A 144179-nucleotide genomic window follows, 5' to 3' on the forward strand; every position below is an offset into this window, starting at 1 on the left:
TTCGAGTCCCTCCTCTTAAAAATATTCGTGGGATTTATTTCCTTTCCTGAAAGCCGAATTGCCCCGGGGAAGGTTTTACCGACCCGTATTCATGACTCAGGTCCGATCGCCTGCCCCTCTGGATGGTATAAGGTTCGGATCCCTGTAATGCGGTTCGGGTTTCCTGTCAGAAAGCGCGTGCGTGCGTGGCAAATGAGAGTATTCCATGCCAACAACTTGTCTTTCAAAAAAAATAATAAAAATAAAAAAAGTAACAATTTTTCACCAATAGTGAAAAAAATTGTGAGTTACAAAGCAAAGGCGAGTTGGACTACAAATAACATGTCCACACACACCAAACCATAAGGCTTACTAGCCCATTAACATCCTGCATAGTTATTACACACATAAACCAGTGACGAAAAATGAATGCAACAAAATGAAAGCATCTCTCCACTACCATTCTAATGTGCGGCTAATGTAGAAACAAGTATGGCTGTGATAGCCATATGTAAATTGTGGGTCCAAGTACAATATAATAAGAGGTCCGATCTCTAACAGGTCTAACTATATTGTAATAAAAAAATTTTTAACGGAAACTAGTTAAACTTGTCCGGTAGTTAAAAAAAATAGTTTTGAATATGAAGTGCTTCGAGTTGACACATTTCAACCTTTTACATTATATAATAAACCGGTTTTGACTCACCTAAATTATATTGTTAAGTAAATATCATTATTTGCAAATCATTTAAACACTTAAAAGTTTTTTTTTTTTTTCCTTTGGCAAAAGTATATAATATATTAATAATCACAAAAGATCAGGCAGAATACAAAATTGAAATACAATTGACCTATTCCGATGATCTGTTGTTCGTGATCCTACGATCCCACATTGAAAGGTGCACGAGTACACCAAATTGAAGACAATCACCAATACCAATTGATACACATTGAAAGCTGCAACCCTACCAAAATCTAGACCTATTGATATACCCCAAGCCTAACCAAGCTCTGAAAGACCTCCCAACCCACCACTGAAAGTGAAAATGACTTTTTAAAGGGCATAAATGCAATCCATTGATAATCCAAATAGAAAAAGTGCACAAATGGACACACGCGACTATGTAACTTGGGCAAAATACCCTTCACAAATGTAGATCTTCTAATGAAATGTCCTAATGTCTTTCAAATAAACACAAATGCATAGAATTATCCCTAATTCTGTTTCTATCTTTTTTATAATAATAACAAAGATACTAGAAGTGCACTTGAATTTACAACAGACCATAGGCTTTATTTATTAAGGATCCAACCAACCACCCTTAAAAGACACTTTGTTACATTTGTCACATCAACCACGACCACGTCCTCCGCCTGAATCAAAGAAAAAAAGCTGGCTGTTAGTAATTGAAACCTTACAAAAAGCATACATAAAGAATGTGATTAAGAAATTTAATACCACCTCTGTTGCCGCCAATGGGATAACCACCTTCCATGCCGCCACGACCACCCATGCCGCCTTTTGCTGGCCTCCTACCACCACCGCCACCACCACCAATGTCATCCCTACCACCTCTTCCCCTTCCACGTCCAACCCCTGGTGGCTTTCTATCTGGTAATATAAAACATAATCAACCAATTACCAACTAATTATATAAAAGACCTCAGTTTAAATTCTTCTTTCCCACAACTATTAAAGTTCATCAAGCACAACTTTCTGGACACATATAGGTGGATATTTAGAGCAATGGTCACAGCACAACTTTTGAAGGATATTAAATGAAGGGAAAGGCATCACACATTTATGTAATTATGTTATAAACTAGATTATCTTCAAAAAATGGTATTTCACCTTTACTTTAGACTTTGCTTTATTTATAAAACGTACGTATCTGTGATAATATATATAAGATTCAATTCAAAGTGACAATCACAATATAATCATAGACGATTTTAATCAATATTTAAGTTACAATCATACCAGTGCGGTTCTTGGTTTCTTCCTGAACCTTGTCAATCACCTGAAGAAAGAAAAGCCACGTAAATCAACAACATTAAAAACATTATACACCGATTCTATATATAGAATCACTGCACCATCTCATAAGATAATGATGCACCTACCATATAGTTTTTGAATAATATTATCACAATTGCATATGATTTCTAATTTTCAGCCCAAAAATGTAACAAAATGCAAGAAAAGAAAAGCACAAAGACGACACCAATAGTGAAATTAGCTGCAACAAGATACACCGATTTCAGATAAATCATAACTCGAATCAATCCATTTAAAACAAGACAAAATGAAAATTGCCACCTCTAGAAATAGGCATGACAACACATGTATACATGTTAACAGGTGACCAAATCAACAAATAATATACAAACATGACTAAATCTGGTCAGCAAGAAACCGATCTCTGTTTTATCATCAGAGAGATACGCTTCAACAAAGGATCATAACTGTAACTTGTACAAGCAACTCGAAACAACCCTATGGAGCACATCCCAATGTCTGATTTGGCTAAGTTGCATCATTCCAGAAACACATATAAAAACAGTAACAGAAACAATAATCCAATGATCCTCACACCCTTATTTTAAAACCACATGCGATTTGATACAAGTAAAAGAAACAATTTGGCGATACAAAACTCGAATATACAGAACTTGATTAGTACCTCATCTGGCACACGAAGATACTTGATAGTATTTCCACGTATATAGCATTCAGGCATCCTCCAGAACCTATCACCATCCTGTCAAATCACAATTTTTTAAAATTGACATTTCTAGTCCTTACGGTTATAAAGTATTGAAAGAGTAGACAAAAGTACTTTGGAGGTACAAATAACTTCACGAAGATGAATATTCATCCAGGTGTCACAGTTCACCAAATGCCCGTTGTAAGTTTCACCATTTTTCAACTCCACCAGCTGCATCAAGATATGTAAAAACTATTTAATAATGTAATTTACACACAAATGAAATCTAACATATTATAATAAAACAGTTCAGTAATATCACGCGCTTTATTGTTAGATGGTGGATTGCAAAATAATCACATAAAATTGAAGATAATCGCGCACAAATCAAAAATACCTCACAGAATTAAAAAAATAAAATAAAATAAAATAAACGAACAAAACAGTAAAATAATAAAAAATAACAGTAACAAAAAAAAAATAGAGAGGTGGGAGGTACTGACCATAGGATGCCCTTGAGACGTTTTAAGCAGAGATAATGGAAGCTGAAATTCATCATTTCGTTTTTACATATAAATATAATAATAAATAGTTAAATCATTAAGCAATACGATTTCGATCAAATAGCAAACAGTAATAGTGAATATAGTTACAGATCAAGTAAAAAAATGAAATAAAACAGCAGCAGGAACTAACCATTTTAACGGAGATGAATCAAAGCTGATATTAAGTCAGGGATAGAGATAGATCTGATTTATGTATAACGGATCATCTCACTTTTAATATACTGCCGCCTTTACTGTTACGAAGCGGGTGATTTTAGGTATCACCCTTACTCTTGTGACCTAAACGGCTAAACCTAAACTTCCACTTTATTTGCTTTTTATGCTTTTATTTTTCCTTTTGGGAGAAAGTTAGGGTTTGAATTTGCATTTTAAAATCCGAGTAGTGAAATTTATTTAAACGAAACAGTTTAATAATATGTTTTTGGGTATTAAGAGAACGTAAATGTAAATGTTAAAGTCATTTAGTTTAATGACCCGTGTAACAATGAATTCCGACTAAAAAATTTGTCGTTGTTTTTACAAATATATTGAGGTACTTAACTTGGTCAGAATAAATGAATTACCTTAATGTACTTAACTTTGTAATAAAAGCCTACATTACAATATTTTATTGATACATTTATTTCGCATACATATGTAACGTAATTAATCCCGTAAAAATCACTCATATTTGAATAATAATAATAATAATATAATAATAAAGTTTGTTTAAAAATTGAGTATTTATACTTTTAATAATAATTATTAATAATAACAAATGGCATGCCTCTTGATAAATTTTTGAAAATAAAAATACAATTATTATATAAAGGTTGTACAATATGTTTTAAAGTTTGTACACGTGTTTATAAGTTGGTTTGTAAAAGATTGTACAATTTGTTTTAAAGCTTATACATATGGTCATGTGAATGTTTTATCATAAGGTTGTACTTGTACATAATGCTTCAAATATTGTACATACGATCCTGAGGTTGTCTTACCATAAGATTGTACATAATATTTCGAATATTGTACATTTATGCATTTAGTCATGATGGTATTTTATCATAAGATTATACATAATGCTCTATATATTATAAAATTAACATGTTAAAATTTAATAAATATAATGACATCATCATTTGGGCTTAAATTTTTTTTATTTATTTTTGAAATTTTTAAGCTTATATAATTCTTATTTATGATATCATTAAGTATATTTACTTTAATTGTAAAAATAATATTATTTATGACATCACCTACATGCCCTCACAATTTTTCTTTTTCTGTTTGATTTTTTTATAGAAGAAAAAAAGGTAATTATTGCATCATCATTTTAGCATTGTAATAGAACTTAAGATTATACATTTCAGATAATTAGTATAATCAGCTACAATAAAATGTTAATTTGATAAATAGTGTTTGGATTTGATCATGATGTTTGAAATCATAATAATCAGATAATCAGTTTAGTAAAATGTTTGAAAAAATCGGATTATTTAAAAACTTAACGTGTAAAATTACCTAAAAGAACATCATTTTAAAGTGATACTGTAAATTTATTATCTAATGATACATGATTCTTTTTAATGGTGATATCGACATCGAATGCTCTCATTTGTCACCCACACACGCGTTAGGATGAAACTCAATTCGCGATGATGTTGGTTGTACCATCGAAGGTTGGGAAAACCCCCCAGAGACCTTTCCAGATCGCATTGATGTTGGCAATATCATCAAATGTTTGAAAACTCCCTGCTTGGAGTGAGAATCGAACATGAGTTGGCAGTACTTGTAATGAGGCGGATGTAGTAGTATGTCATAAATTGGGAAACTTCATAAAAAAAAAAACATGAAGCCTCAATAAACTTACACACTTTAAAAAAACGAGTTCATCTAGAATGAAACCTTAAACTAGAGGTCACAACGAATACGAAGGAACAAGCAACCCGATAGATAATAAATCATATACCTAAATAAAGAGGGCATCTAATCAAGAGAATATCACAATATTATACACCATCTACGCCTAGAAAAACAGCTAACCTGAAAACTAAATGAAACTCCCGGAACGTGTTTAATAAATATCGAGAATTGTTTAATCTTCTCTCCTTGGATCGGTCTTTTCTTTCTTAGCTTTTTTGCTTTTAGTCGTTGCCTTGGACGGATTGTTTGAATTAAAAGGGAATGGCATCCATGTTTACAGCGCCCATATCACTAATCATTTTATCAAAGGCAGCAAATGATGGTTTCAAGACCCCCGAAACCCAATCCTCGGTCACATATTTTTTTCCACTAGACTTATCAAACTTAGATGCAACCAGAGGCAGAGATATATGGTGACCAATGGGGTTAAAACTTATATATATTATTTCATATTTATTGGTCGGAGGTCCACTCGGAAGCAATCTCTTTATCCATCGAATAGAGAGCGATGACTTACTCTACTTTTGAGAGTGTTTCACTCTGGGGACTCTGAGTGGAGAATGACTTGTTTTTATTCTCTGATAGGGGGAGGATTGTCAACATCTCACCTCCCCGATACACCACTCATGTGATATTGGGTTTTGTTGTTGTTGTTGTTGTGGGCTTATAATATTGAAATTATTAGTATAATATTTTAAATGGTTAAGAAATGACGCCAACCAATTTGTCTTGTGATTACTCACTCATTTAATAGAACCGCAACTGAACATTGGAAATTTACACATTCCACATGTAATGACCCAAAAATATCAAGAAAATACACTAGGAGCGCCGCTTCTAGGTTCAAGAGCGCCGCTCCTGGACGGGGAAAAGATTGGGTCTTTTAATTAAATTGTAAAATAAGAAGGGCACTTTGGTCTTTTAGCATATGAACAAATTTAAAGCCACAAGATCAGATCTAGAGTGCCATTTACTCCACTTTCACCTACCTTATCCCTTCCACTTCAATTTTAGAGAGAGAAAGGGGTTTCTAGTGTAAGAAAGCTCAAATCGAGGAGGAAGAAGCTTGATTCGGGTCAAAGCACGAGTATTAAAGTTGTTCACCTCGTTACTAGCTACATTTTAATTGTAATGGTATGTCCTAATCTTGATTTTCTTTACTTAGATTTGTTTGAGGGTTAGGGTTTGGGTTAGTAGTAAACATAAAACACATTTGTTGGTGAATTGGGGGTTTTTGGGTAAGATTGGGTCATGAGAACCCAATAATGACTAACCTAGGGTTTTGAGGTGATGATTTGTGTTTATGGATCTTAAATGGTTAAGTCAACCACTAGCACACTTTGTGTTAAGTGAATGGGTGTTATTTGGGTGGTGGATGACCCAAATGGGTGTGTTGACCTTGAAATGGGTCAAATGAGTCTTGGGAGACCTAAGTTGCCTAATGAGAGTGAAAATGCACTAACTTTGTGTTAATAAGGGTATTACGACCATAATCAATTGATGTTAGGGATTTGGAGTAATCTCGACCTAGTGTTAGGGCTAATGGTGCGAATGGGTTACATTTGCACTATGGGTCAAAATGACACTAGGATGGTGAGTGAGTTGGTTGACCAACTTCTTTTGAGGATTGATTATGTGCATAATGTAATAGGTACGTTACATTGAAGGTTGCGAGCTTATTTTAGCATTCACCAAAGGCGTTAAGGTTAGTGGAATAATTATACGTGTATGTATATAGTGTATTTATTTGTATGATATGGCATGATCCACGGAGCCGGTAGTGCCATAGTATGTGCGGGTGTGCTATGATGCGAACCACAGAGCCGGAAGCATCATGGTAGGTGTGTTGTAGTGTGAGCTACGAAGCTGGTAGCACTATAGTACGAGTTGTTAAGGTATGAACCACGGAGCCGGTAACGCCTTAGCGTGAGTATGACTCAAGTTGTAATGCAAACCACAGAGCCGGTAGCATCATGACAATTGCGTATGGTGCAAACCACGGAGCCGGTAGCATTATGGCGCGTGTATGGTTAACCATATGGTTTGTGTATGCGTTGTTGTGCAGCATATTATATTGTTTCGACTATATGCTATTGGATATGCTAGTTGCGGTATTGGATGTTATTAGCTTATTACTTTGAGATGGTATGTGTGACGACCCGAAAAATTTCGACTTATTTTTAATTCAAATCTTTAAATGATTTAATATTTTTGACACGATAAGCAAAGTCTGTAATGTTGAGTCTCAAAAAATTTGAAATGTTTACAAACATTCATTTAACCTCGACCATTTCCAACGATTCACGAACAACTGTTTGTAAATAGATATGTATATATATATGTATGTGTATATATATATAATAAATTGAGAAACGATAATAAAATATTATGCGATTTGGTTGATATGAAAATAACTTACGTGTTTATATATATAGACAAAGTATATATATATATATACATATATATATATATATACATATATACATATATATATATATATATATATATATATATATATATATATATATGATTTCGAATTTATTTAGTAAACGATAGTAATAGTCGTTTGTCTTTTCGATTGTTATTAAACAAAGTTTAATATAAACATAAAAGGATTTGGAATTAAACGTTAGTTAGTAGATAAATTATGTAAATTTTATGTTAATAAAATAATTATCTTTGTAATTTAAAATAGAAATTTTAAATATTATATTTTAAGTAGTACGTATGTTTTAATTGGGACGGACAAACATTTTTGCGATTCGTTTCATAAAAACTTGGACTTAAAATAAAATTAATTACAAATAACTTTGCAGGCGAGAGATATAATATCACGTGGCTTAAGTTGAAAATGTTTCTAGTCCGTGACAAAAAGAAAAGAACATGTGACATCTCTTATCTATATTACTATATCTATATTGTGAACATGTTATATATATATATATATATATATATATATATATATATATATATATATATATATATATATATATATATATATATATATATATTACTCCACTATAATAATTGAACATGATTAGGCAGAAAGAGACAATGCAAATTAATAAAGGGAATATAATGATCAACTAAACTAACCCCACAATTATAATAAAAACCGTATTTAATTTCAACACATCTAATTACATAAATTTTGACATACAAGTTAGATATCATTCTTGAACAAGTAGGGAATTTTGTTTTAAGAATCACATGAAACATAAAGTAGTAGAACTAAATTTCTTGATCGTTGATTCTAGAGACGGGTCATTTTAGTTGAAATATTTTATAATAATCTAAACTCAATAAAGTAAGTTTAAATACACATTAAATATTAAATAACGTTATTATTATTGTGATGTGATTTAAATATAATTTAGTATAACTAGCTAGATGTCGACACATGACAATTAATAAAGAAAGTTGGATCCAATTCATTGAACAAGGATGTGATCGCATGATTTTACTATTTTTGCTTTTAACATGCATACAAATGAATGTGAAGACCAAGTGGGGTTTAGTTAAAAAATTTTACATTTTTTTACATTGTTGAATCTATCAATGCTACTGTTTTTATCTTTTAAACATCTTAATATAGTTACATACATGCATACATGACATACATTAAACACATAAATCAACCCATTTGATATTTTCTATTATAAGTTGGAAACAGATCATGCATATGTATAAATTATATGGACTTTAGAATTAATCATTCCTACTTTTTCTTTTTCTTTTTTTTAGATGGCACACATGATTGTTTTATTTTTATTTTTGTCAAGTACCATCCCAAAGACAAATCACTGTCCGACACTATTACTACTACTTGTTTTCTGTTACTTTATAAAACCATCTCACCTTCAAGCATCCATATCAAATCCACCAACTATTTTTATGATCACTACAAACCACATTCTTTATGATTCTGAGAGTTCGATGACCATCCCAAAACCATCTCATCATCTTTGTTTTTGCTCATGTTGGCCGAGAACCACCTTCACCGAACCACCTCATCACTTTCATTAAACACGATCACCATCATCAAACATAACCATCACCTTAGCTAACCATTTTCATCAAACAAGTCACCCATTTTCCAAGATCAATAACACCTTCGATTGCTTGCTCGTTTGCTTGATCGTTTATATATTCGTGAACCTCTCATCATGCTCTACACATCTATACCAACAATTGTATGATTCGGGTTTCATTACTCGGTCATTGTAATTCGACTACTCTTTGCTTATGAATTGTCAAGTGCACTCAAGGTGAGTTTATAGATCCCTTTTTAATTGCTTTTGTAATTTATATTTTTGGGCTGAGAATACATGCACTTTATTTTTAAACGCAATGGACACAAGTACATACTAAATTCTACACTGAGTTTGAACCAAAAATCCCTTAGCTTTGGTAACTAGTAGCTACTGGTTATAAGAACTGGTGGGCGCGAATAGTTGTATATGGATCCATAGGGCTTGACATGCCCGTCCGTTCCAGGTATAGAGACCCTAGCCTGAACTATAAAGTGGACGTATGCTATTTGAGTTTAGTACACGTTGGTTTGCGTATATTGTACATGTTGGTTGCATGTATGTTAAAACAGGGGTACTTATTATATATACGTTAAGTTTAGTTACCAAGATGATCAATTCCGTAGAATATTTTGATAAATGTTTTGGATAAAACAACTGAAATCTTGTGGTCCACCTTTATATACAGATCATGCGCAACATTAAAACTATGAACTCACCAACCTTTGTGTTGATACTTTTTAGCATGTTTATTCTCAGGTTCCTAGAAGTCTTCCGCTGTTTGCTTATACGTTATACAAGCTATGTGCATGGAGTCATACATGCTTTATTCGAGAAAACTTTGCATTCACAAAATCATCACCATGTATCTTATTTTGACTATATTGTCAACGAATGTATTATTAAAAACTATTATTTACGGTGATTGTCTATAAGTAGAAATTATCAGATGGCGAAAACCTTGGATATATATATATATTCAATTGATACTGTACCTTTTCAAAAGAATGCAATATTTACAAAACGTATCATATAGAGGTCAACACCTCGTAATGAAATCGATGAATGATGTACTACGTCTAAAGGGATTTGGACGGGTCTTCACAGTATGCTAATTAAATTGCTAGCATGTATGCGGTATGCGTGTAAGGGTTTGCAAGTAGGTATATTATATATGTATGTGTATACTTATTACATTCACTAAGTGTTTTGCTTACCCTCTCGTTGTTTACTCTTTTAGGCTCCGGCGTGGATAAAGGTGAGGGTATACGTTTGGACTAGCGAACTCCCTATTTGATTATGCTAGTGGATTTCTTTTGAAGTTCGACCTATGTTTGGGTAGTTTAACCCCAAACACCATGCCCGGGTTTTTGTTTGGTATTTAAACTTGTCGGGTCAAAACTTGCATTTTGAGTTGTAAACGGGTGCATGTAGCCCGATTGCTAAAACACTTGAATTATGGAGGAAAACATGTAATTCTACTTTAACTATATTTTGAGAAGTCTTGTGGGTTGACGCAAGTCAAATGGTTGTGAAATTGGATCCTCCGTGAGAAATAAAACGACATCATCTTTTCTAGTTATAAGTCGCGCTGCGGGTATGGGAGGCGTGCCGCGGACTAAAGGGAAAAATGGATCCCGAGGGTATTTAAGTTACTGACCACCTATATCAGAGTTAGGCCGCGCCGCGGGTTAGATCTAGTCGTTGGGTTCCTCGTATCCTTATAAGAGGTCTCGGATTCAAACCTCGTATGAATCATATATAAGTGTGACCAGATAAAGTGTCAGAAACAGTCACGGGTTAACCTGGTTAGACCGTGTACCAAAATTATGACATTACCTGCTTCTGGATCTAACGAAGAGGTTGCTTCGGTGTTAGAGTTTCCTAAGGGACTACTTTGTCCCCACATTTCAATTGCTGAGATTAAATCAGCTACACAAGACTTTAACCCAAGTTCGCTCATAGCCGAAGGTGGATTTGGGAAGGTTTATAAAGTCAAAATGAAAAGGGGTTTACGGTTATTAAGCGGTGGGATCGTGATTCTTATCAAGGCTGTTAAGCGGGGTGCTTTGTCGTTGAATTGCCAACACTGTGCTCCGTCCCCACTCCACCTTGTTTAGTTAATTCTTCTCAACTCCAATCTTGGCCTTAATGATAATGAACGGACTAAGGCGTTTTCCTGCATACTATTGGGGTATTACCATCTCGTTTATAAAGGCCGTCGTTTTGAATTTCCTATATGTAGTCTCGTTTTTGTAATTTTGAGACTATTGTAAGATTCATGTTGATATATATAATATATACTTTCTTGTCGTTAAAAAAATAAAATAATCAAGGCGCCAAAGAGTTTTGGGCTGAAGTTGAAATGTTATCTAGGTTGCGTCACTGTAACTTAGTATCTTTAATCGGTTATTGTAACGATAATAAAGAGATGATCCTTCTTTATGAATATATTCCCAATGGAACCCTTGAAGATCATCTGCACAAACTTCAAACTCCATTATCATTTTCGCAACGGCTCAGAATATGTATAGGTGCTGCACGGGCGTTACATTATCTTCACACTGGGACGGGTACAGAGCAAGGAGTGATACATCGTGACGTCAAGAGTTCTAATATTTTGTTAGACAACACTTGGGCAGCCAAACTTTCGGATTTTGGATTGTTTAAAATAAGCCCCATAGATAAACCGTTAACATATGTTGACACCCTTGTTAAAGGCACATTCGGGTACTTTGATCCCGAATATTTCTCGAATGGCAGACTAACTAGGAAGTCTGATGTGTTTTCATTTGGAGTGATTCTGTTGGAAGTATTATGTAGAAAACGAGCGGTGGATAGAAGTCTTGATGATGAAAATTGGGGATTGGCTGTGTGGGCCCAGGATTTTTTGAGAGGAGGGAAATTAAAGAAGATCGTTGATCCAGATTTGTTGGAGCAAATTTCAGTTAAATGTTTGAATGATTATGGAGAAGTAGTGGACGGGTGTTTGCATACTCGTCAAAAGCTACGTATTACAATGGCTGAGGTCGTGTCTCGTCTTGAGTCGATATTGGCATTGCATGAGAGCAGTCTTAACTCAAGTTCAGATACAGGCATTATCAAATTTGGTAGGATAATGCAGAAGTATTTCTTTTCCTCTGAAGGGAATTCTGGTAAATTTAAACTTCTATTTATGTATATACATAATACATATATTTATCTTAAATTGATCCAGAGTAAGTGTTAAAGTTCTGACAAAACTGAATGATTAAGTGTTGAATAGTTCATAATCTAAATGATTCAAAAGTGTAATGACCCGACCTTTTTGACTTATATTTATACTTATCACTTTACGAAACTGTGTATTTGTACTTACTGAGCTATATTATATTCTGGGATCATTATTCATGTTAATTACTTTCGTTAATACCTTACAACATGTTATTAAGTGTTTAATCACTTAACTTGATCCCCGAATGCTTTTACGACCGTTAGTGTCACTTGTCATTTAAAACGAGCTACGTACTTTGTACACGTTAAACTTTTGTCATAATTGGAGTATTATGACTACTTAAAACTAATTGTTATTTTCCAATGACAATTACTTGGCTTATTGGTTGCTTAATTACGCTTAGTATTTTACTGATGCACACTAGCTAGTCTTAATGGACTTTTTACCTTATTGGACTTAGACCCACCCTACTCTAGCTAATGGACTTTTAAGTTAGCCCAATTTTAATGGACTTATGACCCATTAAGACGTAAGACAAAAACCCAATAAGATAAGCCAACATACTAGCATATTTGTGTGCCATTACTACACCATGTTGCATGGGATCCCAACATACAAGCACCACCTTTGTACCACCACCCATGAAAAATAAAATTGGTCCCCCCTTGTCCCCCATGATGTCGTCGGTTTTGGAGACACCCACCACCACCACCCCCACTATAAATTCAAGCCTCATCCTCATTTCACAGTTCATTTCATTTCTCATTTCACACACACTTTCTCTCTAATTTTCTATCTAGTTTTTCTCACACTAAAAACTTGTAAGTTTCTTGATCTTCTTCTTCTTTTTCTTTCTTAAGTCACGACATCATCATCATCATCATCAAAGGATCAAGCTTTTTTGCTTTTTGATATTGTTATATCTTGTAGATTCAAACCTTGATTGAGAATCTTCAAGAACATGAAGGATTCAAGCTTTCTAGCTTTGAATCTTCATTATTTTGTTGGATCTAAGTTTTCTAGCTTAAGATTTCTTTATTTTTGTTAAAAGATCAAAACTTGTGTTTATGATCTTCATGAAACTTGAAGATCTAACTTTTTGCTTTAAAGATCTTCAAGAACATAAAAGATTCAAGCTTTCTAGCTTTGGATCTTCATTACTTTGATGGATCTAAGTTTTGTGGCTTAAAATCTCATTATTTTGTTAAAAGATCAAAACTTGTGTTTATGATCTTCATGAAACTTGAAGATCTAACTTTTTGCTTTAAAGATCTTCAAGAATATAAAAGATTCAAGCTTTCTAGCATTGAAATCTCATAAGTATTGTTAAGGGATCCAAGCTTTCTAGCTTAGGGTTCATTACTTTGTTTGATCTAAATTATGTAACTTAAGGTCTTGTTGTTTGATTTGAATCAAAGTTTGTAGCTTTAATCTTTGAATAGAACTTGTATTTGTGTTAAAACTAAGAACATGATGTAACCTTGGTTCATCATCCTTCTAAAACTCTTAAGTGAGTTGTATTTCTTCTTAGTCTTGACATTGTGTGTTGATGGTTGAAACTTGGTCAAAGTGATGCTAAAACATCAAGGAGTTGTACACTTGAGGCTTATACGCATCAAGGACGAGAACCGTGATGAGCATCAAACACCGAGAAACCCACCAGAGCACTTGTTTCTATTTTTTAGGGTCTGATCAGACACTTGGGGCTTCTAGAAAGTTGAATCACTACGCCTTCGTAACGACGTGCTGAAATTTCTGACCTACTCGCGCTTGAACCATCGCCACGGTCAAACGACATCGAGTTAGGATCTGAAAATTGGAAATCGGTAAGAGGACTCACAAACGGAGCCTCCACTGGCCGTGCGTCATTTCAGTTTGTATAGAGGTCGTAGAAGTTGTCCGAAGTCAGCCCTTTGTTTCGATCTCTATCCTTGATTGAAAACTTACTTTATCTTTTACGTATGATGATAACAATGATAATGATGATGCTTAAGACTTAACTTACATACTTTTAAACCTTTTGGGACGATTTACTGACTTAGTAACCTTTGACTTAGGTTGAGGACCTTTTGGACCGACTTACTACTTGCTTACGTTTTCATATCGATTTTACCGCACATTCACTGTGAGTTATAGCTCCCTTTTTACTTTAACTATTTTTGGGACTGAGAATACATACGCATTTTATGTTTTACATACTAGACACGAGTACTTTAACTTTATATATGTGTGGGTGACATAACGGCACAAATTTTTCCCTTAGCTCGGTAATGTTTAACTATTGGTTTATGAACCGGTAGACGCGAATCTTAGATATGGATCCATAGGGTTTTACATCCCCACTCGGGCTAGTCGCGCTAGCATTTAACGGGTGTTTAATACTTCGTCAGTTTTAACGCACTTGCCAAGTGTACTTTTAGGAGGTGATATATTATTTTACGTTAAGTTAGTTACCTAGTGCCCACGGTTAAGCATATACTTTTCATACTGTCTTGAATACGAAATCTCGTGGTCTACCTTACATTATTGTTTACAATCAAACTATAGCTCACCAACATTCGTGTTGATTTTTAAGCATGTTTTATTCTCAGGTAACTAAGACGCTTATTGCTTCTGCTGTTATAGACTTGCTGTATTTGACTTCCGATGTAATAGACTGTTGTGTTAGACTTCCGCTGCATTGTTTAGAGATGTCTCAAGCATGGAACTTTTCATTTTGCATTCACAACTTATGTTACATTTGAATTATGGTTTTGTAATGACCTTAGTGTCACGTACTATTTTTAAATGCTTTCTATTCGTAGAAGCATGCTACTCTTGTTAAACATTTATCGTTGGGAAAACTTTATCTTTTTATGAATGCAAAACTTTGTTTTTTTAAAAAGCATGTAGCGTTATACCGTGTAATGGACCTGTTGTTGACGATCCGTACATAGATTTTTGGACGGGGCGTCACAAAAAGTTCTGAATATAATTATTTATGAATAACAATAACCTGTTTGATAATCATTTTGAATGAACAATATGAATAATGTAAAATTACCACAGTACCCTTTTTCATGAAGAAGAAAACATTATAGATGTTTTAATAAGTATACTTATATACTGTAAAGAGAATATTACATAAAATTTAGGTGTTTCATGGTTAGTATTTCTACTCTGAATGGTTCAACACTATATGTCATTTAGTGGTCAAAAACAAAAGCGACGAATGTTGTATGGTTCATCATTCAACGCTAAACCATTCAATTAAGAGGTAATCAAACACACCATAATTTAACATTCTGTACTGCATAAAGCCGAGAATAATGTTTATTACACTGTCTTGGTTATCTTTCTCCTGAATAAAGAATTTTTTTCAGTTTATCGATAAGATGAGTGACGTGCATACTTGAGTGACGTGCATACTTGTTTTTTCGGAACTGATGCATGCTACTGCTTACTATTACTGCTATATGTCATTGCCGTATGCTACTGTTTGTTCTCACTACTGCATGCTGCTATCTGCTTTTTGCATGATACTTCTGTATGATACTATTATTATTGCCATGCTATGTACTGCTGTAGATGAACTAGGCTGTTGTAGTTACTATGCCTGATTACGTGCTTGCTATATGTCTTACTGACATGGAAAAAGTTATTTTTCCTTGTTCAGATGTCGGACATACCGCCTTTGATTATTGACTTGGAGAGTGATTCGGACACGTCTGCTACTTCGCCGACTGTTGTTGCTAACTCACCTATTCCGTCACCGCTACCCTCCGACGACTCTGGCGACTCGTCTTCTGGGGATAGTAGTCACTTGCCAGGCCTGATCATCATCTCTGACAGTGACGAGGATCCCGAGGAGATCCCAGCTCCACCCAGCCCTAGTCTCCCGGGGCCACAGTATCATTCTGATGGTACCGTGATCCCTGGGACAAACGAGGGCCGTCCATTTCTTAACGAACGTAGATGTTGGGTCAGACACACCGCCAACGGGCGAGTTGTGCCGATTCTACCTGGAAGATTTCGGATCATGACTACCGTCCAGACACATTCTCCCACACGTGATGTACCTGGTAGGTACTACCTGCACCACCTTCAGACAACCTAGACAGTTCATCACCAGACGAGACCAGCGAGGAGGATCCCGAGGAGGATTCTGAGGAGGACTCCGAAGAGGAGCCTGTACCGCCACCTTCTACCCCGCCGAAGAAGCGTTACCACTATGATGGTACTGTTATTCCAGGGGTAAATGGAGGCAAGCCGTTTGTGAACGCACATGGACTGTTGGTTAGGATTACCGCTCGTAAGTGGGTCGTGCCGATACCTACTGATCCATTTGTATGTAAGGTCGTCCGTACTGTGCCAGCTACTTCTAGTGCTACGTCTGCACCACCTGCACCATCTACACTACCTGCCCCACCGGCACCTCCCACCATCGAGGAGCTGATGAGTGAAGTGCCTGCCCTACGTGCTTGGGTGACTGAGCTCGAGGACCAGGTGTCCCACATGATGGACGTCATTTATCCACCATCACCATAGGATTCTTGTATTAGGTTTCATTATGTATTTTCATTCATGTACTGTGCAGAAACTTATGTAGTTGTATACAACTCTTTCTTATCATGAATGAAACTTAGTGTTGTTTGATTATTGTGCGACGTTTTCCTTATAATTATTGCATGTTGGCTTTATGATATCTGTAACTAGTTGCCATGCTTAGTTATCATGTATTGTGTAGTTGTATAATTGATTACTATCTTACTATAGCAATATTTGTGTTGGGTAACGGATTTTGACTTGAGTAAAAAATTTTGTCTGGAAGATCAATGGCAAACGGAAGAGGCCCAAGAGAAATGCCCACTGCAGCACATATCGAGAAAATGGTGGCTGCTCGAGTAGCCACAACTATGGCGGATGCCAACCCTGCACAAGCTCCAATGGCTAACCGAATTGTTCAGAACAAGTGTACTTACAAAGAGTTCATGAGTTGCAAGCCAAATACCTTCGGTGGAATGGAAGGTCCCGTTGGGTTAACAAGATGGTTTGAGAATCTAGAATCGGTATTCCGGGTTAGCAACTGTTTCGACACGAACAGGACTAAGTACGCCTCCTGCACGTTGTCAGATAGTGCTTTGACATGGTGGAACACGTTCTCCCAGGCTCGGGGAATTAATGAAGCATATGCAACACCCTGGAAGGATTTTAAGAGGGCTATGATCGAGGAGTACTGCCCCATAATCGAAATTCTGAAGATGGAGACGGAGTTTTGGGGATTGAAGGTTTTCGAAACTGACCTTGATGGTTATTATTGGTGATTTTTGGAGTTTGCTCTAATGTGTCCCACAATGGTTAATCCTGAGTACAAATGGTTTGAGCGGTATCTGTGGGGACTTCCCAAGGACATCTAGGGAAATGTCACTTCTTCAAAACCAGGAACTGTCCTGGAAGCTATGCGCATGGCGCACACCTTGATGGATCAGGTTATCCGTCCAAAGCCAGAGAAGTTGCAATCAGAATATGGAGCAAGCAATGGGAAGTGCAAATGGGATGGAAACCAGAGTAAAGGTTTTGATCAGAATCCAGCTAAGAGGCATGAGCACTTTAGGGGAAACAATGAGGGGAGAAGCCCTAACCCTAACTACAAAGGTAGCCTTCCTCAGTACAAGAGATGCTATAAGCATCACATTGGGTACTGAAATGTGGTGTGTGAGACGTGTAAGAGGACTAGACACATCGGCAAGGATTGTATGATCAATACTTCAGCCGTGAAGGCGAACCCCAATGCGCCAAGGAAGTGCTTTGAATGCGGCCAGCATGGTCACTTCAAGAATGAATGTCCTAACAAGAAGAAGGATGGCGGGCCTGCACGTGGAAGAGTCTTCAACTTGAACGCCAGAGATGCCCGCGAGGATCCTGACTTGGTTACAGGTACATTCACTGTTAATAAACTATTAGCTTTTGTCTTGTTTGATACTGGTGCCGATAGGAGCTATATGTGTAGACATTTTTGCTCTAAGTTAGATTGGTCATTAGTTCCTTTGGACGAGAATTATCTTGTTGAGGTAGCTAATGGAAAATTTGAGAAAGCTGATCAAATTTGTCGTGGAAGTATAATTAACTTAGCTGGTGTAGATTTTAAGATTGATATGATACCCATTAAGTTAGGAAGCTTTGACGTGATAGTCGGTATGGACTGGCTGTCAAAGGTGAAAGCAGAAGTTGTCTGTGGAGAGAAGATTATTCGTATACCTCGCAAGAATGGTGAGACGTTAATAGTTTACAGAGAGAAGTAGCCCAAAGCTGAACCTTATTAGTTGCACGAAGGCACAAAAGGTCATGAGAAAAGGGCGTTTTGCTATTTTGGCACATGTGAAGAAATTGGAAGCTGAGGAGAAAAACGTGAAGGATGTGCCGATTGTAGGCGAATTTCTCGAAGTTTTTCCAGAAGAGTTGCCAGGATTACCCCCGGCGCGATCAGTGGAGTTTCAGATCGATCTAGTGCCAGGAGCTGCACCTGTAGCTCGCGCACCTTATCGACTCGCGCCTTTCGAACTGCAAGAGTTGCAGAGTCAACTACAGGAACTGCTAGACCGTGGATTTATTCAACCAAGCTCTTCGCCTTGGGGCGCTCCCATTTTGTTCGTGAAGAAGAAGGACGGATCTTTCCACATGTGTATCTGTGACGCCCCGTACAAAACCATCGTGTACGGTTCATCAACAACAGGATCATTACAAGGTCAAACACTATATGATGTTTGAAAACCAGTTTTGCATTCATAAAAAGATAGCGTTTTACAAAAGATAACGTGCTTCCTATGAATAGAAGCATTAATATAAGTATGTGACCCAAAGGTTGTTACAAAGCCATTGTTTGAAAATAACATAAGTTACGAATGCAAAAAAAAATAAAAGTTTCATGATTGAGACATCTCTAAGTAATGCAGCGGAAATCTAACACAGCAGGTCCATAACAGCAAGTCTATAACACCAAGACAGCAAGTCTAACAGTGAAAGTAACATCGTCTAAGCACCTGAGAAATACACGCTTAAAAGTCAACACGAATGTTGGTGAGCTATAGTTTGTAATCAGTAAAGTAATGCAGACCACGAGATTTCAGTGCTTAAATCAGCAGTTTAAATCAGTATGAAAAGTATATGCTTAACTGTGGGTACCCGATAACTAGACTTAACGTATGTATATCACCCCCTAAAAGTACACCTGGCAAGTGCATTTGTCCTCAAAGTATTAAACACCCGTTGTCTGCTAGCGCAACTAGCCCGAGTGGGGTTGTCAAACCCTATGGATCCATATATAAGATTCGCATTCACGATTCAGAAACTAATGATTAAACGTTATCAAGCTAAGGGGAATCTTTGTGCCGTTTTGTAACCCACACATATATAAAGTTTAAGTACTCGTGTCTAGTATGTAAAACGTAAAAAGCGCATGTATTATCAGTCCCAAAAATAGTTAAAGTAAAAAGGGATGCTATAACTTACAGTGAATAAGCTGTAAAAGTCGATATGAAACGTATGCAGGTAGTAAGTCGATCCGAAAGGTCATCAACCTAAGTCAAAGGTCACTAGGTCAGTATGTTGTCCCCAAAAGTTTAAAAGTGAATAAATTAAGTTTAAGTGTCATCATCAACATCATCATCATTCATCAAAGCTAAGGTAAGTTTAACAAGAATAGAGATCGAAACAAAAGGCTGACTTTGGACAGCTGTTACGACCTCTATACAAATCGAAAAGACACGTAGTCAGTGGGCAAGGCTCTGTATGTGAGTCCTCTAACTGCTGACCAATTTTCAGAACCTAACTCATCTTCGTTTGAGCGTGGCGACGGTTTAAGTAAAAGTAGGTCAAAAATTTTAGCATAACGTTACAAAGGCGTAGTGACTTTCGGAAGGCTATAAATCCTAAACTGTATATCGGATTTAGGCGAGGCCTAAACGAAAAGTCATCTACTCGAAACGAACTATCTAAAAATCACTTTTCCAGGAGTCTGATCAGACCCTAAAAAACAGTAAACAAGTGCTCCGGTGGGATTCTTGGTGCTTGATGCTCATCACGGTTCTCATCCTTGATGCTTGTAGCTTCAAGTGTACAACTCATTGATGTGTTAGCTGTAACATCCCGCCTTTTTCCGTCAACTTTTCCGTTTAACTATTTAAGTTCCGTTAGATGTTTATAACACATCTCGTTAATATGCGTTTGAATTATCTTGTTAGGTAATTCCCGCACCCGATTTAAGTTGAGGGACCAATCTTGCCAAATGTTGAAACTTGTGACTAGGTCAAAGAGTCAAACTCTCATTCTATCCATTCATTCATCTCTTCCAATTTCTTAATACTTCAACTTTTCCTCTCAACTTCAAGAACAAAGATTCATCATCCAAAACCGAGCTAGTGATCTTCTTGCCAAACAAAATACATATTTGAACTCCTCGTGATCTCCTCTTCGATTTCATACCGGTTTCATCAATTTTGGGTAACTTTCTAAATCACTAATCTTTGTGTTCTTGAGATTTTTAAGTTATAAGTTTGTTAATTAGTATCTATGGCTCAAGTCTAGTTTGTTTATGTGTTTTGTATGCTCGTTTTTGATATTTTGGAGTAACTAGTTCATATGGAAAGTTAACATGCTTAATCTTGAGTTTTAAGTGTTCATGTGTTGTTAGATGCTAAGACTTCATGTTTTAATCTTGTTCCTAGTGTTACTAGCTTCATTATGATGTAAAGATTGATCAAAGAAACCTCTTAAACTTGATTATGAAATTTGGTTACTTTTGGTTAGGGTTTCATGAACTAGGAATGGATATTGAAGCATTAAATGACATGAAGTGTTAATTATAAGTGTTAGGTTGTGTTGTATGCTTAATTACCTTCGAAACGGCATATTGTTCATGTCTTTTGGTTACCGAATCATTAAATAGCATTTATGACTTATATGCATTGAATGAGGGTCACTAAATGCGGTTTTTGGTTGTTGTATGCGAAAGTTTGATTGATGATAAGTGCATAGTTGTGTTCCTCGTCAAAATACCTTTCCGGTGATATAAAATACATGTCTTGAATGTTTGCGGGTTGTAATTTGTGTTGGTTTATGTTTGGACTCGTGCACTTAGGAGCTTCAGCAACCAGGGTCTGGAAACAAGCCAAGACGCCGTCCCAATACCCAGGACGACGTCCTGACTTTCAAACCTAGACGCCGTCTAGGGGTCCAAGACGCCGTCTTGCCCTTCAAAGTGGGACGCCGTCTAGGCCTTTTGGGACGCCGTCCCATAAGCCTAAAGTGGGCTGTTTTGGTTGTCATTTAACGAAAAATGTTTGGGACGTTCTAGACCTCCGTTTCACATGAGACTTGTTCCAACATGCTTATATACGATTAAAAACTTCAGAAAATTCGTTCGAGGCCCGACCCGAACGTGTTGACTTTTTCGTTGACTTTGACCCGACCAAGTTTGACTTTTAATCAAACTTGACCAATTACTTATGTAATCTTTCTAACTTGTTTCTATACGTGTACCTTGCATGAAACTTGACTATTTGCTTCACATGCTTCGTAATCGAGTCGTATTGAGCCATAGGACTAATTGAACAACTTTGACCCCTCGTGACTTTCGTTATTGATACAACCTATTTGTTTAGGTCAAGACTAGCATTGTTACTGCACGTTTACTTGTCGAAGTACTTTTTGGTTCGTGCATACAAGGTGAGATCATAGTCCCACTTTTACTCTTTTTGAACTTACATTTGGGATGAGAAAACATAAACATTTCTTCTACTAAGTGAACACAAGTACAGGAAAACAAACATTCTACATACGAGTTTAGAACAAAATCCTCAATTCGATTATCATTAGTTACACTTGCCGGGTGTAAGCGAGAACTTATGTTGTATGGATCCATATGGGTTTGACAAACCCTCATTCAAACGGTTCGCTACCGTTTACGAATGAAATATATTTTCGAGAAACAGTGTATGTTCTAGCACTAAGTGATGGGGTTCAATGGAAGGAAATGTTAAGCATTGATAATTGGGTGCTCGTGAAACAAACTTTTGGAATGTATTACTATTATTTCATTGATGCAAATCTTGTGGTTCACTTGTACTTACTTACTTAAACCTATGATTTCACCAACGTTTTCGTTGACAGATTTCTATGTTTTTCTCAGGTCCTTGAACGATACATGATACATGCTTCCGCTCATTATTTGATACTTGCATTGGATGTCGAGTATATGTGCATTTCATGGAGCGTCTTTTGACTTTACTTTAAACCGTGTCGCCTAGATTTCATTCGTATTATAACGTTGTAACTTAACTATTGGTTGAACAATTCTTGTAAACTTTGGGAACAATCTCTATTATGAAATGAAGGCGACATATTTTGGTCAAACTTTGTCTTAAAGACTTATGACCACGTAACGGGACCTAAGTAGACGGCGCCGTCAAACAGGATTTGGTCGGGTCGCTACAGATGGTATCAGAGCGTTGGTTGTAGGGATTTAGAGTTCATTGGTGTCGACTCCGAGTCATAGGGTACATTGGTGAGTCTAGACTACAACCGGCATATAGACTTGAAGTAGGAATTACTTGACTACTTGTGCATTTATACTCGAACGCTTCTACTCATATCTACTCTTAGTTCATCTTAATCTCACGTTGTTTAATTTGATTGACACGCCACCTTGACTATATGAAATGATGTCGAATGCACATATGAATCAGGGTAATATAATTTCCGGGATTATATTACGGTGACTCATATGAACGTTCCGACATTATGACATAAAGAATTTAAGGCGAGTCGAGGAAAAACTTCTCTTTATCTTTATTCTATATCACGGTTAGTATTATCGAGAATACTAATCAATGATATTCTTGTGTCTTGAAGGAACAATGGCTCCTCGTCGTGTACGCCGCAATGAAACTCCCGAACAAGCTCTCGAACGGATGATAGCAACCGCCGTAGATGCGGCCATGGCCGGTCACTCATCCAACAACAATAATAATAACAACCACAACAACAACAACAACAATAACAACAACAATGGAGCCGGAAACTCAAACGAGGGATGCTCCTATAAAGCTTTCATGGGGTGCAAACCTCACACTTTTGATGGAACCGGGGGACCGGTCGTGCTCACCCGATGGTTTGAGCAAACGGAAGCCGTCTTTAGCATAAGCGGTTGTCGGGACCAAGACAAGGTCAAATACTCCACTCACACTTTCTCCGGAATCGCTCTTACATGGTGGAATACTTATGTACAATCGGTGGGTACCGATGAAGCTCATGCACTCTCTTGGACCGATCTAAAGGAAAAGATGATTGTTGAATATTTTCCGCGCGAAGAAACCCGAAAGCTTGAAGAAGAACTAAGAGCTTTGAAAGCGGTCGGAAACGATCTTAAAGCTTATAATCAACGCTTCGCCGAACTATCCTTGATGTGTCCTAATCTTGTTAACCCCGAATCTCAAAGGATTGAGCTCTACATGCTCGGTCTTCCAAAAAGCATCAAACAAGGGGTGATGTCATCCAAACCCACTACTCATCAAGCCGCTATGAACATGGCTCGCCAACTAATTGAAACGGTTGACGAAATCGTAGTTCCGGCACCTAAGGCCGAGGATAAATCAGGCGGCAACAAAAGAAAGTGGGAACCCTCCCAATCAAGCAACAACAACTTTGCCAAGAAATCTTTCACTTTCGACGGCAAGAAGGGTTATGCCGGGAACCTACCTTTTTGCAACAAATGCAACAAACATCATTTTGGCGAATGTAGTAAGCTAATTTGCCATCGGTGCCAAGGAATTGGTCATAAGGCCAACGATTGTAAAAGTACCACTCCCGTCGCTCGAAAGTGGCCCAATGCACCAAAGACGGGCACTTGTTACGAATGTGGCCAAACGGGTCATTATAGAAATGCATGCCCAAAGAAGAAAGATAACCCCAATACGCGCGGCCGAGCTTTCAACATCAACACCGAGGAAGCCCGGGATGACACTGAACTAGTCACGGGTACGTTTCTTCTCAACAATTCTTATGTCTCTTGCTTATTCGATTCGGGTGCCGATAAATGCTTTGTATCCAAGGCTTTGACTCATTCTTTTAGCACTCCACCTCTTCCATTAGATACCACTTATACCATTGAAGTGGCTAACGGGAAACTATTAAGTGCCGACACATATTACCGGGGGTGTACGTTAAACATTTTGGGTAAGGAATTTGAAATTGACTTGATACCCATGGAACTAGGAAGCTTTGATGTAATAATCGGTATGAATTGGTTAGTCAAAACGAAATCTCACATTCTTTGTGATCTTAACGCAATCCGAATTCCTATCGAGAATGGTGAACCTTTGATTGTTTATGGCGATAAGAGTTGCACCAGACTCAACCTCGTTTCGTGCCTTAAAGTTAGAAAACTGCTCCGTAAGGGTTGTTTTGCGATCCTTGCCCACGTTAAGAAAGTCGAGTCCGATGAGAAGCACATCGATGATGTGCCAATTGTTAGTGACTATTCCGATGTATTTCCCGACGAATTGCCGGGTCTTCCGCCTCATCGACCGGTTGAATTCCAAATCGACCTTATCCCGGGAGCCGCACCCGTAGCACGTGCACCATATAGACTCGCTCCATCTGAAATGCAAGAATTGCAAAGTCAAATCCAAGAACTACTTGATCGTGGTTTTATCCAACCTAGCCATTCACCTTGGGGCGCTCCGATTTTGTTTGTTAAAAAGAAAGACGGATCCTGATATTGCTCAAAATGAACATATTTTTAGTCGCAATATCAATCCTAAGTTGGATGATTTTTAATTGTAATTGTGTAATTTTAAGATGTAATTTGTATAAAATTCCAAAGTGTTACGAAGAGCGAAAATGAAGAATTTATCAAGAAAACGTCAAAACACGCGAAGATGTACAAGATCAGATGCACAATATACAAGCAACTGAAGAATGCAACCCTCATTTCATAATGGATCGCAATCATCTAGCCGATAGTCCAAAATAATTGATCTAACACATACCTGCACAATGATTAAAAAAATAATATAAAACAAGTCACAAAATTTGGTCAAGATATGCTTTTAAGATTAAATATCCAAAAGAATTGTTTAGTGGCAAAATAAAATGGACATGGGGTTATGTCATGATGGACTATGGAGTATTATATGCATAAAGAAAAATCAAGTGGCTGAATTTGAGGATATGAGGGACAAGGGTTGTCTAATAATTCAGAGATGTGGAGTATTAATATCAAGTTACGCAGGAGAAGGAAGAGACACACACAATTTCAAACATACAACATATACACACGGTACACATTTCAGAGAGAGATACGCAGAGAAAATAGGGGAGATACTACACAAATATTTTTACTTTTATTTTCAAAGTACTCGTATTATTTTCAGTACCAACTCAATATTTAGGATAGTTTCAATATTAAGGGTGTATTGTTCGTGATTAAGGGTATTATTGTGCGCGTGAAAGGGTGTTGTTATTGTAATTTTTCTACCGTTTGAAGTTAATGAAAGTGAAGAATTTTTAGTAAGTATATTCCGTTAAAATTATCGTTATCAATTTTTATCGTTATTATTATGTTTGTATATTTTTATTTTTATGTTTTCCTTAGTATAATGAGTAGCTAATTTCCCTAGTGTTTGCTTAGATGTAGAGCCCCTAGTGAAATGGATTGTTATCATTTGCAAAATAAAAATGTAACTTAAGTGTTTTTAATATTGAGCCTAATTAAATGAACCATTATTATGTAATTGGATATTTAACCCCTGTCACTTAATTTATGAGATAAAAATAACGAAAGTTATTTTTATTTATATAAATTAAGCTTCAACATTAAAAGTGATTTAGACGAGTTTTATGAATAATTTACTAACACTAAATTAGAAATAAAGTTCGGTGGTTTGGGTAATATCACTAGTCACATAAAAGTGAAATTGTAAAAAGGGAAACCGTTATGATTTGGGTTTTGGCGAAGGTCAAAACTGGGTTAGGTCTCAATTTAAACACTTAGGGACTAGTAACTAACTAAATAAAATCCGGTGAAAATTAGATTTAATTCAGTTAGTCAAAACTTTATATTTTTTAGAAAGGAAAATATAAGTTTATTACTAAACATTTTTATACGAGCTTAAACTTAAAACAATCCATGGATCTAGGGGTGACACATTTAAGTAAACACTCCTATTTTTATATATTGTAAAATCATTATTATCATTATTATTTACGTATTATTATTATTCACTAAAAAAAATTATCACTCCGTATAATTAAACATATCACTCCGTATCATTAACATATCATGTAAATTAGGGTTTCATACAAACTAGGTTAAAATTTAGGGTTTCATATATTTTAGGTTAAAATTTAGGGTTTCATATAATTTAGGTCAAAATTAGGGTTTTGAATAGAATATTATTATAATTAGGTTATTAATTTATATTAGGTTATAATTAGGTTATAATTAGGTTAGAATGTTTTAATCTTATCATTAGTATTAATATAATTTAAAATTAGTAATTAGCTTATAATTAGTTAATTATTATAATTCCTATTAGTTTATATTAATTTTAATTAAAACATGTCATTTAGTTAATTTAAATAAATTTATATTATAATTGCTCAAAACAAAATTCTAATCATATAGTTTTATTAAAAGTTATTGTTTTAATTAATTATCATTTAGTAATAAAATTGTTGAATCATAATTAGTATAATTTCATTTAGTTCCTTTTTAAGTTAAATCTTGTAATCTTGTAATTTTATTTATGAAGTAAATTAGTTAAGTTATTTTCCATTATTGTTATATTATAAATTCCTAATACAAAATCCCCTTTAAATTAGTTTAACATCAAAGACTATTAAAAACCATTAAACACTCCATCTCCCTGTGGAACAAATCGGATTTACCTATAAAACTAAACTACGCGGATAGGACCAGTTGCCTATATATGTGTGAAATCAACCCGAATTCATTAAAACACCATATATACAAGAAATCAATTCGTGTAACAAAATAACTCAAATCCGTTCAAAATAAAGGTTACGTTTCGCAGCATCAACTTTTTGGCGCCGCTGCCGGGGAGTTGGCAGTTAAATAAATAGATAATTTTTCTGATTCGTAGTAGTAGTTGGATTTGTACGTGGACCGGGTTGTTGGATCACCAATTTTATTGGTCTTTGAAGGATCCTGCCCCTCTGCTGCATCTTTTGGCTATTCGAAACGTGGGCAAAATCAGAAGGAAAATCTGTTTGTTTAAGGGTTTTTATCATTGTTTTTATGTTATTCGATCCTCTCGAGGAAATTCATTTCCAAGAAAGTTCAAAGTTTTTGAATAAATCCTTTAGTTCTTTGTACAATTTCCCAAAGAAACAAGTAGGTAACCTTAGGTAAACCTTTAGTGTTGTGATTTCATAAAAAAAATTAATGTATGAACTTACGTTCCTCCAACGCTGAATTAACACCTTCACATCCTGAACCCGAAAGAAAACTTCACGAACGCTTAAGAGCTCAAGACGTAGAAACTCTTGCTAAGAATTTAGAATCACTTTCCTTAGAATCCGATTCTAAACCAATAATTCAACCAATCATAGAGCCAATTATTAAAGAAGAAGAAGAAATGGCTGACACAAATTTAACGATGGAAGCATTAATGAAGGCCACAAGAAAAGGTCAAGGCCACGCAATCATCCAACCCGAGATGACTGATGGCTTTGAAATAAAAGGTCAATTTTTACACATGGTAACTAATACATGCCAATTCGGTGGAGCTCCAAACGAGGATGCTAACGAGCATCTTCGTAAGTTTGTAAGCATTTGCAAACTATTCAAAATTAAGGATGTCACCGATGATGTCGCATGTTTAAAAATCTTTCCATGGTCATTAAAGGATGAAGCTAGAGATTGGCTAGACTCATTACCTGAAGGCTATATTGAAGACTGGAATGATATGATGGACAAATTTTTGTCAGAATTCTTTCCTGCTTCAAAAGCAGCAAAATTACAAAGTGATATAAATCATTTTAAACAAAAACCTAATGAAACTCTTTATGAAGCTTGGACTAGATTCAACAAAATGCTTCGAATATGTCCTCAACACGGGTTGAGTACATTTCAAAAAGTTTGTATATTTTATAAAGGAGTCAATGTAGCAACTAGAAAAGATATAGATGTTGCAGCCGGAGGATCGGTTATGAAGAAAACACCTGAAGACGCTCATACAATCATTGCTGATTTAGCGTCCCATTCTCATAATTGGCATCAAGAGATAGAATTCTCTAGATCATCAACCGTTGCTAATATCGAAAGCAATGATGAAATTGCTTCTTTAAAAGTTCAAATGGCAAATCAAGCCAGACAAATTGAGAAAGTAACCAAGGAAATGCATGCTATCAGAGTAGGATGTGAACTATGCCAAGGTCCCCATCTTACTAAAGATTGTAATCAAGCAACGATGGAAGAGCAAGCAAATTTCTTAGGTTACTTGCGAAAAGGTGAAATGAATTTTAGCGATTTTCCAGCAATAGAAGCAAATAACCGAAGATATCCTCCTATCAATAGCTATCAAATAGGAGGACCTTCAGGTTCAAATAATAATAACTATCAAGGAGGAAATCCAGGTTACCAAAATAACCGAAATTACCCAAATCAAAATCAAAATCAAATTCAAAGAAATCCACCACCAGGTTATAATAACCTAAACAACCGTAATCAACCTCAACGAATTTATCAAAATAATTTCCAACATAATCAACCACAACCACAACAATTAGCACTTACACAACCACAACCCGAGAAGAAATCCGGTTTAGAAGATCTCTTGAGAGATTTTATGGTTAGGAACGAGCAAACCGCGGAACTTCAAAATCAGCAAATTCGAAATCAACAAGCTACGATTCAGAATTTAGAAAGAGATGTTGGAAGGATTTCACAGTTACTAGCAGAGAGACCACCTGGTACTCTCCCCTCAAATACTCAAGTGAATCCCAACAACAGTCAAACAAGGAATGAGCAAGTAAATTCCATAACTACGAAAAGTGGGTTAACCATTAACCCCGATATTCCAAAACCTCCTGCTCGTGTTTCTTTTCCTAACGAAAAAGAGTCTTCCGTGGAAGAGGATAAAGTGCCAACCACAAGTGCACCTAAAACTCAACCGCCATTAAAAGAATACAAACATCCAATTCCATACCCACAACGTTTAAAGAAAGATAAATTACAAGCACAGTACAACAGGTTTGCCGAAATGATTAAGCAAATTTGTATCAATGTACCACTTGTAGATGTTCTTGCGGGTATGCCAAATTATGGAAGGTTTATCAAGGATCTCATAGCTGATAAAGGTAAATATGAAGAAGTTTCAACAACATTCCTCAATGAGGAATGCTCAGCAATTTTGCAAAAGCAAAAGATGCCACCGAAACTTGGAGATCCTGGTAGTTTCATTATTCCGTGTCTGATGGGAGATTCAGTAATGTACGATGCATTAGCTGACTTAGGGGCAAGTATTAATCTTATGCCACACTCCTTGTACTTAAAATTAAACCTAGGTGATCTAAAACCAACTAGGATGTGTATACGCCTAGCCGATAGAACTTTTAACTATCCTATTGGTATTGCCGAAAACCTACCGGTTAAAGTTAATCATTTAATCTTTCCTGCCGATTTCGTTGTCCTTGAAATGGAAGAAGATAGCAAGGTTCCCTTAATTCTAGGGCGACCTTTTCTAAATACCGCCGACGCGATTGTGCGTGTTAAAGATAAGAAACTTAGTCTAGGTATAGGGGAAGATAGAGTTACCTTAAACATTGATAAAGCTATGAAACAACCTATCTCCTCCGATGACGAAGTTTATAAGGTAGACATTGTGGATTGTTGTGTTGAAAAAGAATTACAAGAATTACTAAATGTAGACACCTCGGATTTCACCTCGACGGGTGAAAGTGAAGAATTTGATGTCGAGGTTGAACTTGAAGAATTGTTGAAGGTAGTCATCGATAAAGATGATATTGAGGAAGAAATTCTCAAGGAAGATGAACCTTTTGAAGAAATTACTGATGGTAATAGGTTCCGAATAAAATCTTCCTTGGAAGAACCACCAACCTTAGAACTTAAAGAATTACCGGAACATTTGGAGTATGCTTATCTCCAAGGTACGTCACAATTACCCGTTATAATTTCATCAAAACTCTCTGATAACGAAAAGGGTAGGTTAATGTCCGTTCTAAAAGCTCACAAAAGGGCAATTGCTTGGAAAACAACCGATATTCCTGGGATTAACCCAGCTTATTGTACTCATAAGATTCTAATGGAAGAAGATTTTAAACCCGTGGTACAAAGGCAACGAAGGTTAAACCCTAACATGAAAGAAGTTGTCAAGAAGGAGGTTATCAAGTTACTTGATGCCGGGTTAATATACCCTATATCCGATAGCCCGTGGGTTAGTCCTGTTCAAGTAGTACCCAAGAAAGGGGGTACAACTGTCGTCCTTAATGATAAAGATGAACTCGTTCCTACGAGGACAGTCACTGGTTGGAGAGTCTGTATAGACTACCGTCGTTTAAATGACGCCACAAGGAAAGATCATTTCCCACTTCCTTATATTGACCAAATGCTAGAACGTTTAGCGGGAAAAGAGTACTATTGTTTCCTTGATGGATTCTCCGGTTATTTTCAAATTCCCATTGATCCGAAAGACCAAGACAAGACAACTTTTACTTGTCCATTTGGTACCTTCGCATACCGACGAATGCCGTTTGGATTATGCAATGCGCCAGGCACCTTTCAAAGGTGTATGATGGCAATCTTTCATGACATGATAGAAGGAAGTATGGAAGTCTTTATGGATGATTTCTCTGTTTTTGGAGACTCCTTCGATTCATGCCTTTCAAACCTCGAGCGAATGTTAATTCGTTGCGAGGAATCAAATCTTGTTTTAAATTGGGAAAAATGCCACTTCATGGTGAAGGAAGGCATTGTTTTAGGACACAAGATTTCTCGAGATGGAATGGAAGTAGACAAAGCTAAGATTGATGTAATCTCAAAGCTTCCTCCTCCAACTAACGTTAAAGGAATTCGTAGTTTCTTAGGTCATGCGGGATTCTATCGACGATTCATAAAGGACTTTTCCAAAATCGCTCGACCCATGACTAAACTTCTTGAGAAAGATAGTACATTCGATTTCAATGACGAATGCTTACAAGCTTTCTCCATTCTAAAAGATAAACTTACGAATGCACCTATCATAGTATCTCCCGATTGGTCCAAACCATTCGAACTAATGTGTGATGCTAGTGATTTCGCACTAGGAGCCGTTTTAGGACAACGCCAAGATAAGAAATTTCAACCAATATATTATGCAAGTAAAACACTAACAGGAGCACAAATTAACTATACAACTACCGAAAAAGAACTCCTTGCAATTGTATTTTCTTTCGATAAATTTAGATCGTATCTTGTGTTATCCAAAACGATTGTTTTTACCGATCATTCAGCCCTAAAGTACTTGTACAAGAAACAAGATGCAAAGCCTAGATTAATACGTTGGATTCTTCTCTTACAAGAATTTGATATAGAAATCAAGGATAAAAAGGGTGCTGAAAATCTCGCTGCTGATCACTTGTCTCGTCTTGAGAATCCCGACCTAGAAAAACTAGACGAGTCAGTTATTCATGACACTTTTCCCGATGAGTTTCTAATGAGAATAGAAACCGAATTTGAAGTTCCATGGTTTGCTGATTTTGCAAACTATCTTGCTGCAGGAGTATTAATTAAAAACCAAACGTACCAGCAAAAGAAGAAATTCTTTGCTGACTTAAAGTTTTACTTCTGGGAAAACCCTAATCTTTTTCGAATAGGAGCGGATCAAGTTATCCGCCGATGCGTATATGGTAAAGAAGCTCAACAAATATTGGAGCACTGTCATCAAGGCCCAGCTGGTGGTCATTTCGGACCTAGCTATACAGCTAAAAAGGTCTTTGACTCAGGCTTTTATTGGCCAACTATTTTCAAAGATGCACACCACATGGTTAAAACATGTGATTCTTGTCAAAGATCTGGAAATATCTCCAAGAGAGACGAAATGCCACAACAAAGCATCCTAGTATGCGAAGTATTTGACATTTGGGGTATTGACTTCATGGGTCCATTCCCCGCTTCAAACAAATGTAAATACATTCTCGTAGCAGTCGATTACGTTTCTAAATGGGCTGAAGCAAAAGCCCTACCCACTAACGATGCTCGAGTTGTTGTCAGCTTTCTTAAAAACCTTTTCTCACGTTTTGGGATTCCAAAGGCATTAATCAGTGATCGTGGAACTCATTTTACAAATCAATTACTCGAGAAAGTGCTTAAAAAGTACGGAGTTAATCATCGTTTCTCAACTTCTTACCACCCTCAAACGAGTGGCCAAGTTGAAAACACGAATCGAGGTCTTAAACGAATTTTAGAAAGAACGGTAAAAAACAATCCAAAAATCTGGCATCGAAAGCTAGATGATGCGCTTTGGGCATTTAGAACCGCATTTAAAACGCCCATTGGTACTACACCTTTCCGATTAGTTTATGGTAAGGCATGTCATCTACCTGTCGAAGTCGAACACAAGGCATATTGGGCTTTAAGAGAATGTAACACCGACCTTGTGCAAGCCGGAGAAAACCGATTCTTACAACTTAATGAATTAGATGAATTAAGACTACAAGCATATGAAAACTCTAAAACATATAAAGAGAAAACTAAAAGATGGCACGATGCACGATTAAAAGAAAAGAAAGAATTTGAACAGGGAGATAAAGTATTAGTCTTCCAATCACGTTTTAAGTTTTCACCCGGGAAACTAAGATCCCGATGGACTGGGCCATATATAATAAAACAGGTTTTTCCATCTGGATATGCAGAATTATACGGTAAAGACGGTGGAACTTTCAAGGTGAACGGTCATCGACTAAAACTATACTTTGAAGGGATCAACACTACAGAAAGAGACGAAGTCACATTCTACCCTAAGGACAAATAAATTCAGGGTAACTCTAAGGTTTTAAACTCCATTCTCGATTTGTATTATTTTTATCTTTAAGAGTGGGGTTAGATTGGTCTTTCCCTAGCAGACCCTAAAGAACTAGTCTTCTCCCTCCATTCTACCTTTTTAATTTCTTTTGGTTTGTATTTATTTTTTTTATTTTCAAGATGCGGAGTCAATATATCTACAACCATTTCATTTTAATGTGCGATAAGATTTTACCAAGGGATGTGGTGTTAGATATTAAGAAAAGATGCGATGCGACGAGAAAAGAAGAGAGACAAGATTATAATGAGAAAAATTATGGAAAAGGCAAATCAAAATGCGCTAAGAGACGTCGGGCACGTCAATTGGGTAAATGTGAAAAATGTGGAAAACCGGCTCACTCCGGAGATTGCCCAAAGAACCAAACGGACTCTAATTTCGAGTACGTAACTTTATGCCGAGAAGGGCCTTTCAAATGTTTAGAAGAAAACCTCTTAAACCCACGAGGTTACGCCTACGAGGCAATGGGAAGCGAAATTTCACGACTCGACTACGAGGCGAGTCAACGTGGGTTCACTATCTAATTCTTTTTCTCGTCGATTGTATGTATGTGCATATTTTATTTTTATTTTTTATTTTGTGTGTATTTTGGTTTATATTTGTTTGCAGTGAGTTTTATAAAAAGATCTACTATTTAAAATTGATTAAACTTGAATTTAACCTGTTTTCATTGAAAACGATAATGTTAAAGTGTTAAAACTGAATTATTGTTGTTCAAATTGCACGAAATTAATTGTTAAATTTTTAAGATATCATTTAAATAGTAAATTTAAAAAAAAAAAAAAAAAAAAAAAATCCTCTCTACTAAATTGAGGTGAAACGCCTTGAGTTTAACTTGTTTCTTTGAAAATAAAAATGTTAGGTGTCACAACTGAATTTTTATTTTTCAAAAGTTGTACAGAATATTTGTTAAATTCTAAAAGTCTGTAGTAGATTGCAAAATTATACTCTTTTATCAATAACCGTAAAAATATATAACTTGTAAAACTTTGTCGTGGATAATGATAGGTTTGACAACCGAAATTAATCTCTACCTAGACGATAGGAAACAAAGTTTTAAGTTTGAAAATTAGTTGATTTAAGGGTATATAACAAAAATAGAGTGAATTTTTATTTATTTTAATTTTTATTTTTCATGTACTTGTTTTTATTTTATTTATTTTCGATAAAACTATAAAAACTTTAAACTTTTAATTTATTGAATTTTATAAATTGACTTTAAAAATTTATAAACGGATTAAGATCAGGTGTAAAAACCGAATTTCCGTTACAAATATAAATTTTTAAAAGATATTTTAAGATTCAATTGATTTTAAGTTATAAAAAAAATATAGAGTGTATTTTAATTTGTTTAAACTTTTATTTTTCATGTACTTGTTCTAAAATTAAAAATGTTAATATCTTTAACACAAAAATAGAGTGTTTTTATTTTATTTTTGAATTTGTCTTCAGAAAAAACATTAAAAACTTTAACTATTAATGAATTGAATTTTATAAATTTATTTTTAAGATTTATAAACGGATAAAGAACAGGTGTAAAAACCGAATTTCCGTTACAAATATAAATCTATAAAAGATATTTTAAATTTAATTGATTATAAGTTATATAAAAAAAAAAAAAAAAAAAAAAAATTTTAGTTTGTAATAACAGAATTTTTTTGGTGTGTATTGAAACTTATAATGTTTTTATTTTTTATATATTAGCAAGAAAATATAGTGTGGGGTAAAAAATTGTGTTGTACGATTGAATTAAAACCCCATATTTTGTGTGTTTTTAACATGGTTTTGACAGGTACAGACGAAAATGCAATTAGACGAAACGAAACATCAAATTACATTGTGATACAAACATTGGATATGATCATAGGTAAAACAATTTGAAAATCCAAATCGGTTAACAAAGGAAGTTTCAAATACTCTACACTTTTTGTCCTCTCAAATTTATACATTATTATCTGATTTTATGTAATGAGGGCATTACATAATCTTAAGTGTGGGGTGGGAATATATAAATTCTCGAGAACTAATAAGTTATTGGTTTTTATGAAAATTTGAAAATTTTTAAACAAATGTATCTAATCAATTTTTAAGGTAACTACGAGCAATTAAAGATCAGGTGTAAAAACCGAAATTGTTGTCTCCATACATTAAAAATACATAAGTTTATTTGTTTAAAACTTATAAAAGAAAACCATTTATAACAAGAATTTATAAATCCTTATATTGAGAACCATTTATCACATGTTTCTTTGAAGTTTATTGCAGATATCATTGCTACAGAATGTATAAACCTGAATATTCCATTATCACGAGTAATAGAGGATGAATCAAATCCATCCCGTAAGGAAGTAAAGTCTTCCGAATTGACACACTTGCTAACTTATGTTAGAAGATGTAGTCCAGAACAGCTGTAGGTTGACGAAAAATCTTGAAAAGTCATCCCTAAAATCGGCTGGAAATCCACCTAACCTCAGCATCAAACAGGGTTTTTGGTGGTCAGACTTATCCTAACCATGAGATGGATCTGTCTCGTACAATGGGGGGGCACAATGCAAATTAGCTTTTAAGACTAATGAATCTAATCCCCAGATGGATGATCTCCGTAAAGATTAACCGCATCTATGTTTGACCGCGGTCAACATACATATGCCATAACAAATTGAGGTGTGCAAACTCATGGTTCACCGATGATATTTGGACACGATATAATTTTGTTCTAAAACTTATGCTATTTTATGAATTATATTTGTGTAAAACTATTTTTGGACATTTGGCTTCAAGTTCCATGATACTACAATCATGGGGGCGAATAGCTTGCTAATCGCCGACTGAGACTTCGGTTTTCAGTTACCCTCAACCGGAATTTGAGGTTAAAACCGGAAAACGTGTCTAGTGTAAAAACTAGCATGACATTTTATAAAATCATAAAACGTTTTCACAAGGTCCAATTTCCCTAAGGATCTAAATTTTTAAACCCTAATCACGAGTTTCAACTTTGTTTCTGTTGTCAGAATTTCATTTCGTGTGGTGTGCGTGTGATTCAATAAAAATTGTGTAGTGTTTCCAACTTATTCCATATAGCGTGTGTTTCATTTCGTGTAGCGTGTGTTGTGTGATTTAATGTTCGATAAGGAAAAATATGTAATGTTCCGATTCTGTTTAAGAGATGTAATTGCTTGAGGACAAGCAATGGTTAAGTGTAGGGTATTTTGATATTGCTCAAAATGAACATATTTTTAGTCGCAATATCAATCCTAAGTTGGATGATTTTTAATTGTAATTGTGTAATTTTAAGATGTAATTTGTATAAAATTCCAAAGTGTTACGAAGAGCGAAAATGAAGAATTTATCAAGAAAACGTCAAAACACGCGAAGATGTACAAGATCAGATGCACAATATACAAGCAACTGAAGAATGCAACCCTCATTTCATAATGGATCGCAATCATCTAGCCGATAGTCCAAAATAATTGATCTAACACATACCTGCACAATGATTAAAAAAATAATATAAAACAAGTCACAAAATTTGGTCAAGATATGCTTTTAAGATTAAATATCCAAAAGAATTGTTTAGTGGCAAAATAAAATGGACATGGGGTTATGTCATGATGGACTATGGAGTATTATATGCATAAAGAAAAATCAAGTGGCTGAATTTGAGGATATGAGGGACAAGGGTTGTCTAATAATTCAGAGATGTGGAGTATTAATATCAAGTTACGCAGGAGAAGGAAGAGACACACACAATTTCAAACATACAACATATACACACGGTACACATTTCAGAGAGAGATACGCAGAGAAAATAGGGGAGATACTACACAAATATTTTTACTTTTATTTTCAAAGTACTCGTATTATTTTCAGTACCAACTCAATATTTAGGATAGTTTCAATATTAAGGGTGTATTGTTCGTGATTAAGGGTATTATTGTGCGCGTGAAAGGGTGTTGTTATTGTAATTTTTCTACCGTTTGAAGTTAATGAAAGTGAAGAATTTTTAGTAAGTATATTCCGTTAAAATTATCGTTATCAATTTTTATCGTTATTATTATGTTTGTATATTTTTATTTTTATGTTTTCCTTAGTATAATGAGTAGCTAATTTCCCTAGTGTTTGCTTAGATGTAGAGCCCCTAGTGAAATGGATTGTTATCATTTGCAAAATAAAAATGTAACTTAAGTGTTTTTAATATTGAGCCTAATTAAATGAACCATTATTATGTAATTGGATATTTAACCCCTGTCACTTAATTTATGAGATAAAAATAACGAAAGTTATTTTTATTTATATAAATTAAGCTTCAACATTAAAAGTGATTTAGACGAGTTTTATGAATAATTTACTAACACTAAATTAGAAATAAAGTTCGGTGGTTTGGGTAATATCACTAGTCACATAAAAGTGAAATTGTAAAAAGGGAAACCGTTATGATTTGGGTTTTGGCGAAGGTCAAAACTGGGTTAGGTCTCAATTTAAACACTTAGGGACTAGTAACTAACTAAATAAAATCCGGTGAAAATTAGATTTAATTCAGTTAGTCAAAACTTTATATTTTTTAGAAAGGAAAATATAAGTTTATTACTAAACATTTTTATACGAGCTTAAACTTAAAACAATCCATGGATCTAGGGGTGACACATTTAAGTAAACACTCCTATTTTTATATATTGTAAAATCATTATTATCATTATTATTTACGTATTATTATTATTCACTAAAAAAAATTATCACTCCGTATAATTAAACATATCACTCCGTATCATTAACATATCATGTAAATTAGGGTTTCATACAAACTAGGTTAAAATTTAGGGTTTCATATATTTTAGGTTAAAATTTAGGGTTTCATATAATTTAGGTCAAAATTAGGGTTTTGAATAGAATATTATTATAATTAGGTTATTAATTTATATTAGGTTATAATTAGGTTATAATTAGGTTAGAATGTTTTAATCTTATCATTAGTATTAATATAATTTAAAATTAGTAATTAGCTTATAATTAGTTAATTATTATAATTCCTATTAGTTTATATTAATTTTAATTAAAACATGTCATTTAGTTAATTTAAATAAATTTATATTATAATTGCTCAAAACAAAATTCTAATCATATAGTTTTATTAAAAGTTATTGTTTTAATTAATTATCATTTAGTAATAAAATTGTTGAATCATAATTAGTATAATTTCATTTAGTTCCTTTTTAAGTTAAATCTTGTAATCTTGTAATTTTATTTATGAAGTAAATTAGTTAAGTTATTTTCCATTATTGTTATATTATAAATTCCTAATACAAAATCCCCTTTAAATTAGTTTAACATCAAAGACTATTAAAAACCATTAAACACTCCATCTCCCTGTGGAACAAATCGGATTTACCTATAAAACTAAACTACGCGGATAGGACCAGTTGCCTATATATGTGTGAAATCAACCCGAATTCATTAAAACACCATATATACAAGAAATCAATTCGTGTAACAAAATAACTCAAATCCGTTCAAAATAAAGGTTACGTTTCGCAGCATCAGATCCCTACGAATGTGCATTGATTATCGTGAACTAAATAAATTGACGGTTAAGAACCGATATCCTCTTCCTCGCATCGATGACCTCTTTGATCAACTACAAGGGTCTTGTGTATATTCGAAAATCGATCTCCGCTCGGGTTATCATCAATTGAGGGTTAAGGGGGAAGATGTCTCCAAAACCGCTTTCCGAACTCGTTATGGTAGTTATGAATTCCTTGTCATGCCATTTGGTCTCACTAACGCACCGGCGGTGTTCATGGATCTTATGAACCGCGTGTGCAAACCGTATCTCGATAAATTCGTTATTGTGTTCATCGATGACATATTGATCTATTCTAAAAATGAAGAAGAGCACGAACAACATCTCCGACTTGTGTTTGAACTTTTAAGACAAGAACAACTCTATGCCAAATTCTCCAAGTGTGAATTTTGGTTAAAGGAAGTTCAATTTCTTGGTCATGTTGTAAGTGACCAAGGTATCAAAGTCGATCCAACGAAAATCGAAGCCATTAGCAAATGGGAGACTCCTACTACTCCTACTCACATTCGTCAATTTTTGGGTCTCGCCGGGTACTATCGTAGATTCATCGAAAATTTCTCTTTGGTTGCACGTCCTCTAACCGCATTAACTCACAAGGGAAAGAAATTCATTTGGGCGACCGAGCAAGAATCCGCGTTCCAAATCTTGAAGACAAAGCTAACCACCGCTCCTATCTTGTCACTTCCCGAAGGCAACGATGATTTTGTTGTGTATTGCGACGCCTCAAAACATGGTTTTGGGTGTGTATTGATGCAACGAACGAAAGTCATTGCTTATGCTTCTCGACAACTCAAAATTCATGAACGAAACTACACGACGCATGATCTCGAACTCGGAGCCGTTGTCTTTGCACTTAAAATGTGGAGACACTATCTTTATGGAACCAAGAGTACTATCTTTACCGACCACAAAAGTCTCCAACACATTTTCGATCAAAAGCAACTAAACATGAGACAACGACGGTGGATTGAAACTTTGAACGATTACGATTGCGAGCTTCGTTACCATCCCGGGAAGGCAAATGTAGTAGCCGATGCCTTAAGCCGAAAAGAAAGAGCGGTGCCTCTCCGTGTCCGAGCTTTAAACATCACCATTCACACCAACCTTAATAGCCAAATTCGGGTAGCCCAAGATGAGGCTCTCAAGGATGAAAACATCTCTCTCGAACACTTGAACGTCCTCACCTCTCGATTCGAAGTTAAAGAAACCGGACTCCGACATTTCGCCGGAAGAATTTGGGTGCCTAGTTATGGGGATCTACGAAGCCTTATTTTAGATGAAGCCCATAAGTCACGATACTCGATTCACCCCGGTGCCAATAAGATGTACCACGACCTTAGAGAACAATATTGGTGGCCGAACATCAAAAAGGAAGTTGCTAGATATGTTGCCAAATGTTTGACTTGCGCTAAAGTCAAAGCCGAACACCAAAGACCGTCCGGACTACTTCAACAACCCGAGATCCCGCAATGGAAGTGGGAAAGGATAACGATGGATTTTATCACCAAGCTACCAAAAACGACGGGCGGTTATGATACCATTTGGGTTATTGTTGACCGTCTCACCAAATCCGCACACTTCCTTGCCATGAAAGAAACCGACAAAATGGAGAAGCTTGCACGACTTTACATTAAGGAGATTGTAGCCCGACACGGCGTACCTTTATCGATTATCTCCGACAGAGATGGTCGTTTCGTCTCTAGATTTTGGCGTACGTTACAAGAAGCGTTGGGAACGCGTTTGGACATGAGCACCGCATATCATCCTCAAACCGATGGGCAAAGTGAACGTACGATACAAACCTTGGAAGATATGCTCCGAGCTTGTGTGGTCGATTTTGGCAAAGCTTGGGACAAGCACTTACCTCTCGCCGAGTTCTCTTATAACAATAGTTATCACGCGAGTATTAAGGCCGCACCGTTTGAAGCATTATATGGCCGAAAATGCCGCTCTCCTCTTTGTTGGGCCGAAGTAGGTGACGTGCAAATTTCCGGGCCCGAACTCATTCACGAAACCACCGAGAAGATTCTTCAAATCCGAGATAGGCTTCGGACGGCCCGGAGTCGTCAAAAATGCTATACCGATAAGAGACGCAAGGACCTCGAATTTCAAGTCGGTGACCGAGTAATGTTAAAAGTCGCACCTTGGAAGGGTGTAATCCGTTTTGGAAAACGCGGGAAGCTAAATCCGCGGTATATTGGTCCTTTCGAAATCTTGGAGCGTATTGGAACCGTTGCTTATCGTTTAAATCTTCCGCCTCAATTGAACTCCGTTCATCCTACCTTCCATGTATCCAACTTGAAAAAGTGTCTTGCCGAACCCGATATCGTCATTCCTCTAGAGGAGCTTACCATTGATGACAAACTTCATTTTGTGGAGGAACCGGTTGAAATTGTGGACACCTCCGTCAAGACATTGAAACAAAGCCGAATCCCGATTGTTAAAGTCCGTTGGAACGCCAAAAGGGGACCCGAGTTTACTTGGGAAAGACAAGATCAAATGCAAAGGAAGTATCCTCATCTATTCGTGAATTCGGAAACGCAAGATCTCGAGGAAGAAACAACGACTACTACGCCTACTTAAATTTCGGGACGAAATTCCTTTTAAGGTGTAGGTAATGTAACATCCCGCCTTTTTCCGTCAACTTTTCCGTTTAACTATTTAAGTTCCGTTAGATGTTTATAACACATCTCGTTAATATGCGTTTGAATTATCTTGTTAGGTAATTCCCGCACCCGATTTAAGTTGAGGGACCAATCTTGCCAAATGTTGAAACTTGTGACTAGGTCAAAGAGTCAAACTCTCATTCTATCCATTCATTCATCTCTTCCAATTTCTTAATACTTCAACTTTTCCTCTCAACTTCAAGAACAAAGATTCATCATCCAAAACCGAGCTAGTGATCTTCTTGCCAAACAAAATACATATTTGAACTCCTCGTGATCTCCTCTTCGATTTCATACCGGTTTCATCAATTTTGGGTAACTTTCTAAATCACTAATCTTTGTGTTCTTGAGATTTTTAAGTTATAAGTTTGTTAATTAGTATCTATGGCTCAAGTCTAGTTTGTTTATGTGTTTTGTATGCTCGTTTTTGATATTTTGGAGTAACTAGTTCATATGGAAAGTTAACATGCTTAATCTTGAGTTTTAAGTGTTCATGTGTTGTTAGATGCTAAGACTTCATGTTTTAATCTTATTCCTAGTGTTACTAGCTTCATTATGATGTAAAGATTGATCAAAGAAACCTCTTAAACTTGATTATGAAATTTGGTAACTTTTGGTTAGGGTTTCATGAACTAGGAATGGATATTGAAGCATTAAATGACATGAAGTGTTAATTATAAGTGTTAGGTTGTGTTGTATGCTTAATTACCTTCGAAACGGCATATTGTTCATGTCTTTTGGTTACCGAATCATTAAATAGCATTTATGACTTATATGCATTGAATGAGGGTCACTAAATGCGGTTTTTGGTTGTTGTATGCGAAAGTTTGATTGATGATAAGTGCATAGTTGTGTTCCTCGTCAAAATACCTTTCCGGTGATATAAAATACATGTCTTGAATGTTTGCGGGTTGTAATTTGTGTTGGTTTATGTTTGGACTCGTGCACTTAGGAGCTTCAGCAACCAGGGTCTGGAAACAAGCCAAGACGCCGTCCCAATACCCAGGACGACGTCCTGACTTTCAAACCTAGACGCCGTCTAGGGGTCCAAGATGCCGTCTTGCCCTTCAAAGTGGGACGCCGTCTAGGCCTTTTGGGACGCCGTCCCATAAGCCTAAAGTGGGCTGTTTTGGTTGTCATTTAACGAAAAATGTTTGGGACGTTCTAGACCTCCGTTTCACATGAGACTTGTTCCAACATGCTTATATACGATTAAAAACTTCAGAAAATTCGTTCGAGGCCCGACCCGAACGTGTTGACTTTTTCGTTGACTTTGACCCGACCAAGTTTGACTTTTAATCAAACTTGACCAATTACTTATGTAATCTTTCTAACTTGTTTCTATACGTGTACCTTGCATGAAACTTGACTATTTGCTTCACATGCTTCGTAATCGAGTCGTATTGAGCCATAGGACTAATTGAACAACTTTGACCCCTCGTGACTTTCGTTATTGATACAACCTATTTGTTTAGGTCAAGACTAGCATTGTTACTGCACGTTTACTTGTCGAAGTACTTTTTGGTTCGTGCATACAAGGTGAGATCATAGTCCCACTTTTACTCTTTTTGAACTTACATTTGGGATGAGAAAACATAAACATTTCTTCTACTAAGTGAACACAAGTACAGGAAAACAAACATTCTACATACGAGTTTAGAACAAAATCCTCAATTCGATTATCATTAGTTACACTTGCCGGGTGTAAGCGAGAACTTATGTTGTATGGATCCATATGGGTTTGACAAACCCTCATTCAAACGGTTCGCTACCGTTTACGAATGAAATATATTTTCGAGAAACAGTGTATGTTCTAGCACTAAGTGATGGGGTTCAATGGAAGGAAATGTTAAGCATTGATAATTGGGTGCTCGTGAAACAAACTTTTGGAATGTATTACTATTATTTCATTGATGCAAATCTTGTGGTTCACTTGTACTTACTTACTTAAACCTATGATTTCACCAACGTTTTCGTTGACAGATTTCTATGTTTTTCTCAGGTCCTTGAACGATACATGATACATGCTTCCGCTCATTATTTGATACTTGCATTGGATGTCGAGTATATGTGCATTTCATGGAGCGTCTTTTGACTTTACTTTAAACCGTGTCGCCTAGATTTCATTCGTATTATAACGTTGTAACTTAACTATTGGTTGAACAATTCTTGTAAACTTTGGGAACAATCTCTATTATGAAATGAAGGCGACATATTTTGGTCAAACTTTGTCTTAAAGACTTATGACCACGTAACGGGACCTAAGTAGACGGCGCCGTCAAACAGGATTTGGTCGGGTCGCTACATTAGCATCACTTTGACCAAGGTTCAACCATCAACACACAATATGTTAAGACCAAGTAAGAATACAACTCACTTAAGAGTTTTAGAAGGATGATGAACCAAGGTTACATCATATTCTTAGTCTTAACACAAATACAAGTTCTATTTACAACTAAAGCTACAAACTTTCCTTCAATCAAACAAGTATGAACACAATCTTGATCAAATAAAGTAATGGAAACCTAAGCTAGAGAGCTTGGATCCTTTTCACACAAGTTATGAGATTACAAAGCTAGAAAGCTTGAATCTTTGGTGTTCTTGAAGATCTTGAAGCATAAAGCTTAGATCTTCAAGTTACATGAAGATCATGAACACAAGTTTTGATCTTTATAACAAAATAATGAGATCATAAGTTAGATAACTTAGATCCAACAAAAGAAATGAAGATTCAAAGCTAGAAAGCTTGAATCTTGGTTGTTCTTGAAGATCCTTGAAGCATGAAGCTAGATCTTCAAGTTACATGAAGATTACAAACACAAGTTTGAATCTTTACAACAAAATACAAAGATTAAAAGCTACAAGATTTAGATCTAACAAAATAAGTGAAGATTCAAAGCTAGAAAGCTTGAATCTTCCATGTTCTTGAAGGATTCAAATCCAAGTTTGAATCTACAAGATATAACAAGATCTAAAAGCTAAAGAGCTAGACCCTTTGATGATGATGATGATGTCGTGAATGAGAAGGGAAGAAGAAGAAGAAGAAGAAAGTTTAAAACTTACACTTTTTAGAGTGAGAAACACTAGAGAGAGAATTAGAGAGTAAGTGTGTGTAATTTGTGAATGAGATCAAGTGTGAAATGGGATGAATAAGCTTGGTATTTATAGAAGGTGAGGGTGTGGGGTGTGACGACCCGAAAATTTTCGATCAAATTTAAACTTAATCCTTATATGTTTCCAACACGATAAGCAAAGTCTGTAATGTTAAGTCTCAAAAATTTTTGAACTGTTTAATATATTCAATTGACCTTCGACCATTCCCGACGATTCACGAACAACTATTTGTAAATAGATATGTGTGTATATATATAAATAATAATTGGAAGTATAATTTGAAATATTAATGTTGTTGTTATGAAATATGATATTATAATAATTATTATTTAAAAACATATCTATATATAAATAAAAGTATATCAAAAATAAATATTAAATAATAGTAATACTCGTTTGATGTTTCGATCGATATTAAACAAGTTAAAAACGAACTTATATGATTTTAAAATAAACGGTGATTTGAAAATAAGTTATATCAATTTTAGCTTTATTAATATTATATTTAGAATCTATTTGATTAATTTTAAAAATATTTAATTTTGAGTTGGGGGCGAGCTCGAATGACATGTCAATTTTTATGGTTAATATTAAACAAGTCCAAATACGAATTCATGATAAAATAAATATAAACGTTGATCCATAATTAGGTGATGTAAAATTTAAGATTAGTAAAAATATTTTTACTTTATCGATTTGAGCTTTACTACTCCGTACATTTTATTTAGAACTAAAAATAAATATTAGACGTACCTTTTTGATCAGGTTTCAAATATTTAATGACCAGAATAACTAAATATATTTAATATTAAAAATTGAGATTTTTCTGAAGACTTTTTACTCGTCGCTGTTTAGCAATAGAGCACGAAATCAAGTCCGTGTTATAAAATAGGGAATAGTGTCGGCAGAGCAATTCCAAAATGCCAACTAGCATTTGATTCAATGTTCCTAATTGATTACTTTTTGTGACCATAAATTATTATTATATACATACACGTTATGCATACATAGATGATTACCACTACTTGTGTTTTGATTGCAAGACTCAAAAACCCATCACAGTATTCCTTTCTGATTCTACTCCAACACCTTTGCAACCTACTAAAAACTGACTTGATCACTAAGTTAATCCATAATCGATTACTTGCTACTGCATATTGTCTTCAACCTTGCCATCACTCCTATTCGTTGCTAGTATATTCGATCACCTTCTTAAACTATACACCATCTTAAGCTATTCGTTTTCGGCAGACCATCGTACCATCAATCACACAATCATCTTCTATCTTTATTTTGAATCACCATTCACAAAACCCATTTAATCAATCACCACCACCAACACTTTTGTCGAGCACCAACTCATCTACCACTTTAACCACCAAGTAACAAACCCATCAAACTCTCGTGAGATCCTTCTCTTGTCACTATGATAATGGCCGGAGGAAGAACCACCACTAACACCACAAAACCGTCACACCACACCACCACCCTAACCCTTTCAATATTTTTTTTCTTTCTTCTCTTTTCTATCGGGGAAAAACCTACAACCGAAGTCACCTTGAAACCACCAGATCAATCACCATTGATAACCATCATCTATCAACCTCTCTTAAATATCACCACCACCTTCGATTTAATACTCCTGCTCGATATCTCACCACCATCTCTCTATCCTCTTTTTTCTCTCTCTTTTCTATTTCATTTACAACCATCGCCATTAAACCACAAAAGTGGTTACTACTGTACATGCTATTGTTCTATCGCTGCTACATCTTTTTCTGTTTTTAATCAGTAACGAAGAAGATGATGAATAGTGTCTCGGTTATGATGAAAGACTGCCACGTTGATTAACTGTTTTCTGTTTCCTACTTCGCTTTTTTTTCCCTTGTGGCCGACAATCCATAAACCTAATGTAACAACCCTGCTTTTTTCGTTACTTCCGTTAACCTTCCGTTAGTTCATTTAACGGCGATTATGTGACCTTTATGTGTTTATGTGTAATAAATGCATACTTGATCTTTGGAGGGTTACAATAATTAATATGGGTTGATATTAATTCAAATAAATATTTCGGATAATGAAATACGATAAAAATGATACGATTTGATAAACGGATTTTTGAGCAACGAAACGCTCGGGTTTATTTTAATAATTAATTTTATTAATTATTAACTTTTTAAAATATTTAATTTATTGGATTTTTAATAAATTAAACGATTGGTTGCGTTTAACGATCGGTTTAGCGTTCCGGACCTTCGGCACGACTAAACGACACTTAAAACGGACCACGATTACACGGAATTGCAAAACACGAGCCCGGGAATACCCCATTGGGCCTCTTGGCCGATTGCCACCCCCACTCCCCCCTTTTATTTCTTTTTGTGGCCTTTTTGTTAATTACTAGTGTTTAAGGCTTATTATGGAAGTTGTATGTAAATAAAACACTGCCTTATTTTATCCCTAAACCTAATTAATAGCTAAAAAATGCAGCCTTCTTCCCTCCCTTATCCTCTTTCACGTCGACACACACACATACCAATCCACCATCAATTTTTGCTTTTTAGCTTAAGTGTTCAACATCAAACTTGCAATTCCCTTCGTGCTCTACGCGTTGATATAATTCTTTTCGCGATCAAAGGTATATTTACATGAACCCTAATATCAAAACTATGATTTTTAATAAAGTTTCATAGTTATGTTGTCAATTGCTCAAGTCTATACGCGTACGTGTTGATTATTATCGTTATATTGATTATTTGATGCGCTAGGGTTTAAAAACGAATTTGTTTATGCATGATCAGAAAAATTAAGTTTTTCAAATGTTAATTATTATGTTATATTCAGATTCCTTGCAAAAAACTATTGAGTTTAGGCTTTGGATTCGCTTGAATTCGTTTCCGGATGATCAAGTTATGCTTAATTGAAATTAACGTTGTGTTTTTGTGATTGATCAGAAATCTGGAATTGATAGACCACGATTTGGCATGTGAGACTTATACCACTGGAAATATAGTTTAAAAACACTCAATTTAGACTAGGATATCATGTCGTTTGCTTATGTAAAACCCGAGATATACTTGAATTAGTGTAAAAGTAGATTTATACAGCACTTGCATGAAAATAGCCTTGTATGATAAAATGTGTTGACTTTTGTGTTTAAAGCTTTGCATATTTGAAATATACACAAAAATTACTTCACTTTTCATGAGATATAATAGGCTAATTGTATCTAGATCTTCGGATAATCGCGTGCGAATGTGACTAGCTAAACTAGAATCGAATCTGTAAATTGCTCACTGTTTTGTACTCTGTGAATTGTGTTTATTGAATGAGCATGTATTCTTATATAAAAATGAAACTTAACATGATATGTGACTTATTGTTAGTTTGTGTCAATCTCTGAAGCCTTATGCATTGGGCATAATAGAGCCGTACTTTATGCAAAATCTGATTTGAGCTGAAAACTGAATATTCAACTTGCACGAATAAAATGTACAAATTGGCTAAACAAAAGTTGCTAGATTTTTTATATGTGTTACTTTGACTTGTCCTTGAACTATATCCACTGGTATTGTATCAATTTCATGTTCCTAACTCCAGTTATAGCCAAAACGAAATCAGTGCGCGGTCAGAAACTGACTTGGCAAACCCCAAATGTACCCCTTCCGATTTCTGACTATTAATTATTGTATGAGACCCTGGCCGGACTTTTTAGAATCAATTTTAAGTATATTTATGATCTGGAGTTTTCCATGTTTACATGAATTTTTTATTATGAGATAATATGCTAAGTATGCTACGTGTTCATGAACTTTGTGCACAGCGATAAACTGAAATTTGTGAAAATGATTATTCATGACCTGAAACGTGTTGTTTGACTTAGGTTTGACATGTTGACTAACATTTTACATGAACCTACTGATGTTGACTTTAGTTGACTACTTTGACCGAGTTTGACTTTCGGTTTGACTTCGGTTGACTTTGTTTGACTTGCATGATATAGTTGACTTTTACTTTGAGACGCGTCGAGTCGAGCAGTAAGACAACCTATACTATGAAACCATACTTGATTAAGATACATATATTGACCAACCTAAATACGTATACTTAGGTTGCATTATTCGGTTATAAACCGTACAAGTTAATTGTCCACTTTTCAATACAAGCTTTATTCAAAGGTGAGTCTACAGTCCCGCTTTTTACATGTTTTCAGGGATGAGAATACACGCTGTCATACTTACATTTTCAAATGCTTTTGTATTGACATGAGTACTATATATGCATATTGAGTTTGTTCAAAAAGCCTCTAGCTTGAATACTTTTAATACCATCGGTGTAAGCACAATTTAGATGGACGGATCCGTTAGGTTGACAACCTCACCCACTATAAAAACTGTGGTGCATTTACTTTGAACATTAAATACATTTGAACAAGTGTATAACATTTTAGGAGGTAAAGGCGGGTATAGTGGCTTCTATACTCTGGTCATTGCTAGTATTCAGGAGCTCATATTATGCAAATGTTTTTACGACTTGGTGTTGTACTTGTAAAATCTCGTGGTCAAGGAACTTAAACTATTTTTCTGATAACTTTTTTTTAGATACTATACAACGTTATTTAAAACTGTGGTTTACGAATAAATGAGATAAAACTAAACATGATATGGTCTACAGCTATTTGAAACTTGACATGGTAGTGTCAAAAAGCTTTTGAAACGGGACACGGTGTTGTCTACAAACTTTTAACATTAAACATTGGTGGTCTTCTACTAATAAACGTTTTATGAATATTGTTTCTTAAACATAATGTATTGTTTACCTAAAACCTGTAGATTCACTCAACATTATTGTTGATCCGTTTTGCGTGTTTTATTCTAATGTATTAATTGCTTCCGCTGTAAATTGCTGCCGTTACGTAGAACTCAAGCCAAGAACTGGGACCAGAGTTAACGTTCCGTCAAAGGGATTTTTGACGGGGTGTTACATATGGTATTAGAGCTTTGGCTATAGGGAACTAGGATACATTAGTGTGTCTAACCGTAGGACGCATTAGTGAAGTCTAGTCTATAGCCGTGTGTCTTGGACGACTTTTATGCATCATACTTGCACTGTTTGTGCCACCATGGTACATGTAGGGATACACATCACATCATAAACATGTACACCTTATACCAATATGATACAGACTTAGACTAAATACTGTATCACGAATCGCATATGTACACACGACGCGAGACTTAAATGAATTAAGTTGACTACGCTATCTTGAACTTATGGAGCGATGTCGAATGGAAATGTGAGATAGCGTAATGTAGTGACCGGGATTACATTATGGTAACTCATATAGAAGTTCCGACATCGCAAAATAAGGAATTGGGGCCGAGTCAAGTAGGTTACTTGGACAAACAACGTTTAGAAAACAAGCCGTGTAATCTCAAATGAGAGAAGAAACTTACCACGTGCAAATTAATTATTAATATAACTTGTAAGTAACTGGTAATCATGATAAAACTCGTCACTGCTTGACACTGTCCGTCACCACCGATCACTACTGGTCACTACAAGGACAAAACTTGAACACACTCATCATCTCATACCAATACTTAGTACTGTTTATTACTGCTAACTACTACTCAACGTCGCCTCTCACTGCTGGTCACGACTGATCACTACTTCTTACTAGTTGTAATTACTCAATACTACTTAACTGCTACCCCTTGCTACTTGCTACTACTCAATACTACTCATTACTACTTACCACTACTAAGTACTACTCGTCACTACTAACACCTCCACGCTTTACTACTCGTTGCTGTGCATCACGACTCTTTTCTGATATGTATTTAGAGGAGGAATTCCTGATTACAGCCCGCACAATAAGTAGTAGACATTGTCTACTCGATTTCCAACTTACTTATCCTTCAGTCACCCGCAGTTTCACGATTTTGCTTCCCAACACGAGCCTACCAACTGATAACTATTATGCCTTATTGGGTGCATTAGTATACCTGTGTATATACTTATGATGCGAGCATGCTATCTAACAACTTATACGTCACTACTATCATCACTGATCATCACGACACATCGCTACTTATCGCTAACGCCACCACTCATTGCTACCAGTAATACAACTTGTTACCATATCCCTTCTCATTATGTTCCAACGTACTTTTCTTAAGCGGCTATCATTTTCATTATATCCACAAACATTACCAACCAACTTTGAACCCATCGACGTGAACTACACTTCATCTGTTTCCCGCGAGACACATACGTCTGGAAATTGTACCAACCCTTTTCGATTAAATATCAGATTTTGTTTTGGAGTCGCCATTACACCTTGTTCATTTTCGTTCTCCATGAAGTTCGTCACGAGTTTGTTCTAGCTTACTCATCAATCATACTGCCTCTATATATTGTCAACACCCGTGCCGGACGAAGCTTTAACACTAGAGAATTTAGTTGCAATGTTTATAATCTTGTACCTTCCTTAGACAACGTGTACTCTATAGAACTATTAAACTGGGAGGTTTTAACCTCGTGGTTGAAACAAACTGGCCATCTGACGATACAACTAAGGCAGCTACAACTAGAAGGCTATTCGAATTCCTTTCCCCGATGATAATGGTGTATGGAGAGGAGATCAGTACACCGTCATGTTACACTAATTACTCGAAGGTCCACGGGTACATGAGATGAGAATGTCTCACAATTCTGGCACGTGTGAGTAAAGATGAGCCGATATTTAAGTGAAACATATATTTTCCGACTATTAGAGATTTCCCTGAGGTACACGTCCACCCCACCGTGAAGTCGAACTTCAGATTAATTTGGTGCCAGCAGTTGCACCCGTTACGTGTACAATATACGAACTTGCACCCCCAGAACTACAAAAGCTTCCCATGGTGAAGAACATCAGGGTTGTAATGCCCTAATTTGTGATAAATACTAGAAGGTGGGTCACATAACCATAAATTTCTGAGTTGGAGCTCCAGTCTTGTTTGTTAAAAAGAAAGATGGGTCGATGAGGTTGTGTATCGATTACAGAGAATTGAACAAGTTGACAATCAAGAATCGGTATCTGCTACCGAGGGTTGATGACTTATTTGATCAGCTGCAAGGATCTAGCTGTTATTCGAAGATTGATTTGAGATCCGGGTATCACCAATTGAGAGTGAAAGAAGCTGATGTCCCAAAGACAGCGTTTAGAACACGTTATGGGCATTATGAGTTTACAGTGATGCCGTTTGGGTTGACAAACGCACCAGCAGTGTTCATAGACCTCATGAACTGTGTGTGTAATCCATACCTAGACAAATTCGTCATTGTGTTTATTGATAATATATTGGTGTACTCCAAGAACAAGGAAGAGCACGAACAGCATCTACGTTCGATTTTGACTATGCTTAGAGATGAGCAGTTGTATGAAAAGTTCTCTAAGTGTGACTTTTGGTTACCAGAAGTACAATTTCTTAGCCATGTTATAGGGGGCAACGGAATACAGGTCGATCCAGCAAAGATTGAGTCGGTTAAGAATTGGGAAACTCCAAAGACGCTAACGCAGATTCGGCAATTTTTGGGTCTAGCTGGTTACTACCGGAGATTCATTGAAGTATTCTCTAAGATCGACCGACCATTGACCGCGTTGACACATAAGGGCAAGAAGTATGAGTGGTCAGAACCGCAAGAGTCCGCATTTCAGTTGTTGAAAGAGAAGTTAACCACTGCACCAGTATTGTCTCTACCCGATGGAAGGGAAGATTTTGTTGTTTATTATGATACCTCACGTCAAGGAATAGGTTGCGTGCTTATGCAATGAAATAAGGTTATTGCTTATGGATCGTGTCAGTTAAAGATTCACGAGCAGAACTACACTACGCACGACCTTGAACTAGGAGCTGTTGTCTTTGCACTTAAAATGTGGAGACACTACCTGTATGGAACCAAGTTTACTATCTTCACTGACCATAAGAGTTTACAGCACATATTTGATCAGAAACAGCTCAACATGAGACAACGACGTTGGATGGAACTACTTAACGATTATAACTACGAACTTCAATACCATCCGGGCAAGGCGAATGTTGTGGTGGATGCTTTAAGCAGAAAGGAGCGAGAGAAACCTCTTAGGGTTAAAGCTTTTAACATAGTTGTCCGTACGAATCTCACATCACAAATCCGCGAAGCATAACAAGAAGCCGTGAAACAAGAAAATGTCGATGTGGAATTTCTCAGAGGAATGGATAAGACGTTTGACATCAAGGAGGACGGAACACGGTACCTTGCTAATCGAATCTGGGTGCCAAAGTTTGGTGGATTGAGAGAACTAGTGTTGGAGGAAGCACCCAAGTCAAGATACTCAATTAATCCGGGATCAGATAAAATGTACCAGGATTTGAAGGCATTCTATTAGTGGCCAAATTTGAAAGCTGACATTACTACCTATGTCGGAAAATGCTTGACTTGCGCTAAAGTCAAGGCTGAGCATCAGAAGCCATCAGGATTATTAACTCAACCAGAGACTCCCCAGTGGAAGTGGGAAGGTATTACCATGGACTTCATCACGAAACTGCCAAGAACGGCGGGAGGTCACGATACCATTTGGGTTATCGTGGATTGTCTCACTAAGTCTGTACACTTCTTACCGATAAGAGAAACTGATAAAATGGAGAAGTTGGCTCAGATCTACATTAAGGAAGTCGTCTCTAGGTATGGAGTACCTATATCTATTATATCCGATCGCGACATCAGATTTACTTCCAAGTTTTGGCAATCATTACAGAAAGCAATGGGGACCCGTTTAGATATGAGTACATCATATCACCCCGAGGCAGATGGCCAGAGCGAACGAACTATTCAGACTTTTGAGGACATGTTGCGAGCACGTGTCATTGATTTCAGAAACGGATGGGATAAGTACTTACAACTTGCTGAGTTCTCATACAATAACAGCTATCATGCAAGCATTATGGCTGCACCTTTCGAAGAATTGTACGGAAGGAAGTGTAGGTCTCCCGTTTGTTGGAGCGAGTTGGGGGATAGTCAGTTGACATGTCCTGAGATTATTCAGGAGACAACTGAGAAAGTTCTACAGATTCAGGAACGACTGAGAACGGCTCGAGGTCGTCAAAAGAGTTACGTCGACGTTAGACGGAAGGATATAGAGTCCAAGTTGGTGACAAAGTTATGCTTAAAGTATCACCTTGGAAGGGTGTCGTACGATTTGGGAAATGAGGTAAATTGAGTCCTAGATATGTTGGACCGTTCGAGATAACTGAAAGAGTTGGACCGGTAGCTTACAGATTGGAACTGCCACAAGCACTCAGCGGTATACACGACGTTTTTCATGTATCCAATCTAAAGAAGTGCCTAGCCGATGAGAGTTTGATTATTCCTTTAGAGGAACTACGTATTGACGACAAACTTCATTTCATTGAGGAACCTGTCGAAATCTTGGGCCGAGAGGTCAAACAACTGAAACAAAGTCAAATCCCTATCATTAAAGTTCGGTGGAACGTGAGAAGAGGACCAGAGTTCACGTGGGAGCGTGAAGACCAGATGAGATTGAAATACCCGCAACTGTTTCCCGAGGAAACTACTTCAGATGATGATCACTAAAATTTCGGGATGAAATTTTTAATAACAGGTGGGTAATGTAACAACCCTGCTTTTTCCGTTACTTCCGTTAACCTTCCGTTAGTTCATTTAACGGCGATTATGTGACCTTTAAGTGTTTATGTGTAATAAATGCATACTTGATCTTTGGAGGGTTACAATAATTAATATGTGTTGATATTAATTCAAATAAATATTTCGGATAATGAAATACGATAAAAACGATACGATTTGATAAACGGCTTTTTGAGCAACGAAACGCTCGGGTTTATTTTAATAATTAATTTTATTAATTATTAACTTTTTAAAATATTTAATTTATTGGGTTTTTAATAAATTAAACGATTGGTTGCGTTTAACGATCGGTTTAGTGTTCCGGGCCTTCGGCACGACTAAACGACACTTAAAACGGACCACGATTACACGGAATTGCAAAACACGAGCCCGGGAATACCCCATTGGGCCTCTTGGCCGATTGCCACCCCCACTCCCCCCTTTTATTTCTTTTTGTGGCCTCTTTGTTAATTACTAGTGTTTAGGGCTTATTATGGAAGTTGTATGTAAATAAAGCACTGCCTTATTTTATCCCTAAACCTAATTAATAGCCAAAAAACGCAGCCTTCTTCCCTCCCTTCTCCTCTTTCACGTCGACACACACACATACCAATCCACCATCAATTTTTGCTTTTTAGCTTAAGTGTTCAACATCAAACTTGTAATTCCCTTCGTGCACTACGCGTTGATATAATTCTTTTCACGATCAAAGGTATATTTACATGAACCTTAATATTAAAACTCTGATTTTTAATAAAGTTTCATAGTTATGTTGTCAATTGCTCAAGTCTATACGCGTACGTGTTGATTATTATCGTTATATTGATTGTTTGATGCGCTAGGGTTTAAAAACGAATTTGTTTATGCATGATCAGAAAAATTAAGTTTTTAAAATGTTAATTATTATGTTATATTCAGATTCCTTTCGAAAAACTATTGAGTTTAGGCTTTGGATTCGCTTGAATTCGTTTCCGGATGATCAAGTTATGCTTAATTGAAATTAACGTTGTGTTTTTGTGATTGATCCGAAATTTGGAATTGATAGACCACGAATTGGAATGTGAGACTTATACCACTGGAAATATAATTTAAAAACACTCAATTTAGACTAGGATATCATATCGTTTTCTTATGTAAAACCCAAGATATGCTTGAATTAGTGTAAAAGTAGATTTATACAGCACTTGCATGAAAACAGCCTTGTATGATAAAATGTGTTGACTTCTGTGTTTAAATATTTGCATATTTGAAATTTACACAAAAATTACTTCACTTTTCATGTAGATATAATAGGCTAATTGTATCTAGATCTTCGGATAATCGCGTGCGAATGTGACTAGCTAAACTAGAATCGAATCTGTAAATTGCTCACTGTTTTGTACTCTGTGAATTGTGTTTATTGAATGAGCATGTATGCTTCTGTAAAATGAAACTTAACATGATATGTGACTTATTGTTAGTTTATTTCAATCTCTGAAGCTTTATGCATTGGGAACAATAGAGCCGTACTTTATGCAAAATCTGATTTGAGCTGAAAACTGAATATTCAACTTGCACGAATAAACTGTACAAATTGGCTAAACAAAAGTTGCTAGATTTTTGATATGTGTTACTTTGACTTGTACTTGAACTATAGCCACTGGTATTGTATCAATTTCATGTTCCTAACTCCGGTTATAGCCAAAACGAAATCAGTGCGCGGTCAGAAACTGACTTGGCAAACCCCAAATGTACCCCATCTGATTTCTGACTTTTAATTATTGTGTGAGACCCTGGCCAGACTTTTTGGAATTGATTTTAAGTATATTTATGATCTAGAGTTTTCCATGTTTACTTGAATTTTGAATTATGAGATAATATGCTAAGTATGCTACGTGTTCATGAACTTTGTGCACAACGATAAACTTAAATTTGTGAAAATGATCATTCATGACCTGAAACGTGTTGTTTAATTTAGGTTTAACATGTTTACTAACATTTGACATGAATCTACTGATGTTGACTTTAGTTGACTACTTTGACCGAGTTTGACTTTCGGTTTGACTTCGGTTGACTTGCATGATATAGTTGACTTTTACTTTGAAACGCGTCGAGTCGAGCAATAAGACAACTTATACTATGAAACTACACTTGATTAAGATACATATATTGACCAACCTAAATATGTATACTTAGGCTGCATTACTCGGCTATAAACCGTACAAGTTAATTGTCCACTTTTCAATCCGAGCTTTATTCAAAGGTGAGTCTGCAGTCTCGCTTTTTACATGTTTTCAGGGATGAGAATACATGCTATTATACTTACATTTTCAAATGCTTTTGTATTGACATGAGTACTATATATGCATATTGAGTTTGTTCAAAAAGCCTCTAGCTTGTTTACTTTTAATACCATCGGTGTAAGCATAATTTAGATGGACGGATCCGTTAGGTTGACAACCTCACCCACTATAAAAACTGTGGTGCATTTACTTTGAACATTAAATACATTTGAACAAGTGTATAACATTTTAGGAGGTAAAGGCGGGTATAGTGGCTTCTATACTCGGGTTATTACTAGTATTCAGGTGCTCATATTATGCAAACGTTTTAATGACTTGGTGTTGTACTTGAAAAATCTCGTGGTCAAGGAACTTAAACTATTTTTCTGATAACTTTTTTTCCAGATACTATACAACGTTATTTAAAACTGTGGTTTACGAACAAATGAGATAAAACTAAACATGATATGGTCTACAGCTATTTAAAACTTGACATGGTAGTGTCAACAAGCTTTTGAAATGGGACACGGTGTTGTCTACAAACTTTTAACATTAAACCTTGGTGGTCTTCTACTAATAAACGTTTTCGGAATATTGTTTCTTAAACATACTGTATTCTTTATCTAAAACCTGTAGATTCACTCAAAAATATTGTTGATCCGTTTTGCGTGTTTTATTCTCAGGTATTAATTGCTTCCGCTGTAAATTGTTGCCGTTACGTAGAAGTTAAGCCAAGCACTGGGACCAGAGTTAACGTTCCGTCAAAGGGATTTTTGACGGGGTGTTTCACCTAAAACCCCACTTTTAATTTAATAAAGGATTGAGGTTTATATCGTTCCTATTTTTTTTTTAAAACTGTCGACTATAAACCACATTTGGGCCATGATTTTATGGTGTTATTGGGCATATTAGGTGGACTTCTAATTAGATTAGGTTGGGCCAAGCCTTGTTTGATTAACGGACTAGAAACAGAAAACCAAATCAATGGGTTTAAGGAAGAAGACGGACGTATAGGTTATAAAGATATAATCCGTGAATTAAAAGAGGAAAGAAATAGTGGAGCAGTGGTTAATGGGGTGTGTGCTTATTCAAGAGATCGTGGGTTCGAAACTAGGCCAGGGCATATTTTTTTTTATTATTATCAACAATACGAATGGTTGGGCTGCTACGAATAATTGGGCTGCTACGAATTGGGTTACTAAACAGACTACTACTTGTTAAGGAATTGAATGTGCGAATTATTACAAGTATTAAGTATCGGTTCGGTGGTTTAGAAGGGTGGTTGTTAAGCTAGTGGTCTTGTGTTCGAACCTGGGCAGAGGCGTTTATTTTTTTTAAGGCTTGATACATTAAGGTAGTCTTTTTATCATTATTTATTATTATTATTATTATTATTATTATTATTATTATTATTATTATTATTATTATTATTATTATTATTATTATTATTCTTATCATTATTATTATTATTATTATTATTATTATTATCATAAGTATTAGTATTATTATTAGTAGTATTATTATCATTATAGTTATTAATATACATATTAGTATTATTATTATTATTAATAAAATCATTATTTTTATAGTTATTATTATTAGTAGCCATTATTATTAAACTTATCATTGTTATTAAAATTATTATTATTATTATTATTATTATTAGTATTATTACAAATTATTGTAGTATTATTAAAATTATTTTTTTTACAAACAAAAGATATTTATATAGAAATATATTTATTACATATATCATAAGTATATCTAATTTACTATTTTATTATGAAAATAACAAATGTAGATATATATAACATTGAAAATAATAAATATATAAATATTTTTAACAAAGTATTTTTTTTATTAATATATATATAAACTGGATTGAATGCCATTACATGCTCATTATGTGTTTTAATATATATATATATTACTGAAATAGGTTCATGAATCCGAGGCCAACCCTGCAATTGTTCAGTATCGTCGTATGCATATTTTTACTACAAAATATCTTATAGTGAGTTTCATTACTTCCTTTTTAAATGCTTTTGCAATATATATTTTTGGGACTGAGAATACATGCGCTTCTTTTATAAATGTTTTACGAAATAGACACAAGTAATCGAAACTACATTCTATGGCTGGATTATTAAACCGAATATGCCCCTTTTTAGTCTGGTAATCTAAGAATTAGGGAACAGACACCCTAATTGACGCGAATCCTAAAAATAGATCTATTGGGCCCAACAAGCCCCATTCAAAGTACCGGATGCTTTAGTACTTCGAATTTATCATGTCCGAAGGGAGTCCGGAATGATGGGGATATTCTATATGCATCTTGTTAAGGTCGGTTACCAGGTGTTCACCATATGAATGATTTTTATCTCTATGCGGTGCGAAATGCCTGATATGAGATGATATTTATGAGAAATAGAAATGAAAATCTTGTGGTCTATTAAATTAATGGAAATAATTGTTTATGATAAACTAATGAACTCACCAACCTTTTGGTTGACACTTTTAAGCATGTGTATTCTCAGGTATGAAAGAAATCTTTCGCTGTGCATTTGCTCATTTTAAAGATATTACTTGGAGTCATTCATGGCATATTTCAAAAGACGTTGCATTCGAGTCGTTGAGTTCATCAAGAATATTATTAAGTCATTTATAGTTGGATATATTATGAAATGGTATGCATGCCGTCAACTTTTGATGTGATGAAAGTTTGTCTTTTAAAAACGAATGCAATGTTTGTAAATGTATCATTTAGAGGTCAAATACCTCGCAATGAAATCAACTATCGTGAATCGTTTATAATCGGTATGAATGGGCCATTTCATGGGGAGGTGGTGGTGGTCGTGGGTTATGGGAAGGGACAAGGGGGACAACTTTTTGCTTTATGGTTAATGGTAGTCTAAAGTTGGTGCTTATGTTAGGATCCCATGCAACATTAAGGATAATGGTAAGTAAAAATGCTTGTATGTTCCCTCTAATAAATGAGCATTTGTCTTACATTAATATGGGTCACTAACTTATTAAAATTGGGCTAATTAAATAGTCCTCTAGCTAGTGTAGGGTGGGCTAAAGTCCAACAAGGCAGAAAGTCCAACAAGACTAACTAGTGTGTTCTAGTAAATTACTAAGCGTAATTAAGCATCCAAAAACACAAGTAATTGTTATTATAAAATAACAATTAGTATTTCGTAGTCATAATATTCCGATTACGACAAAAGTTAAACGTGTACACAGTACGCAGTTCGTTCTAAACGTTAAGTGACACTAACGGTCATAAAGGCTTCCGGGGATCAAGTTAAGTAACCTACGTACTTAAAGGCACGTTTCACATATAAACGAAAGTAATCCACATGTAGTAAGATCCCAGAGTATAATATAGCTCAGTACGCACAAATACGCAGTTTCGTGAAAGCACAAAGCACAAAAGCAAGTCAAAAAATTCGGGTCGTTACATTACCCACCTGTTAATGAAAATTTCATCCTGAAATTTTAAGCTGAGGTAGATGGTTGAGTTGTGAAGAGGTGAGGATATTTCTGTTTCATCTGATCCTCTCGCTCCCAAGTAAACTCAGGTCCTCGTTTTGCATTCCATCGGACTCGGACGATCGGAATCTTGTTGCATTTCAAGGTCTTGACCTCACGGTCCATAATTTCGACAGGTTCTTCCATGAAATGGAGTTTGTCATCAATCGTAAGCTCCTCGAGAGGTATGACGAGTTCTGGTTCGGCAAGACATTTCTTCAGATTCGACACGTGGAAAGTGGGGTGAACTGCGCTCAATTGAGTCGGAAGATCCAAACGGTAAGCAACGGGTCCAACACGCTCCAAGACTTCAAAAGGACCAACATATCGCGAATTCAACTTCCCACGCTTTCCGAAACGGATTACACCTTTCCAAGGTGCAACTTTCAACATAACGCGATCGCCGATTTGAAATTTGTGATCTCCACGTTTAAGGTCGGCATAGCTCTTTTGACGATCACGGGCCATCTTGAGCCTTGCTTGAATTTGGACAATCTTCTCGGTTGTTTCATGGACGAGTTCGGGACCGGTGAGTTGTTTTTCACCTACTTCGGCCCAACAGATAGGAGAACGACATTTACAGCCATATAATGCTTCAAAAGGTGCGGCCTTAATGCTTGCGTGATAGCTGTTGTTGTAAGAGAATTCGGCTAACGGCAAATGTCTCTCCCAAGCTTTCCCGAAATCAATAACACAAGCACGTAACATGTCTCCAGGGTTTGGATCGTGCGCTCACTCTGTCCGTCGGTTTGCGGGTGATACGCTGTACTCATATCTAGACTTGTTCCCAAGGCTTCTTATAAAGAACGCCAAAATCTAGAAGCAAAACGGGTATAGCGATCTGAGATAATCGATAAGGGTACATCGTGACGAGAGACAATCTCCTTTATGTATAACTGCGTCAGTCTCTCCATCGTATCAGTTTCCTTCATGGCTAGGAAGTGTGCAAATTTGGTAAGACGGTCAATGATAACCCAGATGGTATCATAACCGCCTACCGTCTTCGGTAGCTTCGTGATGAAATCCATTGTTATTCCTTCCCACTTCTATTGCGGGATTTCGGGTTGTTGAAGTAACCCAGACGGCTTCTGATGTTCGGCTTTGATCTTGGAACAAGTTAAACACTTTCTAACATATGCTGTAACATCCCTTTTGAGGTTTGGCCACCAATATTGAACCTTGAGGTCGTGGTACATCTTACCAGCTCCTGGATGGATTGAATACCTTGACTTGTGGGCTTCATATAGAATAAGGCTTCGTAAATCTCCATAACTAGGCACCTAAATTCTTCCGGAAAAGTATCGGAGTCCAGTCTCCTTGACCTCAAATCGAGAAACGAGAATGTTCAAGTACTCTTAAGAAATATTCTCCTCCTTGAGAGCCTCTTCTTGAGCTACGCGGATCTGGCTGTTGAGATTCGTCTGAATGGTGATGTTCAAGGCACGGACACGAAGAGGTATCATTCTCTCCTTTTAGCTCAAGTCATTGGCTACAACATTTGCCTTGCCAGGTGGTAACGAAGTTCACAATCATAGTCGTTCAACGTCTCGATCCATCGACGTTGTCTCATATTCAGTTGCTTCTGATCAAAGATGTGTTGGAGACTTTTGTAGTCAGTGAAGATAGTGCTCTTAGTCCCATAAAGATAGTGTCTCCACAGTTTGAGTGCAAAGACAACGGCTCCAAGTTCTAGATCGTGAGTTGTGTAGTTTCGCTCGTGAATCTTTAGTTGTCGGGAGGCGTAAGCAATAACCTTCTTCCGTTGCATCAATACATACCCAAAGTCTTGTCGGGAGGCATCACAATACACAACGAAGTCATCACTACCTTCAGGAAGGGACAGAACAGGTGCGGTGGTTAACTTCTGCTTCAGGGTTTGGAATGTCGACTCTTGCTCGGTTTCCCAAACGAACTTCTTCCCCTTATGAGTTAATGCAGTCAAAGGACGCGCAATCAGAGAGAAACCTTCAATGAACCTTTGGTAATAACCGGCGAGGCCTAAGAATGGGCGGATATGAGTCGGAGTAGTGGGGGTTTCCCACTTGCTGATAGCTTCGATCTTTGCGGGATCAACTTCGATACCCTGATCGCTCACGATATGACCGAGAAATTGAACTTCCTTCAACCAAAATTCACACTTAGAAAATTTGGCATAAAGTTGCTCTTGTCTCAAGAGTTCTAGCACGAGTCGAAGATGTTGCTCATGTTCTGTTTCACTTTTGGAATAGATGAGGATATCATCTATGAAGTCGATAACGAACTTGTCCAGATATGGCTTGCATACACGATTCATGAGATCCATAAATACGGCAGGTGTGTTGGTTAAACCAAATGGAATCACTAGAAACTCATAGTGACCGTATCGAGTTCTGAATGCAGTCTTCATCACATCGCTCTCCTTCACCCTCAACTGGTGATAACCTGATCGTAAATCAATCTTGGAGTAAACGCTGGATCCTTGCAGCTGGTCGAAAAGATCGTCAATTCTAAGAAGGGGATACCGATTCTTGATAGTTAACTTGTTCAGCTCACGATAATCGATACACATGCGAAAAGATCCGTCCTTCTTCTTCACGAACAAAATAGGTGCGCCCCAAGGCGATGAACTCGGTTGGATAAACCCTTGGTCTAGCAATTCCTACAGTTGATTCTGCAACTCTTGTAGTTCAGAAGGTGCAAGTCGATAAGGTGCGCGAGCTACGGGTGCAGCTCCTGGCACTAGGTCGATCTGAAACTCCACTGCTCTCGATGGCGGTAATCCAGGCAACTCTTCTGGAAAGACGTCGGGAAATTCGTTCACAATTCGTACATCATCCACGCTCTTCTCTTCAACTTCTAGCTTCTTCACATGTGCCAGAATAGCAAAACGCCCCTTCTTTATAACCTTTTGTGCCTTCAAGCAACTAATAAGGTTCAACTTCGGACTACATCTCTCTCTGTAAACAATCAGTGGCTCTCCAGTCTCGCGTGGCATACGGAGAATCCTCTCTCCACAAATAACTTCTGCTCTTACCTTGGACAACCAGTCCATACCGACAATCACATCAAATCTTCCCAACTTGATGGGTATCAAATCAATCTCGAATCCACACCAGCTAGGTTTATAATACCTCCTCGGCCAATTTGGTCAACCTTCTCATGTTTTCCATTATCTACCTCAACAAGCATACTCTCCTCCAAAGGAACTAACGACCAATCTATCTTAGAGCAAAAGTGTCTACATACATAACTCCTATCGGCACCAGTATCAAACAGAACAGAAGCTAATAGTTTATTGATAGTGAATGTACCTGTAACCAAGTCAGGATTCTCGCGGGCATCTCTTGCGTTTATATTGAAGGCTCTTCCACATGCTGGCCCGTCATCCTTCTTCTTGTTGGGACATTCATTCCTGAAGTGGCCCTGTTGTCCGCACTCATAGTACTTCCTTGGTCCATTTGGGTTTGTCCTCACAGCTGGGGCAGTGCTTTTACAGTCTCTGCCTATGTGTCCCGTCCTTTTGCAATTCTCACACACTACGTTGCATTGTCCAGTATGATGCTTGTAGCATCTCTTACACTGAGGAAGGGTACCTTTGTAGTTAGGGTTGGAGCTAGGATTCGGGTTCAGGTTCCTCCAGTCGTTGTTCCCTTTGAAATTCTCATACCTCTTAGCTGGGTCCTGTTCAAAACCTTTTCCTTATTTCCGTCCCACTTACGTTTCCCATTACTAGCTCTCGATTCTGATTTCGCCTTCTCTGGCTCTTGGCGGGTAATTTGATTCATCAGGGTGTGCGCCATGCGCATAGCTTCTGGGACATTCGCTGGTTTCGATGAAGTGACATTTCCTTGAATGTCCTTGGGGAGTCCCCACAGATACCTCTCCATCCGCTTGTACTCCGGAGTAACCATTGTAGGGCACATCAAAGCTAACTCCAAATACCTTCGGTTATAGTCATCAAGGTCAGTCCCTACAACTTTCAGTTCCCAAAACTCCGCCTCCATTTTCTGAATTTCTGTTCTGGGGTAGTACTCCTCGATCATAGCCCTCTTAAACTCTTCCCATGGTGTAATATAAGCTTCGTCAATTCCCTGAGCCTGGGCGAACGCATTCCACCAAGTCAAAGCGCCATCCGACAGTGTGCAGGATGCGAACTTAGTCTTATTCCCTTCGGAGCAGTTACTCACACGGAACACAGATTCCAACTTTTCAAACCATCTTGTTAAGCCAACTGGCCCTTCTGTTCCACTGAAATTGTGGGGCTTGCAGCTCTAGAACTCCTTGTAAGTACACCCGTTCTGAACAGCTGGGTTAGCCGGTGGAGCTGGAGCAGGGTTGCCATTCGCTATAGCTGCGGCTACTTGAGTAGCTATCATCTCCTCAATTTGAGCTGTGGTGGGGATTTCTCTCGGACCTCTTCGGTTAGCCATCGATCTTCTAAACAAAGTTTCGACTTAAGTCAAAATCCCATAATCGGTAGCATCATAGCATAAGGTAAACAGTATGGAAACAACACAATACACGATAACTAAGCATGGAAAACAGCAGCAGATAGCACAAAAGCCAACATGTGATAACTTAAAGTAAACGTCGTACAACAATTAAGCAACAATAATTCCATTCATAATAAGAAAGTTACGTAAAATGGCATGAGGTTCGTACATTACATTAATGAAAAACAGGAAACTACAAACGGAATACATAAGAAAATATAATACAATAGTCCTAGGGCGAAGGTGGGTAAATGATGTCTATCAGGTGGGACATCTGATCCTCGAGCTCAGTTACCCGAGCACAGAGGGCATGCACTTCCCTCGTCAGTTCCTCGACGACGGGGGATGCTGGTGGGGCAGGTGGTGCCAAGGTTGGAGAACTCGAATCTCGGGGAGATCTCGTTTGGACTTTTTTAGGGAGATCTCGGCATCTCAAAATAATCTCGGAGAGATCTCGGACGTTGACTTATGTTGACTTTATGGTTTTTTTAATAAAAATATACATAAAAACATAAATATATGTATATTTATATACGTTTTTATGACATTTGACAAAAAATATTAAAGAAATGAGCGAGAAAATCTTAGATATTACGAATTTTGCAAGAAAATCTTACATATTAGCAAGAAAATCTGAGAAATCGTGACTTTGACTAAGTTTAACCAGGTTGATCAAGAAATCTCGGGAGATGAACATCTCGTCTCGGTTGCCTTCTAAAAACGAGATCTTGGGAGATTTACAACACTGGGTGGTGCAGATGGTGCATGTGGCGCTGGTGGTGCAGATGGTCCAGATGATGCAGATGTAGACGGTACAGTGCAGGAGGTCTTATGCACGAATGGATCGGTAGGATACGGTATGACCCGCTTACGGGCTGTGACCCTAACCAACTGTCCATGTGCGTCCATGAACGGTCTACCTCCGTTAACCCCTGGAATAATAGTACCATTGAAACGGTACCGCTTCTTTGGTGGGGTAGAGGGCGGCTGCACGGGCTTCTCCTCAGGGTCCTCCTCAGAATCCTCCTCGGGATCCTCCTCGCTGGAGTCGTCGGATGATGAACCGTCTGAATCGTCGGAAGGTAATGCAGGATCATCGCGGGCGGGAGAAAGCGTCTGGCCGGTGGTCATAAGTCGATATCTGCCTGGTGGAATTGGTACAACACGTCCATCAATGGTGTGTCTAGCCCAATGCCCATACTCGTTACGGAAAGGACCGTCTCCGTTTCCCCCAGGAATCACAGCATCATCGGAATGGTGCCGTGCTCCCGGGAGTCCAGGGCTGGGTGGAGCTGGAATCTCCTCTGGATCCTCGTCTCCGTCCGAGACGTCCATTAGGTCAAGCGCGTATCTACTATCTCCGAATGAAGAATCGCCAGAGTCGCCGGAGGGTAGCTGAAATGTCCCGTTCTTATTGATTAAAAACGTTCCATATTAATTGATTTCGTTGCGAGATTTTGACCTCTATATGAGACGTTTTTCAAAGACTGCATTCATTTTAAAACAAACCATAACCTTTATTTCATCAATAAAGGTTTAAAAAGCTTTACGTAGATTATCAAATAATGATAATCTAAAATATCCTGTTTACACACGACCATTACATAATGGTTTACAATACAAATATGTTACAACAAAATAAGTTTCTTGAATGCAGTTTTTACACAATATCATACAAGCATGGACTCCAAATCTCGTCCTTATTTAAGTATGCGACAGCGGAAGCTCTTAATAATCACCTGAGAATAAACATGCTTAAAACGTCAACAAAAATGTTGGTGAGTTATAGGTTTAACCTATATATATCAAATCATAATAATAGACCACAAGATTTCATATTTCAATACACATCCCATACATAGAGATAAAAATCATTCATATGGTGAACACCTGGTAACCGACATTAACAAGATGCATATATAAGAATATCCCCATCATTCCGGGACACCCTTCGGATATGATATAAATTTCGAAGTACTAAAGCATCCGGTACTTTGGATGGGGTTTGTTAAGCCCAATAGATCTATCTTTAGGATTCGCGTCAATTAGGGTGTCTGTTCCCAAATTCTTAGATTACCAGACTTAATAAAAAGGGGCATATTCGATTTCGATAATTCAACCATAGAATGTAGTTTCACGTACTTGTGTCTATTTTGTAAATCATTTATAAAACCTGCATGTATTCTCATCCCAAAAATATTAGATTTTAAAAGTGGGACTATAACTCACTTTCACAGATTTTTACTTCGTCGGGAAGTAAGATTTGGCCACTGGTTGATTCACGAACCTATAACAATATATACATATATATCAAAGTATGTTCAAAATATATTTACAACACTTTTAATATATTTTGATGTTTTAAGTTTATTAAGTCAGCTGTCCTCGTTAGTAACCTACAACTAGTTGTCCACAGTTAGATGTACAGAAATAAATCGATAAATATTATCTTGAATCAATCCACGACCCAGTGTATACGTATCTCAGTATTGATCACAACTCAAACTATATATATTTTGGAATCAACCTCAACCCTGTATAGCTAACTCCAACATTCACATATAGAGTGTCTATGGTTGTTCCGAAAAATATATAGATGTGTCGACATGATAGGTCGAAACATTGTATACGTGTCTATGGTATCTCAAGATTACATAATATACAATACAAGTTGATTAAGTTATGGTTGGAATAGATTTGTTACCAATTTTCACGTAGCTAAAATGAGAAAAATGATCCAATCTTGTTTTACCCATAACTTCTTCATTTTAAATCCGTTTTGAGTGAATCAAATTGCTATGGTTTCATATTGAACTCTATTTTATGAATCTAAACAGAAAAAGTATAGGTTTATAGTCGGAAAAATAAGTTACAAGTCGTTTTTATAAAGGTAGTCATTTCAGTCGAAAGAACGACGTCTAGATGACCATTTTAGAAAACATACTTCCACTTTGAGTTTAACCATAATTTTTGGATATAGTTTCATGTTCATAATAAAAATCATTTTCTCAGAATAACAACTTTTAAATCAAAGTTTATCATAGTTTTTAATTAACTAACCCAAAACAGCCCGCGGTGTTACTACGACGGCGTAAATCCGGTTTTACGGTGTTTTTCGTGTTTTCAGGTTTTAAATCATTAAGTTAGCATATCATATAGATATAGAACATGTGTTTAGTTGATTTTAAAAGTCAAGTTAGAAGGATTAACTTTTGTTTGCGAACAAGTTTAGAATTTACTAAACTATGTTCTAGTGATTACAAGTTTAAACCTTCGAATAAGATAGCTTTATATGTATGAATCGAATGATGTTATGAACATCATTACTACCTTAAGTTCCTTGGATAAACCTACTGGAAAAGAGAAAAATAGATCTAGCTTCAATGGATCCTTGGATGGCTCGAAGTTCTTGAAGCAGAATCATGACACGAAAACAAGTTCAAGTAAGATCATCACTTAAAATAAGATTGTTATAGTTATAGAAATTGAACCAAAGTTTGAATATGATTATTACCTTGTATTAGAATGATAACCTACTGTAAGAAACAAAGATTTCTTGAGGTTGGATGATCACCTTACAAGATTGGAAGTGAGCTAGCAAACCTGAAAGTATTCTTGATTTTATGAAACTAGAACTTTTGGAATTTATGAAGAACACTTAGAACTTGAAGATAGAACTTGAGAGAGATCAATTAGATGAATAAAATTGAAGAATGAAAGTGTTTGTAGGTGTTTTTGGTCGTTGGTGTATGGATTAGATATAAAGGATATGTTATTTTGTTTTCATGTAAATAAGTCATGAATGATTACTCATATTTTTGTAATTTTATGAGATATTTCATGCTAGTTGCCAAATGATGGTTCCCACATGTGTTAGGTGACTCACATGGGCTGCTAAGAGCTGATCATTGGAGTGTATATACCAATAGTACATACATCTAAAAGCTGTGTATTGTACGAGTACGAATACGGGTGCATACGAGTAGAATTGTTGATGAAACTGAACGAGGATGTAATTGTAAGCATTTTTGTTAAGTAGAAGTATTTTGATAAGTGTCTTGAAGTCTTTCAATAGTGTATGAATACATATTAAAACACTACATGTATATACATTTTAACTGAGTCGTTAAGTCATCGTTAGTCGTTACATGTAAATGTTGTTTTGAAACCTTTAGGTTAACGATCTTGTTAAATGTTGTTAACCCAATGTTTATAATATCAAAAGAGATTTTAAATTATTATATTATCATGATATTATGATGTACGAATATCTCTTAATATGATATATATACATTAAATGTCGTTACAACGATAATCGTTACATATATGTCTCGTTTCAAAATCATTAAGTTAGTAGTCTTGTTTTTACATATGTAGTTCATTGTTAATATACTTAATGATATGTTTACTTATCATAATATCATGTTAACTATATATATAACCATATATATGTCATCATATAGTTTTTACAAGTTTTAACGTTCGTGAATCACCGGTCAACTTGGGTGGTCAATTGTCTATATGAAACCTATTTCAATTAATCAAGTCTTAACAAGTTTGATTGATTAACATGTTAGAAACATTTAATCATGTAAATATCAATCTCAATTAATATATATAAACATGGAAAAGTTCAGGTCACTACAGTACCTACCCGTTAAATAAATTTCGTCCCGAAATTTTAAGCTGTTGAAGGTGTTGACGAATCTTCTGGAAATAGATGCGGGTATTTCTTCTTCATCTGATCTTCACGCTCCCAGGTGAACTCGGGTCCTCTACGAGCATTCCATCGAACCTTAACAATTGGTATCTTGTTTTGCTTAAGTCTTTTAACCTCACGATCCATTATTTCGACGGGTTCTTCGATGAATTGAAGTTTTTCGTTGATTTGGATTTCATCTAACGGAATAGTGAGATCTTCTTTAGCAAAACATTTCTTCAAATTCGAGACGTGGAAAGTGTTATGTACAGCCGCGAGTTGTTGAGGTAACTCAAGTCGGTAAGCTACTGGTCTGACACGATCAATAATCTTGAATGGTCCAATATACCTTGGATTTAATTTCCCTCGTTTACCAAATCGAACAATGCCTTTCCAAGGTGCAACTTTAAGCATGACCATCTCTCCAATTTTAAATTCTATATCTTTTCTTTTAATGTCAGCGTAGCTCTTTTGTCGACTTTGGGCGGTTTTCAACCGTTGTTGAATTTGGATGATCTTCTCGGTAGTTTCTTGTATAATCTCCGGACCCGTAATCTGTCTATCCCCCACTTCACTCCAACAAATCGGAGACCTGCACTTTCTACCATAAAGTGCTTCAAACGGCGCCATCTCAATGCTTGAATGGTAGCTGTTGTTGTAGGAAAATTCTGCTAACGGTAGATGTCGATCCCAACTATTTCCGAAATCAATAACACATGCTCGTAGCATGTCTTCAAGCGTTTGTATCGTCCTTTCGCTCTACCCATCAGTTTGTGGATGATAGGCAGTACTCATGTCTAGACGAGTTCCTAATGCTTGCTGTAATGTTTGCCAGAATCTTGAAATAAATCTGCCATCCCTATCAGAGATAATAGAGATTGGTATTCCATGTCTGGAGATGACTTCCTTCAAATACAGTCGTGCTAACTTCTCCATCTTGTCATCTTCTCTTATTGGCAGGAAGTGTGCTGATTTGGTGAGACGATCAACTATTACCCAAATAGTATCAAAACCACTTGCAGTCCTTGGCAATTTAGTGATGAAATCCATGGTAATGTTTTCCCATTTCCATTCCGGGATTTCGGGTTGTTGAAGTAGACCTGATGGTTTCTGATGCTCAGCTTTGACCTTAGAACACGTCAAACATTCTCCTACGTATTTAGCAACATCGGCTTTCATACCCGGCCACCAATAATGTTTCTTGAGATCCTTGTACATCTTCCCCGTTCCAGGATGTATTGAGTATCTGGTTTTATGAGCTTCTCTAAGTACCATTTCTCTCATATCTCTAAATTTTGGTACCCAAATCCTTTCAGCCCTATACCGGGTTCCGTCTTCCCAAATATTAAGATGCTTCTCCGATCCTTTGGGTATTTCATCCTTTAAATTTCCCTCTTTTAAAACTCCTTGTTGTGCCTCCTTTATTTGAGTAGTAATGTTATTATGAATCATTATATTCATAGATTTTACTCGAATGGGTTCTCTGTCCTTCCTGCTCAAGGCATCGGCTACCACATTTGCCTTCCCCGGGTGGTAACGAATCTCAAAGTCGTAATCATTCAATAATTCAATCCACCTACGCTGCCTCATATTCAGTTGTTTCTGATTAAATATGTGTTGAAGACTTTTGTGGTCGGTATATATAATACTTTTAACCCCATATAAGTAGTGCCTCCAAGTCTTTAATGCAAAAACAACTGCGCCTAATTCCAAATCATGCGTCGTATAATTTTGTTCGTGAATCTTCAATTGTCTAGACGCATAAGCAATCACCTTCGTTCGTTGCATTAATACACAACCGAGACCTTGCTTTGATGCGTCACAATAAATCACAAAATCATCATTCCCTTCAGGCAATGACAATATAGGTGCCGTAGTTAGCTTTTTCTTCAATAACTGAAACGCTTTCTCTTGTTCATCATTCCATTCAAATTTCTTCCCTTTATGAGTTAATGCAGTCAAGGGTTTTGCTATTCTGGAAAAGTATTGGATGAACCTTCTGTAGTAACCAGCTAGTCCTAAAAACTGGCGTATGTGTTTCGGAGTTTTCGGGGTTTCCCACTTTTCAACAGTTTCTATCTTTGCCGGATCCACCTTAATACCTTCTTTGTTCACTATGTGACCGAGGAATTGAACTTCTTCCAACCAAAATGCACACTTTGAAAACTTAGCGTACAATTCTTCCTTCCTCAATACTTTTAACACCTTTCTCAAATGTTCACCGTGTTCTTGGTCATTCTTTGAGTAAATAAGTATGTCATCAATGAAAACAATGACAAACTTGTCAAGGTATGGTCCACACACTCGGTTCATAAGGTCCATGAACACAGCTGGTGCATTAGTTAAACCAAACGGCATGACCATAAACTCGTAATGACCGTAACGTGTTCTGAAAGAAGTCTTTGGAATATCATCTTCTTTCACCCGCATTTGATGATACCCGGAACGTAAGTCAATCTTTGAATAAACAGACGAGCCTTGTAGTTGATCAAATAAGTCGTCGATTCTCGGTAGTGGGTAGCGGTTCTTGATGGTAAGTTTGTTCAACTCTCGGTAGTCGATACACAACCTGAATGTACCATCTTTCTTCTTGACAAACAAAACAGGAGCTCCCCACGGTGATGTACTTGGTCGAATGAAACCACGCTCTAAAAGTTCTTGTAATTGGCTTTGCAGTTCTTTCATCTCGCTGGGTGCGAGTCTGTAAGGAGCACGAGCTATTGGTGCAGCTCCTGGTATAAGATCTATTTGAAATTCAACGGATCGATGTGGGGATAATCCCGGTAATTCTTTCGGAAATACATCGGGAAATTCTTTTGCAATGGGAACATCATTGATGCTCTTTTCTTCAGTTTGTACTTTCTCGACGTGTGCTAGAACAGCATAGCAACCTTTTCTTATTAGTTTTTGTGCCTTCAAATTACTAATAAGATGTAGCTTCGTGTTGCCCTTTTCTCCGTACACCATTAAGGGTTTTCCTTTTTCTCGTATAATGCGAATTGCATTTTTGTAACAAACGATCTCTGCTTTCACTTCTTTCAACCAGTCCATACCGATTATCACATCAAAACTCCCTAACTCTACTGGTATCAAATCAATCTTAAATGTTTCGCTAACCAGTTTAATTTCTCGATTCCGACATATATTATCTGCTGAAATTAATTTACCATTTGCTAATTCGAGTAAAAATTTACTATCCAAAGGCGTCAATGGACAACTTAATTTAGCACAAAAATCTCTACTCATATAGCTTCTATCCGCAGCCGAATCAAATAAAACGTAAGCAGATTTATTGTCAATAAGAAACGTACCCGTAACAAGCTCCGGGTCTTCCTGTGCCTCTGCCGCATTAATATTGAAAACTCTTCCACGGCCTTGTCCATTCGTGTTCTCCTGGTTCGGGCAATTTCTAATAATGTGGCCCGGTTTTCCACATTTATAACAAACTACATTGGCATAACTTGCTCCGACACTACTTGCTCCACCATTACTCGTTCTGACACCATTTGTTCCTTTCGTTCTGTTAACCCCTGGTCCGTAGACATCACACTTCGCCGCGCTATGACCATTTCTTTTACACTTATTGCAAAATTTGGTGCAGAACCCCGAGTGATTCTTTTCACACCTTTGGCATAGCTGCTTCTGATTGTTGTTGTTGTTGCGGTTATTATTGTTGTTGGGATGATTGCTGTAGTTGCTGTTGTTGTTGTTGTTGTTGTTGTTGTTGTTGTTGTTGGGCCGTTTGTTGTAGTTGCGATTGATGTTGCGATTATTGGGATAATTGTTGCGATTATTGTTGTAATTGCTGTTGTTGTTGTATTGGTGATTCTTATCACCGTTTTCCTCCCACTTTCTTTTGACTTGCTTCACATTGGCCCCTTCCGCAGTCTGTTCTTTAATTCTTTCTTCAATCTGGTTCACTAGTTTGTGAGCCATTCTACATGCCTGTTGTATGGAGGCGGGCTCGTGTGAACTTATATCTTCTTGGATTCTTTCCGGTAATCCTTTCACAAACGCGTCGATCTTCTCTTCCTCATCTTCGAATGCTCCCGGACACAATAGGCACAATTCTGTGAATCGTCTTTCATACGTGGTAATATCAAATCCTTGGGTTCGTAACCCTCTAAGTTCTGTCTTGAGCTTATTGACCTCGGTTCTGGGACGGTACTTCTCGTTCATCAAGTGCTTGAATGCTGACCACGGTAGTGCGTACGCATCGTCTTGTCCCACTTGCTCTAGATAGGTATTCCACCCTGTTAACGCAGAACCTGTGAAGGTATGCGTAGCGTACTTCACTTTGTCCTCTTCAGTACACTTACTTATGGCAAACACCGATTCGACCTTCTCGGTCCACCGTTTCAATCTGATCGGTCCTTCGGTTCCATCAAATTCCAAAGGTTTGCAGGCAGTGAATTCTTTGTAGGTGCATCCTACACGATTTCCTGTACTGCCAGATCCAAGGTTATTGTTGGTATGTAGCGCAGCCTGTACTGCGGCTATGTTTGAAGCTAGAAAAGTACGGAATTCCTCTTCATTCATATTCACGGTGTGTCGAGTAGTCGGTGCCATTTCCTTCAAAATAGTTAAATGGAACAAGTTAATCATACAGAATATTAAGAGTAGTTAATAGTATTTCGTAGCATAATATGAACTCATTTATAAAAGCTTTTTCTTCATATTAGCGTTTTATAAGTTTAAATTCGGGTAGTACCTACCCGTTAAGTTCATACTTAGTAGCTAATATACAATTCAACTACTACAATTCTATATGAAAAACTGATTATAATAATATTTCGCGTTCAAACTTTTATACAATATTTTACAAACTTACAATACCGCTTATTTTACATAAAGCATGAAATATAGCACACAATAACTTTGATACAAGATAGTTGTGAAGATAATTCTAGCTAGTACACAAGTCGTTCAGCAAAGGTAATAAAGACACGTAATTCATACGTCCAGAAACAAGTCATGTATTCTGGTTTTACTAGGACTACTTCCCATCCTTGGTCTTGTGGAACATAACCGTTATGGCCGTTGATAAGACAGCATGTTGTAACGTCATCAAAGGGACGAGGGTTACGTAATGTCCAACAGTCCCGTAATAATCTAAAAACCTCATTTCTTACCCCAATTACCGACTCCGTCACTTGTGGAAACGTTTTGTTTAATAGTTGTAGCCCGATGTTCTTGTTCTCACTTTGGTGAGAAGCGAACATTACTAACCCGTAAGCATAACATGCTTCTTTATGTTGCATGTTAGCCGCTTTTTCTAAATCACGAAGTCCTATATTCGGATATACTGAGTCAAAATAATTTCTTAACCCATTGCGTAAAATAGCATTTGGGTTCCCCGCAATATATGCGTCAAAGTAAACACATCGTAACTTATTGGTTTCCCAATGTGATATCCCCCATCTTTCAAATGAAAGTCTCTTATAAACCAAGACATTCTTGGAACGTTCTTCGAATGTCTTACAAACTGATCTCGCCTTAAATAGTTGTGCCGAAGAATTCTGACCGACTCTAGACAAGATTTCATCAATCATGTCTCCGGGTAGGTCTCTTAAAATATTGGGTTGTCTATCCATTTTGTGTTTTTATACTGTAAAATAGACAAGAGTTAGATTCATAAAAAAAAATACTTATTAATACAAGCAATTTTTACATATATCATAAAGCATAAGCACACTATATTACATATATTACACCACACGAATACAACTATCTTATTCCGACTCGCTTGTTTCTTCTTCTTCGGTTTTAGTTCGTTTTGCCAAGTTTCTAGGGATATATGATGTTCCCCTAATACGAGCCGTCGTGATCCACATTGGTTTAGAAAAACCTGGTGGTTTAGAGGTTCCCGGGTCATTGTTACAACTTAAGGACTTCGGGGGTTGACGATACATATAAAGTTCATCGGGGTTGGAATTAGATTTCTCTATTTTTATGCCCTTTCCCTTATTATTTTCTTTTGCTTTTTTAAATTCAGTTGGAGTAATTTCTATAACATCATCGGAATTCTCGTCGGAATCCGATTCATCGGAGAATTGGTAATCCTCCCAATATTTTGCTTCCTTGGCGGAAACACCATTGACCATAATTAACCTTGGTCGGTTGGTTGAGGATTTTCTTTTACTTAACCGTTTTATTATTTCCCCCACCGGTTCTATTTCTTCATCCGGTTCCGATTCTTCTTCCGGTTCCGATTCTTCTTCCGGTTCCGACTCTTCTTCCGGTTCCTCTTCGGGAACTTGTGAATCAGTCCACGAATCATTCCAATTTACATTTGACTCTTCATTATTATTAGGTGAGTCAATGGGACTTGTTCTAGAGGTAGACATCTATCACATAATATCAAACGCGTTAAGAGATTAATATATCACATAATATTCACATGTTAAAAATATATAGTTTCCAACAAAATTTGTTAAGCAATCATTTTTCAAGTAAACACGGTCGAAGTCCAGACTCACTAATGCATCCTAACAAACTCGATAAGACACACTAATGCAAAATTCTGGTTCTCTAAGACCAACGCTCGGATACCAACTGAAATGTCCCGTTCTTATTGATTAAAAACGTTCCATATTAATTGATTTCGTTGCGAGGTTTTGACCTCTATATGAGACGTTTTTCAAAGACTGCATTCATTTTAAAACAAACCATAACCTTTATTTCATCAATAAAGGTTTAAAAAGCTTTACGTAGATTATCAAATAATGATAATCTAAAATATCCTGTTTACACACGACCATTACATAATGGTTTACAATACAAATATGTTACAACAAAATAAGTTTCTTTGTGACGCCCCGTACTAAATCATCATGTACGGACCATCAACAACAGGATCATTACAAGGTTAAGTACTATATGCGTTTTCAAAACAGAGTTTGCATTCATTAATAAAAGTGACGTCATAACATACGTCAATTGTTTTACAAATCAAAGTATGCTTCACTAAGTAGAAGCATTAAATAAGTGTACGTGACCATAATGGTCGTTACATATCATAAATTCATAAGTAAAAAGTTTGAATGCAACATAAGTAGTCATGCGATAACAACTCTAGGCAGCGGGTTCTACAGCACGACTAGTAAGATAGCGGAAGCGACTTCAAGCACCTGAGAAAATACATGCTTAAAAAGGTCAACACAAAGGTTGGTGAGCTATAGTTTAAGTATAACAGTAATGTAAGTAGGCCACGAGATTTCAGTGCTACAACGAGCGTTTCAAAAGTATGTAAAAGTATATGCTTAACCGTGGGCACCCGGTAACTAACTTAACGTTTAATGTACCCCCTTAAAGTGCACTTGGCAAGTGCGTATAACCTCGAAGTATTAAACACTCGTTAAATGCTAGCGCTACTAGCCCGAGTGGGGATGTCAAACCCTATGGATCCATATCTAAGATTCGCGTTCACGGTTCAAAAACCAATGATTAAACGTTACCGAGCTAAAGGGAATGTTTCTGCCGTTATATAACCCACATATATATATAGTTTAAGTACTCGTGCCTAGTATGTAAAACATAAAATCCGCATGTATTCTCAGTTCCCAAAATAAGTTAAAGTAAAAAGGGAATGCTATAACTCACAATGATTAGTAGTAATGGTAAGGTAGTAGTCGGAAAGTGGTGTGCAAGTAACGGTCCAAACGTCCTCAACCTAAGTCAAATAGCACTAAGTCAATAAGTCGTCTCAAAAGGTTTACAAGTACGTAATTAAGGTCATAAGGGTCATCATCAATCATCATTAAACAAAAGGTAACAAGTAAGACTCGTTTATGAAAGTCGTTTAAAACAAAGGCTGACTTCGGTCAGTCACCACGGCCTCTACCCTTACTGAATTAAGGTGAGACCAGTGGTCATGGCTCCGTCTATGAGTCCCTTAAGTGTGGTAAAATTTACAGAAGCAAACTCGTCTTGGTTTGACCGTGGCGACGGTCTAAGTGCGAGTAGGTCAGAAATTTCTGCACAACGTTAAAGGACATGGTAACGATCGGAGGGCCATAAATCCTAAACCATAACTCGGATTAAGACGAGTCCTATATGAAAAGTTATATACTCGAAAAGTTCTATCTAAAAATCAAGGTTAGAACAGCCCAGGTCTACTGGTCTGTTCCAGAAGCATCAGGTCAGTAGGTTTTGGACAGAACAGTGGGTTTTGGAGAGTTCCGGTTGTCTCGGTGCTTGATGTTCATCACGGTTCTCATCCTTGATGCGTATAGCTTCAAGTGTACAACTCGTTGATGTGTTAACATCATCTTGACCAAGGTTTGTCCATCATAACTCAAGTGCAAGTGTTGTAAGTGTTTGATGAACCAAGGTTACATGTAAGTTTATGAACAAGTTCATGAACACTAAGAAAGATCACAACCAAGTGTTGGATCCATGATACTTGCACCAAAGTGTAAGCTCTTGTTGGTTTCATGTCCTTGTTCAAATGTGTAGTAAGCAACTTAACAATAAGAAATAAAGAAAATGAAAGATAAGCCTAAACCAACCATGAAGGTGGTATTCTAGTAACATACAACAAACAAGAACACAAGTAACAATTATAAAGATTATAACTTTAAATCTTTTGAAACAAAATATGTAGAACATAACTAGATAGATTATGTTCTTGATGTTCTTGTTAAATACAAGATATACATGAAGAAATCAAACTAAAAAGTTTGCTTCTTGAAAGCTTGAAAGTAAGTAACAAGTAACTAGAAATCAACACTTGTAAACAAAGATTAAAACAACAAATCATGATGATGATCAAAGGGCTCAAGGCCCACGGTTTTGTTTAGACAAAGAAGAAAGAAAAAAGTCTTTAACTTACTTGCAAGAACAAAGAACTTGAGAGAGAAAAGAAAGAGGGATAATTGCTAGTAATGTGTGTGTGTTTTTGAGAGAGTGTTGTATGTAAGTTGTAATGAAGAAATGGAAACCAAAACACCACTAAATGTGGCCAAGGAATTCGGCAATCTGCAGCAAATAAAGGGGAAGAGGTTTGTTTTATGGTTACATGCAAGTAAAGAGGTTAAAAGTTGGTTAAAAGGGTTGTCTACATGGGGATAATGAGCAAACTAGATTCCTTTAAGTATTAACTAACTAGTTCATGATCTAATTGATACTTACACTTAAAAGAGTGGGCTAAATGTCCACTAATAATTGTAGGGTGGGCTCTCATAAGTCCATGTACATGTATAAAGCCCAAGTTGTATGCAAGTAACATGTAAGTCCACTAAAAGTCCAACTTAAGCCCAAGTAACTAACTAATAGCTTTAGTTAATTAAAATGATTACTAAAATTAATCATGAATGTAAATAATATCTTAAAATATTATTCGTGCAAGTTCCGGGTGTCACAAAGACGTTTCGGGCATTTAAAGTTCAAGTACGGGCAATCAAAGCAACATGTAAATGTAATAACATACATTCGTTTAATCAAGCGTATTAATAATAATAATTATTAATAAATAACGTTGGAAAAACCAGGGTCGTTACATTACCCACCTGTTAAAGAAAATTTCGTCCCGAAATTTTAAGCTGAAGTAGATGGAGGAGTCGGGAAAAGATGAGGATATTTCCGCATCATTTGATCCTCTCGTTCCCAAGTAAACTCAGGTCCTCGTTTGGCATTCCATCGCACTCGTACAATCGGAATCTTGTTGCGTTTCAAAGTTTTGATCTCACGATCCATAATCTCAACAGGTTCCTCCACAAAGTGGAGTTTGTCATCAATAGTAAGTTCTTCCAAAGGTATGATGAGTTCGGGTGCAGCAAGACACTTCTTCAAGTTTGACACATGGAAGGTAGGATGAACTGAGCTCAATTGTGCTGGAAGATCAAGACGATAAGCAACGGGTCCAACACGTTCCAAAATTTCGAAAGGACCAATGTATCGTGGGTTCAACTTTCCACGTTTTCCAAAACGGATCACACCTTTCCAAGGTGCAACCTTCAACATTACACGATCACCAACATTAAATTCAAAGTCTTTCCGTTTAAGATCGGCATAGCTCTTTTGGCGATCACGGGCAGTCTTAAGTCTAGCTTGGATCTGAGCAATCTTCTCCGTGGTTTCGTGGACTACCTCGGGTCCGGTGATTTGCTTTTCGCCTACTTCGGCCCAACAAATAGGAGATCGGCACTTACGACCATACAATGCTTCAAAAGGTGCAGCATTAATGCTTGAGTGATAACTGTTGTTGTACGAGAATTCGGCGAGTGGCAAATGCCTTTCCCAGGCCTTTCCAAAATCAATGACACATGCACGCAGCATGTCCTCCAAGGTCTGAATCGTTCGTTCACTTTGCCCGTCAGTCTGAGGATGATAAGCAGTACTCATGTCAAGCCGAGTTCCCATGGCTTCTTGCAAAGAACGCCAAAATCTGGAAGCAAAACGGGGATCGCGATCGGAGATGATTGATAAAGGTACACCATGACGAGATACAACCTCTTTGATGTACAGCTGAGCAAGTCTTTCCATTGTATCAGTTTCCTTCATCGCTAGAAAGTGTGCAGATTTGGTAAGGCGGTCAACAATAACCCAAATAGTATCGCATCCGCCCACCGTCTTTGGCAGCTTAGTAATGAAATCCATTGTGATCCTTTCCCACTTCCATTGTGGGATTTCCGGCTGTTGAAGTAACCCAGAAGGTCTCTGATGTTCGGCCTTAACTTTCGAACAAGTCAAACACTTCCCAACATAAGTTGCAACGTCCTTCTTAAGATTCGGCCACCAATATTGTTCTTTAAGGTCGTGGTACATCTTACCCGCACCGGGGTGAATCGAATATCTCGTTTTGTGTGCTTCATCAAGTATCAGGTTTCGTAGATCTCCATAATAAGGTACCCAAATTCTTCCGGCATAACATCGGAGTCCAGACTCTCTAACCTCGAATCGAGAGACAAGTATGTTCAAATGCTCGTGAGATATGTTCTCCTCCTTGAGAGCCTCAACTTGGGCTACTCTGATCTGGTTGTTGAGGTTCGAATGGATGGTGATGTTCAGAGCCCTAACACGGAGAGGTGCCGTCCTCTCCTTTCGGCTTAAAGCGTCAGCTACAACATTGGCCTTGCCAGGGTGATAACGGAGTTCACAATCGTAGTCGTTGAGCGTCTCGATCCATCGACGCTGTCTCATATTCAATTGCTTCTGATCGAAGATGTGCTGGAGACTCTTGTGATCGGTGAAGATAGTGCTCTTAGTTCCATACAAATAATGTCTCCACAATTTTAGTGCAAAGACAACGGCTCCAAGTTCAAGATCATGTGTAGTGTAGTTCCGCTCGTGAATCTTCAATTGGCGGGAGGCATAGGCAATAACCTTTGATCGTTGCATCAGTACACAACCAAAACCACTCTTCGATGCATCGCAATAAACAACAAAGTCGTCACTGCCTTCAGGAAGTGATAGGATAGGTGCGGAGGTTAACTTCTTCTTCAAAGTTTGGAATGCTGATTCGTGTGTGGGTTCCCAAATGAACTTCTTGCCCTTGTGAGTCAGTGCGGTCAAAGGACGCGCAATCAGAGAAAATCCTTCGATAAACCTTCGATAATAACCGGCGAGACCTAGAAATTGGCGAATATGCATTGGAGTAGTGGGGGTCTCCCACTTGCTGATGGCTTCAATCTTGGCGGGATCAACTTTGATACCCTGGTCGCTCACAACATGACCCAAAAACTGTACTTCCTTCAACCAAAATTCGCACTTGGAGAATTTGGCGTGAAGGTGCTCTTGTCTTAAGAGTTCAAGCACTAGCCGAAGGTGTTGCTCATGTTCTTCTTCGCTCTTAGAGTAGATGAGGATATCATCTATGAAGACGATAACAAACTTATCCAAGTAAGGCTTGCAGACACGATTCATGAGATCCATGAACACGGCAGGTGCATTTGTCAAACCGAATGGCATCACGAGGAACTCATAATGACCATAACGGGTCCTGAATGCAGTTTTCATCACGTCACTTTCCTTCACCCTCAGCTGGTGATATCCGGATCGCAAATCGATCTTTGAATAAACGCTCGATCCTTGTAGTTGATCAAAAAGATCATCAATTCATGGAAGAGGATATCGATTCTTGATAGTCAATTTGTTGAGTTCACGGTAGTCGATACACATACGGAAGGATCCATCCTTCTTCTTTACAAACAACACAGGTGCGCCCCAAGGCGAGAAGCTTGGTTGGATAAACCCTCGATCTAATAGCTCTTGTAGTTGACTCTGTAATTCTTGCATCTCGGAAGGTGCGAGTCTATAAGGTGCGCGAGCTACAGGTGCAGCTCCTGGCACTAAGTCAATCTGAAACTCTACTGCTCTCTGCGGTGGTAATCCAGGCAATTCCTCTGGGAAGACATCAGAAAATTCGTTCACAATTCGTACGTCGTTCACGTTCTTCACCTCAGTTTCTACCGCTTTCACATGTGCTAGGACAGCAAAGCGTCCCTTCTTCATAATCTTTTGCGCTTTCACGCAACTAATGAGGTTCAACTTCGAGGTACATCTCTCTCCATAGATAACCAGTGGTTCGCCATCTCCTTGTGGTATGCGAAGTGCTTTATCTCCACAGATAACATCGGCCTTTATCTTGCTCAACCAATCCATACCGACGATCGCGTCAAAACTTCCCAGTTTGATAGGTATCAAATCAATTTCGAAATCTGCACCAGCTATGTTGATAATAGCTCCACGACTAATATGGTCAACCTTTTCAAGTTTTCCATTGGCGACCTCGACAAGCATACTTTCCTTCAAAGGAACTAACGACCAATCTAACTTATCACAAAAATGTCTACACACATAGCTCCTATCGGCACCAGTATCAAATAGGACAGAAGCTAAAAGATTGTTGATCTTGAATATACCTGTCACCAAGTCGGGGTTGTCGCGAGCGTCCCTTGCATTAACATTGAAGGCTCTAGCACGCGGTGGTCCGCCATCCTTACGCTTGTTAGGACACTCGTTTCTGAAATGGCCCGTCTTTCCACATTCATAACACTTCTTAGGCCCATTGTTGTTGTGGTTTGGCTTCACGTTCAAAGTGGTAACCTTGCAATCCTTGCCAACATGTCCAGATCGTTGGCACTTCTCACAGATAACATTGCAATACCCAGTGTGGTGCTTGTAGCACCTATTGCATTGTGGTAAGGTTCCTTTGTAGTTCGGATTGGTGCGGTTGTTGTTGTTGGGGTTGGTGTTGTTGTTGTGCATGTTGTTGTTTTGCCTGAACCCTTCATGTCGTTTTGCCGGGTTTTGATCATAGTTCCTACCCCTGTTGTTGTTGTGGTTGTTGTCCCATTTCCTCTTTTCACCACTAACAGTTTCAAACTTAGCCTTCTCCGGCTCGTCCAGGATGATTTGATTCAAGAGAGTATGCGCCATGCGCATTGCTTCGGGAACACTTGGTGGCTTGGATGAGGTAACATTACCCTTGATGGACTTAGGAAGTCCCGAGAAGTATTTCTCCAAACGCTTAAATTCGGGGGTGACCATGGTTGGACACATAAGAGCCAATTCCAAAAACCTACGGTTGTAGCTGTTAAGGTCGTTCCCTACGGTTTTCAATTGCATAAATTCGATTTCCATCTTTTGAATCTCGGTTCTCGGACAGTATTCCTCGATCATAGCACATTTAAATTCTTCCCAAGGCGTAGCATACGCCTCATCAATTCCTTTCGCTTGGGCCATGGTATTCCACCATGTGAGCGCGCCATCAGACAGCGTGCAAGATGCAAATTTCATTTTGTTAGCCTCAGAACAATTGCTAACCCTGAATACCGATTCCAACTTTTCGAACCATCTGGTGAGACCGACGGGTCCCTCAGTGCCATTGAAGTAGTGTGGCTTGCAGTTTTGAAATTCCTTGTAAGTACACCCATCTCGGACGACAGGTGGATTGACAGGCGGTGGTGGTGGAACTTGGGGTTGTCTTTCAGCTAGTGCAGCAGCGACTCGCTCGTTAATCATTTCTTCAATTTGTGCCGCGGTGGGGATAGATCTCCCGTTGGCCATGATGTTCTATACAAACATTTTGACTCAAGTCAAAATCCATTATGCAAATAATAATAATATAGTATATAACAACCAACATGAAAACAGCACAACACATGTTGATTAAGTAATGCAAGCATATATAAGTACCACAAAACCATGATATGATAACGTAAATAGAACACTTGCGCAAGGAGTAAGCAACACAAATTTCATTCATTAATGATAATAAGTTCATACATTACAATAAGTTCGTACATTACATAAGTGAAATATGAAATTACAAAAAGAGATTACAATACAGAATCTAGTACAAAGTCCTAAGGCGATGGTGGGTACAAGATGTCCAAAACATGAGCCAACTGCTCCTCGAGCTCAGTAACTCGAGTCTGGAGAATCTCAATCTCCCGCCTCATTTCCTCATTAGAGGAAGATGGTGGGGCAGGTGGTGCTGGCGGTGCAGGTGGAGCCGGTGGTGCTGAAGTGGATGGTCCGGCTCTGGGTGGAGACGGTAATATCAGTGGGTCGGCGGGGTACGGCACCAGCCGTTTACGAGCAGTGATCCTACGACGCCGACCATAAGCGTCAGTGACAGTACGACCAGGAATTATGCCAGCGAAGCGATACCGCTTCTTCGGCGGGGTAGAAGGTGCCTGAATCGGTCGGTCAGCGGGATCCTCCTCATCACTGGAGTCGTCAGATGAGGTGTCGTCTGAAGAAGCATCGGTGGAAGAACCGTCGTCTGAATCATGCGGTGGTGGCGCGGGTGGCTCAACGTATCCGAAAGCGGCCAGCATCTGTCGGTGTCGGCCTGGCGTAATCACGGCTAAGCGGCCGTCGGCAGTGCGTCGGCAAGGTGTGCGCCAGTGATTACGGAAGGGTCCTTCCCCGAACTCCGCGGGGATCTCCATGCCACCAATGCGAGCCAGTTGTCTCAGGGGTCTGGAAGAAGACGCCGGGATAGGCACACTAGAGCTAGCTCCAGAACTAGAGGCGCCGGGGTCGCCAGTGGGTGTCGGGGCCGGAATGTCAGCAGCAGCAGCAGCAGCAGCAACAGGTGCAGCAGTGGGAGGAACAACGGGGCCTGAGCCGCTCGGGATGTCAGTAGGTGGAACGTCCGACATCTGAACAAGGAAAAATAAATTTTCCATGTCAGTATGTCATAAAGCAAGCAAATAATAGGCCAACAGTTTAAATCATGTATAACAATAAGTAGCATGGCAATATCAGTAATCGTACGAAACTAGCATGCAATCGAAAGCAAGTAATAGCATGCAGTAGTGAAATCACGTAGTAGCATACGGCATATAGCAGTAACAGTAAGTAGCAGCATGCAGTAAGTTCAGCGGAAACAAGTAAACTAACAAGTTGTAGATTAGCCCTATTAGTGAATCCTACTCGGGTCGGTCTTAGACTCACTAATGCATCCTAATTCCCTACAACCAATGCTCTGATACCAAATGTGACGCCCCGTACTAAATCATCATGTACGGACCATCAACAACAGGATCATTACAAGGTTAAGTACTATATGCGTTTTCAAAACAGAGTTTGCATTCATTAATAAAAGTGACGTCATAACATACGTCAATTGTTTTACAAATCAAAGTATGCTTCACTAAGTAGAAGCATTAAATAAGTGTACGTGACCATAATGGTCGTTACATATCATAAATTCATAAGTAAAAAGTTTGAATGCAACATAAGTAGTCATGCGATAACAACTCTAGGCAGCGGGTTCTACAGCACGACTAGTAAGATAGCGGAAGCGACTTCAAGCACCTGAGAAAATACATGCTTAAAAAGGTCAACACAAAGGTTGGTGAGCTATAGTTTAAGTATAACAGTAATGTAAGTAGGCCACGAGATTTCAGTGCTACAACGAGCGTTTCAAAAGTATGTAAAAGTATATGCTTAACCGTGGGCACCCGGTAACTAACTTAACGTTTAATGTACCCCCTTAAAGTGCACTTGGCAAGTGCGTATAACCTCGAAGTATTAAACACTCGTTAAATGCTAGCGCTACTAGCCCGAGTGGGGATTTCAAACCCTATGGATCCATATCTAAGATTCGCGTTCACGGTTCAAAAACCAATGATTAAACGTTACCGAGCTAAAGGGAATGTTTCTGCCGTTATATAACCCACATATATATATAGTTTAAGTACTCGTGCCTAGTATGTAAAACATAAAATCCGCATGTATTCTCAGTTCCCAAAATAAGTTAAAGTAAAAAGGGAATGCTATAACTCACAATGATTAGTAGTAATGGTAAGGTAGTAGTCGGAAAGTGGTGTGCAAGTAACGGTCCAAACGTCCTCAACCTAAGTCAAATAGCACTAAGTCAATAAGTCGTCTCAAAAGGTTTACAAGTACGTAATTAAGGTCATAAGGGTCATCATCAATCATCATTAAACAAAAGGTAACAAGTAAGACTCGTTTATGAAAGTCGTTTAAAACAAAGGCTGACTTCGGTCAGTCACCACGGCCTCTACCCTTACTGAATTAAGGTGAGACCAGTGGTCATGGCTCCGTCTATGAGTCCCTTAAGTGTGGTAAAATTTACAGAAGCAAACTCGTCTTGGTTTGACCGTGGCGACGGTCTAAGTGCGAGTAGGTCAGAAATTTCTGCACAACGTTAAAGGACATGGTAACGATCGGAGGGCCATAAATCCTAAACCGTAACTCGGATTAAGACGAGTCCTATATGAAAAGTTATCTACTCGAAAAGTTCTATCTAAAAATCAAGGTTAGAACAGCCCAGGTCTACTGGTCTGTTCCATAAGCATCAGGTCAGTAGGTTTTGGACAGAACAGTGGGTTTTGGAGAGTTCCGGTTGTCTCGGTGCTTGATGTTCATCACGGTTCTCATCCTTGATGCGTATAGCTTCAAGTGTACAACTCGTTGATGTGTTAACATCATCTTGACCAAGGTTTGTCCATCATAACTCAAGTGCAAGTGTTGTAAGTGTTTGATGAACCAAGGTTACATGTAAGTTTATGAACAAGTTCATGAACACTAAGAAAGATCACAACCAAGTGTTGGATCCATGATACTTGCACCAAAGTGTAAGCTCTTGTTGGTTTCATGTCCTTGTTCAAATGTGTAGTAAGCAACTTAACAATAAGAAATAAAGAAAATGAAAGATAAGCCTAAACCAACCATGAAGGTGGTATTCTAGTAACATACAACAAACAAGAACACAAGTAACAATTATAAAGATTATAACTTTAAATCTTTTGAAACAAAATATGTAGAACATAACTAGATAGATTATGTTCTTGATTTTCTTGTTAAATACAAGATATACATGAAGAAATCAAACTAAAAAGTTTGCTTCTTGAAAGCTTGAAAGTAAGTAACAAGTAACTAGAAATCAACACTTGTAAACAAAGATTAAAACAACAAATCATGATGATGATCAAAGGGCTCAAGGCCCACGGTTTTGTTTAGACAAAGAAGAAAGAAAAAAGTCTTTAACTTACTTGCAAGAACAAAGAACTTGAGAGAGAAAAGAAAGAGGGATAATTGCTAGTAATGTGTGTGTGTTTTTGAGAGAGTGTTGTATGTAAGTTGTAATGAAGAAATGGAAACCAAAACACCACTAAATGTGGCCAAGGAATTCGGCAATCTGCAGCAAATAAAGGGGAAGAGGTTTGTTTTATGGTTACATGCAAGTAAAGAGGTTAAAAGTTGGTTAAAAGGGTTGTCTACATGGGGATAATGAGCAAACTAGATTCCTTTAAGTATTAACTAACTAGTTCATGATCTAATTGATACTTACACTTAAAAGAGTGGGCTAAATGTCCACTAATAATTGTAGGGTGGGCTCTCATAAGTCCATGTACATGTATAAAGCCCAAGTTGTATGCAAGTAACATGTAAGTCCACTAAAAGTCCAACTTAAGCCCAAGTAACTAACTAATAGCTTTAGTTAATTAAAATGATTACTAAAATTAATCATGAATGTAAATAATATCTTAAAATATTATTCGTGCAAGTTCCGGGTGTCACAAAGACGTTTCGGGCATTTAAAGTTCAAGTACGGGCAATCAAAGCAACATGTAAATGTAATAACATACATTCGTTTAATCAAGCGTATTAATAATAATAATTATTAATAAATAACGTTGGAAAAACCAGGGTCGTTACATTCTTGAATGCAGTTTTTACACAATATCATACAAGCATGGACTCCAAATCTCGTCCTTATTTAAGTATGCGACAGCGGAAGCTCTTAATAATCACCTGAGAATAAACATGCTTAAAAGGTCAACAAAAATGTTGGTGAGTTATAGGTTTAACCTATATATATCAAATCATAATAATAGACCACAAGATTTCATATTTCAATACACATCCCATACATAGAGATAAAAATCATTCATATGGTGAACACCTGGTAACCGACATTAACAAGATGCATATATAAGAATATCCCCATCATTCCGGGACACCCTTCGGATATGATATAAATTTCGAAGTACTAAAGCATCCGGTACTTTGGATGGGGTTTGTTAAGCCCAATAGATCTATCTTTAGGATTCGCGTCAATTAGGGTGTCTGTTCTCAAATTCTTAGATTACCAGACTTAATAAAAAGGGGCATATTCGATTTCAATAATTCAACCATAGAATGTAGTTTCATGTACTTGTGTCTATTTTGTAAATCATTTATAAAACCTGCATGTATTCTCATCCCAAAAATATTAGATTTTAAAAGTGGGACTATAACTCACTTTCACAGATTTTTACTTCGTCGGGAAGTAAGATTTGGCCACTGGTTGATTCACGAACCTATAACAATATATACATATATATCAAAGTATGTTCAAAATATATTTACAACACTTTTAATATATTTTGATGTTTTAAGTTTATTAAGTCAGCTGTCCTCGTTAGTAACCTACAACTAGTTGTCCACAGTTAGATGTACAGAAATAAATCGATAAATATTATCTTGAATCAATCCACGACCCAGTGTATACGTATCTCAGTATTGATCACAACTCAAACTATATATATTTTGGAATCAACCTCAACCCTGTATAGCTAACTCCAACATTCACATATAGAGTGTCTATGGTTGTTCCGAAATATATATAGATGTGTCGACATGATAGGTCGAAACATTGTATACGTGTCTATGGTATCTCAAGATTACATAATATACAATACAAGTTGATTAAGTTATGGTTGGAATAGATTTGTTACCAATTTTCACGTAGCTAAAATGAGAAAAATGATCCAATCTTGTTTTACCCATAACTTCTTCATTTTAAATCCGTTTTGAGTGAATCAAATTGCTATGGTTTCATATTGAACTCTATTTTACGAATCTAAATAGAAAAAGTATAGGTTTATAGTCAGAAAAATAAGTTACAAGTCGTTTTTATAAAGGTAGTCATTTCAGTCGAAAGAACGACGTCTAGATGACCATTTTAGAAAACATACTTCCACTTTGAGTTTAACCATAATTTTTGGATATAGTTTCATGTTCATAATAAAAATCATTTTCTCAGAATAACAACTTTTAAATCAAAGTTTATCATAGTTTTTAATTAACTAACCCAAAACAGCCCGCGGTGTTACTACGACGGCGTAAATCCGGTTTTACGGTGTTTTTCGTGTTTTCAGGTTTTAAATCATTAAGTTAGCATATCATATAGATATAGAACATGTGTTTAGTTGATTTTAAAAGTCAAGTTAGAAGGATTAACTTTTGTTTGCGAACAAGTTTAGAATTTACTAAACTATGTTCTAGTGATTACAAGTTTAAACCTTCGAATAAGATAGCTTTATATGTATGAATCGAATGATGTTATGAACATCATTACTACCTTAAGTTCCTTGGATAAACCTACTGGAAAATAGGAAAATGGATCTAGCTTCAATGGATCCTTGGATGGCTCGAAGTTCTTGAAGTAGAATCATGACACGAAAACAAGTTCAAGTAAGATCATCACTTAAAATAAGATTGTTATAGTTATAGAAATTGAACCAAAGTTTGAATATGATTATTACCTTGTATTAGAATGATAACCTACTGTAAGAAACAAAGATTTCTTGAGGTTGGATGATCACCTTACAAGATTGGAAGTGAGCTAGCAAACTTGAAAGTATTCTTGATTTTATGAAACTAGAACTTTTGGAATTTATGAAGAACACTTAGAACTTGAAGATAGAACTTGAGAGAGATCAATTAGATGAAGAAAATTGAAGAATGAAAGTGTTTGTAGGTGTTTTTGGTCGTTGGTGTATGGATTAGATATAAAGGATATGTTATTTTGTTTTCATGTAAATAAGTCATGAATGATTACTCATATTTTTGTAATTTTATGAGATATTTCATGCTAGTTGCCAAATGATGGTTCCCAAATGTGTTAGGTGACTCACATGGGCTGATAAGAGCTGATCATTGGAGTGTATATACCAATAGTACATACATCTAAAAGCTGTGTATTGTACGAGTACGAATACGGGTGCATACGAGTAGAATTGTTGATGAAACTGAACGAGGATGTAATTGTAAGCATTTTTGTTAAGTAGAAGTATTTTGATAAGTGTCTTGAAGTCTTTCAAAAGTGTATGAATACATATTAAAACACTACATGTATATACATTTTAACTGAGTCGTTAAGTCATCGTTAGTCGTTACATGTAAATGTTGTTTTGAAACCTTTAGGTTAACGATCTTGTTAAATGTTGTTAACCCAATGTTTATAATATCAAAAGAGATTTTAAATTATTATATTATCATGATATTATGATGTACGAATATCTCTTAATATGATATATATACATTAAATGTCGTTACAACGATAATCGTTACATATATGTCTCGTTTCAAAATCATTAAGTTAGTAGTCTTGTTTTTACATATGTAGTTCATTGTTAATATACTTAATGATATGTTTACTTATCATAATATCATGTTAACTATATATATAACCATATATATGTCATCATATAGTTTTTACAAGTTTTAACGTTCGTGAATCACCGGTCAACTTGGGTGGTCAATTGTCTATATGAAACCTATTTCAATTAATCAAGTCTTAACAAGTTTGATTGCTTAACATGTTAGAAACATTTAATCATGTAAATATCAATCTCAATTAATATATATAAACATGGAAAAGTTCGGGTCACTACAGTAGCGGTGAATCAGCAACAATTGTAGGCAAGGTAGCAGACGTATCTGAGTAACTCTCGAAGTCAAAGGTCATGGGCGGCATGTCTGACATCTGAACAAGGAAAAATAACTTTTTCCATGTCAGTAAGACATATAGCAAGCACGATATCAGGCACTACAGTAACCTAGATCGTTTACCATAGTACATAGCATGGCAATAACAACAGTACTAAACAAAGTAACATGCAATCGAAAGTAGACAGTAGCATGCAGTAACGAGGATAAGCAATAGCATACAACAAGTTCACATAGCAGTAAGGGTAAGCAGTAGCATGCAGCAAAATCATATGGCAGTATAAGTAAGCAGTAACATGCAGCAGTAGTAAGCAGTAACAAGTAAACGAGCAAGTTGTAGATTCGTCCTATTAGTGAATCCTACTCGGTCTGGTCTAGACTCACTAATGCAACCTAATTCCCTACAACCAATGCTCTGATACCAAATGTGATACCCCGTACAAAACCATCGTGTATGGTTCATCAACAACAGGATCATTACAAGGTCAAACACTATATGCTGTTTGAAAACCAGTTTTGCATTCATAAAAAGATAGCGTTTTACAAAAGATAACGTGCTTCCTATGAATAGAAGCGTTAACATAAGTATGTGACCCAAAGGTCGTTACAAAGCCATTTTTTGAAAATAACATAAGTTACGAATGCAAAAAAAAATAAAAATTTCATGATTGTGTAATACACCAAGACAGCAAGTCTAACAGCGAAAGTAACATCGTCTAAGCACCTGAGAAATACACGCTTAAAAGTCAACACGAATGTTGGTGAGCTATAGTTTGTAATCAGTAAAGGAATGTAGACCACGAGATTTCAGTGCTTCAATCAGTAGTTTAAATCAGTATGAAAAGTATATGCTTAACCGTGGGCACCCGATAACTAGACTTAACGTATGTATATCACCCCCTAAAAGTACACCTGGAAAGTGCATTTGTCCTCGAAGTATTAAACACCCGTTGTCTGCTAGCGCGACTAGCCCGAGTGGGGTTGTCAAACCCTATGGATCCATATCTAAGATTCGCGTTCACGGTTCAGAAACCAATGATTAAACGTTACCGAGCTAAGGGGAATCTTTGTGCCATTTTGTAACCCACACATATATAAAGTTAAGTACTCGTGTATAGTATGTAAAACGTAAAAAGTGCATGTATTCTCAGTTCTAAAAATAGTTAAAGTAAAAAGGGATGCTATAACTCACAGTGAATAAGCAGTAAAAGTCGATATGAAACATATGCAGGTAGTAAGTCGGTCCGAAAGGTCGTCAACCTAAGTCAAAGGTCACTAGGTCAGTATGTTGTCCCCAAAAGTTTAAAAGTGAATAAATTAAGTCATCAAAGCTAAGGTAAGTTTAACAAGAATAGAGATCGAAACAAAAGGATGACTTTGGACAGCTGTTACGACCTCTATACAAATCGAAAAGATGAATAGTCAGTGGCCAAGGCTCCGTATGTGAGTCCTCTAACCGCTGACCAATTTTCAGAACCTAACTCGTCTTTGTTTGACCGTGGTGATAGTTTAAGTGCGAGTAGGTCAGAAATTTCAGCATAACGTTACAAATGCGTAGTGACTTTCGGAAGTCTATAAATCCTAAACCGTATATCGGATTTAGGTGAGGCCTAAACAAAAAGTCATCTAATCAAAACGAAATATCTGAAAATCAATTTTCCAGAAGTCTAGGAGTCTGATCAGACCCCAAAAAACAGTAAACAAGTGCTCCGGTGGGATTCTTGGTGCTTGATGCTCATCACGGTTCTCATCCTTGATGCTTGTAGCTTCAAGTGTACAACTCATTGATGTGTTAGCATCACTTTGACCAAGGTTCAACCATCAACACACAATATGTTAAGACCAAGTAAGAATACAACTCAATTAAGAGTTTTAGAAGGATGATGAACCAAAGTTACATCATATTCTTAGTCTTAACACAAATACAAGTTCTATTTACAACTAAAGCTACAAACTTTCCTTCAATCAAACAAGTATGAACAAAATATTGATCAAATAAAGTAATGGAACCCTAAGCTAGAGAGCTTGGATCCTTTTCACACAAGTTATGAGATTACAAAGCTAGAAAGCTTGAATCTTTGGTGTTCTTGAAGATCTTGAAGCATAAAGCTTAGATCTTCAAGTTACATGAAGATCATGAACACAAGTTTTGATCTTTATAATAAAATAATGAGATCATAAGTTAGATAACTTAGATCCAACAAAAGAAATGAAGATTCAAAGCTAGAAAGCTTGAATCTTGGTTGTTCTTGAAGATCCTTGAAGCATGAAGCTAGATCTTCAAGTTACATGAAGATTACAAACACAAGTTTGAATCTTTACAACAAAATACAAAGATTAAAAGCTACAATATTTAGATCTAACAAAATAAGTGAAGATTCAAAGCTAGAAAGCTTGAATCTTCCATGTTCTTGAAGGATTTAAATCCAAGTTTGAATCTACAAGATATAACAAGATCTAAAAGCTAAAGAGCTAGACCCTTTGATGATGATGATGTCGTGAATGAGAAGGGAGGAAGAAGAAGAAGAAGAAAGTTTAAAACTTACACTTTTTAGAGTGAGAAAGACTTGATAGAGAATTAGAGAGTAAGTGTGTGTAATTTGTGAATGAGATCAAGTGTGAAATGGGATGAATAAGCTTGGTATTTATAGAAGGTGAGGGTGTGGGGAGGTGGTGGTGGCCGTGGGTTATGGGAGGGGACAAGGGGGATAACTTTTTGCTTTATGGTTAATGGATGTCTAAAGTTGGTGCTTATGTTAGGATCCCATGCAACATTAAGGATAATGGTAAGCAAAAATGCTAGTATGTTCCCTCTAATAAATGAGCATTTATCTTACATTAATATGGGTCACTAACTTATTAAAATTGGGCTAATTAAATAGTCCACTAGCTAGTGTAGGGTGGGCTAAAGTCCAACAAGGTAGAAAGTCCAACAAGACTAACTAGTGTGTTCTAGTAAATTACTAAGCGTAATTAAGCATCCAAAAACCCAAGTAATTGTTATTATAAAATAAAAATTAGTATTTTGTAGTCATAATATTCCGATTACGAAAAAAGTTAAACGTGTACACAGTACGCAGTTCGTTCTAAACGTTAAGTGACACTAACTGTCATAAAGGCTTCCGGGGATCAAGTTAAGTAACCTACGTACTTAAAGGCACGTTTTCACATATAAACGAAAGTAATCCACATGTAGTAAAATCCCAGAGTATAATATAGCTTAGTACGCACAAATACGCAGTTTCATGAAAGCACAAAGCACAAAATCAAGTCAAAAAAGTCGGGTCGTTACAGTATCGATTATCGCGAACTGAACAAGTTGATAATCAAGAACCGGTGTCCCCTTCCCAGGATTGATGATCTATTCGATCAGTTTCAAGGATCATGCGTTTACTCTAAGATTGATCTACGGTCAGGTTATCACTAGTTGAGGGTGAAGGAGGGCGATGTCCCCAAGACTGCATTCCGAACCCGTTATGGCCATTATGAGTTTCTTGTGATGTCATTTGGTTTGACCAACGCACCTGTCATGTTCATGGATCTTATGAACTGCGTGTGCAAGCCATATCTAGACAAATTCGTTATCGTATTCATAGACGATATCCTAATTTATTCTAAAAGTGAAGAAGAACACGAACATCACATTCGACTCGTGCTTGAACTCTTGAGGCAAGAACAACTCTATGCCAAATTCTCCAAGTGTGAATTTTGGTTGAAGGAAGTTCAATTTCTTGGTCACATTGTGAGCGATCAGGGTATCAAAGTCGATCCCGCAAAAATCGAAACCATTAGCAAGTGGGAAACCCCCACTACTCCTACCCATATCTGTCAATTTTTAGGCCTCGCTGGTTACTATCATAGGTTCATCGAAGGTTTCTCTTTGATTGCGCGTCCTTTGACCGCATTAACTCACAAAGTGAAGAAATTCGTTTGGGCGGCCGAACAAGAGTCAGCATTCCAAGCCCTGAAGCAGAAGTTAATCACCGCACCTATCTTATCCCTTCCCGAAGGCAGCGATGACTTCGTTGTGTATTGCGATGCCTCCCGACAAGGTTTTGGGTGTGTATTGATGCAACAGAAGAAAGTTATTGCTTACACCTCCCGACAATTGAAGATTCACAAGCGAAACTACACGACTCACGATCTCGAGCTTGGAGCCGTTGTGTTTGCACTCAAACTGTGGAGACACTATCTTTACGGAACCAGGAGTACCATCTTCACCGACCACAAAAGCCTCCAACACATCTTTGATCAGAAGCAACTGAATATGAGACAACGACGGTGGATCGAAACATTGAACGATTACGATTGTGAACTTCGTTACCATCCTGGCAAGGAAAATGTAGTAGCCGATGCCTTGAGCCGAAAGGAGAGAATGGTACCTCTTCGTGTCCACGCCTTAAACATCACCATCCACACGAATCTCAATAGCCAAATCCGCGTAGCCCAAGATGAGGCTCTCAAAGAGAAGAATATTTCTCACAAACACTTGAACATCCTCGTCTCTCGATTCGAGGTTAAGGAGACTGGACTCCGATATTTCGTCGAAAGAATTTGGGTGCCTAGTTATGGGGATTTACAAAGTCTTATTCTAGACGAAGCCCATAAGTCAAGGTATTCGATTCATCCAGGAGCTGGTAAGATGTACCACGATCTCAAGGAGCGATATTGGTGGCCAAACCTCAAGAAGGATGTTGCCATTTACGTTGGAAAGTGTTTAACTTGTTCCAAGGTCAAAGCCGAACATCAGAAGCCATCTGGGTTACTTCAGCAACCCGAAATTCCGTAATGGAAGTGGGAAAGAATAACGATGGACTTTATCACAAAACTACCAAAGACGGTAGGCGGTTATGATACCATCTGGGTTATTATTGACCGTCTCACCAAATCCGCTCATTTCCTGGCCATGAAAGAAACCGATACGATGGACAAGCTTGCGCAACTGTACATAAAGGAAATTGTATCTCGTCACGGTGTACCCTTATCAATCATTTCCGACCGAGATGCCCGTTTCGCTTCTAGATTTTGGCGTTCCTTAAAAGAAGCCTTGGAAACACGTCTAGACATGAGCACCGCATATCATCCACAGACCGATGGATAAAGCGAACGCATGATTCAAACCTTGGAGGACATGTTACGAGCTTGTGTTATTAACTTCGGAAAAGCTTGGGAAAAGCATTTGCCTCTAGCCGAATTCTCTTACAACAATAGTTATCACTCGAGCATTAATGCCACACCTTTTGAAGCTTTATATGGTCGCAAATGTCGTTCTCCTATTTGTTGGGCCGAAGTAGGTGACAAGCAAATCACCGAACCCGAACTCATCCATGAAACGATCGAGAAGATCGTTCAAATCCAGGAAAGGCTCGAGACGGCTCGTAACCGTCAAAAGAGCTATGCCGACATTAGACGTAAAGATCTCGAATTCCAAGTGGGTGACCGCGTAATGTTGAAAGTCGCACCTTGGAAAGGTGTAATCCATTTCGGAAAGCGTGGGAACCTAAATCCGCGATATATTGGTCCTTTCAAAATCTTGGAGCGTATTGGACCCGTTGCTTATCGTTTAGACCTTCCATCTCAATTAAGCTCTGTAAGACAAAAACCCATTAAGATAAGCCAACATACTAGCATATTTGTGTGCCATTACTACACCATGTTGCATGGGATCCCAACATACAAGCACCACCTTTGTACCACCACTCATGAAAAAGCAAATTGGTCCCCCCTTGTCCTCCATGATGCCGTCAGTTTTGGAGACACCCACCACCACTACTATAAATTCAAGCCTCATCCTCATTTCACACTTCATTTCATTTCTCATTTCATACACACTTTCTCTCTAATTTTCTCTCTAGTTTTTCTCACACTAAAAACTTGTAAGTTTCTTGATCTTCTTCTTCTTTTTCTTTCTTAAGTCACGACATCATCATCATCATCAAAGGATCAAGCTTTTTAGCTTTTTGATCTTTTTATATCTTGTAGATTCAAACCTTGATTGAGAATCTTCAAGAACATGAAGGATTCAAGCTTTCTAGCTTTGAATCTTCATTACTTTGTTGGATCTAAGTTTTCTAGCTTAAGATCTCTTTATTTTTGTTAAAAGATTAAAACTTGTGTTTATGATCTTCATGAAACTTGAAGATCTAACTTTTTGCTTTAAAGATCTTTAAGAACAAAAAAGATTCAAGCTTTCTAGCTTTGGATCTTCATTACTTTGATGGATCTAAGTTTTGTAGCTTAAGATCTCATTATTTTGTTAAAAGATCAAAACTTGTGTTTATGATCTTCATGAAACTTGAAGATCTAACTTTTTGCTTTAAAGTTCTTCAAGAACATAAAAGATTCAAGCTTTCTAGCTTTGAAATCTCATAAGTATTGTTAAGGGATCCAAGCTTTTTAGCTTAGGGTTCATTACTTTGTTTGATCTAAGTTATGTAACTTAAGGTCTTGTTGTTTGATTTGAATCAAAGTTTGTAGCTTTAATCTTTGAATAGAACTTGTATTTGTGTTGAAACTAAGAACATGATGTAACATTGGTTCATCATCCTTCTAAAACTCTTAAGTGAGTTGTATTTCTTCTTAGTCTTGACATTGTGTGTTGATGGTTGAAACTTGGTCAAAGTGATGTTAAAACATCAAGGAGTTGTACACTTGAGGCTTATACGCATCAAGGATGAGAACCGTGATGAGCATCAAACACCGAGAAACCTACCGGAGCAGTTGTTTCTGTTTTTCAGGGTCTGATCAGACTCCCGGGGCTTCTGGAAAGTTGATTTCCAGATATTTCGGTTTGAGTAGATGACTTTTCATTTAAGACTCGCCTAAATCCGATATACGGTTTAGGATTTATAGCCTTCCGAAAATCACTACGCATTCGTAATGACGTGCTGAAATTTCTGACCTACTCGCGCTTGAACCATCGCCACGGTCAAACGACATCGAGTTAGGATCTGAAAATTGGATACCGGTAATAGGACTCACAAACGGAGTCTTGACCACTGGCCGCGCATCATTTCAGTTTTTATAGAGGTCGTAGCAGGTGTCCGAAGTCAGCCCTTTGTTTCGATCTCTATCCTTGATTGAAAACTTACTTTATCTTTTACGTATGATGATAATGATGATGCTCAAGACTTAACTTACGTACTTTTAAAACTTTTGGGATGATTTACTGACTTAGTAACCTTTGACTTAGGTTGAGGACCTTTGGGACCGACTTACTACTTGCTTACATTTTCATATCGATTTTACCGCACATTCACTGTGAGTTATAGCTCCCTTTTTACTTTAACTATTTTTGAGACTGAGAATACATGCGCTTTTTATGTTTTACATACTAGACACGAGTACTTTAACTTTATATATGTGTGGGTGACATAACGGCACAAATTTTCCCCTTAGCTCGGTAACGTTTAACTATTGGTTTATGAACCGGTAGACGCGAATCTTAGATATGGATCCATAGGGTTTGACATCCCCACTCGGGCTAGTCGCGATAGCATTTAATGGGTGTTTAATACTTCGTCAGTTTTAACGCACTCGCCAAGTGTACTTTTAAGGGGTGATATATTATTTTACGTTAAGTTAGTTACCAAGTGCCCACGGTTAAGCATATACTTTTCATACTGTCTTGAATACGAAATCTCATGGTCTACCTTACATTATTGTTTACAATCAAACTATAGCTCACCAACATTCGTGTTGATTTTTAAGCATGTTTTATTCTCAGGTAACTAAGACGCTTATTGCTTCTGCTGTTATAGGCTTGCTGTATTAGACTTCCGCTGTAATAGACTGTTGTGTTAGACTTCTGCTGCATTGTTTAGAGATGTCTCAAGCATGGAACTTTTCATTTTGCATTCACAACTTATGTTACATTTGAATTATGGTTTTGTAATGACCTTAGTGTCACGTACTATTTTTAAATGCTTTCTATTCGTAGAAGCATGCTACTCTTATTAAACATTTGTCGTTGAGAAAACGTTATCTTTTTATGAATGCAAAACTTTGTTTTTTTAAACAGCATCGTGTAATTGACCTGTTGTTGACGATCCGTACATAGATTTTTGGACGGGGCGTCACAAAAAGTTCTGAATATAATTATTTATGAATGACAATAACCTGTTTGATAATCATTTTGAATGAACAATATGAATAATGTAAAATTACCACAGTACCCTTTTTCATGAAGAAGAAAACATTATAGATGTTTTAATAAGTATACTTATATACTGTAAAGAGAATATTACATAAAATTTAGGTGTGTCATGGTTAGTATTTCTACTCTGAATGGTTCAACACTATATGTCATTCAGTGGTCAAAAACAAAAGCGATGAATGTTGTATGGTTCATCACTTAATGCTAAACCATTCAATTAAGAGGTAATCAAACACACCATAATTTAACATCCTGTACTGCATAAAGCTGAGAATAATGTTTATTACACTGTCTTGGTTATCTTTCTCCTGGATAAAGAATTTTTTTCGGTTTATCGATAAGATGAGTGACGTGCATACTTGTGTTCAGTTTGTGCAGAGACTGTCAATAACAACAACAGAAGTGGACCAAGTCCATGGCAAAGTAATTCACCCAATGATATTATTGATGAGCTAGTAGCTGCAGGTTGGCCATCTTGGCTCGCTGCTGTTTCCGGGGAGGCAATCAAGGGGTGGTTACCTCTTAGGGCTAATACCTTCAAGAAACTCAACAAGGCAAGTATTGCTTATATATATGTTCATGTCCTAGTTGCTTTCATTATTATTATAATAAGCATTTAGTGTTTTTTGTTTTTGTTTTTAATTTTGCGATCAGATTGAAGAAGGTAGCTGTAGTGTTGTTTATAAAGCTAGGCATATTCCAACACGAAAAGAAGTTGTACTGAAAAAAGTCAGGTTTGATAGTTCGGACTCAGAGAGTGCGAAGGTGATTGCCATGGAGATTGCAGTTTTGCGCCTTTTAGACCATCCCAATGTGATTAAGTTGGAAGGTATAGTGACATCTAGGATGTCTAATTCTTTGTACCTTGTTTTTGACTATATGGACCATGATTTGGCTACATTTTCTTCAAAACTGGATACGCATCTTACAGAGCCTCAGGTTTGTTTCAATAAATAAATTATACTTTATAAAGTGAATTTGAATAAAATATTTTCTCATTTTGGATAATTCAAAATATGGTAGATCAAGCATTATATGCATCAGCTTATTTCTGGTCTAAAGCACTGCCATACAAATGGCGTGCTACATCGTGATATTAAGGGTTCAGACCTTCTTGTTGATAGCAATGGTGTTCTTAAAATTGCCGATTTTGGCTCTGCTTCCTTCTTTGACCTAATTCCTGAGCATCCGGTGAGTTATCATGTAGCTACATTCTGGTATCGCGCCCCTGAGCTTCTATTAGGATCTACTGAATACGGTGTCAGTGTTGACCTATGGAGCGCTGGATGCATTTTGGCTGGGTTATTGGCTAAGAGGCCTATTCTAGATGGTCACACACAGGTATATTCAGTTATTAGCTTTTACATCATGTAGACTATTTAAACAATTTTCATATTGCCTGCGCTTTGCTCCCAGATATACCTGGAAAACGGGTCAGGTTAGGTCGGTTTGGGTAACGGGTTAAAATGGTTTTGGGTTTAAATGGGTCATGCGTCAGATCTTTAAACGGGTTTAAATCGGTCAGGTTGGGTCGGGTTGGGTAACGTGTCGAAACGGGTCAAATGGGTCCAAACGGGTCATGTAGTTTACATTTGTTTTTTACATTTATTATTACATTTTACGTTTATATTTACGTTTTATGTTTATACTTTTACATTTGATTTTTACATTTATTATATGTTTGACGGATGAAACTTGTTATAATCTTTATGCTCGACCCATTTGACCCATGAACAAGACCCATTAGACCTATCCGTACTTATTTAGCTTTAGGAATTGATACGCACTTGACTTGTTACTTTATAGTTTGTATAAGACCCAATAGGTTGGAGGGAAACTCATTGGACATTTTTTAAGCTTTAGTTTACATTGTCCGTAGTGGCTGAACTAGGATTTCCTTCACCGGGGGCAAAAAAAAAATTTAAAACCGTAGCGAATTTTCTAGATAAAATATGGAAGTTTTGGGGCAAAAAATTGAGGTTTTTAGGCAAATTATGAAGGTTTTGGGGCAAAAGTTGGAGGTTTTTGGGCAAAATTTGAAGGTTTTGAGGCAAAAGTTGGAGAAATTTGAGCAAAATTTGAAGGTTTTGGGTAATGTTTTGTCCGGCAAGTAGTTTCGCCAATGTTTTGTCCGGCCTAACTTTTTCAAGACCTAATTGACCTAAATTTGAGAGTATAGGTCTCAACTTCCAAGCATACTCCCAGATGAAACTCTTGTTTACGTTCGTTTTGGCTTCTTATTTAGGCAGAGCAGCTCCAGAAGATCTACGCAATTTGTGGGACGCCTCCAGATGATTACTGGGAAAGATACAAGTTACCTTTGAAAAGTTCATACAAGCCTTCAATACAATCCAACAAATGCATAACTGAGACTTTTAGAGATTTCCCACCTTCATCGTTGTCACTACTAAATATACTTCTGTCAATTGATCCAGCTAAACGCCGAAGTGCTGCATCTGCGTTGACAAGTGCAGTGAGTTTCTTTCACTTTTTTATGTTTGATTCCTTCTTATTGGATGGTAATTTATTGGTTACTCTAAATATATTTATTCTAATTCTATACATGTCAATCTTTCAGTTTTTAAGAGATGCATGTCAAGGAAATGAATCACAATAGGTTCTACGACAAGCGTTACTATTTGAAAGGAGCTGGGAAAACCAAATGAATATGTTAACGTGTTAGCTGCTGAATGACACAAGATGTATTGAACCATTCGTATCTGGAGTGATATGACCCTATGAGCAACTACGCCGATCTTTATATGTTTTGGCCTTTTTGGGTAGCCAAGAAGGAAGTCTTTCTCTGCCGGGCCCTTCTTCCGACCCACCGGGCTCTGAGAATTCGGAAGATTCCTTTGGCATCAATGTGTTGTTGGATATGAAATACTATCTTAGCCATTAATCACCTCCATTTTCTTGTATACCTAGTTAAAACTTAAACTATATCCGGAACACTTATTAAACAGTATATTATTTTATTTATTTATGTAAAAAGTTAATGTGGTAATTTTACATGAGTGTTCATTGAGAATGATTATCATTGAGATTATCTTGTTCAATCAGAATTCAAAGTTATGATTGCTAGAGAATTTCATTTTGGAAAAGCTAATGAGTTGTATTTGGTTGATTGGGGGTTACAAAATATTTACAATGTTACTATTGACAATGCAACTATGCAAGTAGTAATGATACTACTATCGAGTACGTGACAAGAAAAGTTGTTAAATGGGGCAACATTTGTGTATAGAAGGTAAATAGACTCGTGTAAGATGTATGACTCATGTTAAATCGACCTATCCAGCAAAATTGTTTTCACCCTTCTCGGTTTTTATAAGACCTCTACATACTTCACCGAAATGAATCACAACAAGCTTGTGATTAAGCTACTGTTGTAGTTTTGTTTATCATTAGATCAAAGAAACAAACCAAAAATCCTTTAACAAAGTCGCATTGACTTCTATTGCAGGTTCATTTGAACGAAGCGTCGCATATTTACATTTCTTTATCTCTACTGTGGTTACGTATACAAGTTTTATTAACTAATTAACTAGATTTTAACTCGATATCAACATCTTCATTAGGTTTGATGTCGTTAGGATTATCATCAGGAAGAAGATGTAACAGTGGCAACGGTAACAACGAGCTGAGATTGCAGACGATTATAAGAAGGGCCAAACTGTCAAATCTGTCCTTGGTGATACCCAAAACCTGGGTCAAACCCGCTCCAAATAGACCCCCAAGTACACTCCCTCCATTCGACACCGACATTAGCGTCGCAAATAGAGTTGCTTCCATGCCCTCTGGGCAAAGTCTTGCTGCTAAAACAAGAACCGGCATGAATGAGGCCTGCATAACATTTTATATTCTATTAGCAACAAAATCATGTGTTAACTTTAAAAAAATCCTCAATAATAAAGAAAAAGAAACGTGGTTGGTCCCAGTGGTTCACCTTGCATTACGCGGGTGGTTCCTGTACTTTTTTTACGTGACTGGTCACCTTAGTTTGTAAAAGTTACTCCAGTGGTCCCTGTCAATAACGACCGTTACTTTTCCGTTATATCATAACATGTGCCATGCACGTGAGGGGTATGTATGGCACATGTTATGATTTAACGGTTATGGTTAACGGTCGTTAGGGGCCACTGCGTAACTATAGAAAACAACAGTGACCAACCACGTCATAAAAAGGTACAGGACCACCTGCGTAATCTAGGGTAAACCACAGGGACCAACCACGTAATTTTTTCAATAATAAACTTGTAAAAGTATCGTCGAGGAAAGTAAAATGCGAGGTCTATATGAATTATACCTGACCAAGGACCGTTATGATCAACGAATCACCAATTGCAAACCACTCATCACTAATACCAAATTGTCGATTTAGCCCAGTCACGAGGATGACCTACCACATGTGGAATACATTTAATAGAATATGAAGAATTAAAGTAAGATCAATAACAATAAGCAAGAGTTGATGCAAACCTGAGTTAACCCAAGGAGAGTACCAGTTACAGTTGTACCAAGAAAAATCTTTCGAAGTGGAACATTTTTCAAAAATCCATTATAGAGACCAACACCAAGAAGCGACGCAATAGATGTCACAAGCTTAACACGCCCCAGAAACTCGGGTGTAAAACCGAGTTTATTTGTTCTGAAAAAAAAATTGTTTATACATCAAAAAAGATGGTTACACAATTACTCAAGTTTTGCAAATGTTGTAGAGGTGGCAGATTTGACCCATTTTGCTAAATATATTAATAATTAAAACATTCCAAATGGAAACGGGTCAAACTTGTCCAAGTAGTTATGAAAATGATAACTAGTTTTGAATATGAAGTGCTTCGAGGGGCACATTTTAACCTTTTACATAATATAATAAATAAACTTGTTACGACCCGTTCCTTCTCCATTTTCCCACCCCTAAAATGTTGTGTTTAAAAGAGTAACAAATAAAATAATGATTTGCAAAACCAAGAATGCGACATACGTGAAGTAAAACATGGCAGATTCTGAGTGAGGAGTTGCTTGCCAGAGAAATATAAACAACGTGGGAAGAAATACATTGGGTTGTTTGATAGCTTGCCACAACTCAATGATACTATCTATTGAGGTATCATAAAAGCCAGATGGGCCCCCCGCAATTACATTGTGCCCCCTTGATGGACCACGGACACGTTGCTCTTTGACTAATACAGCAACTGCAGATGTCAACAAAGGAAGCAGCGCCGTAAGACCAAAAACAAATCTGCAAAATTTACATCCTTGTTAGGAATAAATGATGGCGTAAATATGGGCTAGTTGAATAACGGGTCAAAACGTGCTCAAGGTAGAAATGGGACCAGCGGGGTTGACCCGCACACTCTATATCAAACTTTAATATTTCATATAAGAAAAAACTATTTTTATTTATGATTACTGAAAACAAATCAAGAACACTAAAAGTTCAAATCTTTGAAAGTTAGCAATATAAGTTTCAACTTATTTGACTTGTTCCCCTTTTAGCCTGAGACAAAACACAACCTAAATCAACCCATGCATGAGTAAATGGGTTGAAGTTTCCACTGCAGTAGTAATCATTATTATTAGAAGTAATGGATGACAAAAGTGGGCCATTAAGCATACCTTACACCATAAGCATCCACCAGGGACCCACTAAAGTAGGAGCTTACAATTCCTCCAAACGCGGAGGATCCCCAACATAGCGATTGAAGAGATCCCGATACGCTTTGTGTCTCACCACGTGCTCTCTCTACCACCATCGAATCCACAACCTACACCAAATATCTGTAATCAGTATGCACATGATGTCGAACTATCATCCCAAACAATCCGTTTAGATAAGCAATTAACATTTTCTCTTACAATATGACAAGTAGCATAACATTCCCTTCTTACCAAATATTGTTATTTTACATCTGTAACCCGTTAGAAATAAACATAAACCTAAACTGACCCATTCAAAAGTAGTTGGTTTATAAATGCCACCAAGTAGCCTGTACTTACAACATCTGAAAAAGCAACAGAAAGAGACCCAAGAAGTATGCAAAAAGTAGCACCATACTTGCCATCAACAAAAGTGGCCATTAAACTCCAAGAAAGTGCTCCAAGAAGTCCAGATAGAACTAAATATGATCTTCTTCGGTACCCAAATAGTGGGACTGAGTCACTACAAAAACATGCATTATTGAAGTGAGAATATTTGTGGATTGATTAATGGAGTAAGGATGTTGAAGATTTTTAGATATATACACACCTGATAAACCCATACAAGGGCTTAATAAGCCAAGGCAATGCAGATAAACCGGTTATCACAGCTGTCTAGTCCACAAAGTACAACTAATTAGTTTCATCTCATCAAACGAATAACAAATGCCATGGTAAACTGAACATTTTGTATCTTTAAACCAGATTATGGACTCATCTTTATAACTGAAAACATATCTGGGCATGTTTGGTTGGAGGTTTTAGAGGTTACAGATTATTATATAACATCTTTTATTAACACATCTTATGTTATTACCATAATAGTCTGAATTTTAAAGTGACTTGGAAGGTTTAATGTATTTGAATACATTTTGGAGGACTTTCAGCCCTTTTGACATAATTGAAACATTTGACCTCTTTCATGTTTAGCCAATATAAATAGGTTTAAATAAAATAGCTTTAGTCATCATCTGATATTATATTATACATAGATATACATGCATATAAATTTGTAGACAAAAAAATCCCAGGTCAACTCAACCCAACCCAAGTTGACCCACTTCAACATGGGTAAAAAGATTGACCTGTTACCCAACCCACCCAATTTTCCACCCCGACACAAACAATGGACAATCTGGTAATAAGAAATGACCTTACTACAAACCTGTTCCTAGTTAGCAATGGATGAGCAAACTAAAAATCTTAACTTTACCAAAAAAATAGCATACCTCAGCTGGATCAAGATGCAAATCATCCTTTAAATAAAAGCTAACGGCAAGTCTAGCAAGCCCCAAAACTCCTTGAACAAAGTATACCATAGCAACTGCAATATTATCGGGTGTAAGGTCTACACCATAACAACTAATTGAACTCATGGAATATCTATTCTTTTGAGGAACAGTTTTACTTGAAGAGACTGCCCCATTACCTGCAATTTCACCTTCATGAGTTAATATCTAAAAGACAAACGATACAACATCATGGTGTATGTATTGATACAATATAATGAATATGTAACACATATATACATATGTATATGTATAAATATGTGTGTGTGTGTGTAATTTGATGGAAGCAAATTAATGTACTACGTAATTGTTTATAGTATTAATAGTAATATTAATATTAATGTTGATAATCAAATAAATGATATATATATCCTCATGAAAGATCATGCCCAACTTTACGATGATCCCACTTGGAGATGAACCCTACTTCGGAGAAATTACTATCACTAATTACTAATTTCAGGTACATATTAATTTTAACATACGATCAATTACGATACAATCATTTGTCTACAATAGGAGTGACAAGGATTGCTATGTTGTTCGAAAGCTGTAGACTTCTGATTTAATCAACGATTGGCTTTATATAAAACACGAATAAGAGTTTCAGTTACCTTGCCAAACCTTCCAACACTCCATTACAAAACTTTATTCCTAAACTAATTTCGCTCCTAGTGGTTATCACGTTCAAAAAATACTTCCTAAGCACCAACTAAAGATATGGAGTACTCTTAATTTCAAATTTTAATTATCGAAGGATAAATGTATACATGTTTTGTTAACTCAACACGTATTACTTTCTCCATATGGCTTGTCTGTTATCCATCACTATCTACAAGAAATCGATTAGGCTATGCATCTCTCACTTGAACTACCTATAATACCATAGATGAAAGCAATTCAATCAAACCATCAAAACCTAATTAGTTACGAAACGCACCAAAACCTACATCTCAATTGTACTTCATGAAAATTATTGTACAGTTATAATCATTCACAATTTCCTTACGCATATAAATGTGTAAGTTTACCATAAATGCTTCTAACGGAAACAAATTTCTTTCTCCTATTCAATATATACTATATATAAACAAATAAGAGTAACAAGTGAACAATTCAGGCATATTTTCAGATCATTAACAAATTATAAAATGATGATGGATACGTTGAGAAGATGAAGAAGAAGAAGAAGAAGGTTACGGTTTCTAGAGGTAACGAAGGGCTGCTGTTGTTGCTCATAATCATAATCATCAATATTATCAACAGATGATGATGATGATGATGATGGCATAGGAACGGAAAGTGACGACATGTCCTCCGTGTGCGGTGGTGTCGAAAGTAATCTCCGGTGACGTTTACTTCTTCCGACGCCGGCGGATACGACCGTAAATGAGATCTGACGAGGAGAAATAATTGAACGAGAATTTGGTAACAAGAGGTTGGAGATTAGATTTGGGGTTGGGGATGATATGTTCACTATTACCATTTTTTTATTTTTTATTTTTTTATTATTCCTTTTAATTTGTTTTTGGTAGCTACTACTTATTTATTTAACCAAATCATTCTTTGTTACCACTTATATCAACGACATACGTTGAACCATTTGTTTTTTTTTTTTAATTAAACGGTCATCAAATCGTTATTCGTTATCATTAATAAACGATCATTAAACAAATTGATATCGTTATTTAATGGAGTACTATCCTTTATTGTCACATATTTAAAAACCCTTCACAAAAATCACAAGTTTATACGCTGTACGCATCAAATTACATGAGGTGACTATTTTAGCTTTCATTAGTTTACATAAAAAAGGAAATGATGTTTAACAATGTTTCTCTCTAGTCCGGTTTTGTTTTTCAACGTAAGAATTTTCATTGATGAGAAACGCGAGTTCTGGCAACGTTCATTCTGTTTCCCGCTTTGTCACTGTTGCTTTCTCATGATGCAATCGTAGGTTTCTTGTTTTGTTCTCCTGGTTAGATTCTCAAGGGTTTTAAGGATCGATTGACATCCGTTTGGTTGGTTCTTTTTCTCGAATATGACATTTAGTTGATGGCCGTGATTACTCTTTAAGAAAATGTTTCTTGTGATTTTGGTACGACTTCGGTTGTGTCACTTAGTTTGAGTAATTCCTTTGATCGGGTTGGGTGTCGTTTGCGGTGGACTTTGTTGCTGGGTTTTCATCGGGTTCTATTTGATTTAGAGTAGTCGATTGGTAGAGTTTCGATCGTGGTTGATGTTTGGTGTTTTGGGGTTCTTCGATGGCCGCATTCTAGTGATGGATCCTAATGGATTCACATTGATTTATTTGATGCTTCAATTGATTATATTTGTTAGTTTAGATGTTGTTTGTATTGTGCAATGTATGTGTTAGTGTATTTGTCCACTATAATTGATTTACTTTTGTTATCAATAGTTGTGTCAATTAAATCGTATAATCTTGTCAAATAGTCTTTGGGTATATATCAATTGTATAGACCATCCACCCAGTGCCATTACCTACTTCTACTAAGGCTGGGCTTAATATGAGCAAGAGACTTGGTGTCTTGGTGGCAAGAACCAGAATGAAATATTCTATTTTATTTTAAATTCATGTATTGTTTTATAAAAAAAATAAAAAGGTAATTCTATATCTCAGTAAACAACCTAACTTCGTTTAAGAATACCCGACCATTATCGCCCTTATTTGTTTTATCAAAAATAATTATTGATAATAAATCATCAGTATACTAACCATTAGATTTAAATTACTATAACAAAAGAATAATTATTAAACAATAGGGTATTTACGAGTCAAGTAAGCTCGACTCATCTGAAATTAAAAAAGGTAACTCTGACTCAAGTTCGACTTGTTTATAGGTACATTAGTTATTTTTATAAATTGTAATTTTTTTTTTTGTACATCAGTTTGCGATCATCCGGAGGACTTAACCACGTACGCGTTCATCTCCCGTAGTTGCATAACCCGCTCCAAACTCGAGATTCGATTCTTGAGGTTTTTTTTTTCTTAAAAAAAATATGCATGTAATAAAGGGTTGGTAAAAAAATAGTAATTGAGCCCAGCATAGCACCCAATTACATATTATTACTTCCCGTGTGTCATTTCTATTGTTTATTTTTATATTTATAATTTCCCAAATTAATTATTCATTTTTATAAAAGCATAAGCATAATGTGATAAAATTCTGTTTTAGAAAAAAAAAAAAAAAAAAAAAAAAAAAAAAACTAATAAAAGTACATGTAATATTAATTTTTTTCTTAAACGGCGTGTTTTTTTTATTTATTTACAATATATTTGTAAGTGAGGATCACCGAGGCACTGACTAAGTGGTACAACTCCTTTGTTGATCTCGGGTCACGTCCTTGAGATAATAGACGAATGTTCAAATTCTGAGAAGGGGAGTTTCTCAAGGATTCTGGTGGGGTAATATGGCGCATGCCTTAAGCCTTTCGGTTTAATTCAAAGCTATCGGGCATTCAATGCGGCGATGATGTATGAAGAGTTTACCTGTAACGCGTGTATGAGTGACAAATGATAGAATTCGATGTCGATATTACTGTTAAAAAAACAATATTTGTAAGTGAGTGAGTATTATAAAAAATCCGATCATGTTTGTGAATATTTGTATTGTGAATTGATGGATGGATCATAAGGTTGGCACGTCAAACTCAATGAACTCGGTACACCCACCTGTCATATCCACACACGCAATTGTCTGATAATAATAAATATTTTTAATTTTTAATAATTTTTTATTTCAAAACTTCAAGACTCCAAAAAAAACAGCAATCTTTACACCTTTCTTGTTTTTGTAATCATCGTCCTCTGTAATTCAATTACATATGGGCTTTCCATTGCGATCAAAATTAATATAAATTCCTCATTTTTTGGGAACATTTATGTCCGACGATCAACAAATCGAAGGTGATGTTGTTTACCAAAAGAAGACTCAGACGAAGAAGAAGAAGCCCTTAAAAAAAGCAAAAACAAAAAAGGTTGTTTTATTTAGAATTAAAAGTGGAAAAAGAAAAAACAAGAAGAAGATGAATAGAGATGGATGTTGCTTTAGTATGAAGCAGAGATTGGATTCATGTACGGAGTCCCCAACAAGTGATCCTAATTCTTCTCACTTTACTTTTGATTCATTAAGAGATTTGATTGAAGATAGTGATTTCTTTTTAAATGAATGCAATACTCATTTAGATGTTGTGTAAACTGTAAATTTAACATTTTTAAATCATCTAATACACTTAATTAAGTAGTCTTTATGCTGTGTTGTTTATGTCTTTTATTATGTTTATAGTTTGATTATGCTCCAGACTAAGTCCTCACTTTAGAACCTAAGTACATGCATGAGGGCTGCACCTAAAGCCAAAAATTGACCAAAAATTGCAGCATGTGTGGATTGAACTTAGGATCCGTTTAATTAAACTGAATGATTAAGCGCTGAATCATATATTCAACTTGGTTCCTACCTGTTTGATAACCATTCTGAATGAACATTAGTAAAATTGTTGTATTCACTAAAGATTTTGAAGCTTATGATTGTAATTGCTATTTATTGGTTACTTGAATACCATACTTCTTGCTATTTTAGGACACACAGACAGACGTTAGCTAGTTAGTAAACCTCGTTTTGTTCCTGAATTGTAGACACGACAAAATCCAATTCACGGGTTAGTAACATATGCAAAGTGGATACCACACATAAATCTACTTCAATGCTTCGGCCCGTTATGTATTGGATTCATATCAGGCATTTGACATTCGCTTCCCGGGTTGTGAAGTGCATGATGCAATTCTTGTGTCGGTTTTGTATTGTTTTTATTATTTCTTTGAGTGGTGTTTCAGGGCCTGATTTAGCTGCTATTACCTGCTTTTGATTGACCATGGTGAGAGGTGACTTTCGAAGTAAGGACCTGATGCAGCCGAATGCAGTACGTATGTTACTGTATAATCTATATATGGTTTGCTTTTAGAATACACATTAGTAACTGTTTGATTAGCCGGTCTTCTGCCGAGATCCTTCGTAGTCAAATCTAATGATACGCTTTGGCGAGACTAAGGTCCTTAACCAGGGGTTGGAAGCCCTATTTTCAAGGGGCTTTTGGGAATATTAGGTTTTTTCATCTGACACGAGATGACTCGTCAACCCCACCCTAATGATATGCATTCCTGGAATGTTATGTGATCTCGATCCGCTTTTGCAAATTGAAGTTCTGGATTGGTATCGAATAAACAACACTAAAATTCCATTCCGTGAGTAGCGATCAAGGATTATTTACAAGAACCAAAAACCAAAAGAGTTCTATCGTTCGATTAGGAAGCATCACATACCAGACAGTAGCGACTGTTTTTCAGGACTGCTAGGTGGTAACATGATGTATAGAGTCTGACACAGTGGTGCAGAAGCATGAATTTTTTTCACCGGGGCGAATTTTTTTTTAAAAGGGTAGCAACTTTTTTGGGGCAAAATATGTAGGTTTTGGGACAAAATATGAGGTTTTTGGACAAAATTTGAAGGTTTTGGGCAAAATATGAAGGTTTTTGGGCAAAATTTGGAGGTTTTGGGACAAAATATGGAGGCTTTAGGGCAAAAAAATTTCAGTGGGCAAAATCGAAAAATCCAAATTATTTGCGCTAAAAATTGCAAATCCACTGGGGGCGGCTGCCACCCCCTCCCCCATATTATTTTCGCCCCTGGTCTGACACCTGCCGGTGCTGGAAAGTTGAAAGCAGAAGTCTTCTATTATTGTTTTTAGGAGTAAAAGGTGCAGAATCAAGCATACAAAATATACACATTGTGAAAATATATGAACTTTATATTGCTTCAAAAGTGATCTCAAATGCTTACAAAATATACTTGAAATATAAGCTTCGACTATTAAGTTCCAGCTCTAGCTACCAGCTAGTATTGCCAAAGACATCCTTGGAAAGTAACCATCTTTTGAATTAAGGGCTTATATAGGTTTCCGTGGTTTTCGACTCAGCGAAATTTCCGCGTTTACACTATTTCAATGACTTAAATGGTACTATTATGGATGTGTCCGGATACCGTCGATCGGGTTTGGGTTTATGCCTGAACGTGTGTATTACGTGCAAATGATGAGGGTCGTTGAAAAAAAAAATGATCTACTGATGCCAAAAATACGTTGTTAAAAAAAAATTGTATATAGTTCGGTACCATTAGCGCGTGATTCTTCCTTCACATTGACCCTGCAATTGTTTTTCTGAATGAAGATTCAAAGTCATAAGCTTATATACGATCTTGATTGGTGTTGATGATACCTTAAATTACCATCAACCGAAATTGCACACGACAACGAAACAATTTTAAAATGATAATATAATTCAATTTCAATCTAATACTATACGTATTCATTTGCTCTTTCTGAATATTAAAACCACAACAAAATTGCCATTATATATTTTTTAATGTTTATAATCAATCAAATATTAACAAAAGACCCACCCTGTCAAAGTTGATGTGAATCATGTGATCTGTGTATTCATTTAAAAACATCATTCTTGTCCACCTTTTCAACCCTTCAAAAACAATAAACATTGCTCATATATCGTTGTAACCATACTTCTTAAGTTTGTTCTTCAAAATAATTTGATTATGAGTACCGTCACTACTGATATCGAGGTTGTTTCTCCATTTCCCATTGAAATGATCTTCCATGTTTTCAGCGACTTCGACACGGTTGCACCTAAGGTCAACCCTCAAGTTTTCAAGTCAATCGAGACACTCGAAGGTGATGGAGGTGTTGGAACAATAAAGCTCTTCACTTTTGGTGATGGTAAGATATTGAGTGCACTATTATACTGAAACTATACTTAATGTACTAAGTTCACTTATTTTGTGAGTTATGTCATTAATTATTCAACTCTTATTCACTGTGTTCTAAATCTAAGATCACATAAAACAGATGTTCCATTTGCAAGCGGAAAGTATAAAATCGACGCAATTGATGTAAGCAACTTCAGCTTTAGCGTCAAGTTCTTTGAAGGAGATATACTAATGGATATAATGGAATCAATCACCCATCATGTTAAGATCTTGCCTTCTGCTGATGCAGGAAGCGTATTCATGCAGACAATCGTTTATAACTGTAAAGGAAACGACAAACCATCTAAAGAAGCTCTAAACTTTGAAAAAGAAATTTACGAGAAACCATACAAAGCTTTGGAGGCTTACGCCATTGCCCATCCTGAAACTTACTGATTTTTTTATTTAAAAATCGTCCGTTAGAATGCTTTACAACTTTCATTTTGTTCATCGTTTGTTATATAAATGGTTGCTCTAAACTTTATTCAAAAGTTGGTCGCTTCACACTTGTGTCCGAGTAGCGCTTATTTAGTAGTTAGAGATTCAGATAGCATGTTCTGTATTCCTATCCATGTACAAAAACCAACCAGAATGATTTAATTTTTTTAAGTGTACATTTTGACATTTTTTACTCTGAAAAGATGGCATGGACAAAAATCAAGATTAGGGTAAATGTTCAAAAACCAACACACTAAAGTCCCAGACTATGCAAACACAAAACACCGATACTTTCGCTAAAGTACCTTGAGATAGGTATGCATTTACATATACTTTTAAAAAACAGCTTCTCCCCGATACATTTAACCTTCAAGAATCAAGTAATACAACATGGCATGCTATATCTACTTGTTCTTTTCATATATATTTGATGATGTTTCCTTGCACAAATCAAAAGTAATCTTTGGGTAGATCGATCTAACAACTTCACTTAAGTTTCCTATACCAGGAAGATCCCTTGATTACCATATACATATTTCCAACATGAATACACAACTTTTGTTTGCACATGTACTCTTCCAAGTAATAATTCTGCCCTGATAATTGATGAGATATTAGTTTAGGAGCCACCAATATTAATACAACAACAGACAAAGGCCACAGTCACAAAAGCAAGCGTATATACCTACACAATAAAGAAGCTACATTGCGTCAAGAGATTTGATCCCAGCGTTTTTATCCCATGCCTCTGGTGGGGCCGCGTCAGCCATGATCTTTTCTTGACCACGCCAAAGTATCTAACCACCAAACAACAATATTATATTACTCGGACTAAAATACAGATGAAGATACATTTCATGGATGTATGTGTGTGTACCTTATCAATTACACCAAACTCTTTAGCTTTAGTGGAATCCATGTAAAAAGGTCTTCGCATCACTTGCGTTACAGTTTCCACCGACTAAATATCACAGTTCATCCAGACATCCAGTGAGTTATTTATGTAAAATATGCACATAACTGGTTCACTAAAGAAAAGATCAACCAGAAGGATTACTCACATTTTCGGTGTGCTTCGACAAAAGTTCAACAAGTGTGTCTTTGTTAATGATTACCTATAAATGCAAGATCCCAAATTAGAAAGAAAAGAATAAAGCAGAACTGCCTACTACCAACAAGTGTTGTATTGACCCCACAAACACTAACTTGTTAACTTTACAAAATCACAAATAACCAATGATAAATGATGATTACAAAACAATATTGTAACAAGCTAAAACAAAAATCTTTCAAACTGAGATTTAAGGGGGTTGTATGCATTAAAAAATATATACTTTAGTACCTTTCAAGCTTTTTTAAATCTATATGACATCATATCCACTTGGCTATATAACCTAGCTGACCCATTTGAGATAAGACACAACCTAGATTGACATACATAGATCAAGTACAAGGTGCTAACTTGATTCAAGGGAAGGCACAACAAGTAAAAATTAATTTAAAGAAAGAAAGAATGAAAGAAAAGCAATATGTAAAAATGAGGGAAGTAATGGCGTGAATTTAGCAATTTAGTTCGAATGATCTTATTTCGAAAGACAAAAATAGACGAGTGATGAACTTTTTAAAAGAATCGATACAAACCTCCTTTGCACGTATGAGAACATCACTACCCGTCATTAATCCAGATGATGGGACACGAGGCTGTTGTATCATAGCTAGAACAAAAACACATGTAATTAGTTACAAAAGATGGCGACTTATTACCAACTTCAATCATACCTTTTGCATGTGGCATCATAAATCTTTTGCCTTTAGCTCCTGCAGCAAGCAAGAGACACGCATGACCAATAGCAGCTCCAACTCCAACAGTATGTATCTGCACCATAATTAATTAAAACAAGAACTGAAAACACCATATATAAAAATCAATTCATTCTGCAAAGTATATAACTGCATGATGTTACATTCATGTGTGGGGCTAAGTTTGTCATAATCTGGGTTTGTAACAACATATGTCAGACTAGGTGTAAAAAAAGTAAGAAGATGGACAATTTTCAAAAATGGACATTACAGGTAAAATATATACAAGGGTAGGATCAAGAGGGAAGTAACCAATCGGGGGGAAGTGGGGGGAAGCAAAAACTTTTTTTTTTTTTTTTTCGTTTTTTGAAAAAACTTTGTTCACGAACATTATAGATGAGATGAAAATATGAACATTTAGTAGAGACACTTTGTGATAAATGTTTTTATTTTGGCGGGAAAACGCTCGAAGAAGTAATATATAACAATTATCGTGTTTTTCGAGCGTATTTTGAGGTTTTAGCTATTGGGGTTTAGATATTAGGGTTTATAGGGTTTAGATATTAGAGTTTAGAAATTTAGGGTTTAGATTTAGGGTTTAGATTTAGGATTTAGATTGAGTTTTTAACACGAACGGTTTAGAGTTTAGGGTTTAGGGTTTGGTGTTTTGAAACACCAAACCCTAAACCCTAAACCCTAAATCGGGCTAAATTTTACTTCACAAAACATGAAAAAGAACGTTCATATTCTTCACGAACAATATTATCTTGAATGTTATTTTTGTCGATCGTTTTTCCGCCTAAATAATAACATTCATCACGAAGTGTCTCTTCTAAATGTTCATATTTTCGTGTGATCTTGATGCCGGAAAAAAAAAAATTCAAAAAAAACGAAAAAAAAAAAAAAAAATTTGCTTCCCCCCGATTGGTTACTTCCCCATTGATCCTGCCCCTATACATACATACACTTTTAGGGTAGAATGTGTGCCATAATAAGAGGCAACAATTGTATCATTCTTTAAAGAGTTGTAATTTTCCAAGAGAATGTATAGTAACAATATTAGATTTATACTACAAGAATAGTCATAAAATGAAAAGCAAGCACGTTAAAATGAAAAGCAAGCACGTTACCTCATTTTTCAATTGCATCATAGCATCATAAATCGCAAAACCCTCTGTCTCCATTCCGACCTGTAAGTATTTGTTTTGTCAGTGAAAAAGACATTTAAGGAAGCATCATAGGTTTTATACTTTTATTATCCAACATCTATCAATGTCTAATATGATATTACTAAAAAGAATACATTGATAAGTCTGTCTGGAACAATGACATAACAACGACCTAGATTAAGGACGCTGGAGGAGAAAATCTCACCGATTCACCATCATCACGAGTAGTTCCTGTAGAATTTATATAAAGATATATAGGCTCTTTTGGATCCATCCATTGTAGATACATTAACTCTGCAATGATGAGCTCTGTAACTGCCGGCACCAGCTAATGCAAAATTATAAAGAAAAGGCCATAAGTACAAGCAGACAAGCAGTTGAAGTGACTGAATGAATAAGTTCCCGTGATTCTTTAGTAATGTATTGTAAACATCCACCCCATATGAAAGCCGTATAGTAAACATTAAACCACCTTTTTCACTGGCTAAAACTTGTTGCTGAGTTATGAAGTTGAAAAAACACAGACTCGCACACTTTAAAAGATATGCTATTAATGAAAGCATCACATTGTTAATAGGCAGTTAGTAGTGGTCAATATCCCTATGTGTTGTGTATAACTGTATATAGAAGAACACAATCCACGAAACAGAATCAGTTGTTACCGGCATTCCAAGGTAAACTATTCTTCCGTGGAGAAGCAATGACGGCAAGTCTGGAGGAGGCCTCCTTGGCCTGTGCTCATTGTATGAAACCGATCTCTCCACCTAATACAAAAACTACAGTTATTGATTTAATAATACTAAATCATAGAGTTTCGATAAGAACTCGAAAATTGGTACTTAACCAAACATCACAATATGAATAATTCAAGTCGAATAATTTACAAACTTGACAACTGCATCATAAGTACTATGTTAAAAAACAGATGATAGCCTAACGTAACTAACAATTACCACATAGTGAATGAAGGTTTATCTGATATATAAATAAATCAAATTGAAGTAGTTTTTTGCACCCAAACCCTAGCCCTAGTTTAAAACATACTACTTCAATTAAATGGTAGAAAAAAAGGTATAAGGAGTACTGTTGCAGGAGTAGCCATGAGCGTGGGAGAATCAAAAAGGTCCAAATACGGCGGCGTATCGGAGTCAACCGGTCGATTCAGAAGCTTCTCCGGTGAAGTTGAAGCAATTGATGCGAGTTTTGAAAGAAATGGATCTTTAGGGTTCAACGGAGGTAGCCTGGGTTTAATACTACTGTTTCTAGCAACTACCGTTGTTCTCCGGTATGATGATGACGTAGGTGAATAGCAATGGATAGTGGAAGAAGCCATTGATAAGCCTAAGCTCAACGACATTTGTGGATTGTTTTGGGGAAAAAAGGGGAATGTTAGGAAAATTTTGTATGGAAGAAATTAGGAATATACAAATACACCCCCAAACTTTATCTAGCTGTCAACTAGGCTAATAAATAAAAACTACACAATTTATTGAAAAAATTACACGTATAGTCCTTGTGATTTGCTATTATTTTACTCCGTAATTAATAATATACGGAGTATGAGATATGAGAATTAGGCATTAGCAATGAATTTTTTGAGGAAAAAGATGAGAGGAGACCGTAGAGGCATAGAAATAACTAGTGAATGATTCGTGGAATTACGAGTGTGTTTAAACGAAACAAATTAATGATATGTTTTAGGTATTAAGTGAATGTAAATGTTAAAGTCATTTACTTTAATACTCGTGGAACCACAGATTCCGACTAAGAAAACTTTTCATTATTTTTCCAAACATATTTATGTACTTAACTTGGTTAAACTACTTTTAATCTTCAACCACCCTCTTCCAATTTTTATCACAATTACTATTTTCGTTGTCATAAAAGCCTACATTACAACCTTTTATTAAGACATGTATTTGGCATCGATTATGAGACTCAGTTCATATGACGATTCTAAGTTTCTCCCACCATCAATTAAGTCTCCAGTTCCAAATTCACGTACCTTCAACAAGACGATCTGCTACATAACATGATAGGTTTAATTCCAAGTGATACAATATATTAAATCTTTCACATAAAGGGACATCAAGAATCTAGGTGTCCAACCAAAAACGAATAAATAACCCATTTCCTTACCCTGAATTGCACGGGGAACTTACTATCAAACCTTTTTACTTTGCTTGATCTAACGCCTTTAGAATATTACACCACGCCCCCACCACGTAAAAAATAGGGCCATTTAGACCCTCTAACTACCATAAACCAATGTAATCACATCAGCTAATATACCGTTCGGGTGTGTTTGAAACATCCACAACCATTTAAACATCAAAGATAGGTTAAATGTTTTTAAACTACCTACATGTTGACCCATCTTTCAAAAAAAGATAAGACCTAGTTCAATTATATTCAAACAATTTTTTTATAATTTTTGCTACTACCCAGAATAAAGAGCAGCAAATCCTTTCTATTTCCTTTAGAACTTGTTTTGGACATTTAAATAATGATAAATAATATACTAGTCCTACTTTGACTTTAAATGTCTGTTCTTTTCAACTTTGACATCAAATTATTATTTTTGTGTTATATAATACTTTATGAACGTTATACTGGTAAAAATATATTGTAGTATTAATCTATTGATATAATTTTATCGAATAGTATTTTTATATAAACATACTATTCAAAGTCAAACTTGAAAATAAAAAACCATAAAATTCAAAACATAACTGTTATTATAGGACGGGAGAAATGAGAGGATATGTAACGTAATGTTTATTATATATGTGACAATATTGTAACAGTAGATCACCCCTACTGGAGCATTACCAGGTATGTTGACGAGATAAGCACAGGTGCAAGAATGATGACCAGTGACATTCACTCCCCATTTCTTCTACGTTTTTATCTATTTTCCCTCTCTTTCCCCCTTCTTGACTATTTAAAAAAGAAAATGCCTCTAGTTGGAGTCTGCCTTACCAAATTACTAACAACCTTTATCGATCTATACCTTTTTACAGCTTTGTCATATCACTCACATTTTTTATATCACTTAAAAATGTCCATCATCATTACAAGTAATGTACTTATAAAATAAAGGGTTAAGGCTACTCAGTAGTCATATACATTTTTTTTCTTCAATGTAGGCCATATACCCAAATTAATACTATTATACGCTATATACATTAAAATAATGTGTTAATATAAACCAGTATAACTTTGTTAACCAGTAGCAGTTTTTTGTCATGAACACCAAAAATTAATCTTGCGATTTTGATCTTGTTAGCTAATGATTCCTTCATGAAAAGTATAGTTGTTAACAACACTCGATCACTGTCATTTGTGCCAGAAATGTGCCAGAAACATCACTCAATTTTCGAATATTATGAAGAACAGTCGCGATGAATATGAAGAACACCAAAAATTTAAATCGAGATTAGTTGCTTTTTAGGAAACGAATCCAGCACGAAAGTTGCTTGCAATCCTCGAAAATCATATGCTTAACCTGAAATCACCTGTAATCTTCTAATTTGAATTGTGAAATTTTAGTTGACTTTTGACGCGTAGTTTGACCTCCAAATTCGATCTCGATTTAGAGAGTTAGAATCTATAAATTTGCAGAAATCATAATGACATGATTCTAAGTACTTATGTATTTTTACTTTTCTCTAAATTATTATGGATTATTTCGGAGACTAAAATGGTCACGTTCTTCGCATAATGATGAAAAAACTCTGAATCTGTTGATGTTTATCGAGATCCATCAATGGGTTTATGTTTAGAATGATCTAACGCAGCTAACTGCAAATTTTGATGAGTTTTGGTCAAGTATTGAGGTATCTTCGATTTGCACCACCATAAACCGCCATGGACCACCATAGCTTCTGCCGAATTTTTCTGTTGAAGATGAACACTGATACACTTTAACCGGTTTAGCCGATAACATGTTACCTTTTGTTTACATTGATATACTTTTTTATAGTGTGTGACCTACATTAGTATATTTTTTTTGGTGTATTGCCTACATTGTGAAATGTCCCGTTCATATCGATTATAAACGTTTCATATTAATTGATCTCTTTGCGAGGTTTTGACCTCTACATGAGACGTTTTTCAAAGACTGCATTTGTTTTTAAAACAAACCATAACCTTTATTTTTTCGACAAGGTTAAAAAGACACCACCTAGATTATCAAGAATTGATAATCTAAAAATATCACACTTACACACTACCAATACATATTGGTTTACAATATTAATATGTTACAACAAAGTAAATCTCGAATGCAGTTTTAAACAATATTATACAATCATGCTGACACCGAATCTTGTCCATATTTTAGCATGCAATAGCGGAAGCTCTCAATAATAACCTGAGAATAAACATGCTTTAAACGTCAATAAAAATGTTGATGAGTTATAGGTTTAACCTACATATTTATCAAATCGTAATAATAGACCACAAGATTTCATATTTCAATATACATCCCATACATAGAGATAAAAATCATTCATATGATGAACACCTGGTAACTGACATTAACAAGATGCATATAAGAATATCCCTATCATTCCGGGAAATCCATCGAACATGATAAAAAAATGAATTCGAAGTACTAAAGCATTCGGTACTTTGGATGGGGTTCGTTAGGCCCAATAGATCTATCTTTAGGATTCGCGTCAATTAGTAGATTGGTTTACTAATTCTTAGGCTACCAAGCAAAAGGGGGCATATTCAGCTTCGATCATTCACCCATATAATGTAGTTTCAATTACTTGTGTCTATTTCGTAAAACATTTATAAAACTGCATGTATTCTCATCCCAAAAATATTAGATTTTAAAAGTGGGACTATAACTCACTTTCACAGATTTTTACTTCGTCGGGAAGTAAGAATTGGCCACTGGTCGATTCACGAACCTATAACAAATATGTACATATATATCAAAGTATGTTCAAAATATATTTACAACATTTTTATTATGTTTTAATGATTTGAGTTTATTAAGTCAACTGTCCTCGTTAGTAACCTACAACTAGTTGTCCACAGTTAAATGTACAAAAATAAATTGATATAAATTATCTTGAATCAATCCACGTCCCAGTGTATACACGTCTCAGGCTAGATCACAACTCAAAGTATATATATTTTTGGAATCAACCTCAACCCTGTATAGCTAACTCAAACATTACTGCATATAGAGTGTCTATGGTTGTTCCAAATAATATATATACATGGGTCGATATAATATGTCAAAACATTTGTATACGTGTCTATGGTATCCCAAGATTACATAATATATTAGAATACATGTATTATACAATATAAGTTAGCTAGGATATGATTAATATAGATTTGTTACCAATTTTCACGTAGCTACAACAAGCAAAATTATCCAATCTTGTTTTACCCATAACTTCTTCGTTTTAAATCCGTTTTGAGTGATTCAAGTTGCTATGGTTTCATATTGAACTTAAGTTTATGAATCTAAACAGAAAAAGTATAAGTTTATAGTCAGAAATACAGGTTACAATTCAATATTATAAGAGGTTGTCATTTCAGTCGAAAGAACGACGTCTTGATGACCATTTTGAAAAACATACTTCCACTTTGAGTTTAACCATGATTTTTGGATATAGTTTCATGTTCATAAGAAAAATCATTTTCCCATAATAACAACTTTTAAATCAATGTTTATCATAGTTTTTAATTAACTAACCCAAAACAGCCCGCGGTGTTACTACGACGGCGTATATCCGATTTTACGGTATTTTTCATGTTTTCAGGTTTTAAATCATTAAGTTAACATATCATATAGATATAGAAAATGTGTATAGTTGATTTTAAAAGTCAAGTTAAAAGGATTAACTTTTGTTTGCTAACAAGTTTAGAATTAACTAAACTATGTTCTAGTGATTACAAGTTTAAACCTTCGAATAAGATAGTTTTATATATATGATTTGAATGATGTTATGAACATCATTACTACCTCAAGTTTTGTGGGTAAACCTACTGAAATGAGAAAAATAGATCTAGCTTCAAAGGATCCTTGGATGGCTTGAGAGTTCTTGAAGTAAAATCATGACACGAAAACAAGTTCAAGTAAGATTTCCACTCGAAATAAGATTGTTATAGTTATAGAAATTGAATCAAAGTTTGAGTATGAGTATTACCTTGAATTAGAAAGATATCTTACTGTAAATAAAAAAGATTTCTTGAGATTGGATGATCACTTGAAATGGATTTGCAAGATTGAAAGTAAGCTAGCAAACTTGGAAGTGTTGTTGGTGTGTTCTTGAGTAGTTGTTTTGTATGTTGATCTTGGTTACCTAGATTGCAAACCTCTGAGTGTAAAGTATGAATGTTTTTGAAGTAATATTGGGAACTGAAGCATGAGTTGGTATAATATAATGACACTTGATCAACGTGATTATATTACAGTAAGTCATGCTGAGTTTCTAAATGGAACGTAATGATTCACAGACCATAACGTCATCATGTGTCATGTTACATGACTCTTACATTCAATCTAATATCTAAATATATCAAGAACATATTCTATTGATAGTTCTATCTTTTCCTTTGGATTCTGGTAATTTCACAAGTCAGATTGTGCTATTACAATTTCTCTCTTAGAGCATTAGCTATGTTCATTACGAATTTCATATCTATGAATTCTAGACCATTATTCGCTTGACTTGAAGTCGGGAAAAGAAGACGGAAGCATGAAACTCCAAAATATAAGGAAAAATATAAGCACAAAGACAATGCAGAAATTACAAACCGTGTATATCGATGCGTATAGCAATATAAAGACACGGGAAAACTAAGAACACTATAAACCCAAGAGCATAGTAGAATTTAACGGATTCCTCCGGTGGAAGATGAAAAAGAAGAATGACAGATGTGATAGTCAAGAATATATCAAGAATTAAAACTGGATGGAGCATATTGACGAATGTTTTGGAAGTACGAAGAAAGGAAGAAAGTATAAAAGATGGGAGATGTGGAAATAAGGAAACGTAGGAGGTTGATTTATAGTAAAATATCCGACAGAGAAATCGAGATAGATTATTGCATTAAATCGAAGAGGATCATAATTTCCTTAATCGCTGAAGAATCAAATCTTATATAGATTACAAAGATTTTCTTTAATCCGGAGATCAACCGTGATGACGTCAAAAGATAAGACGAATCCCTATTTTCTCATTTCACTCTTTTACGATAGCTTCACTCATACGTTTCGAGTAATCGAATTATTTTATCCATATTTCTCAATCATGATAAAACCCTATGAATCAACTTATATTCGTCATAATAACATTCTTATTGTTAGCCATGACGACCTCGATCAAATTTCGGGACTAAATTTCTTTAATGGGTAGGTACTGTGACGACCCGGAAATTTCCGACCAAATTTAAACTTAATCTTTATATAATTCCGACTTGATAAGCAATGAATTTTAATAAATCTTGAACCTCCGAAAATATTTTTACACAAGCTTTTGGTCACCCTTTTATTCCGACGATTCACGAACGTCATAACTTGATTTAATTGTTTAATTGTTTAATTATTGTGTATATATATGGATTTATATATATTTAACTTGAAAATATGATAATTAAATATCTCATTAAGTATATTAACAAAGTATTATATATATATTTTCATACTACTAATTTAAAGAGTTTTCAAACAATATATATATTACTATTTAAATGACGTAATTAACTTATGTTAAAATGTATTTACATATAATGTATTACGAGTGTAAATACATCCTTACAAGTATTGAATACACTTTATAATATACCAATACATATAAAGGATAGCTATACTCGTATTTTCGTTCAATTTCCTCAAAGAATTCTACTCGCATTCATACGGTATTTTTACCCGTATTATACACAGCTTCTAGAAGTATTTACTATTGGTATATACCAATAGAAATCTGCAATTATTTGTGTAATATGTCATCCATGACCTAATCAATTTAATATGTCATGCATGACTTAAAATAATTTAACTTATCTTAGATATTTTCACTAAAAGCCAAAATTATAAGCTTATAAATAAGGACCATTTTAACTCATTTTTACTCCACATTTTCTTAAACTAAAAACACACAATTGAATACTCTCATATCATACTTTAATCTCAACAACTTTCCTCTTCATAATCAAGGTAAAATACTTCTCAAAATCCTTGTTCAATTCCTTGTATAGTTGCTATCTTATTATACTTATAAAACTTGTAAAAACTAGAACTTGTTTTGGTGAACACCAAGCTTGCTTGAAAAACTAATCTAATCTTTCTAACTTAACTCTAATACCACTTATTTATATGTATTATGATGTTATATTAAGTTAATATAAGAACTTATAACTTGTACATATGAAGAACACCTTGAAACTTAACATATATCCTTTAATCTCCATTCGGTAAAAAGCGGGCTGTTTTGGGTTGGGAATTAAAAACCTATCTTAGACTTTGAGTTTGATAATGCTAAAAAGGAACATATATTTAGTATCAATATCCTTCCAATATGTAAAACTTTTAGTTACTATTGTTCTATTTTTATGTAATAATCGTTTAAATAAATAAGTGCGAAGACAAAAGAAGAAAACGACGATTTGAAGACGCAAACGACCAAAAAACTAAAAAGTACAAATTACAATCCAAGTGGTTCAAATTATTGATGAGAAACGTCTAGAAATTACAAGAGTACAAGCCGCAAAACGCAAAGTACAAGATATTAAATTATACGAAAAGGCGTTCGAAAATCCGAAACCGAGACATGAACCAACTATCAACATGCGACCCAACGGAGCTAAAATTACAAGTCAACTATGCACAAGAATATAATATTATATATAATTAATTATATATATATTATATATTATTTTAATCAAAGCAGCCCCACGTTTAATTCATTTGGTGAGCTGGAATTCGAAGCTCCGCACTCGCGGAGATGTGAAGCACAAAACCTCCGCACTCGTGGAGCTTTACAGTTCAAAGTGGACCTATAAAAGGCCGCGCATTCTGATCGATTTCAATACATCGTTTTCTTTTCCTTTCTATGTAACGTAAATATATATATTTATAATATAATTTTAATTTGAAGTTAATAATAATAAGGTTATTGTAAGAATGTTTTACGGGTTTTAAGTCGAAATTCTGTCCGTGCGACGCTACGCGATTAATCACCACTGTAAGCTATGTTCTTCCTTTTTAAATTAATGTCTCGTAACTAAGTTATTATTATGCTTATTTGAGCTGAAGTAATCGTGATGTTGGACTAAATATTAAAGATGAGGTTATTGGATTTTATACCATAATTGAGGTTTGGACAAAAGACTGACACTTGTGGACATTGGAGTATAAACTATTAATCGATGGGGGGTATTGTCTAATCGAATGACAAATCATTGGAATCCGTCGAACCTATCTTCAAATTAGTTAATCTAATAATTATTAAATGATTATGCATGTCCTATTTAGTGACGTTTATATGACATCTTTTACGATCATTTAATTAATTATTCGGGTTGGGTAATTGATTATTCAAACTGATCAAGTGGGTAAATTAATGTTCATATCTTATTAAAACAGGAGTGGATTACATACAAGGGTAATTGATGTAATTGTTAACAAAGTATTAAAACCTTGGATTATACGCAGTCGATAACCTGGTGTAATCATTAAACAAAGTATTAAAACCTTGTTACAGTTCGAATCCCTAATTAGTTAGAATATTTGACTTCGGGAATAAGGTTAATTTGACGAGCATTTTATAATTATGACTGATGGACTATTATGGACAAAAACCAAATAGGTATCAAATAATCCAGGACAAAGGACAATTAACCCAGGGTAATAAATTAAAATCAAAACGTCAAACATCATGATTACGGAAGTTTAAATAAGCATAATACTTTTATTTCATATTTCATCGTACCTTTATTTATTGTCATTTTAATTACTGCAATTTAATTTATCGTAATTTAAATTCTGTCATTTATATTATCGTCATTTATCTTTACGCTTAATATTTAAAATCGACAAACCGGTCATTAAACGGTAAAACCCCCCTTTTATATATTATTATTAATATATATAATTATATATATTTTATATAAATATAGTTGTTAAAAATATAGTACGTAATCGCTAGCTCCCTGTGGAACGAACCGGACTTACTAAAAACTACACTACTCTACGATTAGGTACACTGCCTATAGTGTTGTAGCAAGGTTTTGGTATGTCCCATTCTATAAATAAATAAATAACTTGTGTAAAATTGTATCGTTTTTAATAGTATTTCGTAATAAAAATATAACTATTTCTTATACACCGCTGCACACATCAAGTTTTTGGCGCCGCTGCCGGGGAACAAAAAGCGAAATGCTATATATAAAAAAATAAGTTTTAAACTATTTTTGTAAAAATATATAAGTTTTTAAAAAATATAAAAACATAAAAAAAGAAAAATATATATCTATATTTCTAAGTACGAAATTAAAAAGTGTAATTTTTTTTAGTTATAAAACTAATAAGTAATTTTTAAAATATAAGTTTTATTTAAATTATATTTTAAATATATTAAAATCAGAAATAGAGTTTAAAAAGAAAAAAAATTACGCCGAACCTGCATATTTTGGCCTGCATTAATCTGAGACTGCGTAACTCCGCACTCGCAGAGCTTTTCTGGCACATGGCACTGCACTCGCGGAGCCGTCTGACAGGTCAAACACTCAGCCTGCATTTATTACGAAATTAGGGTTATAATTTAATTATTATTAATTATAATTAGGGTATAATTAAATATTAATTAGTTTTAGTTTTAATTAAATTTGTATTTTTAAGTTTTATTTAGTTTTATTAATTATAAAATTAATACTTTTATAAAATAATAATACAAAAATAATATTTTTATAAAACTAAATAATTTTATTATTTTTTTATTTTCTTTTTATAAATTGTATATTTTTTTTATCATTTAATTCGTAATTTGTATATTTATCGTTTGTAATTACTTTTAAACTTAGTTTGTGCCGTAGTTATTTTTATATTTCTAGTTTTTAGGCTTTGCCGTAAAATCCCTTAAGTGCTTTTTCTTTAGATTACGATTTAGGCGCTTTAGAATTTTACGACGTCGCTTATCACTTTAATATTTAATAGATTTTAGTGCCTTTTAAGTAATTGCCGTTTTCCGTTTAGAATTCCTTTAAGCTTTAATACCTTTAGACGCAAGTTTTAATATTTAGTTTTTAGACTTTTAAGTTTCGACGCTTTACTTTCTTATTATTATTTTTCGACGCACTCTTTTTCTTCCTCTTATTTCTCGACGCTCTAGTTTTTAGGATATAGATTTTATCTTCAAAATTTTGACGAAAAATTATTTTAAGCAGTTAATATGATAGACATCCAAAATTTTCTGGTTCGTAGTAATAGTTGGATTTGTTAGTGGCGAGTTGTGGGCTTCCGATTTAAAGGGTCTTGGCTACCTGCTGCATCTATTGGCTATTTGAAACGTGGGCAAAGTCAGAAAAGTCTACTAATATGATAACTTATATATATTTTTTTATTTTTATATCTAATAGGATATTCAGTGAATGCACCGAGCAAAACGTTCACCACCTTTCATACGTTCACCACCTGTAACTCGATCAAGACATCTAGCCAATATTGTCGCCGTTGATTTTTTTTAGAATCATCATCCAGTCGAAAAAGTACTCCAATTCAAATTTCCGATAATCCATTTTTTGAACCCAACCTCACAATTGAGAATACGGAGGATATTCAGGGACAATTTGTAGTGACCCGAACTTTTTCATGTTTATATATATTAATTGAGATTGATATTTACATGACTAAATGTTTCCAACGCGTTAAGCAATCAAACTTGTTAAGACTTGATTAAATGAAATAAGTTTCATATAGACAATTGATCACTTATATTGACCGGCGATTCACGAACGTTACAAAATTGTAAAAACTACATGTTGTGGTATATATATAGACATATATATATGGTTGACATAAGATTATGATGAGTAAGTATCACACTAAGTATATTAACAATGTGTGATATACATAAGAAATGAGATTACTAAGTTAAGAAACTCGAAATGATATATATAACGATTATCGTTATGATAACGTCTACTAAATACATATGTATCATATTAAGATATTGATACACTATATTTAACATGATAAAATGATATTTAAATATATTATTAAGTGTGTTAACAATGAACTACATATGTAAAAACAAGACTACTAACCCAAGAATTACGAAACGAGACTTATATGTAACGATTATCGTTGTAACGATATTTTAATGTATATATCATATTAAGAGATATTCATACATCATAATATCATGATAATATAATAATTTAATATCTCATTTGATATAATAAACATTGGGTTAACAACATTAATTGAGATCGTCAACTTAAAGGTTTCAAAATAGAGATGACATCGGGTCGGATTTGGTCGGGTATAGGCAATACCAAACCCAAACCCGATTAAGAAACTCACTCTCAAACCCGGTACCATACCCGGCGGGTAACCATTAACTAATTAACCGTTGGGTAACGGATTTCCCCACGGATAATCGGGTAACCATTTAATTCAAGTCAAATTAAATTAAATGTTAAAGAATTTACAAACTACATTACTAACTGAGATTAAAATGTTAAAGAATCTTGTTGTGCAGCTTGTTCATAGTAGCATCTAAGGATTAATCTCAGTTACATGTCTGTACTTGGATGTAATGTATGCATGTTTTTCTTGTCCATTTTGGTGGACCTTATGAAGTGGGCTAGTAGGATATAAGCCCAGGTTGGTATTTGTTTGTAACTTTCAATGTAATATATTGAATAAACTAATCGGGTATGTGGGTCGGGCGTACGGGTCGGGTATATGAGTTTTTATTTAAAACCAAACCCGAACCCGAACCCGCGAAAAAAACTAAACCTATACCCATACCCGACCCTAAACCCGTATACCCGAACCAAACTCGGACCAATAATATCGGGTTTCGGGTTTACCCATCGAGTACGGGTATTTTTTGCCATCCCTATTTCAAAACAACACTTACATGTAACGACTAACGAAGACTTAACGACTCAGTTAAAATGTATATACATGTAGTATTTTAATATGTATTCATATACTTTTGAAAGACTTCAAGACACTTATCAAACTACTTCTACTTAACAAAAATGCTTACAATTACACCCTCGTTCAGTTTCATCAACAATTCTACTCGTATGCACCTGTATTCGTACTCGCATAATACACAGCTTTTAGATGTATGTACTATTGGTATATACACTCCAATGATCAGCTCTTAGCAGCCCATGTGAGTCACCTAACATATGTGGGAACCATCATTTGGCAACTAGCATGAAATATCTCATAAAATTACAAAAATATGAGTAATCATTCATGACTTATTTACATGAAAACAAAATTACACATCCTTTATATCTAATCCATATACCAACTACCAAAAACACCTACAAACACTTTCAATCTTCAATTTTATTCATCTAAGTGATCTCTCTCAAGTTCAATCTTCAAGTTCTAAGTGTTCTTCATAAATTCTATAAGTTCTAGTTTCATAAAATCAAGAATACTTCCAAGTTTGCTAGCTTACTTCCAATCTTGTAAAGTGATCATCCAACTTCAAGAAATCTTTCTTATTTACAGTAAGATATCTTTCTAATACAAGATAATACTCATATTCAAACTTTGATTCAATTTCTATAACTATAACAATCTTATTTCGAGTGGAAATCTTACTTGAACTTGTTTTCGTGTCATGATTCTGCTTCAAGAACTTTCAAGCCATCCAAGGATCCTTTGAAGCTAGATCCATTTTTCTCATTTCCAGTAGTTTTATCCAGAAAACTTTAGGTAGTAATGATTTTCATAACATCATTCGATTCATACATATAAAGCTATCTTATTCGAAGGTTTAAACTTGAAATCACTAGAACATAGTTTAGTTAATTCTAAACTTGTTCGCAAACAAAAGTTAATCCTTCTAACTTGACTTTTAAAATCAACTAAACACATGTTCTATATCTATATGATATGCTAACTTAATGATTTAAAACCGAAAAACACGAAAAACACCGTAAAACCGGATATACGCCGTTGTAGTAACACCGCGGGCTGTTTTGGGTTAGCTAATTAAAAACTATGATAAATTTTGATTTAAAAGTTGTTCTTCTGGAAAAATGATTTTTATTATGAACATGAAACTATATCCAAAAATCATGGTTAAACTCAAAGTGGAAGTATGTTTTCCAAAATGGTCATCTAGACGTCGTTCTTTCGACTGAAATGACTACCTTTACAAAAACGACTTGTAACCTGTAATTCCGACTATAAACTTATACTTTTTCTATATATATTCATAAAGTTAAGTTCAATATGAAACCATAGCAATTTGATTCACTCAAAACGGATTTAAAATGAAGAAGTTATGGGTAAAACAAGATTGGTTATTTTTGCTTGTTGTAACTACGTGAAAATTGGTAACAAATCTATATTAATCATATCCTAGCTAACTTATATTGTATTATACATGTATTCTAATATATTATGTAATCTTGGGATACCATAGACACGTATGCAAATGTTTTGACATATCATATCGACCCATCTATATATATTATTTGGAACAACCATAGAGACTCTATATGCAGCAATGTTGGAGTTAGCTATACAGGGTTGAGGTTGATTCCAAAAATATATATACTTTGAGTTGTGATCTAGCCTGAGATGTGTATACACTGGGTCGTGGATTGATTCAAGATAATATATATCGATTTATTTCTGTACATCTAATTATGGACAACTAGTTGTAGGTTACTAACAAGGACAGCTGACTTAATAAACTTAAAACAGTAAAACGTATTAAAAATGTTGTAAATATATTTTGAACATACTTTGATATATATGTACATATTTGTTATAGGTTCGTGAATCGACCAGTGGCCAAGTCTTACTTCCCGACGAAGTAAAAATCTGTGAAAGTGAGTTATAGTCCCACTTTTAAAATCTAATATTTTTGGGATGAGAATACATGCAGGTTTTATAAACGATTTACAAAATAGACACAAGTACGTGAAACTACATTCTATGGTTGAATTATCGAAATCAAATATGCCCCTTTTTATTAAGTCTGGTAATCTAAGAATTAGGGAACAGACATCCTAATTGACGCGAATCCTAAAGATAGATCTATTGGGCCTAACAAACCCCATCCAAAGTATCGGATGCTTTAGTACTTCAAAATTTATATCATATCCGAAGGGTGTCCCGGAATGATGGGGATATTCTTATATATGCATCTTGTTAATGTCGGTTACCAGGTGTTCACCATATGAATGATTTTTATCTCTATGTATGGGATGTATATTGAAATATGAAATCTTATGGTCTATTATTATGATTTGATAATATATAGGTTAAACCTATAACTCACCAACATTTTTGTTGACGTTTTAAGCATGTTTATTCTCAGGTGATTATTAAGAGCTTCCGCTGTTGCATACTAAAATAAGGACAAGATTTGGAGTCCATGCTTGTATGATATTATGTAAAAACTGCATTCAAGAAACTTATTTTTGATGTAATATATTCTTATTGTAAAGCATTATGTAATGGTCGTGTGTAAACGTTATATTTTAGATTATCATTATTTGATAATCTACGTAATGCTTTTAAACCTTTATCGATAAAATAAAGGTTATGGTTGTTTCAAAAATGAATGCAGTCTTTGAAAAACGTCTCATATAGAGGTCAAAACCTCGCGACGAAATCAATTAATATGGAACGTTTATAATCAATATGAACGGGACATTTCAGTTGGTATCCGAGCATTGGTCTTAGAGAACCAGAAAATTTGCATTAGTGTGTCTTATCGAGTTTGTTAGGATGCATTAGGGAGTCTGGACTTCGACCGTGTTTTCTTTAAAAAAGATTGCTTAACATTTTTGTTGGAAACTATATATTATTAACATGTAAATATTATGTGATATATTAATCTCTTAACATGTTTGATATTGTGTGATAGATGTCTACCTCTAGCACAAATCCCATTGACTCACCTAATAATAACGAAGAGTCGAATATATATTGGCAAGATTCACAAGTTCCCAAAGAACCGAAAGAAGAGGAAACGGAACCGGAAGAAGAGGAACCGGAAGAAGAGGAACCAGAAGAAGAGGAACCGGAAGAAGAAGAGGTTCCGGAGGGGGGAATAGTAGGAACCACAGAAAACCAGTCAAATAAAAGAAAATTCTCAACCAATGGACCAAAGTTAATAATGGTCAATGGTGTTTCCGCTAAGGAAGCAAAATATTGGGAAAATTACCAATTTTCCGATGAATCGGATCCTGATGAGGATTCCGATGATGTTATAGAAATTACCCCGACCCAATTTAATGAGGCAAAAGAAAATAATAAGGGAAAAGGCATCAAAATAGAGAAACCTGATTCCGACCCCGATGAACTTTATATGTACCGTCAACACCAGTATTTTCAATATCGTGACAATAACCCGGAAACCTCTAAACCATCAGGTTTTTCTAAACCAATGTGGAAAACGACGACTCATATTAGAGGAACATCATATATCCCTAGAAGATTAGGAAAAAGAACCAAGTCCGAAGAAGAAGAAACCAGTGATTCAGATTAGAGGGGTGTGAGCATGTTGTGTAATAAATGTATTATAGTGTGCTTGTACTTTTATGTTCTATGTAAAAATTGCTTGTATTGTTTGTTTTTACGAATCCAATCCTTGTCTATTTTACAGTATAAAAACAAAATGGACGTTAAGGGTAGACAACCGAATATTTTAGAAGACCTACCAGAGGATATGATTGAGAAAATCTTGTCTAGAGTCGGTCAGAATTCATCAGCACATTTAGTTATGGCAAAATTAACTTGTCAAACATTTGAAAGACTTTCCAGAAATGCCTTAATTTATATAAGGCTTTCCTTTGATAGGTGGGGTATATGACATTGGGGAGACCGTAAGTTATGCCGTGTTTTCTTTAAAGCGTTAAATGCGGGGAACCCAAATGCAATTTTACGCTACGGGTTAAGAACCTATTTTGACTCAACATATCCCAACATAGGATTTCGTGAATTAGAAAGAGCTTCTAACATGCAACATAAAGAAGCATATTATGCTTACGGGTTAGTGATGTTCGTTTCTTACCAAAGTGAGAAAAAGAATATCGGATTGCAGCTTTTAAATAAAACTTTCCCACAAGTGACAGATTCAGTAGTTGGGGTGAGAAACCAGGTTTTTAGATTATTACGGGGCTGTTGGACATTACGAAACCCTCGTCCTTTTGACGACATTACAACATGCTGCCTAGCTAATGGTCATAACGGTTATTTTCCACAAGACCAAGGATGGGAAGTCGTCTTAGTAAAACCAGAATGCATGACTTGTTTTTGGACTTATGAATTACGTGTCTTTATTTCCTTTGCTGAACAACTTGCGTATTAACTAGATTTATCTTCATAACTGTCATGTATCATAGTGTACTATATTTCATGTTATATGTAATATAGCGAAGTTGTAAGTTTGAATAATATTTGTATGTGATATATTATTATAATCAGTTTTTCATATGGAATTGTAGTAGTTGAATTGTGTATTAGCTACTAAGTATGAACTTAACGGGTAGGTAGTACCCGAATTTAAAATTATAAAACGCTAATATGAAGAAAAAGCTTTTTATAAATGAGTTCATATTATGCTACGAGATACTATTGACTACTCTTAATATTATGTATGATTAAATTGTTTCATTTGACTATTTTGAAGGAAATGGCACCGACTACTCGACACACCTTGAATATGAGCAAAGAGGAATTTCGTGCCTTTCTTGCTTCAAACATAGCCGCAGTACAGGCCGCACTACATACCAACAATAACTCTGAATCTAGCAATGCAGCTAACGGCGCAAGAAATCGTGTAGGATGCTCCTACAAAGAATTCACTGCCTGCAAACCTTTGGAATTTGATGGATTTGAAGGACCAATTGGATTGAAACGGTGGACCGAGAAAGTCGAATCGGTGTTTACCATAAGTAAGTGTACTGAAGGAGACAAAGTGAAGTACGCTACGCATACCTTCACAGGTATTGCATTAACATGGTGGAATACCTATCTAGAGCAAGTGGGACAAGATGCCGCTTACGCGCTACCGTGGTCAGCATTCAAGCACTTGATGAACGAGAAGTACTGTCCCAGAATCGAGGTCAATAAGCTCAAGTCAGAACTTAGAGGGTTACGAACACAGGGATTCGATATTACTTCGTACGAAAGACGATTCACATAATTGTGCCTATTGTGTCCGAGAGCGTTCGAAGATGAGGAAGAGAAGATCGACGCGTTTGTGAAAGGGTTACTGGAGAGAATCCAAGAAGATATAAGTTCACACGAGCCTGCTTCCATACAAAAGGCATGTAGAATGGCTCACAAACTAGTGAACTAGATTGAGGGAAGAATTAAAGAACAGGCGGCCGAATAGGCCAACGTGATGTTAGTAAAAAGAAAGTGAGAGGAAAACGGTGATAAGAGTCACCAAAACAACAACAACTATCCCAACAATCGCAACATCAATCGCAACTACAACAAATGGCAAAACAACAACAGCAACAACTACAACAATCATCCCAACAACAATAACAACCACAGCAACAACAACAATCAGAAGCAGCTATGCCAAAGGTGTGAAAAGTATCACTCGGGGTTTTGCACCAAATTTTGCAATAAGTGTAAAAGAAATGGTCATAGCGCGGTGAAGTGTGAGGTCTATGGACCAGGGGTTAACAGAACGACAGGAACAAATGGTGTCGGAACGAGTAATGGCGGAGCAAGTAGTGTCAGAGCAAGTTATGCCAATGTAGTTTGTTATAAATATGGAAAACCGGGCCACATTATTAGAAATTGCCCGAACCAGGAGAACACGAATGGACAAGGCCGCGGAAGAGTTTTCAATATTAATGCGGTAGAGGCACAGGAAGACCCGGAGCTTGTTATGGGTATGTTTCTTATTGACAATAAATCTTCTTACGTTTTATTTGATTCGGGTGCGGATAGAAGCTATATGAGTAGAGATTTTTGTGCTAAATTAAGTTGTCCATTGACGCCGTTGGATAGTAAATTTTTACTCGAATTAGCAAACGGTAAATTAATTTCAGCAGATTATATATGCCGGAATCGAGAAATTAAACTGGGTAGCGAAATATTTAAGATTGATTTGATACCAGTAGAGTTAGGGAGTTTTGATGTAATAGTTGGCATGGACTGGCTGAAGGAGATGAAAGCAGAGATCGTATGTTACAAAAATGCAATTTGCATTGTACGAGAAGAAGGAGAACCCTTAATGGTGTACAGAGAAAAGGGCAACACGAAGCTACATCTTATTAGTAATTTGAAGGCACAAAAACTAATAAGAAAAGGTTGCTATGCTGTTCTAGTACACGTCGAGAAAGTACAAACTGAAGAAAAGAGCATCAATGATGTTCCCGTCGCAAAAGAATTTACAGATGTATTTCCGAAAGAATTACCGGGATTACCCCATATCGATCCGTTGAATTTCAAATAGATCTTGTACCAGGAGCTGCACCAATAGCTCGTGCTCCTTACAGACTCGCACCCAGCGAGATGAAAGAACTGCAAAGCCAACAGCAAGAACTATTAGAACGTGGTTTCATTCGACCAAGCACATCACCATGGGGAGCTCCTGTTTTGTTTGTCAAGAAGAAGGATGGTACATTTAGGTTGTGTATTGACTACAGAGAGTTGAATAAACTTACCATCAAAAACCGTTATCCACTTCCGAGAATTGACGACTTAGTTGATCAACTACAAGGCTCGTCGGTTTATTCGAAAATTGATTTACGTTCTAGATATCATCAAATGCGAGTAAAGGAGGATGATATTCCAAAAACTGCTTTTAGGACGCGTTATGGTCATTTCGAGTTTATGGTTATGCCATTTGGATTGACTAACGCACCAGCTGTGTTCATGGACCTTATGAACCGAGTGTGTGGGCCATATCTTGACAAGTTTGTCATTGTTTTCATCGATGACATACTTATTTACTCAAAGAATGATCAAGATCACGAAAAACATTTGAGAAAAGTGCTAGAAGTATTGAGGAAAGAAAAACTGTACGCTAAGTTTTCAAAGTGTGCATTTTGGTTGGAAGAAGTTCAATTCCTCGGTCACATAGTGAACAAAGAAGGTATCCAGGTGGACCCGGCAAAGATCGAAACCGTTGAAAAGTGGAAAACCCCGAAAACTCCGAAACACACACGCCAGTTTTTAGGACTAGCTGGTTACTACAGAAGGTTCATCCAAGACTTTTCCAGAATAGCAAAACCTTAACTGCATTAACGCATAAAGGGAAGAAATTTGAATGGAAAGATGAGCAAAAGAAAGCGTTTCAATTGTTAAAGAAAAAGTTAACTACGGCACCTATATTGTCATTACCTGAAGGGAATGATGATTTTGTGATATATTGTGACACCTCAAAGCAAGGTCTCGGTTGTGTATTAATGCAACGAACGAAAGTAATTGCTTATGCGTCTAGACAATTGAAGATTCACGAACAGAATTATACGACGCATGATTTGGAATTAGGCGCGGTTGTTTTTGCATTAAAGACTTAGAGGCACTACTTATATGGGGTCAAAAGTATTATATATACCGACCACAAAAGTCTTCAACACATATTTAATCAGAAACAACTGAATATGAGGCAGCGTAGGTGGATTGAATTGTTGAATGATTACGACTTTGAGATTCGTTACCACCCGGGGAAGGCAAATGTGGTAGCCGACGCCTTGAGCAGAAATGACAGAGAACCCATTCGAGTAAAAGCTATTAATATAATGATTCACACTAACCTTACTACTCAAATAAAGGAGGCGCAACAAGGAGTTTTAAAAGAGGGAAATTTAAAGGATGAAATACCCAAAGGATCGGAGAAACATCTTAATATTAGGGAAGATGGAACCCGGTATAGGGCTGAAAGAATTTGGGTACCAAAATTTGGAGATATGAGAGAAATGGTACTTAGAGAAGCTCATAAAACCAGATACTCAATACATCCTGGAACAGGGAAGATGTACAAGGATCTCAAGAAACATTTTTGGTAGCCAGGTATGAAAGTCGATGTTGCTAAATACGTAGGGGAATGTTTGACGTGTTCTAAGGTCAAAGCGGAGCATCAGAAACCATCAGGTCTACTTCAACAACCCGAAATCCCAGAATGGAAATGGGAAAACATTACCATGGATTTCATCACTAAATTGCCAAGGACTGCAAGTGGTTTTGATACTATTTGGGTAATAGTTGATCGTCTCACCAAATCAGCACACTTCCTGCCAATAAGAGAAGATGAAAAGATGGAGAAGTTAGCACGACTGTATTTAAAGGAAGTCGTCTCCAGACATGGAATACCAATCTCTATTATCTCTGATAGGGATGGCAGATTTATTTCAAGATTCTGGCAGACATTACAGCAAGCATTAGGAACTCGTCTAGACATGAGTACTGCCTATCATCCACAAACTGATGGGTAGAGTGAAAGGATGATACAAACGCTTGAAGACATGCTACGAGCATGTGTTATTGATTTCGGAAACAGTTGGAATCGACACCTACCGTTAGCAGAATATTCCTACAACAACAGTTATCATTCTAGTATTGAGATGGTACCGTTTGAGGCACTTTATGGTAGAAAGTACATGTCTCCAATTTGTTGGAATGAAGTGGGGGATAGACAGATTACGGGTTCGGAGATAATACAAGAAACTACCGAGAAAATCATCCAAATTCAACAACGATTGAAAACCGCCCAGAGTCGACAAAAGAGCTACGCGGACAGTAAAAGAAAAGATATAGAGTTTGAAATTGGAGAAATGGTCATGCTTAAAGTTTCACCTTGGAAAGGCGTTGTTCGATTTGGTAAACGGGGGAAACTAAATCCAAGGTACATTGGACCATTCAAGATTATAGATCGTGTCGGACCAGTAGCTTACCAACTGGAGCTACCTCAACAACTCGCGGCTGTACATAACACTTTCCACGTCTCGAATTTGAAGAAATGTTTTGCTAAAGAAGATCTCACTATTCCGTTGGACGAAATCCAAATCAATGAAAAACTTCAATTCATTAAAGAACTCGTCGAAATAATGGATCGTGAGGTTAAGAGACTTAAGCAAAACAAGATACCGATTGTTAAGATTCGATGAGATGCTCGTAGAGGACCCGAGTTCACCTAGGAGCATGAAGATCAGATGAAGAAGAAATACCCACATCTATTTCCAGAAGATTCGTCAACACCTTCAACAACTTAAAATTTCGGGACAAAATTTATTTAACGGGTAGGTACTGTAGTGACCCGAACTTTTCCATGTTTATATATATTAATTGAGATTGATATTTACATGACTAAATATTTCCAACGTGTTAAGCAATCAAACTTATTAAGACTTGATTAAATGAAATAAGTTTCATATAGACAATTGATCACCCATATTGACCGGCAATTCACGAACGTTACAAAATTGTAAAAACTACATGTTGTGGTATATATATAGACATATATATATGGTTGACATAAGATTATGATGAGTAAGTATCACACTAAGTATATTAATAATGTGTGATATACATAAGAAATGAGATTACTAAGTTAAGAAACTCGAAATGATATATATAACGATTATCGTTATGATAACGTCTACTAAATACATATGTATCATATTAAGATATTGATAAACTATATTTAACAAGATAAAATGATATTTAAATATATTATTAAGTGTGTTAACAATGAACTACATATGTAAAAACAAGACTACTAACCCAAGAATTACGAAACGAGACTTATGTGTAACGATTATCGTTGTAACGATATTTTAATGTATATATCATATTAAGAGATATTCATACATCATAATATCATGATAATATAATAATTTAACATCTCATTTGATATAATAAATATTGGGTTAACAACATTAATTGAGATCGTCAACTTAAAGGTTTCAAAACAACACTTACATGTAATGACTAACGAAGACTTAACGACTCAGTTAAAATGTATATACATGTAGTGTTTTAATATGTATTCATACACTTTTGAAAGACTTCAAGACACTTATCAAAATACTTCTACTTAACAAAAATGCTTACAATTACATCCTCGTTCAGTTTCATCAACAATTCTACTCGTATGCACCTGTATTCGTACTCGTACAATACACAGCTTTTAGATGTATGTACTATTGGTATATATACTCCAATGATCAGCTCTTAGCAGCCCATGTGAGTCACCTAACACATGTGGGAACCATCATTTGGCAACTAGCATGAAATATCTCATAAAATTACAAAAATATGAGTAATCATTCATGACTTATTTACATGAAAACAAAATTACACATCCTTTATATCTAATCCATATACCAACGACCAAAAACACCTACAAACACTTTCATTCTTCAATTTTATTCATCTAAGTGATCTCTCTCAAGTTCTATCTTCAAGTTCTAAGTGTTCTTCATAAATTCTATAAGTTCTAGTTTCATAAAATCAAGAATACTTTCAAGTTTGCTAGCTTACTTCCAATCTTGTAAAGTGATCATCCAACTTCAAGAAATCTTTCTTATTTACAGTAAGATATCTTTCTAATATAAGTTAATACTCATATTCAAACTTTGATTCAATTTCTATAACTATAACAATCTTATTTCGAGTGGAAATCTTACTTGAACTTGTTTTCGTGTCATAATTCTGCTTCAAGAACTTTCAAGCCATCCAAGGATCCTTTGAAGCTAGATCCATTTTTCTCATTTTTAGTAGTTTTATCCAGAAAACTTTAGGTAGTAATGATGTTCATAACATCATTCGATTCATACATATAAAGCTATCTTATTCGAAGGTTTAAACTTGAAATCACTAGAACATAGTTTAGTTAATTCTAAACTTGTTCGCAAAGAAAAGTTAATCCTTCTAACTTGACTTTTAAAATCAACTAAACACATATTCTATATCTATATGATATGCTAACTTAATGATTTAAAACCAGAAAACACGAAAAACACCGTAAAACCGGATATACGCCGTTGTAGTAACACCGCGGGCTGTTTTGGGTTAGTTAATTAAAAACTATGATAAATTTTTATTTAAAAGTTGTTCTTCTAGGAAAATGATTTTTCTTATGAACATGAAACTATATCCAAAAATCATGGTTTAACTCAAAGTGGAAGTATGTTTTCCAAAATGGTCATCTAGACGTCGTTCTTTCGACGGAAATGACTACCTTTACAAAAATGACTTGTAACCTGTAATTCCAACTATAAACTTATACTTTTTCTATATAGATTCATAAAGTTAAGTTCAATATGAAACCATAGCAATTTGATTCACTCAAAACAGATTTAAAATGAAGAAGTTATGGGTAAAACAAGATTGGTTATTTTTGCTTGTTGTAACTACGTGAAAATTGGTAACAAATCTATATTAATCATATCCTAGCTAACTTATATTGTATTATACATGTATTCTAATATATTATGTAATCTTGGGATACCATAGACACGTATGCAAATGTTTTGACATATCATATCGACCCATCTATATATATTATTTGGAACAACCATAGACACTCTATATGCAGTAATGTTAGAGTTAGCTATACAGGATTGAGGTTGATTCCAAAAATATATATACTTTGAGTTGTGATCTAGCCTGAGACGTGTATACACTGGGTCGTGGATTGATTCAAGATAATATATATCGATTTATTTCTGTACATCTAATTATGGACAACTAGTTGTAGGTTACTAACAAGGACAACTGACTTAATAAACTTAAAACAGTAAAACGTATTAAAAATGTTGTAAATATATTTTGAACATACTTTGATATATATGTACATATTTGTTATAGGTTCGTGAATCGACCAGTGGCCAAGTCTTACTTCCCGACGAAGTAAAAATCTGTGAAAGTGAGTTATAGTCCCACTTTTAAAATCTAATATTTTTGGGATGAGAATACATGCAGGTTTTATAAATGATTTACAAAATAGACACAAGTACGTGAAACTACATTCTATGGTTGAATTATCGAAATCGAATATGCCCCTTTTTATTAAGTCTGGTAATCTAAGAATTAGGGAACAGACACCCTAATTGACGCGAATCCTAAAGATAGATCTATTGGGCCTAACAAACCCCATCCAAAGTACCGGATGCTTTAGTACTTCGAAATTTATATCATATCCGAAGGGTGTCCCAGAATGATGGGGATATTCTTATATATGCATCTTGTTAATGTTGATTACCAGGTGTTCACCATATGAATGATTTTTATCTCTATGTATGGGATGTATATTGAAATATGAAATCTTGTGGTCTATTATTATGATTTGATAATATATAGGTTAAACCTATAACTCACCAACATTTTTGTTGACGTTTTAAGCATGTTTATTCTCAGGTGATTATTAAGAGCTTCTGCTGTTGCATACTAAAATAAGGACAAGATTTGAAGTCCATGCTTGTATGATATTATGTAAAAACTGCATTCAAGAAACTTATTTTTGATGTAATATATTCTTATTGTAAAGCATTATGTAATGGTCGTGTGTAAACGGTATATTTTTGATTATCATTATTTGATAATCTACGTAATGCTTTTAAACCTTTATCGATAAAATAAAGGTTATGGTTGTTTTAAAAATGAATGCAGTCTTTGAAAAACGTCTCAAATAGAGGTCAAAACCTCGCGACGAAATCAATTAATATGGAAAGTTTATAATTAATATGAACGGGACATTTCACAATTCAGAGATCCTGAACCACTAATCATTCCTCCTGAACCACAAATTACTCATCCAGAGATTGTCGAGGAAGAAACCATTAAGTCAGAATCCTCTAGTGATTCAGATTCAACAAATTCAATCATGGAAATTCTGGAACCTCTAAGTATGGAAGACCGAATGAGAGCTAAATGCACTGGCCAAGGTCACGCAATTACTCAACCAGACATTAATGCGCCAGATTATGAAATCAAAGGACAAATCCTACACATGGTAACAAATCAATGCCTTTTTAGTGGTGCGCCGAAGGAAGATCCAAATAAACATCTTCGAACCTTTAATAGGATTTGTACTCTATTTAAAATAAGAGAAGTTGAGGATGAACAGATCTATCTCATGTTATTTCCCTGGACTTTAAAGGGAGAAGCCAAAGATTGGTTAGAATCGTTACCTGAAGGGGCGATTGATACATGGGATGTCTTAGTTGATAAATTTCTTAAACAATTCTTTCCGGCATCTAAAGCTGTGAGACTTCAAGGAGAAATTGTTACGTTCACGCAAAAGCCAAATGAAACTCTATATGAGGCGTGGACAAGATTTGGAAATTTGTTAAGAGCCGCAACATGGTTTAGACACTTATCAAATAGTACAAATATTCAACCAAGGATGTGACATCACTACAAGAAAATACATTGATATAGCAGCTGGTGGTTCCATTATGAAGAAAACCACAACTGAAGCTTACAAAATTATTGATAACACTGCTTCCCACTCACATGAGTGGCACCAAGAAAAAGATATTGTTAGATCATCTAAAGCGGCTAGAGCCGATTCTAGCCATGACTTTGATTCCGTTTCCGTAAAAATAGATGCTTTTGAAAGACGAATGGAAAAGATGACTAAAGATATTCACGCAATACGAATCAGTTGTGAGCAATGCGGTGGACCACACTTAACGAAAGATTGTCACATTGAGCAAACGATGGAACAACGTGAGAATGTTTCCTACATGAACCAAAGGCTGGGAAATAATTATCAAAATAATTATCAACCACCAAGGCCAAGCTTCAATCGAAATCAAAACATTCTTTACAATCCAATTGGACCCAACAATAACTCGTATAACCAACAAGGTCCGAATAACCAACCAACTCAAAACAACAATTTCAATCAACAAAGACCTAGCTTGTATAAACCACCACAATAAACCGAAGAGAAAAAGCCAAATTTGGAAGAAATGATGGCAAAGCTAATGGAATCTCAAACACAATTTATTACATCTCAAATCCAAACAAATGAGAGGTTTGATCAGTCATTAAGAACTCAACAAGCTTCCATTTTGAATCTAGAAAAACACGTAGGTACTCTTGCTAGCATGATGAGTGAGAGGGAACAAGGAAAGCTACCGAGTAATACTGAAGTAAATTCTCGAAATGAGAATGTTAATATGGTGTCAACAAACTCTGAAAAACCATCATCGGAAGATGGGAAGGTTTTAGATGTGAGTAACAATGAAGAAGTTACAACACCACCACCACCCGAGTATGTAAAGCCAGTGGTGGCACCATACAGACCACCCATCCCGTTTCCAAGAAAAGGAGTTGAGTATGAGCAAGTGATAGGTAATAAAGTTTGTGATACCTCTGGAAAGAAGAAGAAGAATAAGAAAGTGCAAGAAACAAAAACCGTAAAAGTAAACCCGGTGAAGACAGTTCCACCAAAACCTCCACCAAGGTTGGGTGATTCGGGTGAATTTATTGTTCCTTGTCTACTTAGTGATTGTGTCATGTATGATGCACTAACAGATTTAGGTGCGAGTGTGAGTGTTATGCCTCTTTCATTATATAAGAGATTAGGAGTAGGTGAGTTAAGTCCAACAGAGATGAGTGTTCGACACTTTGATCAAACCATTAGGCACCCAGTTGGAATTGCTGATAATCTACCCGTTCAAGTGGGTAATTTAACCTTTTTAGTCGAATTTATTGTCATTGACATAGAAGAGGACTCAAACGTTCCTCTAATTTTAGGACGACCATTCTTAGCATCCACCGAGGTGTTCACTAATGTAAGAGAGGGTAGAATGACACTTAGTGATGGTGAAAAATCGATCACCTTTGTGAGTCGAAAGTCTAAATCTCCACCAACCAAAACCATTGAACCAAAAACGATTGGTAAAAACCATATTGTTTTACCAACTCCAACGGTAGTGCTTAACAATAATAA

At 36.0% G+C, this 144179-nt stretch overlaps 5 protein-coding genes and 1 non-coding gene across 7 annotated transcripts; 2 read left to right on the forward strand and 4 right to left on the reverse strand.

Annotated features, from left to right (window-relative positions):
* Nucleotides 1-1330: 1330 nt before the first annotated feature.
* On the reverse strand, nt 1331-3563 carry LOC139887822 (sm-like protein LSM4). Its single transcript, XM_071870874.1, has 7 exons — nt 3384-3563; nt 3191-3232; nt 2820-2918; nt 2664-2741; nt 1961-2000; nt 1442-1591; nt 1331-1353 (listed from the first exon to the last, which is right to left on the reverse strand). Exons 1-7 carry the CDS (start codon nt 3384-3386, stop codon nt 1331-1333), a joined length of 435 nt encoding a protein of 144 aa, XP_071726975.1. The 5' UTR covers nt 3387-3563.
* Nucleotides 2380-2525, reverse strand: LOC139895422 (small nucleolar RNA snoR127). The gene has a single exon (XR_011775874.1). It is a non-coding gene; the product is annotated as a small nucleolar RNA snoR127 (small nucleolar RNA).
* A 14284-nt stretch (nt 3564-17847) lies between the features above and the next one.
* LOC139887823 (probable serine/threonine-protein kinase At1g54610) lies at nt 17848-101540 on the forward strand. The gene is made up of 6 exons (XM_071870875.1): nt 17848-18037; nt 99199-99383; nt 99484-99768; nt 99853-100170; nt 101075-101302; nt 101408-101540. The coding sequence occupies exons 1-6, from the start codon at nt 17848-17850 to the stop codon at nt 101444-101446; spliced, it is 1245 nt and encodes a 414-aa protein (XP_071726976.1). The 3' UTR covers nt 101447-101540.
* Nucleotides 101541-102136: 596 nt separating this feature from the next.
* Nucleotides 102137-107347, reverse strand: LOC139890769 (folate-biopterin transporter 1, chloroplastic). Its single transcript, XM_071873682.1, has 9 exons — nt 107022-107347; nt 105762-105961; nt 105083-105147; nt 104833-104995; nt 104452-104600; nt 103817-104074; nt 103312-103480; nt 103139-103231; nt 102137-102675 (listed from the first exon to the last, which is right to left on the reverse strand). Exons 1-9 carry the CDS (start codon nt 107305-107307, stop codon nt 102373-102375), a joined length of 1686 nt encoding a protein of 561 aa, XP_071729783.1. The 5' UTR covers nt 107308-107347; the 3' UTR covers nt 102137-102372.
* A 5100-nt stretch (nt 107348-112447) lies between these two features.
* On the forward strand, nt 112448-113053 carry LOC139890770 (root allergen protein-like). Its single transcript, XM_071873683.1, has 2 exons — nt 112448-112628; nt 112758-113053. Exons 1-2 carry the CDS (start codon nt 112448-112450, stop codon nt 113051-113053), a joined length of 477 nt encoding a protein of 158 aa, XP_071729784.1.
* Nucleotides 113054-113304: 251 nt separating this feature from the next.
* On the reverse strand, nt 113305-117460 carry LOC139890771 (ATP-dependent Clp protease proteolytic subunit-related protein 3, chloroplastic-like). Of its 2 annotated transcripts, none has more exons than XM_071873685.1 (10): nt 117149-117460; nt 116727-116828; nt 116270-116392; nt 116026-116085; nt 114875-114971; nt 114737-114810; nt 114157-114210; nt 113973-114056; nt 113785-113892; nt 113305-113691 (listed from the first exon to the last, which is right to left on the reverse strand). In XM_071873685.1, the coding sequence occupies exons 1-9, from the start codon at nt 117419-117421 to the stop codon at nt 113797-113799; spliced, it is 963 nt and encodes a 320-aa protein (XP_071729786.1). In that variant the 5' UTR covers nt 117422-117460; the 3' UTR covers nt 113305-113691; nt 113785-113796. The 2 variants fall into 2 exon arrangements, with proteins under 2 accessions (XP_071729786.1, XP_071729785.1); XM_071873684.1 differs by having other exon boundaries at nt 113781-113892.
* Nucleotides 117461-144179: the final 26719 nt, after the last annotated feature.

The sequence above is a fragment of the Rutidosis leptorrhynchoides genome, chromosome 2 (genome assembly GCF_046630445.1).
Source record: "Rutidosis leptorrhynchoides isolate AG116_Rl617_1_P2 chromosome 2, CSIRO_AGI_Rlap_v1, whole genome shotgun sequence".
NCBI classification, from domain to species: domain Eukaryota; kingdom Viridiplantae; phylum Streptophyta; class Magnoliopsida; order Asterales; family Asteraceae; genus Rutidosis; species Rutidosis leptorrhynchoides.

What these genes read in the sequence shown, in the direction of transcription:
- LOC139890770 (XM_071873683.1), top strand. Translation starts at nt 112,448, where the DNA reads ATGAGTACCGTCACTACTGATATCGAGGTTGTTTCTCCATTTCCCATT. An exon ending in GCTCTTCACTTTTGGTGATG is followed by an intron (nt 112,629 to 112,757) that starts GTAAGATATTGA and finishes CACATAAAACAG; the next exon opens with ATGTTCCATTTGCAAGCGGA.
- LOC139890771 (XM_071873685.1), bottom strand. Translation starts at nt 117,421, where the DNA reads ATGTCGTTGAGCTTAGGCTTATCAATGGCTTCTTCCACTATCCATTGC. An exon ending in TCATGGCTACTCCTGCAACA is followed by an intron (nt 116,829 to 117,148) that starts GTACTCCTTATA and finishes TTTTTGTATTAG; the next exon opens with GTGGAGAGATCGGTTTCATA. An exon ending in TTCTCATACGTGCAAAGGAG is followed by an intron (nt 114,211 to 114,736) that starts GTTTGTATCGAT and finishes TTGCATTTATAG; the next exon opens with GTAATCATTAACAAAGACAC.
- LOC139890769 (XM_071873682.1), bottom strand. Translation starts at nt 107,307, where the DNA reads ATGGTAATAGTGAACATATCATCCCCAACCCCAAATCTAATCTCCAAC. An exon ending in CTGTTGCTTTTTCAGATGTT is followed by an intron (nt 104,601 to 104,832) that starts GTAAGTACAGGC and finishes TATTTGGTGTAG; the next exon opens with GTTGTGGATTCGATGGTGGT. An exon ending in GTGGATGCTTATGGTGTAAG is followed by an intron (nt 104,075 to 104,451) that starts GTATGCTTAATG and finishes TAAATTTTGCAG; the next exon opens with ATTTGTTTTTGGTCTTACGG.
- LOC139887823 (XM_071870875.1), top strand. Translation starts at nt 17,848, where the DNA reads ATGGCGCACACCTTGATGGATCAGGTTATCCGTCCAAAGCCAGAGAAG. An exon ending in CCCTAACCCTAACTACAAAG is followed by an intron (nt 18,038 to 99,198) that starts GTAGCCTTCCTC and finishes ACTTGTGTTCAG; the next exon opens with TTTGTGCAGAGACTGTCAAT. An exon ending in CCTTCAAGAAACTCAACAAG is followed by an intron (nt 99,384 to 99,483) that starts GCAAGTATTGCT and finishes TTTTGCGATCAG; the next exon opens with ATTGAAGAAGGTAGCTGTAG.
- LOC139887822 (XM_071870874.1), bottom strand. An exon ending in ATCTTCGTGTGCCAGATGAG is followed by an intron (nt 2,001 to 2,663) that starts GTACTAATCAAG and finishes TTCTTTCTTCAG; the next exon opens with GTGATTGACAAGGTTCAGGA. An exon ending in AGAAACCAAGAACCGCACTG is followed by an intron (nt 1,592 to 1,960) that starts GTATGATTGTAA and finishes TTATATTACCAG; the next exon opens with ATAGAAAGCCACCAGGGGTT.